Here is a 105,877-nt window from a genome sequence, read left to right as displayed (position 1 = left end):
TGCCACCAATGAGCGAGACGTCTCTTCAGTGCGCATGTGCCGAGAGTGAATATCTCCTAAAAGGTGCAAGTTTAGGAGATATTCACGGTACCTACAGGTAAGCCTTATTGTAGGCTTACCTGTAGGTAAAAGTGGTGTGTAATGCCGCGTACACACGACCGGACTTTTCGGCGGAGTTCCCGACGGACTTTCCGAGTGAACGGACTTGGCCACCCACAATCACACCATAGTCCGATGGATTCGTACGCGATGACGTGCGACTGGACTAGAATAAGGAAGTTCATAGCCAGTAGCCAATAGCTGCCCTAGCGTCCGTCGGTTTTTGCCTGTCGGACCAGCAGCATACACACGAACGGATTTCTCGGGCCGGCGGAGTTCCGGTGGAAAAATTTAAAACGTGTTCTATTTCTAAAGTCCGCCAGATTTTTGGCAAAGCAAAGGTCCGATGGAGCCCACACACGATCGAATTGTCCGGCGGACTCGTTCCGGCAGACCTTTGCTGTCAAAAAGTCCGGTCGCGTGTACGCGGCATTAGGGTTTACAACCACTTTAATGTCCATTTCATCTACTGAGTACATTTATGGATGGTATCAAGCTTTTAACCTTGTTGTTGGGGAGGGAAGGCTTCCAAGCAGTTTCTCACTGGCTCGTATGGTGTGGTATGGTTCAGGTGGTGGGCTTGCATACTTGACTTACCCCTTTGCTTTTCACCTCACTGTTGGGGAGGGAAGGGTTCCAAGCAGTTTCTCACTGGCTCATATGGTGTGGTATGGTTCAGGTGGTGGGCTTGCATACTTGTCTTACCCCTTTCCTGGTCTGCAAGACTGCATGCTCAGATAAGGGTCTGGTATGGATTTTGAGGGGGGCTCCATGCTTTATTTGCATGGGGTTCCTCCATAAAATCATGACTTTGGACACAGTGGACCAACACCAGTAGACGACATGGCTACAACGTCACACTGGACCTCACGTAACCTGGATTCTGTGCCTCTCCACTCTTCCTCCGGACTCTGGGACCTTGAGACCTTGATTTCCAAATGAAATGCAACATTTTCCACAGTCCATGATGATTTGGGGAGCCATGTCATCTACTGGTGTTGGTCCACTGTGTTTTAATCAAGTCTAAAGTCAGTGCAGCCCTCTAGCAGGAAATTCTAGAGCACTTCGTGCTTTTCTCTGCTGACCAGTTTTATGGAGATGCTGATTTAATTTTCCCAGTAGGACTTGGCACCTGCCAACACTACCAATACCTGGTTTTAATTATCATGGTATCACTGTGCTTGATTGGCCAGCACCTGACTCAAATCCCATAGAGAGTTTGTGGGGTATTGTCAAGAGGAAGATAAGAGACACCAGAGACCCATCAATGCCGATGAGTTGAAGGCCGCTATCAAAAGAACCTGGGCTTCCATAACACCTCAGCAATGCCACAGGCTGGTCACCTCCATGCCACGCCACATTGATGCCGTAATTCACGCAAGGTGTTGTCTACAAGTTAAATTTTAATTTTTTTGCTAGAAAATTACTTAGAACCCCCTAAACATTATAGATTTTTTTTCTAACACCCTAGAGAATAAAATGGCGGTCGTTGCAATACTTTCTGTCACGCCGTATTTGCGCATCGGTCTTAGAAACGCAATTTTTTGGGGAAAAAATACACTTTTTTTAATTAAAAAAAATAAGACAACAGTAAAATTAGCCCATTTTTTATTTCATATTGTGAAAGAAAATTCACTTTTTTGAAAGAAATCAGAAAAAAGTTAGACCAATTTTATTTTATTTTTTTTATATCAATGTTTTATTTAAGTAGAATAAAACGATACCATAATTTTTTTTAATATTGTGAAAAATAATGTTACGCCGAGTAAAATGATACCCAACATGTCACGCTTCAAAATTGTGCCTGCTCGTGGAACGGCGACAAACTTTTAGCCTTAAAAATCTCCATAGGCGATGTTTAAAAAAAATTTGACAGGTTGCATGTTTTAAGTTAAAGAGGAGGTCTAGGGCTAGAATTATTGCTCTCGCTCTACCGATCGCGGCGATGCCTCACATGTGTGGCTTGACCACCGTTTTCATATGCGGGCGCTACACAAGTATGCGTTCACTTCTGCGGGGCGCGCTTAAAAAATTTTTATTTTTTATTTCTTATTTATTTTACCTATTATTTTTTATTTTTACACACAGGTTTTTTTTTATTCCTATTACAAGGAATTTAAAATGGTTAAAAAAAAAATCGCAATAAGCGTTTAATAATTAATTTTGCGCAAACGTTCTAGCGTCTATAAGATAGGGGATAGTTTTAGGGCATTTTTATTAATAACTTTTTTTTTATTAGTAATGGCGGCGATCAGCGATTTTTATTGTGACTGTGACATTGCGGTGGACACATCGGACACTTTTGGCGCTATTTTGGGTCCATTGTCATTTATACAGCGATCAGTGCGATTAAAAATGCATTGATTACTATGTAAATGTGACTGGCAGTGATGGGGTAAGCCACTAGGTGGCGCTGTAATGGTTAAGTGTGTCCTAGGGAGTGATTCTAACTGTAGGAGGGGAGGGGCTACCCATGACACAACACTGATCACCGCTCCCCATCACAGGGAGCAGAGAGCGTGCCCTGTCACTAGGCAGAACAGGGAAATGCTTGTTTACATCGGCATCTCCCCATTCTTCGGCTCCGTGAGACGATCGCGGGTATCCGAAGATTCCGCGAGACCCGCCATCACACTCACGGAGGTCGCGGCGGGCGCGCGCAAGCCTGCAAACTGCTTCTTAAAGGGCAACATACAGGTACATTAATCTGCCTTTAGGTGCCCTTCTGCCGATGTATATCGGCGTGAGTCGGTCCGCAAGCGGTTAAAGGGTTATTAAAAAAAAAAAAAAAACACTTTTTTTATTTTTATTTTTTATTTTTTTATTGCTTTTATGTGTAAATATGAAATGTGAGGTCTTTTTGACCTCCCCAGATCTCACATTAAAGAGGTCCTGTCATGCTTTTTTTTTTTTTTTTCTATTACAAACAATGTTTACATTCCTTGTAATAGAAATAAAAGTGACCCATTTTTTATTTTTTTTTAAAGGGACAGTGTAAAAATAAAAAGTAAAATAAATAATAAAAAAATAAAAAAATAAAGTGCCCCGTCCCTCCGAGTTCGCACGCAGAAGCGAACGCGTACGTGAGCAGCGCCCGCATAGGAAACCAATGTTCAAACCACACATGCGAGGCATCGCCGCGATCGTTAGAGCGAGAGCAATAATTCTAGCAAAAGAACTCCCCTGTAACTCAAAACTTATAACCTTTGGACATTTTTAAACATCGCCTATGGAGATTTTTAATGGTCAACATCTGTCGCCATTCCACGAGCGGGGCGCAATTTAGAAGCGTGACATGCTGGGTATCAGTTTACTCAGTGTAACATTATCTTTCACAATATTATATATTAATATTATAATATTAATATATATTAATATAATATTAATATATATATATATATATATATATATATATATATATCTATATCTATATATATATATATATATATATATATATATATATATATATATTATATATATATATATATATATATATATATATATATATATATATATTTCACAAACAAAAGATTGTATCACTTTATTCTACATCAATAAAACATTGATATAAAAAAAAATTTGGTCTAACTTTTTTTTGATTTCTTTCAAAAAAGTGATTTTTTTTTCCAAAAAAAAAGTGCGCTTGTAAGACCGCTGCGCAAATACAGTATTGCAGCGACCGTCGTTTTATTCTCTAGGGTGTTAGAAAAAAAAAAAATATATATATATATATATATATATATATATATATATATATATATATATATATATATATATATAATGTTTGGGGTAAGTAATTTTCGAGGCAAAAAAAAAAAGATTTTAACTTGTAAACACAGAGTACCACGGTGCCCTCAAAGTCAAATTAAAAGAACTCTCTCCAAGCTCTTTGGTACTTAAATAAATAAATAAATAAAATCTTTGTTAAATGTCCCTATGGCAGTCCCTCCTTTTTTTCTTTTTTTTTTTTACCTATTAGCCTTGAAAATTAAGAATTTAATTTCATAGAATTCTATAGGGTTCAAGTTTTGCAGATTTCAAATACCCCCCCCCCCCCCTCCCCAATCTCCAAGCAGGCTCTGCCACCTACCTTGCTGTGAGAATGATGGAGGGATCACCAGCAGCAACACCAAAACCCTCAGGTCCATCCTGAATAACCTACAGATATAATAAAATAAACAAAGACATAATGATCATTAACCACTAGACCTCCGAAAGACTTTACCCCCCCCCCCCGCCCCTTCCTGATCAGGCCACTTTGTGCAGTACGGCACTGCGTTATTTTAACTGACAATTGTGCGGACGTGCGACGCTGTACTCAAATAACATTTATATATTTTGATCACCTCTGTGGTTTTTATTTTTTTGCGCTATAAACAAAAAAAAAAGAGCGCCAATTTTGAAAAAAAAAAATATTTTTTTTCCTTTTTGCTATAAAACATATCCAAAAAAATAAAATAAAAAATTATCTTTATAAATTAAGGATAATATATTTCTATCTCTATCTATCTATCTATCTATCTATCTATCTATCTATCTATCTATCTATCTATCTATATATATATATATATATATATATATATATATATATATATATTTCTATCTCTATCTGGATAGATATATATATATTTCTATCTCTATCTGGATAGATATATATATATTTCTATCTCTATCTAGATATATATATATATATATATATATATATATATATATATATTTCTACTATCGATAGATAGATAGATAATATATATACTTGCATTCCTATGCATAGCTCCCAGCTGTCCTTGATTTGGAGCAATGTCCCTCTTTCCCCCCTCATTTCCCCCTCATTTTGGTCTGATCTATATAGATGTATATAAAATGCAATTTTTTCTCTTTCAAAAAGTGTTCCCAGCGCTAAACCTTTCATCGAAATTCTAAATTGCTGCATTTTTAATTTTTAAAAGCCAATATAAAGGAAAAGTAGTGGTAAAAAAAAAAGCCCTTGTGGATTTAATTAACCTTTTTTTTTTGGGCTAATTCTCCTTTAAGTGGGTGTGGCAGGGGGCGTGTCCTATGCCTACATATGTTTTTGCTGGTAGGTGTCCCTCATTCCCACCTAAAAATGATGGGAGGTATGCCTATGTCCCAACTTGTTTCTAGGATACAGAAGACTTTGAGCACCCCCCTCCCCCACACCCGCCTTGGCATCGAAGGACTGAGTGGGATTCCATATTTAAAAGCCACCCTTGGCACTCTCTCTTCCCCTATCCCAGCAATGGCTTAGCTCAGTGGTCACCTTCCTTCTAAGGGTTCTCGGTTCCTCTACCTTTAATGTTGTTGGTCACCAACCAGCAGGGCTTTTTTTCCAGCGGGAACGCAGTTCCGGCACCTCCAGCACTAGGGGTCTATTGTTGCTGAGGAGGTCTACTGTTTCTGGTGGGGGGGTCTATTGTTGCTTGGGGGGGTCTTATATTGCTGGGGGTCAGTTGTTGCTAGGAGAGATCTACTGTTGACGGAGGGGTCTATTGTTGTTGGCTGCCATAAAGTCTTTGAGAGATCTCCCCAAGCCTATTGTTGCTTGGGGGGAATTTTTTATTGTGGGTGGTCCGTTTTTGATGGGAGAATCTATTGTTGCTAGGGGGGAGCTCTATTGTTACTGGCTGAAGGGGATCTATTTTAGTGCTTTTCTTGTTATCATTACCAAATTCCATAAAAATTCCATAAAAATTATGTAGTGCCGGCTCCTGACGAGCATGGGCTATATGTTTTGAAAATTAATATTCCTAAAACCACAGTTGGGTTTTAGGGCTAATTTTTCTAAATTTTGGTTTCAGTACCAGTCTGGCTGGATTGCACTGAATTCTCCTGGGCTGCAGGTGTCACTGTCACCGCCAGCAAGTGGTAGAAAGCAGTCTAGTTGGGTGTATTGAGTGCCATCCCTTTCTCAGAAGCAGCCCAGTGGGAGGGTTTTTCCTGCTGTGTATTCTGGGAGGTGGTATTTAAGGGGCTGAGATCACGTTCTTCGGGGGTTCCAGTCCAGAAGATATTTTCTGTCTGTTTGGTCCTGGTCCTCCTGACCAGCCCTCATGGCCCTCCTGGCATTGGGTGCGGATCCATGCAATTCTGAGCCTTCGGGGCTGGATAGCACGAGGCGAAGCAACTGCAGGGACAGGCCTGAATGGATATGAGGCCCTAATGATCCAAGGAAGGTTTGGTGCCATCTCATCTGAGGAGAGGCCCAGCAACTGGAGAAGCATCCAGGGGAGGACTCTTTGGGAGAAGGCCATGCGCAAGACTGGCTTCTCTGAAGGAGCCTGGAGGCTCAGTTGAAGGACACTTCAAGGATCTACACTCATATGGTATCGGCGGACCAGCTGAGAGATACTGATACCGTATGATAGCTCTCTAAATTTGTCTACGTCCCTCGGTTACATCCAAGTCTGTGGCAGAGACTTTAGTTCTCAAGTGTTCTATAACCAAGTCTGTGGCAGAGACTTTGCTCTACTTAACACCCTACGGGCTGCTAGGCCTAGTGAGAGGAGGTCTATCCAGGGGTTGTGAGACTCCAGTTGTGAAACATATATTCTCTGGATTTCTTCTATGGGAGACTTTCTATTTTTGCAGTTCCCAAAGTACCTGAACTTCCTTCCTAACCCTCCATCCTGCATTAAGAGACTGTGTTATCTTCTAAATAAATAACCCAAAAAGAAGATTCAGTGTCAGTTTCTGCATTTCTTTGGGCCATCTACCATGGGATACCCCTAGACGGAGGCGAGGTCAAGAAGGTAACGGTAAGCCCAACAAAACCAGCAGCTCCTTCGGGGGTCAGTGCTACAATTACAAAATGATACTTGGTTCTGTATTCTCTAAAAAAAGGCAGTACTGGGAGATGGGTAGGGGGTGAAACCAAGGAATGGTGCCCATAGGTGGGTAGGGGTGAAGAAAAGAGGTGACTCGAAAAGGGGGAGTTCCTGCACCTATTCTCTAAGAAAAAAAGCCCTGTCGTCCAGAATCAAGAATTATTAAGATTTGTATTCTTATCCTCCTTACTCCAGGACAATCAAACATATTCAGCTTCGTTCCCCTGCTTTGTGTGTTACCTGAGATCTCTGTGTACGCCGGTGTTGTTGGTCTTGTTGAAGCCTTCTCCCTTCGTCCAGTCTCAGCCCCTCAGAAGTTCCTCCTGGTTGATGGTGAGATGGGAGGACGGAGGGGGATTATAAAGTCCCAATCTCGATAATAACTCCTCCTCCGACCTCCATCAGCAAGATCAGCATTTCTCAAAACAATAAAATTACTCAACAAGAACCTCATAGTCCAAAAATGTAAAAAAAATAAAAATGAGTACAGTGTGTCCCGTAATCTCAGGTACATCCAATATACTTTTATTTCCACTTCCTCAATTAAACATCTCAGATATCTATTAATAAACACCCCAATAGAACTACCGACTGAGAAGTTCCTATGAAATCAAACATTGTATATATCCCTATTAAATCTCTTCCTTAATGAGGTCAATATTCCACAAGGAAGGCCGTAAAATAATAAAATATTACACATAAGTACTAACCTTATGCAAACCGGAATTATTATCGCTCGCTCCTTATCTTAGCACTGACGGGGCTTTCATCGTGTGTTGTGTTATACCGATCCAAATGTCTTAACTAAATTATAATCCCCTACTTGTCCTGATTCCAGGGACCCCGAATTTGAGCAGATGTTGACCCGTACATTGGTGGTGTATGGCACAGAAACATTCTGAACGTTTTGGAAAAGAGATTCGGCACTTTTCAGTACTGGGCTCCGGTGGCTGTAATTCACCAATACAAACCCTAATAATAATAATAGACCTCCAACCCCAAACCAGACACCATACAGAGTGGTATACCGTACAACCAGTTTCTCTGTATTTCCATAGCTGGTGAGGTTGAATAAAGACACCGGTCCGTCCAGTTCAACCTGTGTCTGTATTTAACCACCTGCCACAAAATCAGGTATCTGTACGTCTGCTTCAAATGATTGTCCCTTGGATGATATGCAGGGATCACCCCGGTACCATTTTTTTAGAGCCGACGCTTTCTTGTAATAACAACTGATGCAGCTAAGCAGCCATTCGCATGGCCATCCACAGAACTTTTTTCAGGGGGGCGGGGCATAATTTTAAGGTCATCCATGCTCCACCCCTTTTCACCCCCATAGATCCCCCATTCGAGCAGGCCAGGCCAGGGTCCCCCATAGATCCCCTTTAGAGCAGGGTCCCCATTTATCCTCCCCCTTAGAGCAGGCCAGGCTAGGTTCCCCCATAGATCCCCCTTTAGAGCAGGGTCCCCATTTATCCCCCCATTAGAGCAGGCCAGGTCAGGGTCCCCCATAGATCCCCTTTAGAGAAGGGTCCCCATAGATCCCCCCTTAGAGCAGGCCAGGCTACGTTCCCCCAAAGATCCATCTTTAGAGCAGGTCAGGGTCCCCATAGATCGCCCTTTAGTCTTACCTTTTCGCCTATATTCCCCGTGCTGCCAAGTTTTCCTGCATCACCAGGTACTCCAGACAGTCCCTGCAAAGAATATATATATATATATATATATATATATATATATATATATATAGCCAACATGACCCACTTGAAAGCAGGCCAGGGTCCCACATATAGATCTCCATTTAGAGCAGGCCAGGGCCGGGTCCCCCATAGATCCCCCTTTGGATCATGCCAGGCCAGGGCCCCCCATAGATCCCCCTTTAGAGCAGGCTGGGTCAGGGTCCCCCATATATATACCCTTTTAGAGCAGGCCAGGGCAGGTCCCCTGTAGATCCCCCTTTAGAGCAGGCCAGGGTCCCCATAGATCCCCTTTACAGCAGGGTCCCCATAAATCCCCCCCCCCCTTAGAGCAGGCTAGGGTTGCCCATAGATCCCCCTTTAGAGCAGGCCAGGGTCCCCATAGATCCCCCTTTAGTCTTAACTTTCCACCTATATTCTCCACGCTACCAAGTTTTCCTGCACCACCAGCTACTCCAGACAGTCCTTGCAAAGAATATATATATATATATATATATTTAGCCAACATGACCCCCTTTAGAGCAGGCCAGGGTTTCACAACTAGATCTCCATTTAGAGCAGGCCATGGCCGGGTCCCCCATAGATCCCCCTTTAGATCATGCCAGGCCAGGGCCCCCCCATAGATTCCCCTTTAGAGCAGGCCAGGGAAGGTCCTCCATATATCCCCTTTAGAGCAGGCCAGGGCAGGTCCCCCATAGATTCCCTTTAGAGCAGGCCAGGGCAGGTCCCCCATAGATCTCTCCTTTAAAGCAGGCCAGGCCAGAGTCCCCCATATAGATCCCCATTTAGACCAGGCCAGGGCAGGCCTCTCATATAGATCCCCTTTAGATTATGCCAGGCTAGGCCCCCCATATGGATCCCCCTTTAGAGCAGGCCAGGCCAGGGTCCCCCATACGGATCCCCCTTTAGAGCAGGCCAGGCCACGGTCCCCCATATAGATTCCCCTTTAGAGCAGGCCAGGTTAGGGAGCCCCGTAGATCCCCTTTAGCGCATATAATTCCTGTGCTACCGAGTTTTCCTGCACCACCAGGTACTCCAGACAGTCCCTGCAAAGAATATATATACTGTATATATAGCTAACATGACCCCCTTTAGAGCAGGCCAGGGTCCCACATATAGATCTCCATTCAGAGCAGGCCAGGGCCAGGTGCCCCATAGATCCCCCTTTAGATCATTCCAGGCCAGGGCCCCATATAGATTCCCCTTTAGAGCAGGCCAGGCCAGGGTCCCCCATATACATTCCCCTTTAGAGTAGGCCAGATTGGGGTCCCCCATATAGATTCCCCTTTAGAGCAGGCCAGGACAGGGTCCCCATATACATTCCCCTTTAGAGCAGGCCAGATTGGGGTCCCCCATATAGATTCCCCTTTAGAGCAGGCCAGGACAGGGTCCCCATATACATTCCCCTTTAGAGCAGGTCAGGTCAGGGTCCCCCATATAGATTCCCCTTTAGAGTAGGCCAGGCCAGGGTCCCCCGTATGGATCCCTCTTTAGAGCAGCTCAGGTTAGGCTAGGTCCCCTATAGAATAAATCCCCCTTTGCTTAGTCTTCTTACTCTTACCTTTTTTTCGCCTGTGTATAGATCCCCAGGTTTTCCTGCAGCATCGCACTCCAGACTCTCCGACCTTTCCCCCTGCAAAGAATATATTATATATATTTTACACTCAACGAGTCCTCCTTGCTTCTTCCTCCTCCTCCTCGGCTCAGGCTATCCTCCGGTTCTTCTCTCCCGTGGTGGGCGGCCGCTGCACAGCACAGTCCCTCCCCCAGACAGTCCCACAGATCACTCAGTACGCAGGCAGGACTCCACCACCACTCCACTTCAGAGGGTGGCGCCGGCCGGATCTTCATCTCTCTCTACAGAGTACACACGAGTGACTGGAGCCGAGGCCCGAGCCATCGCATCGCATCGCATCGGGGGGGGGGAGGGACAGTCTCAGTGAGTCCGAGAGCAGCAGATTCAAAAAAGTCTGCGGCGGCCACGGACACCTGTTTCTGCGTGCGGACACCTTGCCGATTCCTGATTCCGGGGGGGGGGGGCCCTTGCTCCCCCTTGCCGACGCCCATGGCCGCACGTCCGCCATCTGGCTGGAGACCCGAACAAAGCCAGAATTGGGTTTGATGGGATCTTGGATGTAGTAACATGTCATGACATCACTTCCACTTACTGGAGCCTTAAAGGGGTTGTAAAGCTTTGTTTTTTATTTTCTAAATAGGTTCCTTTAAGCTAGTGCATTGTTGGTTCACTTACCTTTTCCTTCGATTTCCCTTCTAAATGTTTTTTTTTTCTTTGTCTGAATTTCTCACTTCCTGTTTCTCCTCAGTAAACTTCTCACCATCATCCGAGCGGTGTTTAGTCAGCCAGAACAGCTTACTGAGGAGGAACAGGAAGTGAGAAATTCAGACAAAGACAATGCACTAGCTTAAAGGAACCTATTTAGAAAATAAAAAATGAACCGTTACAACCCCTTTAAAGATGCAAGTTTTAAAAAAAAAATCTAAAATACAAAAAAAACGCAGATTTTGAATACTTTCAAGTGCAGTGGAGCGGATTGGGGTTCTTTTAGACCCCAAATCCCTCCATAAAGAGTACCTGTCACTACTGTCACAAGGATGTTTACATTCCTTGTGACAGCAATAAAAGTGATAAAAAAAAATTAAAAGGACATTATAAAAACAAAAAAACATAAGGTAAAATAAATACGATTTTATTTTTTTAAAGCGCCCCCCCCCATCCCTCCGCGCTCACATGCAGAAGCGAACGCATACGTAAGTCGCGCCCGCAAATGTAAACAGTGTTCAAAGCACACATGTGAGGTATCGGCTAGAGTGAGAGCGATAATTCTAGAGCAAGACCTCCTCTGTAACCCTAAACTGGTAACCTGTAAGGAAAAAAGTTATATATATATAAAATGTTTGGGGATTCCAAGTCATTTTCTAGCAAAAAATACAGATTTTTAACTTGTAATCAACAGAAAGGTTTTTTTTTTTTTAATTATCAACATTCCCTGTGACACCACCATCCACATCCTTACTGCTATGACAGTAAAGAACCCCCTTACACAGTTTTAGGTTAGAGAGCTTCTCGTTCAACTTCATTGCGTGGCCACATGTCTTGGTAAGCGTCCTAAAGCCTTGTACACACAGTCGGAGAATACGTCAGAATGTGTCCTATCGGACCGTGTCGTCGGATAATCCGACTGTGTGTGGTATGCATCGGACTGATTCCATCCGAATCTCCGTCCGACCCAATTTTCCAACATGTTGGAAATATTTCCTGACCAACTGGTTCGATCGGACATACTCCGATCATGTGTAGAGAATTTTGATTGGACCAAGTGCCACGCATGCTCAGATCAAATTCCTACATCAAAGCTATTGGCTACTAGTGTAACGAAATTACGTCATCACGTTCTGAAAGATCGGATTTTTCGCCAACTTTGTCCGACCGTGTGTATGCAACAGTTTCGGACAAGATCCGACGGACAAAATCCGACGGGCAAAATCCGACGGATTTGGTTGTGGGAATCTCCGACCGTGTGTACAGGGGCTTAGACTGAATCGTTTTCTCTGAGTGCTACAGTCACCATTTACATATTGGTATATATTGTGATCCTATCGCCTCCTTAAAGTGGACCTTCACCCAACAATTCACGTTTTTTTCTTTTCCTCCTCCTCTCCTCTACCATAGTTGGAATGTTTTCTACATTTTATTTAACCATTTCAGCCCCAAAAGGATCCCCCCCCTTAATGACCAGGCCATCTTTTGCGATACGTCACTGCGTCGCTTTAACTGACAATACGATGTTGTACCCAAACAAAATTGATGTCCTTTTTTTTTTTTCCCCCACAAATAGAGCTTTCTTTTGGTGGTAACTGATCATCTCTGTTTATTTTATTTTGTTGCACTATAAACAAAAAAAAAAAAAGACTGACAATTTTGAAAAAAACAAAAAACAATATTTTTTTACTTTCTGCTATAAAACATCCAATATAAAAAAGTAAAAAAAATCAAATGTCTTTATCAATTTAGGCCAATATATATTCTGCTACATATTTTTGGTAAAAAAAAAAATCCTGATAAGCTTATATTGATTGGTCTGCACAAAAGTTATAGTGTCTGCAAGCGATTGGGATATATTTATGAATTTTTATTTATTTAATTTTTTTTTTTTTTACTAGTCATAGGGGGACTGCGATATTGCTGTGGACAAATCGGACACTGACTGACACTTTTTTTGGGGACCAGTGACACCAATACAGTGATCGGTACTAAAAAATGACACTGGCAGGGGATGGGTTAACATCAAGGGCGATCAAAGGGATAAATGTATGCCTAGGGAGTGCTTACTAACTGTGTGTGGGGGGGGGGGGGGTGCTTGTACTGTGGGAAGGCAGAGATCCACGTTCCTGTTTAGCAGAAACACAGGATCACTACCTTCCCTTCTCACAGAACGGCGATCTGCCTTGTTTACATAGGCAGACCGACCGTCGTTCTGCTTCTATCCCGAAAGATCGATGGGTGCTGGCAAACCTAGATCGGTGATAGGAAACACTAGTAATACTCCAAGAATATGGGGGTGAGTTTTGTAAGGAGCGTTTAAGAGCCAAGGAGTACCTAAATCCAAGATTATATATATAAATATATATCAATATATATATAAATATATAAGTATAAATATATAAATATATAAGATTATATAGTAAAATGTACTTTATAATAGGAGATTTCACTAAATTGTGAAAACAAAGTGTAGCCATGCTGAGGCTGCGCCTTTGCCATTGTGGTTACGTTGTCACAAGATGGCTGTGGCGTGTTCCATGACCCGGGAATCTCGGAGTGAGGCGTGGAATTCGCGCCGATGGCCTTACTTTTATGTTTTTCTTGGTGCAGTGGACGTAGCCACGCCCCCTATTCTTATGTGTAGGATTGCGTTCATGGGATCCCACAATGAGGCGTGGAACTCATGCCGGAGGTCCTTACTTCCGGTTTTAATGCTAAGGGTGGAGCCACATTTCCCGCTATTACATGTTTGATATGATATGCTCTAAATACGAGCAATGTGGGGGAGCAGTGTTATGCCCCAGTTGAAGTCCGTTGGGACGAAACGCTTCGGGCTTGCATCATTCGCTCCCCACATTGCTTTTAACCTTTTATCCTGTGATCTCAATTTTTGTACTCATCTGTCATCGATGTTTTTACCTTTTAAGAATGAATCCCCTTTTTTTTGACCTGTGCCATATGGAGCATTTCTATTTTTTCCATATTTGTATCCTCGCTTGATTGAGAGCACCCCTTCATCCATCGATGTTTGTACCTTTTAAGAATGAATCCCCCTTTTTTTATTTACCTGCACCATATGGAGCATTTCTATTTTTTCCATATTTTTATCCTGGCTTGACTGAGAGCACCCCTTCATCCAATACCAGTCTTCAGACTGACCCTTCATTGAGTTACAGTCTCATTCATTCTGGGGAATCGCCTGAGTCCCAGGCTTCCTGCCAGAATGCATTCCAATGATCTATCCTTGCTGACAAGTGGACCCACCATGTTTGGATCGATCCTCCTTCGGGTTCCAGACGTATCTGGGTTGGTACAGCTTCTGATTCCCGGGCTCCCAGCCAATACGAGCTCGATTGACCCACTGCTGCTGGCAAGTGGGTCCACCTTGTCTGGTAAGAGTAGATATCTACATCTCTTTGATAGAAGAATTTTACAGTTCCACAGCCAGTCTTATTTCATCCCATCACATCGGTATTATCCCTACAGAAGATTTTGAGTCAACCATTTGGTGGACACACGTTTTAGGAAGTTAACTACTTTGGTGTTTCCATTTGGTCTTTTACTTTTTGGACTTAATCTTTATTGACAATATTTTTTTGCATACGCTATTATTGTGTTTACATATCACATGTTCATATTTCAATATTTTCAATTTATCATTGTTATATTGTTCTATGAGAAAATTTAGCACTACACTTTGATTTCACATATACTTTGGACTTTATTTTAGTGTTAGCAGCTTCGCTTATATTGGTTTAGCGCAGTAATTTCCCCAATCTTTCTCACGTTCCGATTTCACTGAATTAAATGTCAGGGTAGGAACGGATAGATTCTGCCAAAGGTTCAATTACCGAATTAAATCTGGAAAGGGACTGTGGGCAGCCATGGTGTGTGCCGTTAGTGATTTTGAATAATTTTGATAAAAGATTGGACGTGTACACTTGGGGGAAGGGACGTGAGTATAATGCCGCGTACACACGACCGGACTTTGAGGGACTAGGTCCGACGGTCTTTCCGAAAGGACTTTTGGCGGAGTACTGACGGACTTTCCGAATGAACGGAGTTGGCCACACACAATCACATCAAAGTCCGATGGATTTGAACGTGATGACGTACGACCGGACTAGAATAAGGAAGTTCATAGCCAGTAGCCAATAGCTGCCCTAGCGTTCGGTTTTTGTCCGTCGGACTAGCACACACACGAACGGATTTCTTGGTCCGGCCGAGTTCCGGTGGAAAAATTTAAAACATGTTCTATTTCTAAAGTCCGCCGGATTTTTGGCAAGCAAAGGTCCGATGGAGCCCACTCAAGATCGAATTGTCCGACGGACTCGTTCCGTCGGACCTTTGCTGTAAAAAAGTCCGGTCGTGTGTATGACTGAGGGGATGGAACCTCGAATGCCAAGTTTCGAATGCCAAGTTTCACCAACACCCAAGAAATGTAGCCCCAGTGAACTCTGTTGAACGCCTTCTCTGCGTTCAAAGAAAGGAACGGAGAAGGTGTACAACGAGACCTAGCATAAAGGAGAATATTGATTATTCTCCTGGTGGCATCAGACACCTGTCTTCCTTTAGTGAAACCCGTTCAGCTTTGACAAGAGAGGATACGATATTAAAAAGCCTGCTTGCTAATAGTTTGGCATAGATTTTGACATCTGTGTTAAGTAACGAGATTGGCTTGAAATTAGCAGGGATCATTGGATCTTTTCCTGGTGTAGCGATGGTTACAATGTGAGCTTTCAGCATTTCTGGGGGAAAATTCTCAGTAGTAGTAGCTGCAGCAGTAAAGATACAGTATCTCAAAGATATGGTGACAAAGTATGTTTAAACAGCTTAGTCGGTCGTAAAGCTGTCCGGGCCTGGAGCTTTTCCCTTAGGGAGTGAATCGATAACTTTTATGATCTCAGATATGGGAAAAAGGGGCGTTTAAATGAGATAGCTGTTCATCAGATAGTGTAGATAACTGTAGGCGAGCTGACAAGTTATCAATGGCCTGTATGGATGGTTACGATGTCTGGGTATCTTGTTTAAGACTGTACAGAGAAATATAGTAGTCGCCAAAAGAGACTGATGGGGATTAATAATTTTATGATGGGATTGGAAGTGTACACGGTGATAAATTCTAGTTTTACTCTTTTGGGCCTTAAGCCTATTTGCTAAAAAGTTACCTGCTCGTGTTCCACTCGCATAATGTCAAATCTTAAGAGCACGATCAGATCGATTGAATTGGGCAAAGAGCAGACTTCTCAGTTCCAGCTGCAATTTACCCAAAGTGGATCGGATAGCATCAGGGTTGAGTGTGGATCCCTTTGAGAAGTGTATCAATTTTTTTAAGTATAGTTTTTCTTAGCTCGCACACAGGCCTGTATAATGATGCCTCTTATGTATGCTCTATGGCAGTGATTCTCAACCAGGGTTCCGTGGAACCCTAGGGTTCCTCGAGAGGTTGCTAGGGGTTCCTTCAGCATTGGGCAATTTCTGCCTCTTAGATAAGTTCCCACTCACACCATTGATCTTTTTAGCTATCTGTAAGTAGGTAATTCTTCCCAATGACCACAAGTGTAAGGACCATTCCTCTTACTGACCATCACACTAATGCGGCCATTCTCAACCAGGGTTCCGTGGAACCCTGGGGTTCCTCCAGAGGTTGCTAGTTTTAGCAAGGGTTCCTCGAGACCTGAAAATTATTTTGTGGAGTTCCTCCATTGTTAAAAGGTTGAGAAAGGCTGCACTAAAATATCATGAGTTGTAGATTTCTAATTTTTAGCAGAGGGTTCCTCAAGACCGGAGAACTATTTCAAGGGTTCCTCTGTGTTGAAAAGGTTGAGAAAGGCAGCACTAATGTATCATGAGTTGTAGATTTCTAATTTTTAGCAGGGGTTCCTCAAGACCGGAGAACTATTTCAAGGGTTCCTCTATGTTGAAAAGGTTGAGAAATGCTACTCTATGGGAATTCCAACGTAGGAAAGCATCAATTGGAGATTCAGTGTAAGTATCGAAGTAAACACGGAGGTGCTGAGTAAGCTTCTCAGAAGTTACACCTCCAAACATACAGGTCTGCAGGCCTCCTTCTCCTCCACGTAAAATGGAGACAGCAGCATGATCAGACCATGTTATGTCTGAAATCGAGAAGGAGATCTGCTGGAGAAACCATTTGTCTGCCAAGAACATGTCAATGTTGGTGTACGTATGATGTCTATGAGAAAAAAAAAAGTATGGTCCCTCTCAGCGGCGTGTTGACAACGCCACATGTGGAACAAGTCCTCTGAATGGAGGAGGGTGTGGAGGTTGGGTGTTGAACATTTGACTGGAGATGAAGAGTCAATGACAGGATCCACGGTGAGATTGAAGCCCCCACAAATGAGAAGGTGTCCCTTTTTGACGGCATTGATTTTGCGGAAAATCCTGCGGAGGAACCTTAGTTGGTGTAAGTTTCCGTATAGGGTTAAATAACAATGAAACAATGTGTTATTTTTATCGCCTTAAATAAACTGATACCAGACCCCACCTATGACCGCAAAATCGAAATATTCTCTTCCCAAAACTCAAAAACATGTATGCAATAATGTGTACTGTATTGGTTGTGCAGCCAATACACAATTAGGTATGGGGTTGAGAACTTATTTTTACAGATCAAAATAATAAAACTGCCTTCAGGGTCTAGCAAGGATACTTGTAACATAAAGGTCAGGGAGTTTTTGATGGCAACTAAAATGCTGCGTTTCTTGCAGGGTGAAGATGCTAGGACATGGGGGCGAGGTCACCAGGTTAGGTCACCGGTGTCGGAGTTTTTATGTTTTTGTTTAATAAAGGACTTGTCAAAACCCGGTGTTGTGTTTTTGTTAACTTTCCTTTTGGTGAATGAGTAGGGGTACATGGTGGCTGAGATCAGGGTGCCCACTTGTTAAATGGGGCTTCCAGATTCCGATAAGCCCCCCACCCGCACCCCCACAATCACTGGGTCAGGGTTGTGGGGAAGAGACCCCTGTCCCCATTAACATGGGGACAAGGTCCTTTGGGGGGGTAACCCCCCCGCTCCAAAGCACCCCCCCATGTTGAGGGCATGTGGACTGGTATGACTTAGGAGGGGAGGGAGCTGTATGCTGAGAGACCTGATATGGATTGGGTGAAAACCTACTCTGTTTTTTTTTTTCTGAATTTTTATTTGCTGGCAATTCTGCTTACATTCAGCTGTCTACGGGGGAAGCCCAATGACAGTTCATGAATCTCCGGTTGTTAAGGAAGCCGTCTCGCTCCTTAAAGGATTTGTAAACCCTTTCACCTTAATGCATCTGCCTCCCAGAGCCCCCCTTTTTCTTACCTTAACCCGATCGTTCCAGTGACGAGCCCAGCAGATCCAGCCACTGTCTTGTATACTCATTGGATAGATCGATAGCAGCAGGAGCCATTGGCTCCCGCTTCTGTCAATCAAATCCAGTGACAGGAGCCAGAGGCGAGGCCGAGTCCCACTGTCTGTGTCAATGGACCTAGCAGCAGGACTCGGCAGCGTGCCCGCACGGGTGCCCCCATGGGAAGCAGCTCTCCGTGGGGTCACATAATGAAGAGGAGGAGCCAGGAGCACCACCGGGACACCCCAGAGAAGGAGCATGCAAAACCCTTGCACAGGGCAGGCAAGTATAACATGTTTGAAACAAAAAAAAAAAAACCTTTGCAATCACTTTAACAACCAGCTATTCTTCACACAGAATTAGAATCAGTTGATCATTTTTCGACAGATCTGAATTTGAATCGTTCCGAAAATTTTGAATTAGATTTAAAAATGAATAAACAAAATGAATCTAAATGAAACAAAACGAAACTAATTCTGAAATGAATTAATGAAACAAAATTCGTAACATAATGAATCTATGTTTCTATTTTGCACAACTAGTCACAGCAATCCTGGATCGAACATACAGGTGTGAGTGGGAAGGACCTGAACTTTCTATTGCAGTTTTTGGCTTTCTCCTCCAAGACAGCATTATCTGGAGTTTCCCCGTACTATCCTCTCTACACCGCTTCCCTGGGCCAGTTGATAACCTCCCACAGCACAGCCAGTCCTATCTCTACACCAAAATCCATCCCTCTACTCTTCAGCACACCCCTTCAATCCCCTTTGTGTTTTATTAATTTACTGACTGATAAACAGTATGGATCTCACACCACTTTCTCAAACCTAATATGTCCAAAATTGAGCTTGTAATATTTTCTTTCTTCTGATCCCCCCCCCCCACAACATTATCATTGAGATCAATAGCACAACTTTGACTCGATGTGTGGAGGGTGCTAGGTGTTATCCTAAACTCTGAACTCTCCATCAGGCCTCATATCCAATCCCTAAAACAATTCCAAGCATTTTCAAAATTTGCCCCTTCTTAACCACTTCAATACAGGGCACTTTCGCCCCCTTCCTTCCCAGCCCAATTTTCAGCTTTCATCGCTCTAGCGCTTTCAGTGACAATTGCGCGGTCATGCTACACTGTACCCAAATGAAATTTTTATCATTTTGTTCGCACAAATAGAGCTTTATTTTGGTGGTATTTATTCACGACTCCGTTTTTTATTTTTTGCGATATAAGCGCAAAAAAGCGGAAATTTGGAAAAAAAAAACTATATTTTCTTTTTTCTACTTCAATAAAAATCCAATAAAATCAAATTTTGTCATAAATTTAAGCCAAAATGTATTCTGCTACATGTTTTTGGTAAAAAAAAATCCGTTAAGTGTATAATAATTGGTTTGTGTGATCACGGACATATGTACGCAAATGATCATGTACATATGTGTGCAGGTGATCACGTACATATGTGTGCAGATAATCATTGGGACATGTGATTTTAGTGGGACATATGTGGGGGACATGTTTTTATTATTAGGGACATGTGTTTTTATTATTTGGGGACATGTATGTTTTGGGGACATGTGTGGGGACATTGTGTTTATACTGTGTGATGTGTTTACTGTGTGGTGTGTTTACTGTGTACACTAGACTGGTGATCAGTGAGTAAAAAGCTGTAAAAAGCAGCCCATACTCACTGATCAGCAGCCGGCTGCAGCGATCTGCTCTCCTCTCCACAGCGATGACTTCTGTGTGAGGAGAGGAGGAGCCGATTGCCTAGCAACCGGCTGTTTGTTTACATCACATGACGGCCGTGATTGGACACGGCCGTCATGTGATCAGGAGGGCCAATCACAGAGCCCTCCTGCCGATCTGAGATGCGCCGTGTCCGGGTGACACGGGCGCATCGGGATCGCGCCGCTGCGCGGGCGCGCGCACGCGCGATCCCGCTACTCCTGAATGACGTTCCTGAACGTCATATCAGGAGTAGGCGGCTCCCACCCGGCCGTATATGTGCATTGGCCGGGTGGGAAGTGGTTAACTAACAATGCCCCTAACAAATTCTCTTTCTGGTTATCTCTCGCCTCAACTGTTGCAACTCCCTTTTCAATGGTCTTCCTTTACACAGGTTATCCTCCTCCAACCCACCATGATTGCTTCTATCAGACTCATCTATCTTACCAACCATTAGGTATCAACCACCAACACTGGCAATCCCACCACTGGCTTCTACATTGCCTCCACTGTCAATCCCATCACTGGCTTCTATATTGCCTCCACTGTCAATCCCATCACTGGCTTCTATATTGCCTCCACTGACAATCCCATCACCGGCTTCTACATTGCCTCAACTGGCAATCCCATCACTGGCTTCTATATTGCCTCCAACGGTAAACCCATTACCGGCTTCTACATTGCCTGCAATGGCAATCCCATCACTGGCTTCTACATTGCCTCCAATGGCAATCCAATCACCGGTTTCTACATTGCCTCCACTGGCAATCCCATCACTGGCTTCTATATTGCCTCCAACGGTAATCCCATTACCGGCTTCTACATTGCCTGCAATGGCAATCCCATCACTGGCTTCTACATTGCCTCCAATGGCAATCCAATCACTGGCTTCTACATTGCCTCCACTGGCAATCCCATCACTGGCTTCTATATTGCCTCCAACGGTAATCCCATTACCGGCTTCTACATTGCCTGCAATGGCAATCCCATCACCGGCTTCTACATTGCCTCCAATGGCAATCCCATCACCAGCTTCTACATTGCCTCCAATGGCAGTCCCATCACCGGCTTCTACATTGCCTCCACTGGCAATCCCATCACCGGCTTCTATATTGCCTGCAATGGCAATCCCATCACTGGCTTCTACATTGCCTCCAATGGCAATCCCATCATCGGCTTCTATATCGCCTCCAATGGCAATCCCATCACCGGCTTCTACATTGCCTCCAATGGCAATCCCATCATTGGCTTCTACATTGCCTCAACTGGCAATCCCATCGCTGGTTTCTACATTGCCTCCAATGGCAATCCCATCACTGGCTTCTACATTGTCTCCACTGTCAATCCCATCACTGGCTTCTATATTGCCTCCACTGGCAATCCCATCACCAGCTTCTACATTGCCTCAACTGGCAATCCCATCGCTGGCTTCTAAATTGCCTCCAATGGCAATTCCATTACTGGCTTCTACATTGCCTCCAATGGCAATCCCATCACTGGATTCTACATTGCCTCCAAAGGCAATCCCATCACTGGCTTCTACATTGCCTCCAATGGCAATCCCATCACAGCTTCTACATTGCCTCCAATGGCAATCCCATCACCGGCTTTTACATTGCCTCCAATGGCAATCCCATAACCGGCTTCTACATTGCCTCCAATGGCAGTCCTATCACCGGCATCTACATTGCCTCCACTGGCAATCCCATCACCCTCTTCTAAGCTTACCTCACCTCCACCTCCAAAACGAAACTTCTACCCTTTCCATCAACCCAACCCTCAGTTATTACCTTTTTTAACACTTGCCCCCCCCCCCCCCCTTTGGACTGTAAGCTCTCTTGAGCAAGGCCTTGTTTAATTGCATAGGAACTATACCATCTACAATTTGTATTTATTTTTATATATTTTTATATTGTGTGTGTGTCTCCCATTTTGTAAACTGCAAGGCCAACTATTTCTGCTGTATACAGTATATTCTGCATAATAATAATACTACCCAGTTGTCAGAAAACGAAAGGTGCCAAAAAAAAAAAACAGTTGAACATGTCAGGAATTCAGAGCTGTCCTTTATATTCTGTGTTCCTGTGTTATCTCAGCAAGTACATTTAACCCTCCCAGTTCTTATCTTGACTCCAGAATGATTAGTGTCTATGTTACAGAGATAAGGAGAAGGTGAAGGTTTAAGTAGCTATAAAACAACTGCCCACAATACTGCTGCACATTATCATCCCACAACAGGTGGCAGATCAACAGGTAATTTTCTGAACTTGTTTTTTTCTGAACAGTGCTGGACTGCACAGTTGCCATTTTAAGAAGGGTTATGTTGGAGCTTTAAGAGAAGGGGAGTGGTCACAGGGGCTGGGCGGCACTCAGGCAAAAAAGAACTAGGAGAAAGGGGGAAGTGACGTCAGTTCCATGTGGTGGAGGAATTGTTTCCTACCCATCCGCCCGGTATTTATTAGGGTTGGTTACAATGGTTTCCCAGGATGAGGCACTCTTTTGGGTCGCTGGAAGAGGAGAAGTAAAAGTATATGTATGGAACATGTAGTACCCATCCATTGGATGGGAGTGGTTAGTGTACTTCCAGGTTAAGAGGGGTTTAACCTGGAAGGGTAAAAAGGGTAGGTCACTGTTGATGGGTTGGGTATCCGCCTCCGAGTCTGGGGTATTCCGACTGGAGGCAAGAGTTCAAAGTTCAAGTTAGTTGTCACAGTGACCAGTAGTTTGTGGTTTCTCCTAGTAATGACCCAGTTAAAAAGGAGTTTGAAATGGTGGTTAAAAAGTTAAAAGAGTTATTTATTAAATTTTATATTTTATTAATAAAAGGCCGGATGGCCATTTACTCCACACCTTGTTGAGTCTTTTGTTTATAGGGGCTGGGCCCAGGCTGGGATCTGGGCTTAAGTCCTACATATTTCAAGATATTATATTACTAGAGGGATCACCAACATGAGAAAGGTGGTCTTGATTCCTCTGTATAGGTCTTTATATCACTAGAGGGATCACCAGCAGGAAGAAGGAGGTTCTGATTCCTCTATATAGATCTTTATATCACTACAGGGGTCACCAGCAGGAAGAAGGAGGTCCTGATTCCCCTATATAGATCTTTATATCTCTAGAGGGATCATCAGCAGGAGGAAGGAGGTCCTGATTCCCCTATATATATCTGTATATCACTAGAGGGATCACCAGCAGGAGGAAGTTGGTCCTGATTCCCCTATATATATCTTTATATCTCTAAAGGGATCACCATCAGGAGGAAGGAGGTCCTGATTCCTCTATATAGATCTTTATATCTCTAGAGGGATCACCAGCAGGAGGAAGGAGGTTCTGATTCCTCTATATAGATCTTTATATCTCTAGAGGGATCACCAGCAGGAGGAAGGAGGTCCTGATTCCTCTATATAGATCTTTATATCATTGGAGGGATCACCAGCAGGAGGAAGGAGGTCCTGATTCCTCTATATAGATCTTTATATTTCTAGATGGATCACCAGCAGGAGGAAGGAGGTCCCGATTCCTCTATATAGATCTTTATATCACTAGAGGGATCACCAACATGAGAAAGGAGGTCCTGATTCCTCTATATAGATCTTTATATCACTAGAGGGGTCACCAGCAGGAGGAAGGAGGTCCTGATTCCTCTATATAGATCTTTATATCACTAGAGGGGTCACCACCAGGAGGAAGGAGGTCCTGATTCCTCTATATAGATCTTTAGTTATCACTAGAGGGGTCACCAGCAGGAGGAAGTTGGTCCTGATTCCCCTATATATATCTTTATATCACTAGAGGGATCACCAGCAGGAGGAAGGAGGTCCTGATTCCCCTATATAGATCTTTATATCACTAGAGGGATCACCAGCAGGAGGAAGGAGGGCTTGATTCCTCTTTATAGATCTTTATATCACTAGAGGGATCACCAGCAGGGGGAAAGCAGGTCCTGATTCCTCTTTATAGATCTTTATATCACTAGAGGGATCACCGGCAGGAGGAAGGAGGTTCTGATTCCCCTATATAGATCTTTATATCACTAGAGGGATCACCAGCAGGAGGAAGGAGGGTCTGATTCCTCTATATAGATCTTTATATCACTAGAGGGATCACCAGCAGGGGGAAAGCAGGTCCTGATTCCTCTTTATAGATCTTTATATCACTAGAGGGATCACCGGCAGGAGGAAGGAGGGCTTGATTCCCCTATATAGATCTTTATATCACTAGAGGGATCACCAGCAGGAGGAAGGAGGGTCTGATTCCTCTATATAGATCTTTATATCACTAGAGGGGTCACCAGCAGGAGGAAGGAGGTCCTGATTCCTCTATATAGATCTTTATATCACTAGAGGGGTCACCAGCAGGGGGAAAGCAGGTCCTGATTCCTCTTTATAGATCTTTATATCACTAGAGGGATCACCGGCAGGAGGAAGGAGGGCTTGATTCCTCTTTATAGATCTTTAGTGAGACCTAATTTAGAATACTGTGTCCAGTTCTGGAGGCCTCACTTACAAAAATATATTAAGACAGAGCAAGTCCAGAGACAGATAACAAAAATGGTGAAAGGTCTGGGGCATAAAACATAACGAGAGCAACTTCTGGCTGGAGGAAAAAATATGAGCTCAGTTTTACCCATTCAGCCATTCTTGCTGGATCCTTCAGCCAGGCACATCCTGGAAAATCGAACTAAATGTGATTTTGACCTGTTGGGTTTCCAACCTCTTTTAAGCAAAATATTTGTATATGTAGAATACTCGGTTCCCGACCGGCTCCTGCAGATATACTGCTGCAGAATGGCTCTCCTGTGCTCTACATATACAGCTTTGCCCAGGATAGCCACCAGAGGGCGCATGAGCACCGCTGGAGGCACATGCATGCTCCCACTGCATAGCAGGGAACTCGATGCGCGTGCGGGTGTGATCACCGCTGGCCACGCGTGTTTGCGTGCACGAGTGGAAGCATGGGGGTTTGTGTGTATAAACACACAAATCCCTGTGCTGTCAGAGGAGATAAGACAGATTGTGTGTTTCTACAAAGTAGAAACAGTGATCTGTCATCTTTCCTAATTAGTCCCATCCCCCACAATTAGAATACACAATAGGGAACACATTTAACACCTTGATCGCCCCCTAGTGTTAACCCCTTCCCTGCCAGTGACATTTACATTGTAATCAGAGCATATTGATAGCACTGATTGACGTTCTTTAAATGTCAATGGTCCCAAAAATGTGTCAAAAGTGTCGAAACCCGTCTGCCACAATGTCTCAGTACTGCTAAAAATCTCAGATCACCGCCATTACTACTACAAAAAAAAAAACACCATATAAATGCCATACATCTTTCCCATAGTTTGTATACTCTATAACTTTTGCGCAAACCAATCAATGTACGCTTATTGTGATTTTTTTTACCAAAAATATGTAGAAGAATACATATTGGCCTAAACTGAGGAAAACTTGTTTTTTTTTTTTTTTTAATTGGGAGCGGATAAAAAAAGTCTTTAAAATAGGAGCTGTATGTGAGGCACTGGAGGCTGCCGTCCTCAGAGTTAAGCCAACTCTGTGAAGAAGACAAGAAGGAAGGAGAAGGGGAAGCGCCACCTAAGTGCAGTATCACAAATAAGGATTTATTTTCAACGGCTAAAAACACTTACAGGATTGAAAAGATAAAATAGCTTTTCGCATAAGTGGGCCGTCCACCATGTGTTATCTGTCCCGCAGGCGCCGCTGGGATGTGGTCCACTGTGGATGGATGTGAAGGAATGGACGCTCTGTTGTAACAGGAAGCCCACGCTGACCCACGCTGGACACTCCGGTGGACGTGACGTCGCCAGGAAGATAGACAATGCAGGCTACATGCTCGAAGTTCTCTTCTCCTTCAGAAGGCCTCTCTGTGCGCGTAGCCTGCACAGTGGACCACATCCCGGTGGCGCCGGCCAGACAGATGACATATGGTGGACATACCACTTATGTTGATAAGCTACAAAACCTATAAACCGCTGGAAACAAATCCTTGTTTGTGATACTACACTTAGGTGGCGCTTCCCCTTTTCCTTCCTTCTGGGCAAGGAACATTCAAGGCAACACTCAGAGGGGGATCCTCCTGGGGGAATTCATGCAGAGTCAAGTTGAAGCTGAGAGGAGGTCTTCAGACTGCCAGGGTCAGAGTGCATAGGCCTTAGAGAATTCCCACAAGAGACTGTTGCCTGTACACCCCTTTTTGGCTAGAGGGATTGTCCCAGACTGGCTGCCAGAGTGTGCCTTGGAGAAGAGAAGGCCTCTGTGCTAAAACCATGGGCTACCTTTTTATGCTCTATTCTGTATAGCTGCTGCAAACTATTCTGTATAGCTGCTGCAAGATATCCCAAAGCTCTTCCCTATCCCTATCCCAAGTCTACAAAACAATACAAACACTATCTGCCCGATTGCTGTCTGAGGACCCAGTGAGATTTGATGTGTCTGGCTGAAAATACCTTGTGCCTGGTGGCTTGCTTCATTAAGGGATTGGAATCTGGGATTAGATCTGTGGACCAAGCAAGTGGGCCATTACATTTTCTGGGGGCTCGTCAGTGGGATCCCATGAGGCAAGTGGTGTTACTACTAGAAACCATGTGAAGAAACGCAGCACATGTGCTTTCTAGGCTTATGCAATTCGTTTCGTAACAAATCGAAATTCGGCCGAATTTTGCATCTTTCGGATATTCAGATGCATCCGAATGTCCGAATAAAAAAATAACGAATAACAACGAATACGAAAGAAATATAACGAATGAATTCAAATGAATTAGAATGAATTTGGTAATTCTTTAAAGATCTAATGAAACAAAAGGTCAGCTCAAATTAAATCTTATAGTCCAATCAGCTAATTAATTTTGTGCCGGAGGTTGGATTACTGGCAAAGTGCATTCCTGAGAACTGAGTGAGAAGGGTGTTGTATTGTATTTGAGCCGAGGAGAAGAGACGTTGTCATTGTGTGTGTTAAAAGATTCAATAAATAAACGACTTTCCAAACTACGAATCATTATCACAAATGTCTATACATACATAAATAGCGAATTTCAACGAATACGAATGAATTAATTTGACACTCTACGAATAATAATGAATTATCCGAAAACTTATTAACGTAACATAATGAATATAACAGAACGAAATGATGTATTTTACGAATGAAAGGAACCGAAACGAAACAAAATTTCCCGTTGTGCACAAGTCTATTGCTTTCCAGTGCAGTGCAGTTCCAATGTCTACCAGCGGGTGTCTCCCAGCAGCCAGCAGATTCTAGTAATCAGTCCTCACCTGGTGCCGGTTACTGGGAGGGTACTTAAAGCGGAAGTAAACCCATCTATAAAATTATTTTATTTTCGGCACGTGCCGGAAATGTAACATCTGGAGGGAATCTATTCCATATTTTCATAGCTCTTACTGTGAAGAAATCTCTTTTACTCTAGACGTACAGAGTGCCCCCGTGTCCTCTGTGAATGAGTGAATAACTCAACACCAAGTTCACTATATGGACCCCTTATATTTTTTTACATGTTGATCATATACCCCCTTAATCTCCTCTTATCAAGAGTGAATAAATTCAGTTCCTCTAATCTTTCCTCATAGCTGAGCTCCTCCATGCCTCTTATCAGTTTGGTTGCCCTTCTCTGCACTTTCTCCAGTTCCCCGATATCCTTTTTGAGAACTGGTGCCCAAAACTGAACTGCATATTCCAGATGAGGTCTTACTAATGATTTGTACAGGGGGGAAAAATGATATTTCTCTCTCTGGAGTCCATACCTCTCTTAATGCAAGAAAGGACTTTGCTCGCTTTGGAAACTGCAGCTTGGCATTGCATGTTATTATTGAGCTTATGATCTACCAAAACCCCCAGATCCTTCTCCACTATGGATTCCTCCAGTTGTACTCCCCCTAGTATGTATGATGCATGGAATTTCTAATGCCCTGTACACACGATAGGATTTTCCTACGGAAAATGTTTGATGGGAACTTGTTGTCGGAAATTCCGACCGTGTGTAGGCTCCATCACACATTTTCCATAGGAATTTCCGTCACGCAAAATTTGAGAGCTGGTTCTCAAATTTTCCGACAACAAAAATCTGTTGTCGGAAATTCCGATCGTGTGTACACAAGTCCGACGCACAAAGTTCCACGCATGCTCGGAATCAAGCAGAAGAGCCGCACTGGCTATTGAACTTCATTTTTCTTGGCTCCTCGTACGTGTTGTACGTCACCGCGTTCTTGCCGTTCGGAATTTCCAACCAGCTTTGTGCGACCGTGTGCATGCAAGACAAGTTTGAGCCAACATCTGTCGGAAAAAAAACATGGATTTTGTTGTCGGAAAATCCTATCGTGTGTACAGGGCATTAGACCCCAAGTGCAGAACTTTACATTTATCAACATTAAACCTAATTTGCCACTTAGTTGGTTGTGCTCTCAACCAAACTGTCGTGATATGAAAAACAAAAACGCCACCGCCCCCATCTACAGCTGGCTATTGCAGGAAGCGGCATTGGAAGGCTGAAACAGATACCAACAAAGCCTGGGCAATGCCCAGAAAAAACCCAAGCTTACTTACCAATCAGCTTGCAGAAACCAAATTAACCTGTCTAACAGTATGCGTTAAAAACGGACTAAACCCCTTTTTTTAACGCATACTGTTAAACAGGTTAATTTGGTTGTCTGCGAGCTGGTCGGTAAGTAGGCTTGGATTTTTCCTGGGCATTCTCCAGGCTTTGTTGTTATCTGTTTCAGCCTTTCAATGCCGCTTACTGCGATAGCCAGCTGTAGACGAGGGCGGTGGCGTTTTTGTTTTTCATATCACATTGGTGTTTGTATTGGTCCAGCAATGCACTAACACCTTTTCAGCCATTGTGCTACATGCTGGATGTTTGATGTTCTCCTGTATCTTTAAGAAGGGGTGGACTCTAGAGATGGCCTTGCGGTTCACCCGGCGGTTGGTTCGCGGTGAACTTTTCTCGTTCGCGATTCGCCAAACCGGCGGACTTCTGGCACTGTTCGCGGTGGACATATTCATTTACATTGTGAAGAACTTTGACCCATGACACATCCATCATGGGGTACAGGACAGACAATTGAGACATTTCAGCATATGGACATACCCCCTACCTTTTAAATAGACCTGATCTGGCGGCCATTTTACATTCTGTCTTTTGTCAGTGTAGGGAAAGGACGCTGTGTGGAGCAGGGACAGTCAGTCTGTTACTATTAGGTCCACAAAAGTCCTTTTAAGGAGTGGTATAGGTGTACAGTATATAGGGTTGTAATACACTTATAATATACTTTCTTTCAAATATAGAAAACATATTATAGTGCACTGCAGTGCTGCTGACCGATTCTGCAGCTGTCGTTTCTCAGTGTAGGGACAGTTTGGTGTTTGGAGCAGGGTCAGTCTGCAATTCACTAGCTACTAGCTAGCTACTATTAGGTCCACAAAGGTCCTTTTAAGGACTGGCATAGGTGTACTATTTTGTGTGCAGTATATATGGGTTTAATACACGTATAAAATACTTTCAAATATAGAAAGCATAGTATAGTGCATTTCTACTGTGCAGCATTGTGACTGCTGAGCGGTTCTGCAGCGATACTACAAAGAGTGACAAACGCAATTAGAAAAAAGTATTATAACTGGTGTGATAGACCAGTGGCCCCCCAAAACGACCGATTGAAGCGGGGTGTTATATACCTTCTTCCACATACATACTGCACTTCTCTAGAGACTTTTGTCACAGGGTCATTTAAAAAATGACAGGCAGAGGAAGAGGCAGGCCCTTCCGCAGGGGTGGTAGGGGTAGGGCAGGAGCAACAGGCTTGAGCTAAAGTGGAAAATTGCAGAAGGTGCGTGCGATTACGTCAAAGGACGCACCAGACTTGGTTGAGTGGCTCACTCAGCCTTACTCTTCTGCACCCTCCTCATCCTCTCGATCAGCACCCTCTTCACTCTCTGCTGTGTGCACCCCCAAAGACACTACCATCAACACCACCACCATATACCTTCCGCTTGAGTCACAGGAATTATTTTCCAAACCATCACAAGACATTTCCGATGAGCAGCCATTCTTGGCATTGGATTAGGAAGAGGAGGTAGCAACAACCGCCACTCAGCAGTCTGATGACAGTACCCAGATCAGCCCAAGGAGGTTGGTCCCCGCTGTTGCTGCCTACTCCGCAATCTCTAATGCGGTGGGGAAGGTGACGTCGATGATGACATGTCTAGTGATGTCACGTGGGTGCCCACAAGAGAGGAAGAGGAGGGGAGTTCAGAGGGAGATATGGACCAGCAGATAGGGAGGAGAAGCAGGTGGAACTTAGATTGCACAGGAGGGACAAAGCAGACTGCTAATGTATCAGGAGCGAGGCATCAACCATGTACGGTCACATCTGGCGCTCCCAGGATGCCGACACATGGCTGCGCAGTGTGGGCTTTTTTTAACGTGTCCGCTGATGACAATAATGTTGCCATCTGCAATCTTTGCAGTCAACGCATAAGTCGCAGTAAGCCCAACACTCACCTAGGGACGACCGCCTTAAGAAGGCACATGAGCAGCCATCACCGAGCCCAGTGGGAGCAATGGAACCCACAAAGCCACACTCCAGGCTCTCACCGTCCAGCCTCTTCTACTTCTCCTTCTCCTCTCTCCTTCAGAATTGTCCTCCACTCCACCTTCCATCATGCCATCCTCACGTTTTTCTGGGAAAAGGCAGGCTTCCGTGGGCCTAATGTTCGCGTGTAAAAAAATGATGACGCCAGATAACCCTCTTGCCCAACAGTTGACGGCTGGCTTGTCAGAACTCATAGCCCGCCAACTACTGCCATATAACTGGTGGACTCGGAGGCCTTTCGCAAATTTGTGGCCATTGGAACACCACAATGGAAGGTCCCAGGAAGGAAGTATTTCTCACAGAAGGGCATCCCAGAGCTATATGGCCATGTTCAGCGGCAAGTGAATGTATCTCTGGCACACAGTGTCGGTGCCAAGATACATCTGACCACAGACACATGGTCTAGCAAACACGGGCAGGGAAGGTATATAACTTTTACTGCCCACTGGGTGAAACTTCTGACGGCCGTCAAGCATGTAACCCGTGGCACCCGTGTAGATTTGGTTTTACCGCTATGGATTGCATGCAGGTCTGGCTCTTCTTCTCCTCCTCCTACTCCATCCTCCCTCGCCTCCTCGGCTGACTCCTCCTTTTCCGCTGCTAGCGTCTCTTCCGTTGCGCCATCCAAGATCTCCAGAACCTATTCGACATGCCAGGAGAGACGTTGCCATGCTGTGCTGCGTCTGTTGTGCCTGGAAGCCAAGAGCCACACTGGCCCGGCACTCCTTTCAGCTTTGCGTTCATAGGCAGATCAGTGGCTAACACCGCTCAATTTGACAGTTGGTAAAGTGGTGTGTGACAATGGTGCCAATCTGCTTAGGACATTGAAACAGGGCAAAATTACACACGTGCCATGCATGGCACACATCTTAAGCTTGGTCGTGCAGCAATTCGTTGTCAAATACCCTAGGGTCCATGACATCTTGCGGCAGGCAAGGAAAATCTCGGCCCATTTCAGAAGATCTTACATGGCTCGCCTTGCTGACATTCAGCGGTGACACAATCTGCCGGTCAGATGTCTTATTTGCGATTGCCCGACGCGATGGAACTCAACCTTCTATATGCTTGATAGGCTGCTCCAGCAGAAACGTGCAGTTAACGACTACCTGTACGAACTCTGCGGCAGAACAGGTTCTGGGGAGCTTGGTTTTTTTTCACCGCACCAGTGGCTGCTCATTCGCGATGCATGCAGACTTCTGCGGACATTTGATGAGATCACCAAACTGGTCAGTCGCAGCCAAGGGCGCCATCAGTGACATGGTACCTTATGCCTTCTTTATGGAGCGTGCATTGCGTAATGTCATTGATCAAGTCGTGGAGGAGCAGGAAGATGAGGAAGTGGCAATGCTGGACGAATTCCCAGGGGGACTACTCTATCTGAGACAAGTCAACAACAGGAGTCTGAAGAGAAGTCAGAGGAGGATGGTACCGGGCGGATGAGGAGGAGCAAGAAGAGCATGCATTAAATCTTTCTGGGATCCCTGTTGTTGTCCGTGGATGGAGGAGGAGAATGAGGAGGGTGACATTATCCTGGATGATGAGCAGGAGCCAGGCCACCACACCGCTTCCAGTTTAGTGCAAATGAGGGCCTTCATGCTCCAGTGTTTTAACAGGGACCCCCGTGTAAAAGGCATAAAGGTCAAGGAGCAGTACTGGGTGGCAACGTACTTAGACCCCCGGTAAAAACACAAAATGGCAGAAATGTTACCACCATCACAGAGGGCTGTCAGAATGGAGCACTTACAGGCCTTGCTTAGAGAAATGCTGCATTCTGCTTTTGCATGCGCTGGCAGAGGAGCAATTCCCACTCCCAGAGAAGGAGTTGCGGGTACCAATCCAACAGCGCCTGCAAGAAGAGGGCGGTTTGAAGATGTGTTGGTCTCTTCTGATATGAGATCATTCTTTCAGCTGACCCATCGGCAGGTGTCATCTGGATCCAGCATCAGGAAACGCCTAGACCGACAGGTGTCTGACTACATCGGGTTAACGGCCGATGTGGACGCTCTGAGGAGTGATGAACCCCTGGACTACTGGGTGGGCAGGCTTGACCTCTGGCCAGAGCTTGCCCAATTTGCAATGGAACTGTTGGCTTGCCCCTCGTCCAGTGTCCTGTCCGAAAGGACGTTCAGCAAAGCAGGGGGGATCGCGACCGATAAGCGGACTCGCCTAGCCCACGACAGTGTTGACTACCTCACATTTATAAAAATGAATGAGGCATGGATCTCGGAGGAATTCAACACCTGTGATCAGTAGACCATGTATATGCATAACTCTATAAACAATTTATTTAATCAACCTTTTTTCTACCTTTGGCTCACTTCCTTGTACAAAAAAAGCACACCGTACTATATGCCCGTACCCTCCTGTTTGAAGAGGTTGAGTGGTGTCATATTTTTGGGTCCCGCAGAGAGTTGCTGGTATCAGTGCTGGTGTCAGCGCTCTCTATCACGGTGCTGGTGTCAGTGCTCTCTCTCTATCTCGGTGCTGGTGTCAGTGCTCTCTCTCTATCTTGGTGCTGGTGTGGTCTCAGTGCTCTCTATCATGGTGCTGGTGTGGTCTCAGTGCTCTCTATCACGGTGCTGGTGTCAGTGCTCTCACTGTGCTAGTGTCAGTGCTCTCTATCACGGTGCTGGTGTCAGTGCTCTCTATCACGGTGCTGGTGTCAGTGCTCTCTATCTTGGTGCTGGTGTCAGTGCTCTCTATCATGGTGCTGGTGTGTTCTCAGTGCTCTCTATCACGGTGCTGGTGTCAGTGCTCTCTCTCTATCTCGGTGCAGGTGTCAGTGTTCTCTCTCTATCTCGGTGCTGGTGTGGTGTCAGTGCTCTCTATCTCGGTGCTGGTGTGGTGTCAGTGCTCTCTATCACGGTGCTGGTGTCAGTGCTCTCTATCTCGGTGCTGGTGTCAGTGCTCTCTCTCTATCTTGGTGCTGGTGTCAGTGCTCTCTCTCTATCGCAGTGCTGGTGTGGTGTCAGTGCTCTCTCTCTATCTCAGTGCTGGTGGGGTGTCAGTGCTCTCTATCTCGGTGTTGGTGTGGTCTCAGTACTCTCTATCACGGTGCTGGTGTCAGTGTTCTCTATCACAGTGCTGGTGTCAGTGCTCTCTATCACTGTGCTGGTGTCAGTGCTCTCTATCACTGTGCTGGTGTCAGTGCTCTCTATCACTGTGCTGGTGTCAGTGCTCTCTATCACGGTGCTGGTGTCAGTGCTGAGTCTCTTTCGCGGTGCTGGTTTCAGACAGTGGGGGAGATAGCAGCAGAGAAGCCAATCAGCAGGCAGTGCCAGCACCATGGCTGAGGATCAGCACTGGACTGGCACATCCGGACCACCGCAGTGGAGCCTTGCATAGGTGGGGGTAAGGGCCGGGCAGAGGGAGGGGCTCAAGTACAGGTTGGCACACTGGGAAACTGGCACAGGACTGCACTGCTCTGACTGTGGCACTGATCATCTCCTGCACCCCCTTCATAGCCTGGCCTGACCTTGCCTCTCCTCCATGGCCTTCATACGCTCCTGATTTGTCAAAATTTCACAGATATAAAAAGAATGCTTGTCGTTGTCGATCCCAGATTCACTTAATACTTTTGTTATATCAGTGTCCATGTTGTGGGGCTATGTGTGCACAGCTAGTAAGTATTTTGTGGCTTAAAATATGACCTGGGGCCAGTCCATGGGGCCCGCTGAACTTTTGGCCACGTTTGCGGTTCGCATTTGCAAAACGTCCCGTTGGAAGTTCGTTTATCACTATTCCCAAAGTGAGTCACCAGGCTCTGCAAGAAACCATCTTTCTTCCTGGCTTTCTCCAGAAAGGGGCATCCACTGGATTTTCTCCTTAACACAGATTCCTCCACACCAGGCAGGACAGCTTCAGGACCACTTCAGCACACATTATGTCCCAAACAAGCTGCTGGGCCTAATAGCGTAGAGTTCCATCCAGCAGAACTTCCCCAGGCCTCAGCCCTGGGGAAAAGAGAGCAAGCACATGGCCTGTCTCAAATATTTATACCCTCCCCCAGCATGCACCAGTGGCCTTAACCCCTTACTGGACTGGCTGAAGGAAATATAAATATTCATAACTCGGTTCCTTTTTGTGAAATCTCATTCTATTGCCAGTGGTGCCAGTGACTCCAACTGGCAGCAGTAAGGAATCACACCCCAGCTAAAGCTTAGGTTAAGACCAAATGAAAATCTATACAATCAACCTGAGCTGACTACAGCCCAGCCGAAAACTACATTTAGATAGTAGCCCCAGTGTTGCTAACAGATTGAAATTTACTGACACTACACCCAAAATTTACTGGCACAGCCCAGTTTTTACTGGCATTTCCAAAAGTTACAAGATTACAGTTTTAAGTACAAATTTCACTATTTAGGCTACAAAGAAGTACAATATGTAATTAGCAATGTGATTTAAGGTAGATAATAAAGCAAAAAATATATTTATTTTTTTATTTTTGATATAGTAAAGTAAGTAGCTAAGGGACAGGACTCAAGGGGTGCAAGAACTTAGAATAGGTGGCACACACATGAAATTGACTCTCACGGTGATACTGACATCAGTGTGGAGGAGTACAGATTACCGACATGACGCGCCCCCTCCAGAGTCACAGTGACAGTCTCTCTCCAATCCAGGTGGTCCCTCCAGTCCAAACAGTACTGATGGTCCCACTCCTGGGCCTGCCTTGCCCCCATCCCACAGACCCACACACAAGGCTCTGGCCGCTCTGCTTGGCTCCCTTCCACCATGACATCACAGGGCATTCTCAGGCACCTCCTCCACCAGAGCCTCCCGAACATAAAGTAGCAGGCACTTGTATGGTCTTGGCTGGCACCGGGCCGAGCGTCACAGCCATATTTTTTTCACTGGCAACCTTTTCTTTTTACTGGCATTTACTGGCAGGAGAAAATTGCATGTTTTTTTACTGGCTGCTAGTAAAAATACTGACGGTTGGCAACACTGAGTAGCCCCTGTTTAAGACATGGATTTCAATGGAGTTCAGATTTGACATCCAAATTTTGGTGAAGTACCCCAAACCGAAACTGGGTACATTTTGGCTCATTGCTAATTATAACTATGGTGAATATTATCAGTGGATGTCAGATATTTGCAGCGCGGTGATTGTTCTTGGACTTACCCGATCACAGCTACCACACTTATCGCCCCCCCTGTGCTAGGCTGGGAGTGTTTGATGGATCCCATCCTTGGTTGTAACCCCTTTTACCTCCTACAAATACTTGAAGTAGAAGGGACGTTTGAAAGGTGAATAAACTAACCAATCAGATTTCAGGTTTTTAAAACAAAGAAAAAACACAGAAAGATCGCAGATTGTATATTGCTTCTATAGATATTTTATTTCAGATGGTTTATGTTACTATCTATTGTTATATAAGATTATAAAATGACCTGGACTGATATGTTACCATTTAGAAAAAAAATCCAATGATTTGGAATCCTGTTTACAATATTCATGTGTTCTTGAAGACGTTGACTCTTTGAGTATTTTATCTTCACTAATCATTGTCAACCTTCATTATTTATGGGGATGACAATTAAATCATTATTATCACTATAATTCAGAACCAGCAGTTGGGGCATCCTAACAACATAGTGTATATGAGTATATACAAGTGTATACGATGAGCTCATTCGCTTTTACTGAAATTTGGGCTGGACAAGAACTTCCCCTTTGATCTCATAGTATAGAGATAACCAGTTAATGACATTTCCATTGTGTCCACCAGAGATGACTTTCTTGATGTCTTCTGGAGTCAGGACATAATCCCACATGTGGACATCACTTAATTCACCAACCAATGATTGTTTCTCATCAAATTTTCCTCCAAAAGAGTCTTGTTCCTGTCCCAGAACAATGCTGGTCTCAGCTACGATAGAAGACCCTTTCATGGAGACTCTTCTGGGGTAGAGTTTCCCGTTGACCCAAAGTTGGACCACTCCAGTGTCGGAGTCCCAGGTCACACAGATGTGTCTCCATTCCAAAGACTCAGAGTCTGTCTTAAAGCTAGTGAGTTCCTGGTTGATATATACGGAGCAGGTTTCTGGAGGCTGTAAGTAGATCACAAAGGCGTTGTCCTTCCCGGGAGTAGCGAGAGAGAAGGGAGTATAGGGGCGGGAAAGTTCAGTATAAGAACGTAGACAGACGCTGACTTTCTGCAATGGCTCTGTAATTGTAGGTCTTAGAATGACATGATCTGTGTCGGTTTCTTTGGGGAAGAGGAAGACTTTATCCTCCAAGTCTAGAGAATAAAACACACAAAGATCATTACTGATACGGATCAAAGCTTTAGATTTAGATTTATAGATGCCTGCAGGCAGGTTGCCCACAATGGGTTAGTTAGTTGGCTGGTCCAGGCAGGGAAAGGGGTTAATGATCTGTGTCTCTCTTTCCTCGCTTTTTGGACCCAGTCTACCTGCCCTGTGATATACTGTAAACATATATTTATATATATATATATATATACTGTATACATATATATATATATATATATATATATATATATATATATATATATATATGGGATGGCCGAGTTTCAGAGCTTTGGACCGCTCAAGAAGATGCCATGACGGCTGTGGAGTTCCCTGGGGGGACTTTTGGGTCCTACAGTCTGTCGGAAGTCACTGGGAGCCCTGAAAACCACCAAGCCTTGGGTCTATGGACTATCACCTTGTTGAGGTATACCCGAGCAGCCTATCTGAGATAGACATGGGGATGTGACATTGAACTGTACATGTGAACTATGTCGCAAAATCGTTAGTAAAGTTGCATCAACTGTTCTAAGCCTGGTCTGAAGTTACTTTAATGGGGTGCATGGTGGTTCCTGGCATATGAAAGATGAAAACTTTGTGTAAAAAAAATATATATTTTCAGTCCACATTTTTCAAAAACATGTTGAAAAAAAATGAAGTCTTCAAAAGATGTCCAAGCTAGGGATGGGGTTAATGAAGGGACATTTTCTTTCCAAAATGTGGTAATTTTATGGGTGTTTCCACTAGACATGTGCACACTGAAATGTTTAGTTTCGGAATTTTGTTTTAGTCGGAAAAATAAATTTATTTAGTTACTCCCGAAATTAGTTTTTATTTATTTCGATTCACTAAAAAACGCATTCGTCCAAAAATCCGAATTAATTAAGGTTGAATCTGTCATTGAAGGCTTATGGTGTCTGTCGAATGTTCTAAGAAGATTAGACGGAGCAGCTAAACTGTACGACGCCGAAATCTTACATTTCCGATCAAATGTTTTACATACAAGCTATAGTAGAATTCTAATGTTGTATGACACTAGTAATAATTATATTTATTAAATATTATTACTACTCAACCAACATTATAGCCTATGGGCGGAGCATTTGACCATAAATGTCCACTCGCAGCGATCGTATGTTTTTAGCTGCTTCGTGGAACCTTCATGTCTCTATAATGTCGAATCTTTTCTCTCTATGTAGAATAATCTTGGACTAATAGAATTAAGGTTAGGCACATTCAACCGCAGGTTCGATAGACACTAGACATGTGCGATTCGTTTCGTACGAATCTCAAATTCGTACGAATTTCCCTAAATTCGTACGTTTCGGGAGGATCTGAAATACGAATTGCCATGCATCCGAATTTTGTACGAAATACGAACTTTTGTTTACGAATTCCCAGGAGGAAGTCAGCACAGCACAGGGATGGTGGGAGCCCCCTCATCTAACGAAAATCCGTATTTCAGATAGGAAATTCTTCAACGGAATTTCGTATTTCGGATAAAAAACAAACTTTCATCAGCATCGACTGTCATATTGAGGTATATTTTTGCCTTTAAATTCATCGTACGAATTGAAATTGAATTTCGGACACGAAATACGAAGTACGAATTAATTTTAATACGAACCGTAACGGAACAGAACGAAACAAATTTATTGACGGCGCCCATGTCTAAAAGACACAGATCGCTATTGTCACCGTCATGTCGAACCTTCTATCTACATCGAACTGTTGTCACAACGAAACTAAAATAAAGCATTTTTTTATGTGGGATCTTTCGGATTTCAGGTTTCTGCTGTTTCGTTTTAACAAAGGATAAAATCTCTGAAATTCGGACGAAAATGCGTTCGGATGAAAACGAATGTGCATGTCTAGTTTCTACTGGCTTTCAAAATGTGATAGGTAGTCAGGAAATTAGATGTGTACTTTATGCCTATAGGATGGCTAAAGGTGCCCCTTGGATTTTGGGCCCCTATTTGTGGCTAGGCTGTGAAAAAGTCTCACACATGTGGTAATGCCATACTAAGGAGGAGTAGAAAAAATGTGTCTAATGCCGTGTACACACGAGCGGAATTTCCGACAGGAAAAAAAGTGCGACGGGAGCTTTTCAACGTATATATTCCGATCGAGTGTATGCCCCCATCGGACTTTTTATGTCGAAAATTCTGACGGACATAGAAAGAAAACATGTTCTAAATTTTTCAGATGGAAGCAATTTCTATCGGGAAAACCGCTCGTCTGTATGCTGTTCCGACGTACCAAAAACGACGCATGCTCTGAAGCAAGTACGAGACGGAAGCTATTGTCCACTGGCTATTGAACTTCCTTTTTCTAGTCCCGTCGTGCACGTTGAACGTCACCGCGCTCAAGACCGTCGGACTTTGGTGTGACCGTGTGTAGGCAAGACTACTTGAGCGGAATTCAATCGGAGAAACCTTCAGAGTTTATTCCGACGGCAAAACCGCTTGTGTGTAAGCGGCATTAGGGTGTAATTTTAAGTATGCCTATGCTGTGCATTAGAAATATCTTATTGGTTGACAACTTTGTGAAAAAAAATAATAATTAAAATTTTTCCAAAACCTTGTGGCTCAAAATGGAATTTTCCAAAGACTCATTTTGCCTCTTAGAAAATACCTTGGAGTGTTTGCTTTACAAAATGGGGTCATTTTGTGGGTGCTTCCTGGTGCTCCAGGGCCTCCAAAAATGTAATAGGTAGTCAGAAAATTAGATGTGTAATTTATGCCCAATTTATGCTTCTTAAAAGCCAAAATGTGCTCCTTGAATTTTGGGCACTTTTATGAGTCTAGGCTGTGAAAACAACGAGTTTATTTGTGTGATATATAAGATACAATGTCCAGTATATAATCAGTCCAAACATTGAAAAAGTTTCACACATGTAATTTATGCCCAATTTATGCTTCTTAAAAGCCAAAAGGTGCTCCTTGAATTTTGGGCACTTTTATGAGTCTAGGCTGTGAAAACAAGTTTTTTGTGTGATATATAAGATACAATGTCCAGTATATAATCAGTCCAAACATTGAAAAAGTTTCACACGTAGTTTTTTCGCCATATTTAGGAGGAGTAGCAGAATGTGACGAGCTGTATTTCTAAGCATGCCCAGGCTGTGTGTGAGATATAACTTGTTAATATGACAACTCTGTGAAAAAAATATTTAATTTCTTAATTTTCCAAAAAAGTGTGTAAAAAAAAAAGACAACTTCCAAAAAGCTTACCGTGCGTTACGTAGGAACCAATGTCCGCCGGGGAACCACGATCGCCCCCTGAGAGAGACAGAACGGAGATCTGCGAATGTAAACAGACAGATCCCCATTCTGCCAGGGGAGGAGAGACAGATCTGCTGTTCCTAGTAATTAGGAACAGCGATTGGTCTCCTCCTCTGGGCACTCCCCTCCCGCCACAGTTAGAAACACCTCCCAGGGAACACATTTAACCCCCCTTGATCGCCCCCTAATGTTAACCCCTTCCCTGCCAGTGATATTTATACACTAATCAGTGCATTTTTATAGCTGGGATTGCTGTATAAATGTCAATGGTCCCAACAAAAAGTGTCAAAAGTATCCGATCTGTCTGCCGCAATGTGGCAGTCCCGCTAAAAAGTGCAGATCGCAGCCATTACTAGTAAAAAAAAAAAAAAAAAATGCCATAAATCTATCCTCTATTTTGTAGACGCTATGACTTGTGCGCAAACCAATCAATACACACCTATTGAGATTTTTTTACCAAAAATATGTAGAAGAATACATATTGGCCTAAACTGAGGAAATTCATTTTTTTTTCTTTTTTTTATATATTTTTTTATACCAAAAAGTACAAAATATTGTGTTTTTTTTCAAAATTGTCACATTTTTTTGTTTATAGCACAAAAAATTAAACCCGCAGAGGGGATCAAATACCACCAAAAGAAAGTTCTATTTGTGGGAAAAAAAGGATGTCAATTTTGTTTGGGAGCCACGTCGCATAACGGCGCAATTGTCAGTTAAAGTGACGCAGTGCCGAATTGCAAAAAATGGTCTGGTCATTAACCACTTCAGCAAAAAAAAAAAAAAAAATTATATATATATATATATATATATATATCTATATTCATATGTTATCGTTCAGCGGGAAGAGGGCTGGTGAATTCAATAAAGCTGCTGAGCCTCTTTTCTTTTGTTAACCACTTCAGCACCGGACCATTTGGCTACCAAATGACCGGGCCACCTTTTGCGATTCGGCACTGCGTCGCTTTAACTGACAATTGCGCGGTCGTGCGACGTGGCTCCCATACAAAATCAACGTCCTTTTTTCCCCACAAATAGAGCTTTCTTTTGGTGGTATTTGATCGCCTCTGCGGTTTTAATTTTTTTGCGCTATAAACAAAAAAAGGCCGACACTTTTGAAAAAAAAAATGCAATATTTTTTACTTTTTGCTACAGTTTAGGCCGATACGTATTCTTCTACATGTTTTTTGGTAAAAAAAATTGCAATTAGCGATTATTGATTGGTTTGCGCAAAAGTTATAGCGTTTACAAAATAGGGGATAGTTTTAAAGCATTTTTATTAATATTTTTTTTTACTAGTAATGGCGGCGATCAGTGATTTTTATTGTGACTGCGACATTATGGTGAACATATCAGACATTTTTTACACTTTTGGGACCATTGTCATTTATACAGCAATCAGTACTATTTAAATGCACTGATTACTATGTAAGTGACACTGGCAGTGAAGGAGTTAACCACTAGGGGGCAGTGTCGGTGTTATGTATGACGTTATGTGTTTTTTTTATTGTAGGAGGCGTGGCTTGGCATGTGATGTCACTGATCGTCTTTCCCTATAAAAGGGAAGAGACGATCGGTGACAGCCACAGTAGGAAGCACGGGGAGAGGTTCGTTTGCACAGACCTCTCCTTGTTCTTCAGCTCTGTAACCCGATCGCAGGACACCAGCGGCGATCGGGTCCACTGGTCCCGCGGCCACGGTCACGGAGCTCAGGACCGGGTCGGTAGCGTGCCACCGGCGGCGCACTCCTGACCCACGGCTAGGCACCTAAAGAGCAACGTACAGGTACGTGCTGGTGCCCATCCGTGCAATTCTGCCGACGTACATCGTCGTGAGGCGGTCCTTAAGTGGTTAATACAGCGATCAGCGTGTTTAAAAATGCACTGATTGCTGTAAACATGTCACTAGCAGTGAAGCGGTTCACACTAAAGGGGCAGTGAAAGGGTTAAGTGTGTCCTAGGCAGGGCCGTTTTTAAGGCAGGGCAAAAGGGCAGCTGCCCTGGGCCCTGTCATTGTTGTGGGGCCCAAAGCAGCTGCCTCATACTTGCCAACTATCCCAGTTTAAATTCCCCTGTCCTTTGAAGTTTTAACCCTGTGCCGTTTCCTGATATCTCAGTGTGAAGTGCTACTACTAATGCTGCCCAGCTCTGCCCTATTGTTGTGTACAGATGACTCACCTGCAGACCCTGTGTTTACATGTAAATAATTCATATGTAAATAGCAGCAGCTTTCATATGCAAATAGCTGCATAGATATGTAAATAAAGGCCATGTGTATAGCATGACCCCTGGAGTAAGGAGATGATGTGCTGTAACCTCTAGCTACGAATCAGTGAGCAGTATTACTGTACAGTAATCTCAACAAGGAGAAATAATGTGCTGTAATCTCTAGCAACTAATTAGTGAGCTGTAATGTGTGCTGAAACCTCTAGCAACCAGTCAGTGAGCGGTAATGATACACTGTAACCTCTGGCAACCAATGGCAATAGCTGCCTGATCTGATTCGGTAAACTGATTTTAAGTCTAGCTGCTATTTATTGTATGTCTCAGAGCAGGTGGAGAACAAAACTGCATTGGGGGGGGGGGGTTTTGCCCAGGGTCCAATCAATATTAAAGACGGCCCTGGTCCTAGGGCGAGATTCTAACTGAAGGGTGGGGGGGACTCTGTATGAACAGACGATCTGTCAGTTCTCCCCTCAGAGAACCGGGTTCTCCGTGTGTCCCGAATGATCGCGGAAGCCTGGCAGTGATCGAGACCGCCGGGCACTCGCATCGGCTCCGGGGGGCAAGCGGGGGGGGGGGGCGTGCGCCCCCTAGTGGCCAAAGGGCGAAGCGACGTTACATAACGTCGATTCACCCAGCCGTGCCATTCTGCTGAAGTATAACTGCGGCGGCTCGTTGGCATGTGGTTAAGAGGCCACCAAATGAAAGCTCTATCTGTCTCAAAAAATTATATAAATGTCATATGAGTACAGTGTTACATGGCTGACTAATTGTCATGTAAAGTGTGACAGCGCTGAAAGCTGAATATTGACCTGGGCAGGAAGAAGGTGAAAGTGTCCGGTACTGAAGGGGTTAAAGAGGCCAGAAAGGGACTCTTGTATGTTCTTACGGGATGTTTGATCACCGCTCATTAAAAAATGACCTAGTCGATCCACGGATCTCTGCCCAGTCTGATGGTCCTGTGCTGGATGTCCAACTGATCTTTGAGGGTCCGGGGGCCCCTCCTCAGAGGTGAGTTATTGTCATGATCACTTACTGCCCCTGTTCCTCATTCCAGCACCAGGTGTTGGCTGTTGCTTTTCCTCCCTGTCTGTGTTCATCTGTTATGCCTTGTACACACGGTAGGACATTCCGACAACAAAATCCATCGTTTTTTTTTTTTTTTGTGACGGATTTTGTGCCAAACTTGTCTTGCATACACACGGTCGGGCAAAGTTGTCGGAAAATTTGATCGTTCGGAACGAGGGGATGCTCGTTGCATATGACGGGACAACCACGACACTACCTGCCTGGAGTTTGCATGTTTTCCCTGTGCCTGCGTGGGTTTCCTCCGGGTACTCCGGTTTCCTCTCCCGCTCCAAAGACATGCAAGTAGGTTAATTGGCTCCTGTCCAAAAAAATTGGCCCCTAGTATATGAATGGGGACCTTGGATGGTGGGCTCCTTGAGGGTAGGGACCGATGTGAGTGTGCAATGTACAGGGATAGGAACAATTGTAGACACTCACTCAGGTTGAACTGGATGGACTGGTGTCTTTATTCAACCTTACTAACTATGTAACTATGTAGAGGTTAGTAGCCAATAGCTTTGGTCTCATAATTTAATCTGAGCATGCGTGGCACATTGTCCATTGGAATTCTCTACAAACGATCAGATTTTGTTCTCGGAAAGTTTTAGATCCTGCTCTCAAACTTTTTTCGGTCGGGATTTCCGACGGAAAAAGTCCGATAGAGCCCACACACTATCGGATTTTCCGACAACATAATCCGATCTGACTTTTTACGTCGGAAAATCCGACCGTGTGTATGGGGCATTAGATGATTGATCTGCTCAGTCACCTGATATAAGCAAGCCGAACCCTCTATCCCTCGCTTGTGATAGAGACAGACTTACCTGCATTGTTCTAGATCAAGCCTCCCGCTAGTCTGCCTTGCTTGTTGTTGGATCCCCTGTGTATGACCCGGATTGGACTGGATTATCCTCTGAACTCAGCCTGCATTTAGCTGAACTGTTTTTGAACCATGCTATCTGCTAAACTGCAAGTACCCGTTTGCTTTGCTCAGTTCGCATCTGCCCTGGCGTGGTGGCCAGACTCTATAGCATTGTGTATAAGTCCTGGGGGCAACCAGGTACCGGTAGGCCTGCTTTTCTTAAGGGAAAGGGGGCTGCTATAGGTGAAGCACACAGTAGCCAGCTATAGTGTCTGACCACCTGTGTTGGGGTAGACGTGACATTTGTGACACAATTAAAGGTTCATTTCTCTCATTTGTGGCTTTTTAAATCACAAGCTCTCACATGGATGCAATAAGCAGGCTAGACACTGAGCCACGAGGACTTAGAAAAGAACAGTCAAAAGACCCGCGTAACAAGTTAAAGAAACTTTATAACGAGGAGAAAGGATATAAAAAGGTAAAGGCCCAAAGCCTTGAATATGCCAGTCAGTACTGTTTAATCCCTTATTAAGAAGTGGAAAATTTGGGGTTCTTTTGAGACCAAGCCAAGGTCAGGTAGACCACAACTGGCGGAAGAATTGCCCAGGATACAAAAGAAAACCCCCACAGGTAACCTCAGGAGAAATACAGGCTGCTCTCCAAAAAGACGGTGTGGCTGTTTTTAAGGAACGCAATTCAACAATACTTGAACAAAAAAGAGCTGCATGGTTGAGCTGCCAGAAGGAAGTCTTTACTGCGCCAATGCCTCAAAAAAACCCAATGAGGCCTGTCAAGGTGGTGTTGGGCATATTGTAACCGGGCTTTTTCTTTTGTGGAACTTGTGCAGTAAAGGCTTCTTTCTGGCAACTTGACCATGGAGCACTTTTTTGCTCAAGTATCATCGTATTGTGCTCCTTAACCACTTCAATACCGGGCACTTAAACACCTTCCTGCCCAAACCAATTTTGAGCTTTCTGCGCTGTCACACTTTGAATGACAATTGTGCGGTCATGCTACACTGTACCCAAATGAAATTTTTATAATTTTTTTCCCCACAAATAGAGCTTTCTTTTGGTGGTATTTGATCACCTCTACGGTTTTTATTTTTTGCTAAACAAATAAAAAAAGACTGAAAATTTTGAAAACAAATATGTTTTTTTTGTTTCAGTTTCAAAACATTGTAAATAAGTAAGTTTTCTTCTTCACTGATGGGCACTGGTGGGGCGGCACTGATAAGGCGGTACTGATGAGGTGGCACCAATGAAGTGGCACTGATGAGGTGGCATTGATGGGCACTGATATGTGGCACTGATAGGTGGCACTGATGGGCACTGATAGGTGGCACTGATGAGCGACATGGATGGACACTGATAGGTGGAACAAATTGGCACTGATAGCTGGCACGGATTGGCATGGATAGGCGACACGAATGGGCATGGATAGGCAGCACAGATGGGCATGGCTAGGCGGCACCGATGGGCATGGATGGGCACTGATAGGCGGCATGGATGGGCACTAATAGTTGGCACAGATGGGCACTGATAGTTGGCACAGATGGGCACTGATAGGCGGCATTGTACTGTACTGATGGATGCCAATCAGTGCCAAACAATAATGCATGCCAATCAGTGATGCCCACTGTGGGCACTGATTGGCATCCATTGTGGGCACTGACTGGCATCCCTGGTGGTCTAGGGTGGCATATCTGGTGCTTGGCATCCCTGGTGGTCTGGTAGCATCCCTGGTGGTCCAGTGTGGGCATCCTCGGGGGGCTGCATCTACTCGCGTCTGACAGACACGAGTGAGGAAAAGCCGATCACCGGCTCTTCCTATTTACACTGTGATAAGCTGTGATTGGGCACGGCTGATCATGTGTTAAAGAGTCTCCGTCAGAGACTCTTTACCGAGATCGTAGTTGCAGGGTGTCAGACTGACACCCCGCAACAACGATCACTGCGATGCGCGCCCCCGGGGGCGCGCAGCGGCTCAAAATCCTGAGGACGTCCTATGACCTCCAGTCAGGATTTTGAAACCACTTTGCCGCCGTAATTTGCCTATGGGTGGGCGGCAAGTGGTTAAAAACAACGACCACACCGCCTTTTTCCAGGGAAGCCTGTATTTCTCCTGAGGTTACCTGTCAGATTTTCTTTGTATCTCGAACAGTTCCTGTAGCAGTCGTGGCTGAAATCTTTCTGGATCTACCTGACATTGACTTGGTATCAAGAGATCCCCAAATTTTCCACTTCTTAGTAAGTTATTGAACAGTACTGACTGGCATATTCAAGGCTTTGGATATCTTTTTTAGATCCTTTTCCATCTTTGTAAAGGTTCATTACCTTGTTACGCAGATCTTTTGACTGTTCTTTTCTGCTCCCTATGGCTCAGTATCTAGCCTGCTTAGTGCATCCATGTGAGCGCTAACCACCTCATTGACTATTTATACACAGACACTAATTGTGATTTAAAAAGCCACAAATGTGGGAAATTAACCTTTAATTGCCATTTTAACCTCTGTGTGCGCCACCTTCTGTGTCTGTACCAAGGCCAAACATTCCAGGGTATGTAAACTTTTTATCAGGGCCATTTGGGTGATTTCTGTTATCATTTTAAAAGGAGCCAAAAAACAATGTGATAATAAATGGCTTCACGTGATCGCTGCCTTTAAATAAAAGACAGTTTTTTGTGCACGATCGGTCATATTTTCAATATAAATGACAAAATGTCGCAATTTCTGCCAGGGTATGCAAACTTTTGAGCAAAACTGTACATATAGGATCTCTTTTCCAACAAGTGATCCCCTGCCAGCAGGGCCATTCTTAAGGCAGTAAAACCGGCCCTCCTATACTGGGTCCAGGCCCCATCAGTTCAAAAAGGGGCCCCAGCACCGGCTGAGCGGCCAGCTGTACTGCCTTGTTGCTGACACTTGTGGATCCCCCTGCAGCGCTGCCGTCTTCTACTCTTTTTCCCTCCATCTGCGGTTCATGGGGATCATTTCTTGTATATGCACCCCCTTCCACTTGCTTTCAAGCCACCGCCCCCCATGTGCCCCTTTTTTTCCTCACAGTACTTCCGGCTTCTCTCCTCTCCTCCCCCGCCGCCTGCAAGCTACTGCAGGCACACAGGGGGAACATTTTCAGCATGGAGAGCAGGGGCATCAGTAAATATGCTATATTTACTGGCCCCTTCCTTTCCTAAATGAAAACAGCGAGCAACCGGTACAGATTGCCCCTGTGTTTAGTCATCACTAAAGCATAGTGAACACTGTTTGCTATGCTTCAGTTTTTTTCATGAACAGGAAGCCTGTGGGTGCTTCCCATTCATTCACTGTCCAATGCAACTGAGGCTTGCGGAGAAAGGGACTGATGAACCGATGTTTCTTTCTCTGTCTCAATTGTGAGACATCAGGGGTCGGTTTAGACCCCTGATGCTTCACTTAAAGCCCCAACATGACAGTTAGAAAAAGTGTAAAAAAATTAAAAATAAAATAAAAAAAGAGATAGAGGGATGTAGGTCATACTCTTCTGATCCTGAGTAAAGGTCCAGAGGAAACACTTGCGTGAAACGTGTTGACCTCTCTGGATTATTGTATTTTGGGAACATACAATATGATGTGAAATCTCATGTTCGAGAGTTGTGACCATGTACACTATTGGGGATAAACCCCTGAATATTTTATTTATATGGACAGTTTTAATGTCATTTAAAGGGGTGAACGCCTGTCTGGCAGTGAAGATGGCTGCCAAACCGAGAGCTCCTTCAGCCTCACGCTCTCAGCAACTTCTCAGCGCCAACAGGGAGAGCCTTCCCCCGACTCTGAGCCCACTCGGTACCTCTCTGATCCTCCTAGGAGACGCGTCCAAGCACAGGAAGCTATCCAAGCTGTCCCAGCGCCTCACCGACTTCTACTCGGCAGCGGGATCGCGAGGTAAGCAAGTTGGTGCCGGTGATGTATCAGATAGTGTCCCCCCATCAGAGATTGTCCGCCCTGTACTGAGCTTGCGCAGCACGGGGGACAAGGAGAAGCCGAACATCTCCGAAGATAAACGGCGCCTGCGCAGTGAGTCCAGGTTCAAGCCCCACCATCCAAGTGGACACAGTTAGAATAAAAAAGAGCCGAGCCCGAAGTGAGGCCGTGCCCGAAGCGTGGCGAGCGAAGCGATTCAACGAGGGGCCCTGTTACTATGAGCAACCGTATGTCCACTTGGATGGTGGGGCTTCAACCTGGACTCAGTGCGCAGGCGCCGTTCTTCTTTCGGAGACTTTCGGAGTCTCCTTGTCCTCCGTACTGCGCAAGCGCCGCGCCTGCGCCGGCCCCAGTACGGGCCGGAACACTATTCGATAGGCCGACGCTTTTTGTCAGAACACCGGCTCTCATTTCAGCAGAACGGCCAACTCCCAGCCCATGAAAAATACAGGGAAAAAAATTGGGGACAATTAGGACTTTATATGGTCCCTTGGTGGCTGGCTGGTATCTGGCATCTCCACGGATTCTGTATCTTACGCACTCTGACAGGTGTACTCTCTACCTTATATGCCTTTTTCTTTATTTAGGTCACTTATTGCTGGTCTTTATATGGCTTCTGGTGTTTTTGGTGGGTTCGTCCCTTGTCCACATTTTCTAACTTTCTTGCACTGTGGCTACTTGAACATTTGGCGTGTTTTCGATATGCCCCTCCATTTATTCTCTCACTACTTTTTTCACGCTTACCCTCCATCTTGTGGTTTTGTTCGTTTACTACCTAATCCGCTCACTATTATATAAAATTATCTATTACAGTTACCCTTTTGGGTTCATATGCTACACTACACTATTGGAAGGGGAACTTTTCTGCCGTTCACTTTCAGACGTGTTTCCTGGCTTGCCGTGCCTTGCTGCCATTTGGCTATCTCCTCAGCTCCCGGGGGGGGGGGGGTGCTTTACTCATCCCCTGAGGCCCTCCATCATCATGAATACTATCACATATGCTTTACTATTTTTATACAATATGCCCATAGGTAAGAGTGTTAGGACCAGTTATTTTGTTCCCTCTCTTCCTATCGTTGTTTGATATGACTAACAATCATCTATATTATATTATATTATATTATAGGGATCCCCATTTAGCTGCTCCTGATGAGTGGACAAACTTCCACGAAACGCGTCGAGCATTCACAATTGATGTTATGTCACAGCAATCATGTATCTATCAAGGGGTCTCAATGTTTAAGCCATCAAGTTTATACCAATATAATTTTGTTTGTGTATATACATGTTGGGTGGAATGCTGAATGTTGCTATCATGTATCATGTGTTACAGTGTTTAACATATTATTATTATTTTACTATAATGTGATTTAGTTATCATGTTTTATCTACTCTGTACCATATTTAATATACTACTTTAATGACATTTGATGACTTATTCTGCCCAGTGATGTGTTCCATATAAAGTCCCAATTGCCCCCAATTTTTTCCCCTTTATTTTTCATATAAATAGGGATGGAGACCTGTGTTCTGGATGGTCACGGTCTCATATAAAGTCCCAACTCCCAGCCCAGCCTTCATTCAATGACTTCTCTGATATGTTTGCTAACCTAAATGACACAGTTCACAAAATTCAACACCTGGAGTCTAAAATTGGCGGATCTGTATACTGCACACAATGAGTTTGTTGATGCCTATACCGACCAGGAGAGTCGAAGATTCAATGCCTTCAGAACAAGATCTGATCTAGAAGACCGCTCGCGGCAGAACAATATTACATTTAGGAGTATACCAGAATCTATAGCTCCGGCTGATCTTACCAACTTCATTTAGCACCTTTTATGAAGGCCCTCATACCTTCCTTGAGTGATATTGAGCCGTGCATAGACAAGGCCCACCACAAACCCAAGCCTAAATTCCTCCTTTTTTTATGGCACCCAGGGATACCCTAGCGCAGCGATAGAGAACCTCGGCTCTCCAGCTGTTTAGAAACTACAAATCCCACCATGCCTGTGATTGTTAGGGTCTTGCAATGTCTCATGAGACTTGTAGTTTCAGAACAGCTGGAGAGCCAAGGTTCCTTACCCCTGCCCCTAGCGCGTATCTACTATTTCCATGTGAAAAAAAAAGGGTAATGGAGAAAGCCAAGCAAAATCCTGCAGTTCCAGACAAATTTACTGGTATCTCCTTGTATACGTATATTTCGCAACAGACAGCACTTAATAGGAAGAAGCTCAGCCCCCTGACGAAAGTTCTGGGGAATAATAGCATCATCTACAGGTTGGGTTTTCTCAGAAAGTTGCTTGTAACTTGGAACGGTCGAATGGTAGAATGATCCCTATCTACAGTGTGGAAAAAGTCATCCAAATTTTCAAGCAACGGCAATTGCTTCCTGGAGATGCGCAGCCTCCTGCTCTCGTCCTCTCCATAGTGACTGGAAATAGAATGGACCTGATGGGTCCATTACTCACAACAAAGCCTCTCTCTCTTACACCACAAATTAACTTTTTTAGCATGAGGCTCAGAGCTCACAAATGTCTTTCTTTTGTTCAGTTTACTGTACAACACATTTGTTCCACCCCCCCTCCCCCCCTAAGGCACTACCGAAGTCTAGACTGCCCATTGCGCCAGCGTTTTTTAAACAGAAGTGTATTAACTACAGTTTGTTGTTTCTTTTTCTCTTTCACTTGACTCTTTCTCTTTTTTCCTAGTCCAGTCACTGCACATAAAAATTTGCCTACCACCATAGTTGCCAACATTGTAAAAAAAAAATTCCAGGACACTTTTTTGGCTGTAGGCGGAGTTGTGTTGTAATTAGGGGGCGGGACATTGTCTCCGCCGGCCGCGGACCTCTAGCGGGCCGGCGGGGCGAAAAATCGCGAATAACCAAATTTCCCGGGACACAATTAAATCAGGAAAATGTCCCGGGAAATTCAGGACAGTTGGCAACTATGCCTACCATGTCACTGTTCTGTGGATATCTTCGGTATGCAGGCCTATAACCTAAAGCTCTTCTCATCATTCCCTCGGTGGAAAACTCATCTGACTGAATATGCCACGAGCACTGTTAATGTCTGTACAATGCAGCCTTGGCTTCCCAGGTACTACTATTAGCATCCTTACCTTTCCGTTATGTTTTGTTACACCGACATTCCAGCAATCCAACGGCCCTTACTATTAGACATGTGCGATTCGTTTTGTACGAATCTCAAATTCGTACGAATTTCCCAAAATTCGTACATTCGGGAGGATCCGAAATACGAATTGCCCTGCGTCCGAATTCTGTACACAATACGAATTTTTGTTTATGAATTTCGGATTTCGGATCAGTTGTCCTCACATCGACGACGACTCATTATGCTTATTATGAGGGGCTCCCACCATCCCTGTGCTATGCTGACTTCCTCCTGGGGCTTTACCTCTGCTGTGCTCATTATGAGGAGCTCCATCCATCCCTGTGCTGTGCTGACTTCCTCCTGGGGCTGCTTACTATGAGGGGCTCCCACCATCCCTGTGCTGTGCTGACTTCCTCCTGAGGCTGCTTATTATGAGGGGCTCCCACCATCCCTGTGCTATGCTGACTTCCTCCTGGGGCTGCTTATTATGAGGGGCTCCCACCATCCCTGTGCTGTGCTGACTTCCTCCTGGGGCTATACCTCTGCTGTGCATATTATGAGGGGCTCCCACCATTCCTGTGCTATGCTGACTTCCTCCTGGGGGCTGCTTATTATGAGGGGCTCCCACCATCCCTGTGCTATGCTGAATTCCTCCTGGGGCTGTACCTCTGCTGTGCATATTATGAGGGGCTCCCACCCTCCCTGTGCTGTGCTGACTTCCTCCTGGGGCTGCTTATTATGAGGGGCTCCCACCATCCCTGTGCTGTGCTGACTTCCTCCTGGGGCTGCTTATTATGAGGGGCTCCCACCATCCATGTGCTATGCTGACTTCCTCCTGGGGTTGCTTATTATGAGGGGCTCCCACCATCCCTGTGCTGTGCTGATTTCTTCCGGGTGCTGTACCTCTGCTGTGCTCATTATGAGGGGTTTCCACCATTCCTGTGCTGTACTGACATACTGAGCACAGCAGAGGTACAGCCCCAGGAGGAAGTCAGCACAGCAAAACTGCCTTCCTTACCCATCCCTTTTCCCAATGTAAGCTATGTAATCCGAATTACATAGCCAATGCCTTTGGAGATTATTAGCAATCTCTCTATGATCTACTTAGGTGTGATGCTGCTCCAGCCCTCATTAAAGGCTTCCTCCAGAAGGCGCAGCTACCCACTCTAACTGCTGACCAACTTATCTCGCAACCCTTCACACCTCAAGAAATCTGTCTAACAATGAATAAATTGCCCAACCGTAAATCCCCGGGAGAAGAAGAGTTCTCAAATTAATATTATAAGTATCTCTCTGCAGAAGTTGATCCCTATCTGCAATCTGTCTTCAATCTTGCTTCCTCCTCTCGGTATTTCCCTCCTGAAATGCTAAGAACAATGATTGTGACAATTCCTAAGTCTGAGGCCGCGTACACACGGGCAGACTGTTCGCCCAACCTTGTCCGCTGAACAGTGTTTGGGCGGACAGTCCGCCCGTGTGTGGGCTTTCAGCGGACAGTTTCAGCGGACAGTTGGACGGACAAAGTCTTTCGGAAATTCCGAAAAACTGTCCGCTGAAACTGTGTTTGAGCGAACAGTCCGCCCGTGTGTAGGCCACTTTCGAAATGAGCAAACTGTTCCCGCTCGGAAAGTCCGCCCATTTCGAGCGCGTGTACAGGTAGGCGGGGCCCGCGAAGGAGACGTCGCGGGCTCCGCCGCCTGGAATGGGCTTAAAGGGGAACCCCAACGCCGAAAAAAATCGGCGTGGGGGTTCCCCCAAAGTCCACACCAGACCCTTGTCCGAGCACGCTACCCGGCCGGCCAGGAAAGGGGGGCGAGCGAGCGCGCCCCACCTCCTGAGCCGTACCAGGCCGCGTGCCCTCAACATGGGGGGTGCCTTGGGGAAGGGGGGGCCGCGCGGCCCCCCCCACCCCAAAGCACCTTGTCCCCATGTTGATGAGGACAAGGGCCTCTTCCCGACAACCCTGGCCGTTGGTTGTCGGGGTCTGCGGGCGGGGGGCTTATCGGAATCCGGGAGCCCCCTTTAATAAGGGGGCCCCCGGATACCGGCCCCCCACCCTATGTGAATGAGTATGGGGTACAATGTACCCCTACCCATTCACCTGTGAAATAAAGTACAAAAAAAAAACACAACACAGGGAAAAATATTTTATTGCACAGCTCCGGGGGTCTTCCGTCTTCGGGGGTCTTGTCCCCCTCTTCGGTTCTTCTGCCGGGCCACCGCGCCTTCTTATAGCTCTTTTACAGGCGGTGGCCCGGTCTTCTGTCGCCGCTGCCTTCCGTTCTTCTGTCGCCGCCTTCGGTTCTTCTGCCGGGCCACCGCGCCTTCTTGTAGCTCTTTTACAGGCGGTGGCCCGGTCTTCTGTCGCCGCTGTCGCCGCCGCCGCCTTCCGTTCTTGTTCTTCTTGTTCTTCTTCTTCTTCTTCTCCTGGAGATGTTGACTCGACGAGCTCTCCGGCCGGAATGCCAGGGACACGCTCCGCTGCCACTTATATAGTGACAATGGGGCGGTGTCACATGGTATATGTCACATGGGTTGGTCACATGGGTTGATGTCACATGGGGACTATGACATCGTAAGGGGGCGGGGTCACCATGTGACCAACCCATGTGACATATACCATGTGACACCGCCCCATTGTCACTATATAAGTGGCAGCGGAGCGTGTCCCTGGCATTCCGGCCGGAGAGCTCGTCGAGTCAACATCTCCAGGAGAAGAAGAAGAACAAGAAGAACAAGAACGGAAGGCGGCGGCGGCGGCGGCTGCGACAGCGGCGACAGAAGACCGGGCTACCGCCTCAAAAAGAGCTATAAGAAGGCGCGGTGGCCCGGCAGAAGAACCGAAGGCGGCGGCAGAAGAACGGAAGACGGTGACAGAAGACCGGGCCACCGCCTGTAAAAGAGCTATAAGAAGGCGCGGTGGCCCGGCAGAAGAACCGAAGAGGGGGACAAGACCCCCGAAGACGGAAGACCCCCGGAGCTGTGCAATAAAATATTTTTTCCCTGTGTTGTGTTTTTTTTTTGTACTTTATTTCACAGGTGAATGGGTAGGGGTACATTGTACCCCATACTCATTCACATAGGGTGGGGGGCCGTTATCCGGGGGCCCCCTTATTAAAGGGGGCTCCCGGATTCCGATAAGCCCCCCGCCCGCAGACCCCGACAACCAACGGCCAGGGTTGTCGGGAAGAGGCCCTTGTCCTCATCAACATGGGGACAAGGTGCTTTGGGGTGGGGGTGCCTTGGGGAAGGGGGGGCCGCGCGGCCCCCCCTTCCCCAAGGCACCCCCCATGTTGAGGGCACGCGGCCTGGTACGGCTCAGGAGGGGGGGCGCGCTCGCTCGCCCCCCTTTCCTGGCCGGCCGGGTAGCGTGCTCGGACAAGGGTCTGGTGTGGACTTTGGGGGAACCCCCACGCCGATTTTTTTCGGCGTTGGGGTTCCCCTTTAAGCCCATTCCAGGCGGCGGAGCCCGCGACGTCTCCTTCGCGGGCCCCGCCTACCTGTACACGCGCTCGAAATGGGCGGACTTGGCTCCGCCTTACGTGGGCGAGTCCGTTCATTTCAAAAGTTGAGCGAACTGTTTGGCAAACAGTTCGCTGAAACAGTCCGCTCGTGTGTGGGCAAGTCCGCTCATGCAAATTTTGAGCGGACTGTTTGCCGAAACTGTTTGACGAACAAGGTTGGGCGAACAGTCCGCGCGTGTGTACGCGGCCTAAGGCCGCGTACACACGCGGGGACTGTTCGCTCAACTTTGTCCGTCAAACAGTTTCAGCGGACAGTCCGCTCAAAATTAGCATGGACGGACATGGCCACACGCGACGAACGAACAGTTTGCTGAAACCGTGCGCGATGACGTGAACGGCACGTACGACGGGACTAGAAAACGACGTCCTATACACTGCAATGCAACCTTCGGCGTATAAATTCTTTCTGAGCATGCGCGATACTTTGTTTGACGAACAAGCCTACACACGAGGGGACTGTTCGCGGTTTCAGCGGACAGTTTTTCGGAAATTCCGAAAAACCTTGTTCAGCAGACTGTTCGCTGAAACTGTCCGCTGAAAGCCCACACACGGGCGGACTGTCCGCTGAAACACTGTTCAGCGGACAAAGTTGAGCGAACAGTCCCCGAGTGTGTACGCGGCCTTACAAAGACTTAACTATTGCTGCAAACTATAGGCCATCTCCTGCCTCTATAACACGTGCATAGAGACGCCTGGCTGGCCCTGTAACACATGTGTGTAAACGCCCGGCAGCCCTTGTAACAAGGCTGTATATTTATTCAATGTCAACTTAACATTAGACTTACGACCTTAATGGCTGCAAAGTTCAGGAATAACTGGGCTGTTTGGTTGTCCAATTCCAATTGTACTGTAATTCCCCGTACACACAATCGCACATTCCGACAACAAAATCCATGGGATTTTTTTTTCCGACGGACGTTGGCTCAAACTTGTCTTGCATACACGCGGTCACACAAATCTTGTCGGAAATTCCGAACGTCAAGAACGCGGTGACGTACAACACGTACGACGAGCCGAGAAAAATTAAGTTCAATAGCCCAGTGCGGCTCTTCTGCTTGATTACGAGCACGTCTGGAACTTTGTGTGTTGGAATTGTGTACACACACGCTCGGAATTTCCGACAACGGATTTTGTTGTAGGGAAATTTTAGATCGAGATCTACAATTTTGTGTGTTGGAAATTCCGATGAAAAAAGTCAGAGGGAGCCTACATACGGCCGGAATTTCCAACAACAAGCTCCGGGGCATTAACGTTTGATAAGTTAATGTTTTCCTGAAGTTCCTACATGTACTTGCTACTGCTCCTTAACCATGGCAACATTATGGTGGCTAGCTTGGTTTCTTACCCCTACTTTTTCCTTTTCTCCTACCCCCCCATCCCCTTTTCTCTGCTTTTCCTACTTTTCTATGCTCTTACCCTTCGATTTCTGGCAGAGCACACCCCCATAATGACTTGTAACTATTCCGTAACATATTTTTGTGTGCATCAATATAGTATTATAGCCTTATAGTATTAAGGCCTTATAGCCCCTTTTCTCAAACAATAGGTACTGTTACTCAACCACAACCTCCCCCCCCCCCCCCAAAACCACTCCCCTACACACACCCTCCAAGTCACATCAAATAGTGGGTGTGGTCAGTCAATATTCACAAACTTGCACAAGCATCTTTCTAATCATCTTTCTAAGCATTCTTTAATAGTTGAACTGGCAATGCATATCAAAGCATACATATCAAAATGGAATCACAATGGTTTGGGCATATTATTACAAGTAGGAGGGTCCTAAAGGGGCAATAAATACCAGGATTGCATTACATACAGAGTGCAGAGTTCGGGGGGGGGGGGGGGGTTACACACAGAGTGCAGAGTTATCACTTGTAAACACAGAAACCTGACTTCTGTGTTTACAAGTGATTGTGGTGAGCAGGGGGCACCAAAGGGTCTGAGCCAGAGGTGGTGGAACTGAGTTCCACTTGAAAAAAAAATCCATGATTATAGCTACCTTGGCTTATGGGCCTTCCACCTTGTTCTGATGTATCTCTGACATTTATTGTACTTTCTGTATTCTGTGATATTATTATCTGTTACCTTTCAATAAATAAATATTGACACTAAGGCTCGGTTCACACAGGGGTGGCACGACTTGCAGCGCGACTCACAGACGTGACCTGCACATGACTTCAGTGGCGACTTGCAAAACGACTTCTGTATAGAAGTCAATGCAAGTCACCTGCAGTCGCCCCAAAAATAGTACAGGAACCTTTTTTCTAAGTCGGAGCGACTATTAGAACGGTTCCATAGTACAGAACGGAGCGTGACTTGTCAGGCGGCTAAGTTGCCCGGACAAGTCGCCCCTGTGTGAACCGAGCCTTAATGTAATTTTAACCATGTAATAAAAATGTTGGTTTTATAAAACCTTGTCGTAATCCCTGGTACCAGTAAAATTGGTTACATTTTTGTCAAGGTATTAAATGAGAATACCAACTGTAGCATTTGTGCAAGAGGGAGGCAAGACTTGTGTTATGTGAAATCAGCAATGTCATGGTTCTATGGGAGTATTGCTCTATGCCAGTGATGGCGAACCTTGGCACCCCAGATGTTATGAAACTACATTTCCCATGATGCTCGTGCACTCTGTGGTGTAGTTGAGCATCATGGGAAATGTAGTTCCAAAACATCTGGAGTGCCAAGGTTCGCCATTACTGCTCTATGCCATGTCTTGTTATGTTGAGTTGCATCTTGATATAGCGCGTTAATTTACCCCGTAGGATCTCGACGTGCTTTCAAACACATACACGGGTCAATTTTATAGACAGGATCTGAATAACATACCAGCATGTCTTTGGAGTGTGGGAGGAAACCGGAGTACCCGGAGGAAGCCCACGCAGGCACAGGGAGAAAATGCAAGCTTCAGGCAGATGGAGTCGTGGTCAGGATTTGAACCAGCGACCCCACTGCTGCTAGGTGAAAGCGCTAACCACTACACCACTGTGCTGCCCTGTAATGTGTGGTGTACCTCATTACAACTTGCCACAACTACAACTAATGCCCCGTACACACAATCGGAAATTCTGCCAGCAAAAGTCCGATGTGAGCTTTTGGTCGGAAATTCTGCTCATGTGTAACGCTCCATCAGACTTTTGCTGGCAGAATTTCTGCCAGCAAAAGATTGAGAGCAGTTTCTCTATTTTTCCAAAATGGAAAACGTTCCTATCAGAATGTAGCAATTCGGACACGCAAAATTCCTATGCATGCTCGGAAACAATTCAATGCATGCTCGTGTAGCGCTGACAACTTTTGCCTACTAATGTAATGTTGATGTTTTACAATGTAAGCCTATGGACTATTCTATAGCTTAGTATTTGGCACCATCTAGCGGTCAAACACAGGTAGTGAACTGAAACGAATATTGCTTTCACAAAGCACAAAGACTGAATACAGGAAGTAACTGATTATTTACATTTGAAGGTTGACCTTTTTTACCCAGGATGCTTGGAGACCTACCCATGGACACCCTCTCTTGCACTGAATGCTGGTAGGACATAAAAGGAGCCCAAGCGGCCATTTTAGGTCTCTTGGGATTGCATGGTCTGCCTGTGGGGATCTGTGAGGACGCCTTCCATGAGAAGGGGCCTACAACCATCGCAGAGCGCAACTCCAACAGTTTGTGTGAGTGACCTGACAGTGCCAGAGACACAGTGACCGGATTGGAGAGATCCAGAGACACTCGTTTGAGCATCAGAGGACCGGGTTCACCCAGCAGAGTGGAAGGGAGCTACAAACCCACCTGATGGAGAAGCAAGCTGCAGTCACTGGACCAAAAATACTACACGGAGCTCTGATCCAGTTGGTGAGCGGGTTACGGCCCACAGTTTGTTAACTTTCACATGCAGTTAGATTCATACACAGGCCTCACTGGGATTTATAGTTCCACGGAGGAGGAGCAGAGCAACTGACACTGAGCAGACTTGAGGCCTATCTACTCTGACGTCTTAAGCCTCGTAATATAGTACTGAAGTTACACCAGGAGCACCTTTACCTCAACTTAACTTACTTTAACCTGTGGATTACAAGTTACAAGGAGTTACTTTAGCTAGCGAAGGCAAGACGATCAAAGACTAAGTACTTTAAGTGAGATCTCATGCATAGCTTTAAAAGTAGGGGGAGCTCCCAGGTATATATATATATATATATATATATATATATATATTGTAAGGGATCTTCCCGGGGTAGGGTGTGTTTGGACACAGTTCACAGCAGACTTGGAATTTATAAAGCAGATCTTGGCGTTTATTCGTGGTACAAACAGTCCAGCAAACAAAATATACAGCAACACCGTGCTTTCTAAGTACAACAAAAATAAAAGTCCTAGCCCGGCTGGGCGCTTACTAACAGGTTCTGCTCACCTATCTGACACTTACAAACACAGCGTCTTTCACCTGGATATCGCAGGGTGAGTTTTAGCTCCAGCAGTGGCTGTGCTTGCAGCTTCCTCAAACACACAGACTGTTCGTTTCCCTGGCTGAGAGCAATCACCTGCAGACCCTGCAGAGCCTTTAGCTTCCCAGGCTAATTAGGATCAAAGCTCACCTGATCCCAAACCCAGAACTGGATCGGGGGATGTGGAATGACAGGTCCCTCTACCAAACCTACCTGCCATTCCATATAAACCCAGGCCCGGCAAAATTAAATAACTCAGCAGCATATCGCTGCTGAGAAACTGATCCATCCTGGATTTACCATCTCACACTGTGTAGCAACCTAGGTGAGATGTACACCCCCTCGATCACTTCTCCAGTGACATGTCTACATATCCCCCCCCTCTTTTTCAGACCGGAGGGCTGAGCCTTTTGTCCCCACAGACAACTTACCCTTGACAATGCGTCAGCATTTGCCTGTAATTTCCCTGGCCTGTGTTCCACAGTGAAATTAAAGTTTTGTAGGGACAGAAACCATCTAGTCACTCTTGCATTTCTCTCCTTGTTTAACTTCATCCATGTTAGGGGGGCATGGTCTGTCACCAACTTGAATTTCCTGCCTAGCAAGTAATACTTTAACGATTCTAGGGCCCACTTCACTGCCAAACATTCTCGCTCCACAATGGCATAATTTTTCTCGGCCGGGGTTAGTTTTCTACTCAAGTACGTCACTGGATGCTCCTCACCATTCACTACTTGTGAGAGTACTGCACCTAAGCCTGTGTTAGAGGCATCTGTCTGGACCAGAAATTCTCGCCTGAAATCGGGGGTGACTAAGACAGGTGGTTGGCACAAGGCAGACTTAAGGCTTTGGAAAGCCTTCTCGGCCTCTGGGGTCCACGTGACCATTGCTGTCTTTCCGCCCTTTGTCAAGTCAGTTAGTGGAGCAGCAACTGAGGCAAAGTTCGGCACAAATCTACGGTAATACCCCGTAATACCCAGGAAAGCTCTAACCTGTTTCTTTGTCAGGGGTCTAGGCCAATTCTGTATTGCCTCAATTTTATTTAGCTGTGGCTTAATCAACCCTCTCCCAATAATGTAGCCTAGATATTTGGCCTCTTCTAGGGCTAGAGCACACTTCTCGGCATTTATGGTCAACCCCGCATCACTTATGGCATCCAACACGGCCTGTACCTTACAGAGGTGACTTTCCCAATCAGGGCTAAAAATGACCACATCATCGAGGTAGGCAGCTGAGTAATCACGATGTGGTCGCAGAATCAAGTCCATCAACCTCTGGAAAGTTGCAGGCGCTCCATGTAACCCGAATGGCATCACTACATACTGGAATAGCCCATCAGGGGTGGAGAATGCAGTTTTCTTTTTAGCCTCGTCAGAAAGTGGAATCTGCCAGTAGCCCTTTGTGAGATCGAGGGTGGTTATGTACCTGGCGTTACCCAACTTCTCAATCAACTCATCTACCCTGGGCATAGGATACGCATCGAACTTGGAGATCTCATTCAACTTTCTGAAATCGTTACAGAACCTCCAAGTTCCATTGGGCTTTGGGATTAGCACAATTGGGCTGGACCATTCACTCTGTGACACCTCAATTACCCCCAGAGCAAGCATGCGTTTTACCTCGGCAGATACGGCTTCCCTACGTGCCTCGGGTATCCTATAGGGCTTAAGGTTTACTCTGCTTCTAGGCTCAGTTTCAATGTGATGATGGATGAGGTGTGTACGCCCTGGGAGGTCAGAGAACTTGTTTTTGTTTTTCTGTAAAAATTCCTGAGCCTCCTGTTTCTGTGACACTGATAGAGTATCACCTACCTTGACTGGAGGGATTGGTGGTGACAAATTATTAACAGTATTTGTCGCCACCAAGGATTCCCTGTCTTTCCAGGGCTTGATCAAGTTTATGTGATAAACTTGGAAAGGCTTCCTTCTACCTGGTTGGTGCACCTTGTAGTTCACCTCACTGACCTTTTCAACAATTTCATAGGGACCTTGCCACTTCGCCAAGAATTTACTCTCAACAGTGGGGACTAGTATAAGGACCCTATCGCCTGGGTTGAATGTCCTGATTCTTGCGGACCGGTTGTAAATTCTACTTTGGGCCTCTTGAGCCCTCTGGAGGTGTTCCCTTACCAGGGGCATTACAGTGGCTATACGGTCCTGCATTTGTGCTACATGCTCAATAACACTCTTGTATGGGGTGGACTCATTCTCCCATGTCTCTTTTGCAATGTCTAGTAGACCCCTAGGGTGATGACCATAGACCAACTCGAATGGTGAGAACCCTGTGGACGCTTGGGGCACCTCCCTAATAGCAAACATGAGGTAGGGTAATAAATGATCCCAGTCACGACCATCTTTTGCCACCACTTTCTTCAACATATGTTTCAAAGTTTTATTAAATCTCTCCACCAATCCGTCCGTCTGGGGGTGGTATACAGAGGTACGGATGTGTGAGATTTTAAATAGTCTGCATAATTCCTTCATTACTTTCGACATAAATGGCGTACCTTGGTCAGTTAGGATTTCTTTGGGGATCCCAGTCCTAGAGAACATATAAAACAACTCACGTGCAATTGTTTTAGATGCAGTGTTTCTTAAGGGTACAGCCTCAGGATAGCGGGTCGCATAATCCAGGACTACCAAAATATACTGGTGTCCTCTAGCTGACTTTACAATGGGACCCACTAAATCCATGGCAATACGCTCAAAAGGCACCTCTATAATAGGGAGCGAAACCAAAGGACTGCGAAAATGTGACACTGGGGCACTAACCTGACATGTGGGGCACGACTCACAGTATTTTTTAATGTCATCATATATGGCCGGCCAAAAAAACCTCTGGAGAACCCTCTCTCGCGTTTTGTCAGTCCCCAAGTGTCCCCCAAGAACATGGTTATGTGCCATGTCAAGCACCTGACGCCGGTACGGCTTAGGTACCAGAAGCTGTTCCACAATCTCATCCTTAACCTTATTGACTCTATAGAAAAGATCATTAGTCACCGAAAAATGTGGAAATCTTTTTTCAGCATCTGGTTCCTGAGGTACCCCATTCATAACAGCAACCTGCTCTCTCGCATTTTTGAGAGTGGGGTCCTGTAATTGTGCAGCCCCAAAATTATCGCTAGACACCTCTAAGTCTAGTATATTTTGCTCAGTGGGAGGAGCCTCCTCCTCCCCAGCCAGGACCTGCAAAGGAAAACAATCATTTTCATCCTGTACACTTTTATCATTCACAGTGGACAAGGCAACCACCTTAGAGGTATCCTCACTCCTTTTGGGGATTTTTCTTTTTTCCCAGAGAGCCCAGAATAAAGGAAAATCGCGCCCCAATATTACATTATGCATGAGGTTTTTAACCACACCCACTTCATATTGTACTGTGCCTTGTTCAGTCCCGACTTTAGCCAGCACTATAGGGTACACTTGTGTATCACCATGTATACACACAACGCTCATATGCTTTTTAGACTCTAAGTCCCCAGTCACCAGGCTAGCATGCACCAAGGTTACAAGGCTTCCTGAGTCCATTAACGCTTTAACAGGAAAGTCATTGATTGTGATGTTGCAGATTTGCGGTTCAGTCTCTAGTCCAGGAACTGCAGCACAAGATGGTTCCGCAAATAGCGACTGACGCCGGCTAGCGTCACATTCCATGGGTTCAGAGGTAAGAGGGCAATGGGCAGACACGTGTCCCGCCTCATGGCATCTCCAACACTGGATAGGGCCTGGTCCCCTTGGCAAGGAGTCCTTTTCAGAGCCCCTTAGCCACCCGGGACCATCACCAGTCTTTTGTCCCTGAGACACCACTTGAGCCCTTTTCCCTCCATCAGCACCCCTCCACACTCCCCCAATAGATGGAAGTCTCTTACCAGCTGACGGCACAGATCTGGCACTCCGGGGAGGTGAAGATGCTGCAGGAACATCACGGAGGTAGTCCTCAGTCGCCTGGAACCTCTCCACAAGGTTGACAAGTTCGTTTGCATTCTTAGGATCACCTTGTCCCACCCAGCGTTGCAGGTCAGTAGGAAGCGCTCGGAGGTAGCGATCCATCACGACCTTCTCTAGGATTTGTGCAGGAGTAGAAGTGTCTGGCTCCAACCACTTTCTTGCCAAATGGATTAGGTCATACATCTGGGACCTCGCTGATTTGTCCAGACTGTAGCTCCAGTTGCGTACCCTCCGGGCACGGACTGCAGTAGTAACTCCTAGTCGGGCAAGTATCTCCTCTTTTAGCCGAGTATAGTCCTTAACCTCTTGCTCACTGAGGTCATAGTAGGCCTTTTGGGGTTCACCTGTTAAATAGGGCGCAATTACCTCTGCCCACTCAGCGGCTGGTAACTTCTCTCGCTCAGCCACGCGCTCAAATACTGTTAGAAAGGCCTCAACATCGTCCTCAGCAGTCATCTTTTGCAGCGCTTTCTGCACAGTCCTTCTCCCAAAAAAAATCTCTGGAGCGGCTCCCATCACTGTGGGTGGATTAGCAACCACAGGCGCCTCTCGAATTGCTATCAGGTGCTCGATAAGTTGTTGTTGTGCAGCCATGGACTGTTCATGTCGTCTATTGGCCTCTGTCTGAGCCTGCTGTTGTTGCAAACTCACTTGCATAAACTGCTTCAGCATCTCCTCCATGTTGCTGGACTGTTCTTGGAGTGTAGTTGCAGCTTTCACCCAGGACATCAGCAGCTGTAGCCAAGTCTGTCCACACCGTTGCCCCTAGCAACCGTGTTGCCCGCTACCTCCACCAATTGTAAGGGATCTTCCCGGGGTAGGGTGTGTTTGGACACAGTTCACAGCAGACTTGGAATTTATAAAGCAGATCTTGGCGTTTATTCGTGGTACAAACAGTCCAGCAAACAAAATATACAGCAACACCGTGCTTTCTAAGTACAACAAAAATAAAAGTCCTAGCCCGGCTGGGCGCTTACTAACAGGTTCTGCTCACCTATCTGACACTTACAAACACAGCGTCTTTCACCTGGATATCGCAGGGTGAGTTTTAGCTCCAGCAGTGGCTGTGCTTGCAGCTTCCTCAAACACACAGACTGTTCGTTTCCCTGGCTGAGAGCAATCACCTGCAGACCCTGCAGAGCCTTTAGCTTCCCAGGCTAATTAGGATCAAAGCTCACCTGATCCCAAACCCAGAACTGGATCGGGGGATGTGGAATGACAGGTCCCTCTACCAAACCTACCTGCCATTCCATATAAACCCAGGCCCGGCAAAATTAAATAACTCAGCAGCATATCGCTGCTGAGAAACTGATCCATCCTGGATTTACCATCTCACACTGTGTAGCAACCTAGGTGAGATGTACACCCCCTCGATCACTTCTCCAGTGACATGTCTACAATATATTGTTTTTAATTGTTTATGTTGAAATCCATTGTAGTGTCGTCCTATTTTGGGACGACAGCACAATTACTGTGATCAACTTTTGAAACATATTCACAGTAAAATATATTTGGTTAAGTATCCAGTTGTGTGGAGTGTTGTTTTCTCCCAGCAGGTGGAGCCAGTGGATCCTGAGGTAACAATACCGGTATATTGTATTATATTATCTTGTACTTTATTGCATTGCACCACAGCTGTGTCAAGGGGACTGAGCCAATTCGGGGAGGGGGGGGGGGGGTTCATTAGCAGAGTGCAGGCCAGAATCAAATTTCAGCAGCTCCTTCGGGGGTTAGTGCTATACTCGGAAGCTTTAAACTTCATTTTCTCGGCTTGGCGTAGTGTTGCACGTCACTGCATTCTTGACGGTCGAAAGTTCCGAGAACTTTTGTGTGACCCGTGTGTATGCAAGCCAAGCTTGAGCGGGATTCCGTCGGGAAAAACCATCCGAGATTTTTTCCGTCGGAAAATCCTATCGTGTGTACGGGGCATAAGAATGTTATTTTGGTGAAACAAGACAGAAATTACAAAAGAAAAAGAATAAAGTTACACAGACACATCATAGAAGAACGTTTAGATGACTTCTGCACACCAGTGGGACATCATTTATCACAACCAGGCCATTCTATGGCAGACATGAAGGTTTTAGTTCTTAAAGTGACCTTTAAAAATAGTCAGGAAAGGAAAAATCACGAACTGCAAACGATAATCCTGTTTGACACAAGAGATAATAGACTCAAGGTGGACCTTGGTTTCTGAAACCACAACCCTTCAGTTTTGTGTCATTGTCACCTTTCACTGCTGATGTGTATGACAAATAAAATAATATTCAATGTAATTCTGTACTGAAAGTTGAAGGACCTTTATAATTAATAATGTGTATATAGTAAGAGGATAGACTTACGTTGAGTTTCAGGCTTGACGAGAACTTCCCCTTTAATTTCACAACGTAAGGACTTCCAATTAATGACATTTCCATGGAGATCACCAGAGAGGACCTTCTGGATGTCTTCCTGAGTCAGGACGTAATCCCACATGTGGACGTCACTTATTTCACCAACCAATGACTGAGAAGCATCGAACCCTCCACCAAAAGAATCCTGGTCCTGTCCCAGAACAATACTGCTTTCAGCATCAATATAATAATTGGGATGATATTTTCTCATGTAACCCCTTTGGGAGGAGAGCTTTCCATTGAGCCAAAGATAGGCTCCTTCATATCTGCTGTCCCAGGACACACAGATGTGCCTCCAGTAAAAAGACTTCCAGTTTAGTGTAAAAGCAGTCATTGCATTATTTATGAATAGTTTATAGGTGTATGGAGGCTCAAAGTAGATGCGCAAAGCATCAGCGCATCTTGGAGTAGCCATAGAGAACAACGTATAGGGGCGTGGAAGATCACTGAAGGTACGTAGACAGACGCTGGCATTCCGCAATGGCTTTATAGTTGTAGGTCTTAGAATGACATGAGCGGTGTTGGTTTCTTTGGGGAAGACGAAGACTTTACCCTCCAAGTCTAGGGAAGAAAAGAGACAAAATTTATGAGGTCAAAGCTTTAGGTCCAGAGCAAAAAAAAAATATTTATTTATGAATGCTAGAGTCTAAAATAAAAATAAAAAGATACAATGATAAATCTCTGGAAGGTAATTATATTCATTTTTGTTTGTGCATAAATATGTAGTTTGCAGATCCTGAACCGTGTGTTTATTTGTTGCCACCCCTCTGGTCATGTAGTGGGTGGAGTCAGTGCCCATTTAATACCAGCTATGGTGGAGACTGGTAGTTCAGGTATGGGAACACGTCACCCCTGACCAACACCATATAGGCCTTTGGCCTGTGTACCTGAGTGGAGGAGAGAGCCCTCTGCAAGGCTGGAGTGCCTGGAGGTGTAGTTATGGACTCACAATGGAGAAGGTGGAAAAACCTTGCTACCCCTTACCTTTGCCTAGCAGGTCAGTAGCGTGGTTTTTGCTGGCCTCGTGGCCTGGGACTGAGGGTGTCAGGGTCCAGATATAAATCTGGGAGCTCTGACATTTCTGGCTGTAGCTCTTCTTGCTGTCTCACCCAAGATGCTAGACTGCTCCCTGTCTAATCCCTTGGACAACATTGCCTTGTATCTTGTTCCTGGTGAACCTTGAACTCTTTGCTCCTCCCATGAACTTCCTATTTAAGCCATGTCTCTTCACTTCCTGTTTGCCAGAATATTGTGCTCTCTCCAGCTGATATCTTGCTTCTTTTATACACCTGGAGCTGTCCTTATTTTTGCTACCATTTTTTACTGACATTTGGCTTTATCCTCAACTATGCTTTCACTTGATCTTAACCTACAACAACTTGTTACCAACCTTTGGCTTGTTCCTTGAATATACTTTTGTTTCATCTCAACCTGCAACCACTTGCTACTGACTTTTGGCTTGTTCCTTGAGTATGCTTTCACTTGATCCCAACCTGCAACCACTTGTTACTGACATTTGGCTTGTTCCTCAAGTATGCTTTCACTTGATCCCAACCTGCAACCACTTGTTACTGACATTTGGCTTGTTCCTCAAGTATGCTTTCACTTGATCCCAACCTGCAACCACTTGTTACTGACATTTGGCTTGTTCCTCAAGTATGCTTTCACTTGATCCCAACCTGCAACCACTTGTTACTGACATTTGGCTTGTTCCTCAAGTATGCTTTCACTTGATCCCAAACTGCAACCACTTGTTACTGACATTTGGCCTGCTCCTCGAGTATGCTTTCACTTGATTCCAACCTGCAACCACTTGTTACTGACATTTGGCTTGTTTACCGACTAAGATTCTGCTTGATCCCAACCTGCAACCACTTGTTACTGACCGTTGGCCTGTTTACTGACTACAAGTTTGCTTGATCCCAACCTGCAACCACTTGTTACTAACCTTTGGCTTATTCCTTGACTATGCTTTCACTTGATCTCAACTTGCAAACACTTGTTACCGACCTTTGGCTTGTTTATTGACTACACTTCTGCTTGATCCCTTCCTCTTAGATCTGTGTCCAGACCCTGGCTTGCTCACCTCCTGGTGGGGTGATCCTGAGGACTGCAACCTGATACTATCATGCAGAAAAACCCATCTCCACCATCAGGTGCTCTGATGTAGATCGGTCTTTGGACCAGTTAGTGCTGGGTGGTGTGAACCTCTCTACTGCTATAGCTACTGGTCTCTGAGCCTGACCCCTGACTGACAGAGGGACACCTTGTGTAAGAAACCCCCTTTGGGGGCTCACTAAAGAGAACTGGGAAGATGGGTGGAAACTATGGTCCCGTATAAGGTATTGAGTGTTCTGCACTGATACTGTGTGTCATGAGAAAGATATATTGTTCTGATTTTGATGAGATGTTACTGCCCTCTTGAGCCCCCTGTATATGCATACCAGAGCCACCCTATCATGGATCTTTTGGTTCCACTTATAACCCCCCAGGACCTGCCTTGCCCCTTTTCTGTTTCCCTCTTCCCTGTATACTTTCTGCTGCATTATCTTTTTCTGCCCGTCTGCTGGCATTCTCTCATTCCTTCGCCCCTACTCCCTCTTTCTCCTCTTCATTCCTAACTTCCCTTCTTCATCTTCCTTTTCGCAAGAGTTTAGCCATGTTTATTCATGAGCCCTCCAGTACAAGGGAGCCTGACCAAATGCTATTTTTGGTTTAGATTAGCCTGCAACCCAGAAAAACCTGCATGATTTCCTGCACCTTCTAAAATAATGCAGTACAATAGGTATTCATACCAGGCCACATGCCCCCAACATGGGTGGTGCTTTGGGGGAGGGGGGCTGTGCGTACCCTGTTACCAATTCACATTGGGGGGAGCCTGGATCTGGAGGTCCCCCTGTTAAAGGGGGCTTCCAGATTCCGATAAGCCCCTCGCCCACAGACTCCCACAACCACCGGACAAGGGATGTGAGGATGAGGCCCTTGTCCCCATCAACATGGGGACAAGGTGCTTTGGGGGTCAGACCCCAAAGCATCCTCCCCATGTTGAGGGCATGTGGCCTGGTACAGTTCAGGAGGGGGGGGGGCGCTCTCTTGTTCCCCCTCTTTTCCTGCGGCCTTCCAGGTTGCATGCTCAGATAAGGGTCTGGTATGGATTTTGAGGGGGACCCCTACGCCATTTTAAAAAAAAATTGGTTCCCCTTAATATCCATACCAGACCTGAAGGGCCTGGTATGGAATTTGGGGGGAACCCCATGCAATTTTTTTTTACATTTCGGTTCGGGATTGGTCTGGTAATGGACTGGGGGGGAACCCATACTGTTTTTTCAATAAGTTTTATCTGTATTGCTGGGACCCGCCACCCCCCGGGCACAATATTTAAAGGAATATTACATTTTTATTGTTTCACTTTAAACATTCTTAAAGCGGAGGTCCGTCAAAAAGTCAGCAGCTACAAATACTGCAGCTGCTGACTTTTAAAATATGGACACTTACCTGTCCAGGGAGCCTGCAATGTCGGCACCCAAAGCCGATTTGTTGCTCGGCTTTTGGGTGCTGCCGTCTTCGGTAGGGGAATCAGGAAGTGAAGCCTTGCGGCTTTACTTCCCGGTTCCCTACTATGCATGCACGAGTCGCGCTGCACAATCTGGATGGTCCCTGCTGTCTCCGGGACTCGTGTGTTTCCCAGCAGACTCGGGGGGGGGGGGGGGGCATGGTTATTCTGCGAACAGACGAACACCCGATGTTTGAGTAGAACTTACGTTCGACTCGAACATCGGGCTCATACCTAATGGTCAGAGGGAATACGGTGGCCCTCCTGCAAACTGGGTGGGAGAGGCTCCTTCAATTGGGACAGAAATATTTATCAATCTACCTCAAGAAATCGATGAAGATAAATTAATTCCACCTTTGCAGACTAACGGTTGCCTGCAAGGCAAATTCATAATGAGCTAGTATGACTATGCACCGCATACTGGCTCATTATGAAATACTTACCTTAGAACGAAGTCCCCGTATCGCAGGCCGGTCCATGCCGAGGGAGCTGACATTTTACCCTCAGTGTGTCTTCTGGGTTTGTGGCTCTGCCGCTATGAGTTGCCAGACCTTCAGCTGGGGCATTAACAGCACATGCTCTATGCAGGAAGCATCGGCTCTGCTTCCTCTAGTGCGGGCTCTGTTCTTCACACTGATGCTCGGGGATGGTGGGTCAGGAACCCGCTATCTGGGCTTGCTGATCCACCATCCCTGAGCAGGAAGTGGTGGGACACATCAATTTGTGTGTGATATGTGGTGCTTTTACAAAGCGATCTTGTTGTTTTCTCTTTGCTTTGCAGGGAATAATAAAAAGCAAGTTTGCTTAGTGTACCGAGCTCTGTGTTGTTTACCAAGGTGGTTCTTGGTGGGGTATTGGGGGGTGAGTGGAGCCAGTGGTGGCAAAGTGGTGGATCGGAGGAAACAGTCTAAGGTTTTCCATGATCACAAAGGTGGGGGGGGGGGGGGGTTAATGCGGGGAACTTGTACAACCATGGACTCCAGGAACTAAAGTACAAACAGTACAGACAGGTCCCTGTATGAATTCCTCAGAGCTGAGGACCTGAGCCCCCTCCGCCCCCACAACTAGTGAAGGAATGCAAGTCCCAGCATGAACCCCTGAGATCTAAAGATGTGACCCCCGTAGGTCTCATGGGTTCATGCTATGACCTGTAGCTCTTCGCTAGTGGGGTGGTGGGTGAGGCTGTGTGGCACATCCTGAGCTCTAGGGGTTCATGCTGGGACCTGTAGTCCTTCACTTTTGGAGGGTTGCATCCCCAAAAGTGAAGGACTACAAGTCCCTGCATGAACCCCTGAGATTTAAAGATGTGATCCCCCTTAGGTCTCACGGGTCCATGCTAGGACCTGTAGTTCTTCGCAAGTGGGGTGGGGAGGGGTGAGGCTGTGTGGCACATCCTGAGCTCTGAGGGTTCATGCTGGGACCTGTAGTCCTTAACTTTTGGAGGGTTGCATCCCCAAAAAGTGAAGGACTACAAGTCCCTGCATGAACCCCTGAGATCTAAGGATATGACCCCTTAGATTTTCTAGGTTCATGCTGTGACCTGTAGTTCCTTCACTAGCTGAAGGCCCGAGGGGGACACATTCTCAGCTCTGGGGGGGGGGGGGTCATGATGGGACCTGTAGTCCTTCACTTTGGGGGGGGATCACATTCCCTAAAAGTGAAGGACTACAAGTCACAGCATGAGTCTCACAGAGCTGAGTATGTGTCCTCCTCCTCCTCACTTTAAGAGTGTCATCTGCTCCCTGCTCTGCACCCAGCTCATCTGCCGACTGCCGTCCTCCTCTCTGTATGGATCTCTTCCTCATGACACACATGGTTCAATCCTCAGCACCTGGTCTCACCTCACATTCTTGAGAGATTCTGAAATCCAGTTTACTTCTTCCTCTGAGCATGCCGCTGCACAAGCTGGATTAGGTGGGTGGAGCTAAGCAGTAAGTGCAGAGGAGGAAGTTAAATCCTCCTCTGCTCTGAATTCTGGGGCCTTTGCCTTTGCATTAGTTATCGTGATGTCACTGGTTGCTAGATGCGAGGCGGCTTAGCAACCAGTGCCCAGCGGTGGAACAAGTGAAAACGGTTTTTGGCCGGCCACGATACTGTCTGACTGTGAGTGAAGTGGCGGCGGCGCTGTGGCAGTCTTTTTTTGGTATCAGAGCGGCCCAGGGGGAAATTGTCACCCTGTCCCCCAGCCCAGTCCGCCCCTGTTTTTTTTGTTGGGGGATTTTTCACTTATAATTGTCATTGTCGCCTCTCATTATTCATGGTCATGAGGAATATATCATAATTTTCAATGTAATTATATACTGAAAATTGGAGAATCTTACTAATTAAAAAGCTGTATAAAGACAGACGACAGACTTACTCTGGCGTTTAAGCTGGACAAGAACGTCCCCTTTGATTTCATAGTGCAGAGATAGCCAGTTAATGACATTTCCATGGAGGTCACCAGAGATGACCTTCTTGATGTCTTCTGTAGTCAGGACATAATTCCACATGTGGATGTCACTTATTTCACAAACCAATGACTGAGAAGCGTTAAAAGAGTCTTGTTCTTGCCCCAGAACAATGCTGGCTTCAGCTGCAATAGAAGACCCTTTCATGGAGACTACTTCCGGGTAGAGTTTCTCATTGACCCAAAGTTGGACCACTCCAGTGTCGGAGTCCCAGGTCACACAGGTGTGTCTCAAAGACTCTGAGTCTGTCCTAAAACTAGTTACTTCCTGGTTGATATATACAGAACAAGTGTCTGGAGGCTGTATGTTGATTAGAAAGGCCTTTTCCTCTTCGGGAGTAGCAAGAGAGAAGACCGTATAGGGGCGTGAAAGATCCGAATAGGAGCGTAGACAGACGCTGACTTTCTGCAATGGCTTTGTAATTGTAGGTCTTAGAATGACATGAGATGTGTTGGCTTCATGGGGGAAGACGAAGACTTTACCTTCCAGGTCTAGGGAAGAAAACAAAGACCATTACTGCTACATATCAAAGCTTTAGATACTGAACAATAGTAGAATTTAGAATTAACAAAATGGATAAAATTCAAGCAATTGGAGAAGGGGGCAAAGTGGTAACAAACCTCAGGGATTTTTACGGTGTTAGGTATAGAGATCATTACATAGCTTAAAATTTTAAGTTTTATTGAAATAGTAAAAACACAAGAAAAAAGGTGAGTTACCTCACTACCGCTCTCGACATGTTTCACTCGATAGAATTTCTTCAGGAGATTGCTGGTATATCACTTTCTATACTATAGATAACAAAACATAACGTATCTCATAAAAGTATTAAATAAACCAGGTTTCAACAGAAGGGATATGAGAAATCCACTCTGGATAGTGAAGTAGAGCGGGTGAGAGGTATGCAAAGAGAGGCATTGGGTGCTGATAAAATCAAGGAAATGTATTGCAAAAAAAAATTTATTGCAAAAAAAAAAAGATAAAATCAAGGAAGATAACGTTGATGTTGCAAGTTTTAAACTGCTATTGAATTACAACATTCAACATAAAAAAATCAAAAACTGCGATGGCACTGAGGGCAAAGCCTTTGCATGGGGCCGCTCCTTCACTTCTGACGCATGTGCATTGGCATCCTTTTTCACGCCCCGTGACTCGGCGGTGACGTCAGACGCCGCCGAGTCGGAAACTAGCTATTTAAATGGCAGTAACATGCCATCATACTCTGCCTGAGACATCCCTGTATACAGTAATATGCACATTTAATTATTAGATTGCCTGAGCAGCAACCAAATTTTAGCAGTAATAGTATTATTATTCTATACTTTGCATTACCTATAGGTTTCTCTTGGAAACGGTGTATGGTTTTTTACCAAACCTTTCCGTTTTGATGTTTGCCATCACGTCGAACATATTTTCTTTCCTGCTGATCAGCTAATTCCCAGCAGTGCCAGTAAAACGCCTCGATTGATTCGACCTTATTTAAATTCAAGGTGAATATTTTCTCCTGACATTCCGTTGTCAGGTGCCATATACTAACCTTTACAATCGCCGTTATCCTTATTCATGCTTCGAATGCCGCGTACACACGACCGGACTTTTTGACAGCAAAGGTCAGACGGAGCGAGTCCGTCAGACAATTCGATCTTGTGGGGGCTCCATCGGACCTTTGCTTGCCAAAAATCCGGCGGACTTTAGAAATAGAACATGTTTTAAATTTTTCCACCTGAACTTCCGCCGGACCGAGAAATTCGTTCGTGTGTATGCTAGTCCGACGGACAAAAAACGACGCTAGGGCAGCTATTGACTACTGGCTATGAACTTCCTTATTCTAGTCCGGTCGTATGTCATCAATCGAATCCGTCGGACTTTGGTGTGATTGTGTGTGGCCAAGTCCGTTCATTCGGAAAGTCCGTCGGAACTTCGCCGAAAGTCCGTCAAAAAGTCCGGTCGTGTGTACAAGGGATAAGGCTTATCTATACATATTATTTTGTTTTAGAAACATTATAGCAATAGTTATCTGCAAGTAACTAAGAGGCTGAGCTGGAATGATGGACTGATGGGATATCTAGTGCATTCACTGAAATTATTTTTCTGTGTATATCTTTCAAGGATTCAAAGCAATTTTGGTGAGGTTTGGTTTGTTTTATGTGTCCACATGTTTCCATGTCCTTATGTTTTGATACCATTGTTTCTTTATAAACTTAGCACATTCCCCCCCTAGTCTATATGCCAATGTACATGTTTTTCCATGTCAATGTATTATTATTTAATACTTTCCTTATGTTTTGCTATCTATAGTATAGAAAGTGCCATACCAGCAATCTCCTGATGAAACTCGATCGAGTGAAACATGTCGAGAGTGGTAGTGCTTTGCCTGTATATGCTTTATTAGATAACTCACCTTTTGATAGGAATGTATCTTTTTTCTTGTGTTTTTACTACAATAAAACGTAAAATTTTACGCTATGTAAGCCCTTGTACACACGGTCGGAGATTCCGACAACCAAATCCGTCGGAGTAATTCCGACGGATTAATTCCGCAAGAGGTCCGGAAGTGATTTTGCATACACACGGTCTGACTAAGTTGTTGGAAAATCCGATTGTACATAACGTGATGACGTTATTTAGTTACGACGGGACTACGTTCAGGCTAGTAGCCAATAGCTTCGGTCTAGGAATTTGATCTGAGCATGCGTGGCACTTTGTCCGTCGGAGTAGGCTACACATGATCGGAGTATGTCCGATAGGAGCATTTTGTCGGAAAATTTGGTCCGTCGGATATTCCTACGGAAACAGTCCGATGCAGACCACACACAGTTGGAATATCCGACAAAACGGTCCGTTAGGAAACATTCCGTCGGAATTTCCGACCGTGTGTACAAGGGCTTATGAGTCTTGATCTCTATACCTAACACCGTAAAAATCCCTGAGGTTTGTTACCTCTTTGCCCCCTTCTCCAATTGCTTGAATTTTCTTCATATTTGGGATGTGGTGTTTTTTTTTTTTTTTCATTTGATCTCTCCATCTTACCTTGTATTTTTTTTAAAAATGGATACCCTCATATATCTCAGAGATCATTAGATTCCATTTTATTTTGTTTCAAAATATTGATTGGGTTTTGGATCCAGGAACCAATGTGCATTGCCAGCTTGCATTTCCCATCTTCCCAAATGAAGGGTATTTCTTTTCATCAAAGGTTCTGCTCGCATTTTAATAAAAAGCAGAGGCCTCAGTTATTGAAGTAGAGGAGTCCCAACACTCTCAAAAACTGGTTGCTACATTTATGAATGTGTAGCCGGGTGCTGTCTGTCTGGTGCGTCCCCCCCCCCCCGCACCCCCCCAAAAAAAGTGCAGCAGCAGGCGGCATGTGTCTGTGTGATTATCATGTAAAAGGGAAAACACTGCGCTAAAGTTAAACCTGTAACAAGACGGCCGGTGATGGCCAAAAATAGCAGCTAACACTAAAAACAAACAAAGTTCAGCATACAAAAGAAAAAATATGTGTAGCGCTTCAATATTACTGAATATAATCAACGTAAAATAATTAATGTGTAATCAACATAAATTGTAGAGTGATACAAAAATTCATATAGTTAATAATTTGAGAAAAAGAGTCCATAGGATGGGCACCAGTTTCACAATGGAGCTGATATAGAGATGACTGGACCGTCATAAAACAAAAACAGGTCACTGGGCAAGTATATTCATGTAGGCCAGCTTGTCTGTAAACATCAAAAGAAGGTAGATAAATACTTCTTACCAGCTCTGTTGGACTCACAAAGTCATATGACAATTGAGTCTGAAAAGGCTTGAGGTCTCACTCTAGGACCAGAGAGTATATGGAAGGAGGTCCGTTGGACTGGTGGAGGAACTTCAAACAGCAGTGTACTCAATGGCGTGTTTCGCAAACTGGAACATCGAGGTAGTTTGGAATCCAGCTCAGACACGGTCCAATACTCCAATCGCCCCAAATGGGGAGAGAAATGTTTGAGGGTTTAAACCACACAGAAGGGAGAAAAGAAAAAAGAGCTCCACATGGTGCGGGTCAAATGATATAAAATACGGATTTATTGAAGTCAAAAAGTTATAAATGACTTGGTGATCACAGAAATAAAATGAAGTAAAGTTAAAAGCAATGTAGGGTGCCAACATGTGTGATTATCATGGCTGCCGCCACTCAACTAATCAAGAGCAAGAGGAGGACACAGTAGCTGCAATGCATGCTGGGATTTGCTACACTGCACAGGGATGGCTGCAGGAACTACAGATCCCAATAGACTCTATGACACAAGGAGGTGTCAGAGAAGATCTTTACTGCGCTGCCTGGGAACGTTCAGGGTTTTTGGCGCCCAGGGTCTGGAGGAGAGAGGACTACTTCTGCTCCTGCTCACTGGAGGTCTTGGGCTGGAGAAAACCAGATCCTGCGACGGTTAGTTGAGGACCCCTGTTGCAGTGCAGAAGTGGCTCCAACTGCAGTACCCACGCCACTGCTACAAGATCGGAGCATTTATTTACCACCACCCGCTCACGCCGCTGTTTGCTAGAGGCTTCAGGAGAGAGAGGGGGCCGCTTCCACCTTGGTACCTACTGCTGTACCCTTAGGATTAGTGAGAGGGCCATCAGCCCATTACTGACATTGCTAACAGAGACTGATAAGAGCATACCAAGTACGCTCAGCGCATACCGCAGTTATGCCAGACCTATAGTGCACACCTACCAACCCAAGACGACCGCTACACTAAACTGTCAGTGCATCTGACCGCCTTTACCTAGTGCCTGTCCCACATCTACACTGCAAATGTGCAAAGACTATGCCACACCATATAGTATACCTCTGCTGCATGCAGATCCGGACTGTCTAATGTGCTAATGCTTCTTAAAGGGCCCTGACCGTAGCTGTAGAGGAAACATCTTAAGGACTTTCCCAGTCACATAACCAGGGCCATCTTTAAGGCAGGGCAAAAAAGGGCAGCTGCCCTGGGCCCTGTCATTGTTATGGGGCCCAAAGCAGCTGCCTCATACTTGCCAACTATCCCAGTGTAAATTCCCTTAGCCCTTGAAGTTTTAGTCCTGACTGTGTCCCGATATCTCAGTGTGAAGGGTTGGTACCAGCTCTGCCCTATTGTTGTGTACAGAGGACTCACCTGCAGACCCCGTGTTTACATGTAAATTACCGGCATTCATATGTAAATAGTGGCACCATTACTAAGGAAATAGATGCAGCCGACAGCATTGATATGTAAATAAAGGTGGCATTCATATGTGTATCATGCTCCCCTGCAGTGAGGAGATGATGTGCTGTAACCCCTAGCAACCAGTCAGTGAGCATTATTACTTTACAGTAATCTCCAGCAACTAATTAACAAGCAGAAATCATTTGCTGTAACCTCTAGCAACTAATCAGTGAGCCATAATGTGTGCTGTAACCTCTAGCAACCAGTCATTAAGCAGTAATGATATGCTGTAACTGCTGGCAACCAATCGCATTTGCTGCCTGATCTGATTCAGTAAACTGATTTTAAGTCTAGCTGCTATCTATTGTATGTCTCAGAGCAGGTGGAGTGCAAAATTGCATGGAGGGGGGGGGGGGGATTGGGGGCAAGAAAAATTTTGCCCCGCCTTCAATCAATATTAAAGACGGCCTTGCACATAACCAGCCCACAAATTCTCCCGCCCCGTCTCCTTTCACCCATCTTTGACCTCTCAAGCTCTGACGGTGCTTATCAGATGGTCTTATGCCCCCTACACACGAGCGGAATTTCCGTCAGAAAAATCTTGGATGTTTTTTCCGACGGAATTCCGCTCAAACTAGGCTTGCATACACACGGGTCACACAAAGGTTCTCTGAACTTTCGACCGCCAAGAACGCGGTGGCGTACAACACTACGACAAGTTCAATGCTTCCGAGCATGCATCAAATTGTTTGAGCATGCGTAGGAATTTTGCACGTCGGAATTGGTACAGACGTTTGGAATTTCCGATCGGAACTTTTTTCCGACCGAAAAATTGAGAACCCGCTTTCAACCGTTTTGCTGGCGGAAATGCCGAATGGAGCATAAACATGGTCGCATTTTCCGACCAAAAAGCTCACATCGGTCTTTTGCTGGCGGCATTTGACAGGGGACCCAAGAAGTGGAGGATTGGGGCTGCTCTGTGCAAAACCATTACAAAGAACAAGTAAGCATTACATATTTGTTATTTTAATAAAATAAAAAAATAAAAAAAACCCTTACAATCACTTTGATAATGATAGCGGTACATTTTATTTGTATGTTAACCACTTACAGACCGGACCATTTTGCTGGCTTAAGACCAGACCACTTTTTGCGTATCAGCACTACGTCGCTTTAACTGACAATTGCGCGGTCGTGCGACGTGGCTCACAAACAAAATTGACGTCCTTTTTTCCCCACAAATAGAGCTTTCTTTTGGTGGTATTTGATCACCCCTGCGGTTTTTATTTTTTGCGCTATAAAAAAAAATAGAGCGACAATTTTGAAAAAAACGCATTATTTTTTACTTTTTGCTATAATAAATATCCCCCAAAAATATATAAAAAAACATTTTTTGTTCCTCAGTTTAGGCCGATACGTATTCTTCTACATATTTTTGGTAAAAAAAAATCGCAATAAGCGATTATTGATTGGTTCGGCACAAAAGTTATAGCGTTTACAAAATAGGGGATAGTTTTATGGCATTTTTATTAATAATTTTTTTTTTACTAGTAATGGCGGCGTTCGGCGATTTTTTTTGTGACTGTGACATTATGGCGGACACATCAGACATTTTTGACACATTTTTGGGACCATTGTCATTTATACAGCAATCACTGCTATACAAATGCAGTGATTCCTGTGTAAATGACACTGGCAGTGAAGGGGTTAACCAGTGGATGGCAGTGTAGGGGTTAAGTGTTCCTAGGGGTGTGTTACTAACTGTGGGGGGGTTGGGCTTTCATTTAGTGAACACTGATCTCTGCTCCAATCACATGGAGCAGAGATCAGCGTCACTAGTTGCTTGGCAGAATGGAGAAATGCTGTTTACAATGGCATCTCCCAGTTCAGCGGCCCTGTGAGACGATCGTGGGTATGTCCACGGGGATCGAGTCCGCGGGACCTGCGATCGGACTCATGGGGGTCCCGACTGGCATGCAATTGCGCCGCCAGCGGCACGCTCGCGATGGCAGGGAGGCATTTAAGATTGGACGTACCTGTACGCCAATATGCCTGCCATTCTGCCGACGTACACCGGCATGCACCGGTCGGGAAGTGGTTAATGGTTGCAGGTCGCCATATAACATTAAAGGACAATTGTACCTTTGATAGTAACTCCTTTCATCTTTTACATTTCAGCTATCATTTTTCTATCACTGATGCAGTTTTAGAACAAAGAATAGACACAGAAAGAATGGAGTTGATATATAGATTATATGTACAGTGGAACCTCGGATTGCGAGTGACGTGGTTAACGAGCGTTTCGCAATACGAGCAATTTTTTTTTTTTTAATCCTTTGAGAGTTGTCTCGCAAAACGAGCAGGATTCAAGCCTCTGCTGTGTGCAGTACCGCATTTGGCCAGAGGTGCGGGGGCCATTTGGAGAGGCTCGGAAACCCTCGCAAATATTCGGAAATACTCAGAAACACTCGGAAATACTGGGTTCCCGAGTGTTTCCGAGCAGTTTCCGAGTATTTCCAAATCTCACTGGCGCCCCCCCCCCAACCTCTGGTCACATGTGGTATTACATGCAATAGAAGTCAATGTGGAACAAATTATCTTTGTTTCCAATTAATTTTATGGGGAAACTCGCTTTGATATGCGAGTGCTTTGGATTACAAGCATTCTCCTGGAACGGATTATGCTCGTAATCCAAGGTTCCACTGTATCTTGTTTTGTATCAATTATTAACAGTATACAGTATTATTTTAAGCTTGTGCAGCACTCTCCTAGGTAGGTGCTAGAAGAGAGTATCATGTTTTTACTCCTTACTGGCAAACAGAGAAGACAAACCATCTTATGCACGAGCCTGGGAGTTGGATGTGGCGATCACGTGGCACCAGAACCGTTGGTTTCAATCTTTTGAATGATCATACAAAGATGAATGTCTCCCTGATTGAAGCAAAATTGAAAATCTAAACAAGATGGTATTATGTTCCATCCAGAATGGCCCCTATCACCCCTTATGTTCCAGAGGGTATGGTCTGGTGGGCTCCATGTTTCTCACATGGTGTTCTTGTCCCACTCATCAGATCGTACTGGAATAAAATCTTCCACCTAATACGGGGGTATCAGTGCCTCCGGACCCCATAATATTCCTGCTGGGATGTAGGGTGGGAAAAGTTTCCAAATGTATGCAGGCCCTAATGTTCTTCATTCTCTTGGGAGCCAAGATTACGCTCGCAAGGGGCATGGAAGAAACCATTGACCTCTTTTGCGGCAACTAAGAGGAAGATCTTCTGGATCATGATGCAGGAACAAATAGTGGCTAAACTACTGGACAGTGGACACTACACGATAATTTGAGGCAATCTGGGAACCTCGGGCAAACTATATCAAAGTATCTCTCTGCTCTGGACTTACAGTTCAGCAGTAGGAAATTTCCCCGTAGACTCTTTGCTTCGACATCCTCCTCTTTCTCTTTTTTTCAAGGCCACCTTGGTGTCCTCTTTCCTTTTCTATCCCCTCTTTTTCTTCACTTATACTTGGTTAATCCCTCTGTGGATTAAGTAGGCTGTATAAATTCAGTCTTGTTGAGTAGGCTTGGACTCTAGCCTCCGAGCTTATATGTGGAAAGCGCCTAGTCTACAGTTTGCTCCCATAAGGGTGGCATGTCGTTATCCTCTCCAGTGGAATGTTCACCCAGCAGGATCTTCTGCAACATAGGATCCATGGTAGTTCAGGGCCAGGGGACTGACTTCCTCTCCACGCCCAGATGGAGTTTAACTTGCCGGCCGCCTCCTGTACATATATACGTTGGCAGAATGGCACGGCTGGGCAAAGTAACGTACCTGTATGTTACTTTGAATTTTCCTCCGTGCACGCGCACTTGCGCCGCCTGCGGCGAGCGTGCACCTGCCACAAGCTCTTTGACCGCACCCACGGGACCGGCGGACTTGATGTCCTCCGGGTGCCCGCGATGGTGTCACGGAGCTGGAGAACGGGGAGATGCTAATGTAAACACAGCATCTCCCCGTTCTGCCTAGTGGCAGAACACTGATCGTCTGCTCCCTCTCATCTGGAGCAGGGATCAGTGTCGTGTCACTGCTAGCCCATCCCGCCAGACAGTTAGAATCACTCCCTAGGACAAATTTAACCCCTTCACTGGCCCCTAGTGGTTAACCCCTTCACTGCCAGTCACATTTACACAGTAATCAATGCAATTTTATAGCATTGATCGCTGTATTAATGCCAATGGTCCCAAAAATGTGTCAAAAGTGTCCGATGTGTCCACCATAATGTCGCAGTCATGATAAAAATCGCTGATCACCGCCATTACTAGTAAAAATAATATATATACAGTATATATATATATATATATATATATATATATATATATATATAAAAATGCCATAAAACTATCCCCTATTTTGTAGACGCTATAACTTTTGTGCAAACCAATTAAAAAACGCTTATTGCAATTTTTTTTTTTTACCAAAAATATGTCGAAGAATACGTATCGGCCTAAACTGAGGGAAAAAATATTTTTGGGGGATATTTATTATAGCAAAAAGTAAAAAATAATGCGTTTTTTTTTCAAAATTGTCGCTCTTTTTTTGTTTATAACGCAAAAAATAAAAACCGCAGAGGTGATCAAATACTACCAAAAGAAAGATCTATTTGTGGGAAAAAAAGGACGTGAATTTTGTTTAGGAGCCACATCCGCACGACCGCGCAATTGTCAGTTAGAGCGATGCAGTGCCGAATCGCAAAAAAAGTGCTCTGGTCTTCGGCCAGCCAATTGGCCCGGGGCTTAAGTGGTCAATATTCCTCTATGACCTCAGTCCCATCTTCAATGTTGAAATCTTGTTTTTTAGACATTTTTATCTTCCTTCAAGCTAGGGTTGTATCTAATATTTTCTGTATTGAAGGTCCTGCAGGCCGATTAATCATACTGTTTTCATTCTTGCCTTCTCTTTAAACTTAATAAAAATGATTGAAAAGAGAGTATCGTTTTTGGTCTTTCTGCTTACCAGGAAGATGGTCAGGTAGAACTTAGAGTGCTCTCTGCCTACCAGGGAGCAGGATCTATTGGTTAGGTCTGCTCATTGTGCTCAGGCGCAGCTCGGCTTGTTCTGACTGTCCCCCACTAGTTCAATAAGGAGGCATATTGGACAGTGGGAGGGGACCGGACACGGCTGCACGCATTGTACCATCTGGATGACCTATAGGGGTGCTTGTGCACCTTCCTGTCATCCACATATGACATTGAGGGCGGAGCCTCCTGAGCCCTTCCTGGATATAACTTGGAGGTTTAGCACTGCATGGGTTCATTTGCAGCTCTTCTTTCACTGAACACACATGCTTGTGGATGCCCCTTATTGGAATCTACCACCGATGTAATTATACACTTATCTCACTCAGGCATACTCATTTGTTTTTTTCCACATGGTTCCCCCCCAAGTGCTCACCTGCAGCTTGTCTCTGATCATACTGGTTTTCTCCTATGTTTGCACTTCATTTCTTTCTCATCTTTTTGCTCACCTTTTTTATTTCCACTCATGCTAGTCTCTGGTGTCTTTTTACCACATTTGCCTATAGTGCTTTGTCCATGCCATTCAAGTGAGGCCCGGAACGGAAAAGACAGAAAAGAAAAAAGTAGCGCAGGACCAGGCATGACAGTGTGTTAAGCGGAGACAATGCATGGGTTAATATAAAGAGCTAAGAGGGGAGGGGACAGTGAGTAAAGTCCAAGGGGGAGTGGTAATATATAAGGAGGAGGCGGGACTGGGCTGGGGAACAGAAAGTTGCGGAGAAAGGAAGGAGGAGGCAGTTTTTCCCACCCGCCCTCCCTATATGATGTCTGTGTTTGTTGGCTTATGAGTTTTCTTTCTTTTAGGAGCTTTGGTGCTTTGTTGGTCTTTGACGGTGGCAGTAAACATATGTGATGGAAAGAGGGTAGGGGGCTCATCGGTAGTATGGGCACCTCCGCTAAGATCAAGTGTAGTATCTGTTCTTATCAGTTGCCAGGAGGTGGCGCTTGCTTCCGTCCCTGCTCTACGGCGAGGTGGAGCAGGGGTGGCGGTTGTTATGCCAAACCTGCTGGTGTGAAGGTAACCTGGAGCGATTCGTAGCCGAAAGGGAAGCCTTCTGATGGGGACGGAGAACCACTGGTCGGCCCCGAAGGGAGGGGACCCTGGACTTCTGGCCTGGATTGGGGCAGCTCTAGCTCCGGTCAGTTTTTCGGGAGGGAACGCTGGTTCCCCTTTCTCCCACCGGGGGAACGACCAGTACTTCCCGAATGTAATTAGGTAGGAGTGATGGAAGCGAGGGTGAGGCCTGATGGCAAAGGGCTCTCACTAAGCTCCTGGATCTCCATGCCTTTCTGCCTGGGGTGGGGGCTGCTTTGGTCTAGGCTGGGGGTCAGGGATGCTTTTGAAAAGCCTGTGGTGATGTGCCCCTGAAGTGGCAGTTCAGGGTGCCTTACTTTCACTGTGATTTATCACTTTGATGTTTGGCACCAAGGTCACTTCACCATAACACATGTCTTTTCATACCTGCCTCTAGGGCCTCTATGGCCGGGCCTTTTGTCTGGGACCAGAGGAATTTTTGATTCCTGGCCGGAGGGCCTGGTCATTGTTTTACACAATGGCCACCTTTTTCACTCTTCTCTTCATTATCCCTTCCTCACTTTATTTATTTATTTTTTGTGTGTTGTGCCACGTCTTTGTCACTGTGCATGTGTGATGAGTAGGGTGTCGGTCCTCGGGCCAACCCTGAAAGTCTTGTGAGGGGGTGGACATAGGCCTTCTGGCTTGGTTTGCCCTCTCTCTCTGGGGGTTTCCCTTTGGGGGAGCCCCAACCGAGTACTTGGGTGGGTCTGTTTCGGCAGACCTTCCAGAGAAAGGTGGTCGTCTGGTTTCGGCCAGATGGGCCATTCATGGTACCTCAGTCCCTAGTCTGGAGCCTAACGCCCCGGGGGATCAAGGTAAGGTCCTTCCTCATGGAGGACAGTGGTACACCCTTTGCACGTTTTTGTGTTACACTCTTGATGTGTGTGCACTTTTTTTTGGCACCGAGTGGAGGTTTTTGGGTGTGTTTTGTATGCCACAGGCTTTTCAATAAAAAAATAAATAAAAATGTGCCCCTCCGGTGTATTCTAAGGTTAGCTGGAATACTGTAATGGTTGCACTGCGGGAAGGGGGTTGTCTCCAAGCTGATTATCCGCTGGAGGCCTATCGTGTGGAAAAAGGTCCCGCAGTGTATTGGTGGAATATGTGTTGGAGTTCGGGGGTGCCGTCAAAGACCAACAGACTGGAGTTGAACAAGTTGTTACGGAGGTGATATTTTGATATTGGACTTAACCTCTGCCTTAAAATACCAGTATCATGCCATATACCAAACTGTATCCTTTCACCTTAGGTACAATTCATACACATCTACCCCTGAAGAGTGAGCTGGGACTCGCAAAACATGTTGGGTACACCTGATGTTTGTGTAGCAGCGGCTCCTGAAGAGCATGCACTATGCATTTTTCCAAAGTTAAAGTTTTGCCTGAACTGCAGTTTGGTTTGGGTACCATCGTCTAAATTAGACTTTGGCATCAGTCTGACTGGACCGTGAGATGTTCAGCCTGGCCACAGGGGGCACTGTCTCTTCTGGCAGGAATGGAACTATTGTCTGGTTAGGTGCTTAAGTCACTCTCTCTCGGAGCCCGCCCAGTGGGAGTGGCGCTCTCACTGTGCTTTCTGGGAGAGGGTACTTAAGATGCGGATGACACGTGGTTCGGGGTTCCGGTCCAGAATGATGTACTGACTTCATGGTCCTGGTCCTCCTGACCAGCCCCCAGGAAGGCTATGGCCTGGGGTGTGGATCCACCCAACTTTAATGTCACGGGGCTGGCTAGCCTGAGGCAAGGAAACTAAAAGAAGGATCCTGAGGTGGTTGGGTGCCGTTTCTGGTTCAGACTCTTCAGAAGAAGACCACGTACGGGTTGGTTTCTTAGTAAGAGCCTGGAAGGGCTGAAGTAACCGAGAGAATCCGGTCTTGTGGATATCGCCGAGCTGGCTGAAAGATCCAGGTATCCTACAAGTCTTTTCAAGCTTAGTTTTCTACGTGTTCTACAACAACGTCTGTGGCAGAGACTTGTTCCTGAGTAAACACCTTGTTGGCTGCTAGGCCTTGTGAGAGAGGGACTGTCCAACCTGAGTGAACATCCAGTTGCGAATGGCTATTCTCTGGATGCAGTCAAAGTAAGCAAGTTCTTCAACAAATTTGACTTTGACACTAAGCCCTTCTACACGTGGTCAGACATTTCGATGGAAAATGTCCGATCTGACCGTGTTGTCGGATAATCCGACCGTGTGTGGGCTCCATCGGACTGTTTCCGTCGGAATATCCGACCAACAAAGTTTTAGAGCAGGACTATAAATTTTTCCGACGACGTGATCCGATTGGACTTTGTCCGATCGTGTGTAGAGAATTCCGATCGGACAAAGTGCCACGCATGCTCAGATCAAATTCCTAGACCAAAGCTATTGGCTACTAGCCTGAACGTAGTCCCATCGTAACGAAATAATGTCATCACGTTCTGAACGATCGGATTTTCCGACAACTTTGTCCGACCGTATGTACGGATTTGGTTGTCAGAATGTCCGACCGTGTGTTCAAGGGCTAAGAGTACCTGAACTTCCCTTTCCAACCCTTTGATCCCAATTCGAGAGATTGTTTCATTGTCTAAGTTTTTGCAAATAAAATCCATTCAAGTGGATCTGTTGTCAGTCTCTAAGTTACTGGGCCACCTACCACGGGAACCCCTATATGTACAACAAGGAAAACAGGAGGTAACGGTAAGCCCAAATCTAACCAGCAGCTCCTTCAGGGGGTTAGTGCTACATTTGTATGTTATGTTATGTGATTGTTCATACACAAATGTACCATTACTACTATTACTACTAATTTTATTCTACCCAGTCATATGTAGCTTGTATTAAGTGGCTTTCTCTAATAACAATAATGCATGTAATACTGTTACTGAATAAAAATATATATATATACTGGACTTACTCTTGTTACTTTTATTAGCTTAGTGGTGCTCACCTCATTTAAAGTCCTAGGGCGACATTTTCTCTTTTTTGTGACAAGTGAGTGCAGAGGCTTTGTTACAGTCCTTGGCGAAGGGCAGAGGAAAGTGCTGCATTGCATGCTTGGATACTGCGTAAAAGCATACCTCCCAACTTTTTGAGATGGGAATGAGGGACACCTGTTAGCAAAAGTATGTAGACATAGGACATAGCCCTCTTAAAAGAGAATTTCCCCCCAAAAATTATTACCGCATTTATCGGCGTATAACACACACTTTTTTCCCCTTAAAATCGGGGGGAAAGTTGTGGGTGCGTGTTATACGCTGATCCCCACTGTCTGTGAGCTGCAAATACCGAGCGCGGCTGAAAAATACCGAGCGCGGCTGAAAAATACCGAGCGCCGCCAAAAAATGTCGAGCAACGCCGATATTTTGGGCAGGACTGCGAGCCGAGCCGAGCCGAGTACACAGTACAGTCGGCTTGGCCTTTTTCGGCAGCGCTTGCTCCAGAAACAGCAGGGAGGCGGGACTTCGAGCGAAGCCGAGTACACAGTACAGTCAGCTCAGTCTTTTTCGGCGCCGCTCGCTCGGTCTGTCTCGGTGGAGGGAAATTTAAACGTGGGCAAGGCCGCAAATGGCGCTGTGCAAGCTGCAAATGGTGCTGTGCAAGCTGAAAATGACACTGGCAAGGCTGCAAACCGCGCTGGGCAAGGTGCAAATGATGCTGGGCAAGCTGCAAATGACACTGATCATTCTGCAATGATGGACAAGGCTGCAGATGCACACTGATAAGGCTGCATTGATGGGCATTTAAATGTAAGCTTTTTTTTTTTCCTTTAAACTTCCCTCTTAAAACTTTTTCCTTAAAATGCCCTCCTAAACTTGGGATGCGTGTTATACGCCAGTGCGTGTTATACGCCGATACATACGGTAGTTAAACCCACAAGTGTTTTTTTTTTTTTACCACTTCTATTCCCTTATATTGACTTTTGGAATTTACAAATGCAGCAATTTAGAAATTGAATGAAATGTTTAGCGCTGGGAAACACTTTTTGAAAGATAAATAGTGCATTCTATATACATCTATATGGATCAGACCAACACGAGGGGCAAATGAGAAGGAAAGAGGGACTTTGTTCAAAAATCAGGGACCGTCTCTCAAAATCAGAGACAGCTGGGAGCTACAGTATAATAAAAGTCAAGGGCACGTGTGCTCAGGGGAGTTGAGCCAGGGGAACAGAGACCAGGGGGTAGGGGGCGGCTGTCCTCTCCTCTGTAGAGGGGGCCGTGCGGGCTCCCTGATGAGCGACCCAGGGGCCTAGAGAGAGAAAGAAACTGAACCCAGAGGTCCCGCAGAGCTTACTGGAAGGGAAACACCAGAGGGGACCTGATTCTGCCTACTGTGAGTACAGATCTGTGTCTTTGGAGCCTGTCGAGTGAGGGGGCCGCCGCCTTCAGCTTGAAGAGTCAGTGGATGGGTGTTAGTAAAGGGGATACTAGAGAGTGTCCTGAATATAATGTAGTTCATCAAGTCTGCTGCTAGTGAGAGCAAGAAGACTTAATTCCTCCATACATGCGGTTGTATGGTTAACGCAGTGTGACTGCTTTCACAAGGAAGAGTTGTCCTTTTCCATTGTGAGTAGTTCCGGTTGGAGTATCCTACTCATCCCTTCTCCCACCTGGAAACCCCTCAGCAACCTTGTGGAAACTATCAGCAACCAGCTGCAGGTAACCAGAGAGGGGCCTATGAAGTCAACACTCAGCAAGCCCTACGGGGACAGTGCCCCACTTATAAATGATAAAATCACAAGAAGGAACTTTTATTTTAGACCTGAGAAAAACTCTCATCATTAGGAATCTAGGTTACCACTTTCAGTTGCTCAAGTTACTCCATGAGAAGAAAAGAGAGCAAGGCTTCCTCTCTGTCTAAGTTACTCCATGAGAACATCGATTCCTTGTTGTTCGATTTTTCATTTACAATTATCATTTTTACCTCTCATCAGGTCTGCTGATAAGGCAGTAAAGCCAACCCTCCTGTACTGGGCCCAGGCCCCATCAGTTCAAAAGGGGGACTGTCTGCACTGTCTTATTGCAGACACCAATCCTCTTCTGCCTTCCCCTGCATTCCTCCTATTTCTCCTTCCCGCTGCACTACCGGGGGGATTGGTTCTAGCACATGCTCCCCTTCCATCTGCTGTCCGGACCCCCCCCCCCCCCCTGTGTGCTCCTTTCCCCTGCAGCATGGCCTGCTTTTCTCCTCTCCTCTGCTGCAGGGCAGGCAGCTGCTGCAGGCACACAGGGGAATGTTTCAAAATGGAGAGCAGGGGAAGGGGCCAATAAATATATAATTTATTGGCCCCTTCCCCTGCTCATAATTTCTAACAGCAGCCCTGCTTCTCATTGTTGATGTGCATGACAAATAAATCACAGTTTTTGAAGTTATTCTGCAAGGAACATCAGAGGATCTAAATAATTATAGTATATATAGATAAAATTACAGACTTACGCAAATTGATAGGCTGCAGAAGAACGTCCCCTTTCATTTCATAGACTAGAGCCTTCCAATTAATGACATTTCCTTGGAGGTCACCAGATATGACCTTCTGAATGTCTTTTGGAGTCAGGACATAATCCCACATGTGGACGTCACTTATTTCTCCAACCAATGACTGAGAAGCATCAAACCCTCCACCATAAGAACCTTGTTCCTGTCCCAGATTAACACTGGTTGTAACTGCAATAGAAGACTGTCCCCAAATATATTGCGTGGCAGAGATTTTCCCATTTGCCCAAAGTTGGACCACCCCAGTTCTCGAGTCCCAGGTCACACAGATATGGCTCCAGTCTGGAGGCTCCGAATCCCTCTTGAAAACAATGCTTTCATGGTTTATGTATACCGTATAGGTGGTTGGAGCCTGGAACCTGATTAGAAAAGCATCTTTGTATGTTGGAGTAGATAAAGAGAAGAGAGAATACTGGCGTGAAAGTTCACTGTAGGTACGTAGACAGACGCTCACTTGCTGCAATAGTCTTGTAATTGTAGGTCTTAGAATGACATGAGCCGTGTTGGTTTCTTTGGGGAAGACGAAGACTTTATTCTCCAAGTCTAGGGAAGAAAACAGACAAAGATCATTATAACACAAAGTGTATAAAAAACGGCCTTGAAGCTCAGCACCAAGGAAGATTTCTCTACGGAAATTGATGTCAATAATATACACCTACACTCTAAACACACATATATTTAGCAGCTACTATAAAATAAATCGTACATATAACAAATAGCAATTAAAAAGTCCAACACATCCCGTGTCTTTAAACTGCCATAGCGGCACTCATGTCCGTCCATCTGCATATGGCACGCTTTTCTATAATTCCTCATATAAGAAAAGTTAAATGAAGTGACTTTCACTGGGTGAAATGTCTTTACGGTGATTTAAGTTCTTGTTACTTGTGCACTGCACACCCAGGCGTATCACCACGTGAAAAAGATCTCGCCCCTTTGGGGGTAAACTCACCAGATATCAGAAAAATTAACGCCTTAAGCACATCCTTTGTTGTCACTTCTAATGCCGTGTACACACGTTCGGAAAATGCGCCAGAAAGAGTCCGATGTGAGCTTTTGGTCAGAAAATGCGACCGCATGTACGCTCCATCTGACTTTTGCTGGCGGCATTTCGGCCAGCAAAAGATTGAGAGCAGGCTCTCTATTTTTCCAACGGAAAAAGTTTCTATCGGAAATGCCATTCGTCTGTATGCAATTCCGACGCGAAAAATTCCTACGCACGCTCAGAAACAATTTGACACATGCTCGGAAGAATTCAGCGTAATTTTCTCGGCTCGTCGTAGTGTTGTACGTCACCGCGTTGCTAACGGTCGAAAGTTCAGAGAACTTTCGTGTGACCGTGTGTATGCAAACCAAGCTTGAGTGGAATTCCGTCGGAAAAACCATCCAAGATTTTTCCGACGGAAACTCCGCTCGTGTCTACGCGGCATAAGAGATATCCACTGGCTCTGCTAAGATTCTTATTGGGTATGGAAGGCTCCAGTAAATGAGGATCATGTGAAAGAGTAAAAGAACAACATAGCATAATCCTGTTTAGCCTAATTTTTATTGAAGCCAAAAGCCCCTCCTTACAAGATATATAAGTACTAGCAAGAATATACAATAGAGCATTGAGAAGCAAACCATAGCAAAGTCACCGGTCGTGTTGTAAAGAGAGGCGACTGCATCTATCGAACAGTCGCACTAGCTTCTTCCTGGTGTTACCAGCTGACAGTGACCCGCAAACGTCACTTCCGGTTGTCGTGGAGATCACGTCACCGACGTGTTTCGTCACTTCTGAATTCACCTGACGCCCTCATTTGAAGTCGGCAGTGAAGAAATGCATCAGTTGCGTGTTTTCCACCTAGCGACTTGGGACCTGTTAAATACAGTGTGGATCTGCAGTCAGGTCTGTGTACAGAGCAGCCAGTGGAGAAGTCCTGGTTGGCCAGAAAGAGACAGGAAGTGGATTCAGAGAGTATAGTTGAGTCCCAGGACAGAGATTCCCCCATGAAGATAACGAGCACCAGCAGGGTTGAGTCCCCAGACCGAGATTCCCCTGTGAAGTACACCCGCAGCAGAGGCTGGAGGCCTGCAACCACCCACAGCCCAGGGAAAACTACTACCAAGCAGTTGGTGCCCATCAGTACTGTCTCTCAAGAGCAGGTGGATGGATCAGAGAAGCCAGCTGTTCCAGTCACCCCAGCCTGGAAAGAGGTGTATTTAGGTGAGCCGACGAGGAGTGATAGCGGTGGGGAGATTGATTAGTGGTCACCCAGACTGCAAGCTGAGTTTGGGTCCTTGGAGTCAGAGCTAGACAAGTGGTCCACTGTCAGTGAGTCTGAAGTCTAGTGGGGATAGGGGAATTACACACAGGAAGGGGAACTGGTAGCAGAACTCTCTGGTGAAGTGTCAACCCCTACACAGGCCGAGCGATTTACTGAACCAGCTGTGATCTTGTGGAGAAGGGTTAAAGTTGATCTCAGCTTACATGTAGCATCGGGTCCAGTCTGGGGCCTAGAATGCTGCATATCAGAACTGCATTGTTAGGTCCCCACAGTCCTATGTTCCCCCTGGACAGGGCAGGATTAAGGAACTTCCCCATTTTTTTGCGGTTCCAGCAATAAGTGAAAAAGAGGACCTCACTGAAATGGGGATCGGACTACACGTATGTCCCCAAAGATATGATGGACAACATCAAGACCTTTCGTACTCAGTGGGAGGATGACATTTTGTGGGACTTTCTATATGTTCCAAAGCCACTCGGGGACCTCACAATTCAAAATTTTGGGCCTGGTTCCAGGATATCAAGCATGAGCTTGGAACAGGCCATCTACAAAGACAGAGTAGTCCTGGTTAAGGCCAGATGGCCTAAAAGAAGCTACTTAATTACCATTCTGGACGCTGGTGGAGCTACAGTATCACCCAGGTGCCCCCTTCCTCAGATGTATTTTTGAGCCCAGGGACACCCTTGTTGTAGTGAGTGGCGTTCTCATTTAAGTAAAGTGGCTGACGCAGGATTCCAGCCAGAAGAGTCTGGAAAGGACTTGCTGATGCCTTCCATTCCTTGTTCAGCCCTGCTATTTGTTGTGCGTTTCTATTTAGGAGGAGAAGGAGGAGTTTGGCCTGGACTGCTTCATGTTGAAAAAAATACATTTACATGGACTCTGTTTATATATTTTCTTTTTGAAGGTTTCTGTTCTACTAGTTGGATCATAACCCCCTTCCGGGCAGAACCATTTGCTGTAGATAGTTAAGTAGATTAGTTAGGTTTGGCTTGCTATTTTTCAGGGCTGCCTAGCTTTTTTCGTCTGGCCACTAGGTGGTCTATAGGCTCCAAGTAGACTCAACGTCAGACTTTCAACGTCTTGATGTTCTGTCAGAGAAGGGACCCCTCTGCGGAAGTGGTGCTTCTGCTGACCTATTGTAATGTATACCTAGTTGCATTGTACATTTGTTTAGCTAGTGACAGGGACCTGTCAGCTAGGATTGTAAATGCAATGTATATGCTAATGTACAGAACTACTATATTTTTCTACACTCATTTATTACACCAATGCGCTGTATATTTTGTGCATAGCCCTTTCCAATGTCGTTCCCCTTTCCCCTCCAATTTTTCTTATGGGATGCCCTTGCTTCAGGGATCAGGAGCCATTATTTTTATATTTTTTTCAGAAAATGAGGAGATGGCTGTTTTTAGGAGGGGGTGAGTGTAGCACCTTCTAGTATGCTATTAGATTAGTGCAGGCAAATTTATTGGCTCATGGTAAAATGAGACTTGAATCTGGGTCAAGAATTTATTACAGGTCAGGCTGGGTGACTCATACAGGCAGGTCTCTGGTGCCTCCACCTGGTTCTGGAAGTTTGGAGACATTTCTATAAGCTGGAGGGCGGAGGCCAGGAGGGTTAATCTGCATACTTAGGGGAGCTTTGCCAATCCCCAGGCAGTGGGCCTTGCATGGTGGCTGAGCCAGGCCTTAAATATGGATGAGTCATGGTGGCAGGGTGAGTCAGGTGGAAGATGGAGTGTTAAGAAAACTCGTTTGGTTCATGGGGGGTCTGCCTCGGGCTTGAGCTTGGGCTGGCTTGGGAGGACCCTAACAGCAGTGTGGTTTGAAAGGAATCTTACCTAAGGCGCAGTGGGAGCCAGGGCTGGTGAAAGGATTTTCGACACCCTAGGTAATTTTGCTGCCCCATTGGCTCCACCCCTGACCCCACCCCCTTTGCCCTGCCCATGTGACAGGAGGCGGCGCTATACAGGAAGCATCGGCTCTGCTTCCTCTAGCGATGGCTCCAGTGCTGCACCTTTAATTACGCTACCTGTCGGACGGAGCAGCTGCCAGAGAATGAGTTGGTTACATGCTGAAGCCTGCAGAGCATGCAGACGTGGAGGGAAACCAGTGGCCGGGCGCCCTTAGACAGCAATGCACCCTAGACGGCTGCCTAGTTTGCCTAGTGGTAGCACCGGCCCTGGTGGGAGCAAGAAGGACAGTGTGATTACATCCGCACACTCAGGGTCTTACAAGAGGAGAGACTGCCACATGTAGAAAGCCTTTCTGGAAGACAGCATTGTGCTCAACCCTTCCTTTCCCTTGCCCTGGGAGATCTTCAGAGCAGCCAGGTGGGCTGGTAGTCTTGCAGGCAGTAGAACTGGAATCCCTTTCTACAGAGGAGTGGGAGATACTCTTGGTTGTTGCTTACTACATAAAGTAATCCCTTCTAAGGGACTGAGAGTTCCTAGCCCTTAAGGAGCTTTTGCATTTTTTCATCTTAAGAGACTGTCAGTGTCCAGAAAGGAGGACGGTTCAATACCTTGTACATAGGGAGGAAGTTGTCCCTGGTTTTTGTTATTTGATTCAAGTTGTGCATCCCAAAAAATCCCTTCACCCATCCAAGTTGTTACCCCTAATAAAACATAAAAGCAAAGCCAAGGGACTGACTATGTATGTCTGTATACAATTGGAGAATGTGTGTTGCCTGGCTGTGCAGGAGGAGGAGAGCCAATTACCAGCAGTTCCTGCAGGGGTAGTGCTACACTCTATATCATGACTCAGCCTTACTGCCCCTTCATCTGTGGGAGATTTTTGGCTGACTACGGATGAGCCCGATGTTCGAGTGGAACGTAAGTTTGACTTGAACATAGGGTGTTTGCCTGTTTGCCGAATAGCGAACAGTTTGTCTATGGGAGAAATCAAAAGTGCTAATTGTAAAGGGTAATATGCAAGTTATTGTCATAAAAAGTGTTTGGGGACCCGGGTCCTGCCCCAGGGGACATGTATCAATGCAAGAAAAAAAACCGGCAGTTTTTTCGGGAGCAGTGATTTTAATAATGCTTAAAGTGAAACAATAAAAGTGAAATATTCCTTTAAATGTCATACCTGGGGGGTGTCTATAGTATGCCTGTAAAGTGGCACATTTTTCCTGTGTTTAGAACAGTCCCTGCACAAAATTACATTTCTAAAGGAAAAAAAGTCATTTAAAACTGCTTGCGTCTATAATGAATTGTTGGGTCCCGGCAATACAGATAAAAGTCATTGAAAAAAAACGGCATGGGTTCCCCCTCCCCAGTCAATTACCAGGCCCTTTGGGTCTGTTATGAATATTAAGGGGAATCCCGAACCAAAATTTAAAAAAAAATTGCGTGGGGGTGCCCCCATAAATCCATACCAGACCCTTATCCGAGCACGCAACCTGGCAGGCTGCAGGAAATGAGGGGGGACGAGAGAGCGCCTCCCCCTCCTGAACCGTACCAGGCCACATGTCTTCAACATGGGGAGGATGTCCCATGTTGATGGGGACAAGGGCCTGATCCCCACAACCCTTGCCCAGTGGGGGTATGTGGGTGGGGGGTGTATCGGAATCTGGAAGCCCCCTTTAACAAAGGGGGCCCCCAGATTCCGCCCCCCCATGTGAATTGGTAAAGGGGTACATTGTACCCCTACCATTTCACATTTTTTTTTTTTAATAAAGGACTTGTCCCAAGCTGTGTCTTGTGTTTTTTACCATTTTTGACACTTTTCTGGAAGGGGTTGCTGGGAATTGGGGATCCCCTTTGTTAAATGGGGCTTCCAGATTACAATAAACTACCCGCCCGCATACCCCTACAACCACCGGGCAAGGGTTGTGGGGATGAGGCCCTTGTCCCCATCAACATGGGGACATCCTCCCCATGTTGAGGGCATGTGGCCTGGTACGGTACAGGAGGGGGGTGCGCCTGTTCCCCTTGTTCCCCCCTCTTTTTCTGCGGCCTGCCAGTTTGCGTGCTTAGATAAGGGTCTGATATGGATTTTTGGGGGACCCCAGGCCATTTTTTTTTATTTTGGCCCGAGGTTCCCGAGACCTGAAGGGTCTGGTATGGATTTTGAGGGGGACCCCTACGCCAATTTAAAAAAAATAGTTGGCGCAGGGTTCCCCTTAATATCCATAACAGACCTGAGGGGCCTGGTATGGAATTTGGGGAGATCCCCATCCAATTTTTTTTTTTACATTTTGGTTTGAGGTTCCCCTTAATATTCATTCCAGACCCAAAGGGCCTGGTAATGGACTGGGGGGAACCCATGCCATTTTTTTTCAATTACTTTTATCTGTATTGCCAGGACCAACAATTCATTATAGCCGCAAGCAGTTTTAAATGACTTTTTTCCTTTAGAAATGTCATTTTGCAATCAGAAAAAATGCGCCACTTTACAGGCATGCTATAGACACCCCCCAGGTATGAAATTTAAAGGAATATTTCACTTTTATTGTTTCACTTTAAGCATTATTAAAATAATTTCTCACGCAAAAATGGCAGTTTTTAAAACTTTTATTTTTGCATTGATACATGTCCCCTGGGGTAGGACCCGGGTCCCCAAACACTTTTTATGAAAATACTTGCATATTAGCTTTTAAAATGACCACTTTTGATTTTTCAAGTTTGTGTCCCATATACTTAAATGGTGTGCGCGTGTTCAAACAAATTTTTTGCCTGTTCGCAAGTTCTGGTGCGAACCGACCCGGGGGGAGGTGTTCAGCTCATCCCTATGGCTGATGGCTGAATGTAAACAAATTGTGGAAGTAGATGGCTGACATCATCAGCCAAATATAGAAATGTCCATATTTGGTCAATGACATCATCAACCATCTCAGCCCCTTTACAAAAATTCCAATTGTCAATGGGGAAGCTGTCATTTGGTGACTGTAGCACCGTGAAGTGATAGATGTCATTCATTGAGATTGAATGGCTTGATGACATGATTGATGGTGGATTTGAATTGTGAGACTTTTTTTTTTTTCTTATTTTTAATAAAGAATGTATAGAAACGTGTCATTATCTACAGTTTTTTTTTGTGAGTATATACTCCTTACTCATTCATATGGGGAGAGGGTGGATATCTGGAGGTTCATTTATACTGCATTCATGGGGGTTTCTAGATCCCAATAAGCCTCTTACCCACAGACTCCCACAATCACCATGCCAGGATTGTGGAGAAAGTAAGGTACCCTTCTCATGTTGAGGGCATGTGGACTGGTATAGTTCAGGATGGGGGTTACATGCCTAAAGTGGTTCTGCATGTGGATATAGTGGGGGAAATCAGGTTCTACAGGGTGAAGTGGTGATCAGGTCCCACCATCTAGAGGCAGGACAGATCTGCCTTTTCTATCTTGGAGTGTTTGTAGTTTACAGCCACAGCATACAGAGAAGGTAGTTGAGGGGATGACAATGCTTTTCTCTTCTTTCTCCTCTAAAGTAAAAGCCAACCAGTTGTCTCCATCTGCTGCAAATGGACCCTTTTCTTCCTGCTCCTCTTCTTCTGCAAATTCCACCATAGCCCACATGATCACTTGGCTGCTGCAGGAGGGTGATCTTGGTCTTATGCAATAATCTCTCATTTCAGTTACTGAGAATGAGGAGGCCAGGTGGCGGGTGGATCCACGTCACCGGAAGTAGCCGAAGCCAGGAAGTCTGTGGTGGTGGACACTTAGACTGGGACACACCAGAGAATCATGCTGGTTGTCATGATAACTTGTTACAGGGTATTTCCCTTACCCCAAAACATGTTATCCTGGCAACTGGCGTGATTCTCTGGTGTGTCCCAGTGTGAGTATCCACCACCACAGACTTCCTGGTTCCGGCTACTTCTGGTTATCCACCCGTCTCCTTGCTGTGGCCGGCGAGAAGGTTCCAACATGGATCCCACGGTCTTCATTGGCAACCATGTTCCCCCGTGTTCCTGCATGCCTGTGGTATGGGTTTGGTCATCAACTGGTAACCACAGTTCATGTCATTTGTTTTTAACCGTACGTAGGATAAACCTACACTGTTTCAATGGATACACTGTTCTCTGTGTTTCTGGGCTTTTGATATCACCGCTGGTCAGCCCTTTGAGGTCCTATCATATTGTGCATATATGACACCCACGTGTCACTTCAGGAGACCTTGTCAGTGTTATGATCTGATGATTGACAACCTCAGCATTCCATATTTCCCTGTAAGATTGTGTAAAGGGGGATGTGTCCATTCCCTCCACTCAGGGCTCAGATTACACTCAGCTTCCTGCTCTATGCTGTGCAGTGTGTGTATCAGATCCCCACCCCTCCTGCATTCAGGAGCAAGAAAAAAACATTTCTTTGGTTTGTGTACTTTGAATGGCTAGAGAGAAAAGTATGCGGCAGATAAACAGGTACAGCTTATGTAGGAGGGTTTGTTTTATCTCTGTGCATCACCTGAGGAGAGTTACTTCAGTTAATACATGTAAGGGTTTACAACCATTTTAAGCTCACAGTTCTAGATACATTACTCACTCATTCTGCCCAAAGTGGAAACAGACAGCAATGACAACATATCAGAGGGTATTAACTTTTCACACTTTATGACCTTCAGTTGTTTCTGGTTCCAAAAGGTCCTTGCAGAGAACTGTACTGAATGGCTGACCCCAAAACTTGCCCAATACCAGCCCAGCCCTCCGCTCTCCACACACAGACTACATACTGCAGATGGGTGTCTATGACAGCTCCACCCTTAACAGGCTGTCTCCCTCTGTGTATATGATTTCAGGTCATGGCTCAGACCTCACCCAGCCCTGGGCTCTCCTATGCAATTTAGAGCTCTAAAAGTAGTAATGTAGTGTGCAGAGAATCCTACATGAGGGGAGAAGCCAAGCTCTTCTCTGGAGAACCTCTTTAAATAAAGGAGAAATGTAAAAGCAGAGGAGCATTTGAATAGCAGAGAAGATGGAATATTACAAGTCACTTATTTCCACTAGTAGTAAGTATAGGAAGGATTTATCACCTACCTTCCTGTGCAAGAGACGTGGGGACCAGCAACAGCAACACCAGCACACCCAGCTCCATCACCCTGAGAACATACAAACACAAATGAGAAATAATTAATCTCTGTTTGGCATTTGTGAGTAGAACAAACATTTTACAGCCAAAGATATCTGGACGCCGTCTTCAATAAGTGGCCACATAAGTCACAATTAGAGATGAGCTGATTCTTCAGTCCCGAAAACAGCTTGTTGCATCACTTCCTTCACACCGAATCTGAATGACAGGTCTGGCTGGTGACAACTGATATATTAAGGGACTGGGCCTCCTGGGTGACCATAATGGACATGATAATATTTGCTGATGTTTCATATACTATCCTTTGCCATCAGAAGGGACTTGATGCTGTGGATGGCTTTCTTAAGTGGGATATAATCACACATTTTTGGTATATTTGCATCACTAGTTTATTATTATTATTATTATTATTATTATTATTGTCATTTTTGAACTACATTCACATTATTTAGCATAATACCGATTGTCACAATATGGAATATCACACCTGATATTATTTGTTTAAACATTACTTGGGAAACAAAGTGGCATTCCCTCTCATTTCACTATTCCCACTTATCTATGCTTTTGTAGATTAACACAATATACGCAATACTCCAGTCAAACAACTAGTTATAATATACATTTTTTGTGATGTATTTGCTCCATATCATATAATATTGTATTTCATTATTTTTAGGTGTGGCCACCTTGGGTGTGCCAAGAACCTCCTCCTCTGTTCCTCTGATCACCCTGGGGAAACTCCAGACACTGTCAATTCTTGTAAGCTAGTGTTTGATGCCCCCGTGAAGTCGTGTTCCTTTTTTCTCCCCTTCTTTTGTCCCCCCTCCCCCCCCCCCCCGTGTCCATCTTGGTGGGTGGTTGAGGTGGGTCAAAATAGTGGGGCAGCGGATCCAGGATGACCCTTTGAGGGAAGGCACTGTTCCGTTTTTCAGATTTTATTATAAGTCTCTGGTTGAAAAGCATTGGTTCGGTGGTACTGGTAAATATTAGCTAAATAAGTTTTGATATTACATACATTTTTCGGTTAAAACCTATTATATTGAAAGTCTTTTTTCTTTGATTACCTGCAGAATATACAATATAACTACTCCTTTCGCCAGGGCTTTGTTGCTTTTTACCCCCTGAAGAAGACCCTGACTCCCTGAAGGTCGAAATGCATTGGGGCAGCCCGGGTGCTATTTTGCAACTTTTGAAAAAGTGCTGTACTTGTAAATTGTTCCTGTAACCTATTTTGTATTAAATGTTGCATATACTGTTTATCCACTGATATGCTATAATATTATATGCCAGAGCCTGTATTTTTAAATCTATGATGGCAAATAAGCCGTTGAATCAATAAAATAAATATAACTTTTCACGGATTTATCTCTGCTTCTTGTTTCTGCCTGAAAACCCCAAGGGGAATTCTTCTTTTTTTTATTCTCTTAAGTGGGATATAAGTTTCTATACAGATGAACTTTCTACTACAGCTACTAGAATTTGCAATGGGACATACATTTTTTTTTGTTTGGAAGGTCTTACTTTTTACAAAATAGAGGAGCGGCAATGGGAGCAAAGTTTGCTCCTGACATGGCCAACCTCTTTATGGCCAAATGGGAGGAGGATGCTGTTTATAAGGATCAGAGACCCAAGCTTTTTTTTGTAGGAGGTAGATAGATGTGCTTCTCCTGTGGGATGGAGACATTGAATCCTTGAATTAGAATTATATGAACGGAGGATGCAAAGCTTAGAGGATTGTGAGAATATTTACAATTCGAATGGAACTGTGACTGATGCAATAAAATTTTCTTGGACCGAGTCTCTGGCCACCTCATGTGACTGAAGTAGAGATGGGTTGAACCAAACCCCCCACCCCCCCCCAGTTAGGTTTGCACCAGAACTCTCAAATATCACGAAAGTTTGGACTCCACCCCATTGAAGTGTATGGGACCCGAAATGTAAAAAATAAAATCGAAACCCCATTTTGAAGGCTTATATGCAAGTTATTTTTTGAGTAATGGTCATTTACAGTGTGAGAGCACTAAACGCTGAAAATTTGCCTGGTTAGGAAGGGGGTATAAGTGCCCAGAGGGCAAGTGGTTAAGATTTGTCAAACAGCAACCCAGACATTCAGCGATCAGCGTTTTTTATTACATTTTTGGGGTTCGGCGGTGCTGGCGGGCAGACCTACATCTGTTTTTTTTACTATATGAATTATGAAAAACTGTGTTTTTTTCTTTTTATTGACACTCTTTTTGGTGAATGAGTAGAGGGTACAATGTACCCCCTACTCATTGACATAGGGAGGGGGGATCTGGGGGTCCCCTTGTTAAATGGGGCTTCTAGGTTCTAATAAGACCCCTGTCCACAGACCTCCACAACCACAGCCCAGCATTGTCTGGAAGAGGCCCTTGTCCCTATCAACATGGGGACAAGGTGCTTTTGGGTGGGGGGCAGAGCCCCCTCTGCCCCCAAAACACCCCCACCATGTCCCAAAGAACCCCCACCACGTTGAAGGTATGTGGCCTGGAGGGGGGGGCTTGACCTTCAGCTTTTCTGGATGTTTGGATAAGGGTCTGATATGGATTTGGAGGGAACTCCATGCTTTTCTTAACAACAAATTGGCTTGGGGTTCCCCTTAAAATCTATGCCAGACCTCAAGGGTGGCCTAGTATGGAATTGGGGGGGGGGTCCCCACACCATTTTTTTTTTCATTGCCAGCAATGTTTTTCTTTTTTCATTCAGCTGTCAGCTGGGAAGCCCATTGACAGTTGATGACTCTATTGCTAAGGATGCAGTGGTCGACCCTACTCCTTAGCAACTGCTATTCACTTCGCACTGATTGGGCAAAGCTATGCCCAGACAGGGCATAGAAGTCATTGTGCATTGCACGGCACTCGGCGGGTGGACATGCCAATGATCACCCCGCAAATTCAGGTTTCCTCCAATGGGAGAAGAGGCAATGTTTGGGACTAACCTTTGCTTGGCCCGAACCATTCACCCAACACTAGTCAGAAGTGGGTTCCAGTAACCTTGCTTCTGAGTGGTGGGAATGCAGTCTTTGAGGCTAAGCTAGACAGAGTACCCCTTACAAACTTCCACTTGGTAAAGAAGAATCCTGGTTTACCCAATGGTGTCACAAACCTGGTCTAGCTAGGGGCCAGTGGTGGATAAGCAGAGAGAGATGCTATCCTAGAAACACAAGAACCCTTCAGGCCTGAAGTACCTGATATCCCTGGCACTAAGACATGCGGTTGTCAAGAGAGAGACCAGTAGCATAGTGAGTGGGCTTTACAGTTCGGCCCCATGTTACTGGCACACCATGCGTGCGGCTGGCGGGCAGATGGGTTGCTACTCATGGGAGGTGAGTGAACCCAGGGTGGGTGAGCCCATTGTGCTTGTATGGGCCCCATGGAGCCAGCAGTGGGCGATTCTGGTGCACATGGGTGGCCCCCATCCACATGTGGTATCTCTGCAATCGCCAGAAGCAGGAGAATTTATTCTGGGTTGTTGTTTGGTGGCAGGCCATGGTAAAAGCAAGAAATTGAATGCTACATTTTGAAAAAAAAAATGTTTTTTCTTACTATTTTGGGTTTTTAGTTTTTCTTTGATAATAATAAAAAAAAAATTGGAAGTCTCCATTACCATTTACCACCAAAAAGAGAGAACAATTCACCCTGAAAGAAACGCGGTATAATCTACCTGGATACACTCAGTAGTTGTGATGATGTGTACAGATTTACTAACACAGGTCAAAGATGCAAAATTATGTTCAGGTATCAGGATTGGTTTTCCCTTTCTTTATGGAGGGGTTAGGAAGAGCGTTTTAGATGGTTAAATGGAACAAAAAATACTCAACGGTTTCCTAATCTGATTTTTGAGCCTCGTTGTCGGTATACAAAATCTTCAAGCTCTGCATGGAACAGTTTTGCCAGAGAAACATCTGCAGCTGGAATTTGTATGTCAGTGATATGTGACTTAGAGATTTATCCTTGTACTTTGATGTCTCGTATTGCTGGAACATTTCTATGACTAAAAAAACAATTGAAATGCATGATTTAAAATAAACAAATAGCTAAATAAAATAAAATAAGAATAAATGCACATTTTCCTGCAAAAATGTGTAAATGTATTAATTCGTTTTTTGTTTTTTTTTGTTTACAATATTTTTAATAAAGCTTTTTTTCACACTGCTCACTTGCAAAAAGAGTTTTTTTTTTTCATTTTGCACTCATGAATAAAGGACGTGAAACTCAAAAAACGCACCAAAAAGGCAACCGCGGGTGCATTTTTGATGTGGTTTCCATTTATTTCAAGGGGGACGTAGGTGCTTGTTGGTGAAACAAACATGCACCAAAAATGCAGCAGGCAGGATTTTACAAATGCAACAAACCTTCAACTGATCGGTGTGAAAAGTTCCATAGGATTTCATGGTCTTGTGCTTTTCTTTTGCTTTTTTTAATGCAAAAGCGGATCAGTGTGAAAGCAACCTAAAGTAGACCCCAAGGAGTAAAGATTGGTCAAGTAGTCTATGGTCGAGACCCTAGGATTTAACAAAGGTCAGCTGCTGCAGAATGGAAAGATGGAGAATGAAGGTCGTCCAGATAGACAAATATGTTTGTATGCGGTGACCCCTCCTCCTAGGAGTACAGATATCAGGATAATAGATTTCTGTATATGGTGACTCCTCCTCCTAGGAGTACAGATATCAGAATAATAGATTTCTGTATATGGTGACCCCTCCCCCTAAGAGTACAGATATCAGGGAAATAGATTTCTGTATATGGTGACCTCTCCACCTAGGAGTACAGATATTGGGGTAATAGATTTCTGTATATGGTGACCCCTCCTCCTAGGAGTACAGATATCGGGATAATAGATTTCTGTATATGGTGACCCCCTCCCCTTAGGAGTACAGATATCGGGATAATAGATTTCTGTATATGGTGACCCCTCCTCCTATGATTACAGATTACGGGATAATAGATTTCTGTATATGGTGACCCCTCCTCCTAGGAGTACAGATATCGGGATAATAGATTTCTGTATATGGTGACCCCTCCTCCTAGGAGTACAGATATTGGGATACTAGATTTCTGTATATGGTGACCCCTCCTCCTAGGAGTACAGATATCAGGATAATAGATTTCTGTATATGGTGACTCCTCCTCCTAGGAGTACAGATATCAGAATAATAGATTTCTGTATATGGTGACCCCTCCCCCTAAGAGTACAGATATCAGGGAAATAGATTTCTGTATATGGTGACCTCTCCACCTAGGAGTACAGATATTGGGGTAATAGATTTCTGATATGGTGACCCCTCCTCCTAGGAGTACAGATATCGGGATAATAGATTTCTGTATATGGTGACCCCTCCCCTTAGGAGTACAGATATCGGGATAATAGATTTCTGTATATGGTGACCCCTCCTCCTATGATTACAGATTACGGGATAATAGATTTCTGTATATGGTGACCCCTCCTCCTAGGAGTACAGATATCGGGATAATAGATTTCTGTATATGGTGACCCCTCCTCCTAGGAGTACAGATATTGGGATACTAGATTTCTGTATATGGTGACCTCTCCACCTAGGAGTACAGATATCGGGATAATAGATTTCTTTATATGGTGAACCCTCCTCCTAGGAGTACAAATATCAGGATAATAGATTTCTGTATACGGTGACCCCTCCTCCTAGGAGTACAGATATCAGAATAATAGATTTCTGTATATGGTAACCCCTCCTCCTTGGAGTACAGATATTGGGATAATAGATTTCTGTATACGGTGACCCCTCCTCCTAGGAGTACAGATATCGGGATAATAGATTTCTCTATATGGTGACCTCTCCTCCTAGGATCCTAGTTGTCATGCTGATTTCTGACTTCTCTTATCTGCATACTCACTCCTGGTCAATAACCACATGCACATTCAATGTAACCCCCCCATCATTTGTGTGTTACCTTCGATCCCTGTGTTGTCGGTCTGGTTCAATCTTTCTCAGTTTTTCCAGCCTCAGCCCGACTCAGCGCTCAGAAGATGGTGGGATGAGAAGACAGAGGAGTCTTATACCATCTGCTCAGACCTCCTCCTTCCCCTGCCACCCCCAGTGAGATCAGCATTGCACAATACCAGAGAGATGAAAGAACAGGAGCATCTGAGTCCAGGAGAGACACGTGTCATATAATAAGAAGTGGTTGTACCATAAGCATTGACCCTTTCATTTCCATTGGCAGACAAGGCCAGATGTTAAGGATTCGATTTTTTTTTCCAACAATGACTTTTTTACTTTTTTTTTTTCAAACAAAAAATGTTCTCTATTTATTTTATATTTTCAAGGGTATGGGGCTCGTGTGCTTCTATGCAATGCAGGCAGATCATGGCTGGTGGAAAGGTCCATCATGGGTCTGTACATGGCTTCCTGAAAACATCACAGCACCCGGCCTCGGTACTCCCCTCAAGAGCCCTCAGTCTTGATGGAAGCAGTGGGAGGAGTTAGGCAAAAATCACAATGCCTTGATGGGTGTGGGTCAGTCTGGAGGAGTGGGCTTTCCTAGGCAGGTTGTATTTGCATACAGACACCCACATGTGCTGCTAAGCCTCCATAACTTGGAAAATGAAATTCAATATACCATCATTGAACAATCACCACCCATTGGGACATTATCATTGAACAATCACCACCCATTGGGACGTTATCATTGAACAATCACCACCCATTGGGACGTTATCATTGAACAATCACCACCCATTGGGACGTTATCACTGAACAATCACCACCCATTGGGACGTTATCATTGAACAATCACCACCCATTGGGACGTTATCATTCAACAATCACCACCCATTGGGACATTATCATTCAACAATCACCACCCATTGGGACATTATCATTCAACAATCACCACCAACTAGTACGTAATCATTGAACAATCTGGTCTCTGTTGCTCTCAGCACCCGCTGGAGGAGCGGTCACCTTGACCTTTGGCCGGGTTGAGGTGTTGCCATCCAAAACCACTGGGATGATTGGGGCCGCATTTGGCGTCAGCGGATCTGTCTGAGAAAATCTCAAAGGGCTCACTTTCTGGCAGGGACGGAGGTTGCATTGGTCTGGCTGAGCCCAAAAGAAGCCTGTGGTCAGGGCAGGACTTAGGGTGCTGGGGGCCCCTGGGCTTGAGTCACTTTCGAACCCTACCTTCTATACATTACCGTATTTATTGGTGCATAACACGCACCCCAAGTTTAGGAGGGAAGTTTAAAGAAAAAACTTTAATTTAAATGCCCATCAATACAGTCTTATCAGTGTCCATCTGCAGCCTTGCCCATCCATCTGCAGCCTTGCCCAGTGTCATTTGCAGCCTTGTCAGTGTAGCCTTGCCATTTGCAGCCTTGTCATTGCAGTCTTGAAATTTAAAAATGGTGCAGCGGAGATACAGAGTCCTGTGTATCTCGGCGGCTCTCGGGTCCTCTCGCAGTCCCGAGCGGAGCCAAGAGTAGCCGGGTGTACTCGGCCTCGGCTTACAGTCACGCCCGGTCCCTGTATTATGTCCATCGTGGGGCAGGACTGGGCGTGACTGTGAGTGGAGCCGAGCCGTGTACATTCGGCTATGTATCTCGGCCGGGCCCCCTGTTGAGGTGGGGCCCATGGGCTTGAGCCCAGTCAAGCCCAATGGTAAGTCCAGCCTTGCCTGTGGTGTATGTGCCCCTGGCGTAGTAGTCCAGGGGTGCCGTAATATCACCGTGAGTGAGTAAGTGAGTGTCACTTTGAATTATGGCACCAAGGTCACTGCACTTCACACACTTATGTCACACCTGCCTCTAGGGCCAAGCCTTTTGGATAGGACCAGAGGAATTTTTTTATTCCTGGCCGAAGGGCTGGCCTTTGTATTACAAAAATGGCCACTTTCACTTTCTCTCTCCACTTCTTTTATTTATTGCCCTTTGTTTGTCACTTTTTTTATCTTTTTTTGTTAGTACACGGTTTTGCACGTGTGACTGGTAGGGTGTAGGTCCTCGGACCTGCCCTGAAAGTCTTGGTGAGGGGCTGGACATGGCCTTTTGGCTTAGTTTACCCTCCCTCATGGGGTCTCCCTTC

The 105,877-nt window shown here is 45.3% G+C and overlaps 1 protein-coding gene across 1 annotated transcript; it reads right to left on the bottom strand.

Annotated features, from left to right (window-relative positions):
* Positions 1 to 35,961: 35,961 nt before the first annotated feature.
* Positions 35,962 to 103,866, bottom strand: LOC143962145 (uncharacterized). Its single transcript, XM_077471476.1, has 6 exons — positions 103,746 to 103,866; positions 97,743 to 97,804; positions 88,432 to 89,031; positions 71,600 to 72,181; positions 65,637 to 66,248; positions 35,962 to 36,860 (listed from the first exon to the last, which is right to left on the bottom strand). Exons 2-6 carry the CDS (start codon positions 97,798 to 97,800, stop codon positions 36,259 to 36,261), a joined length of 2,454 nt encoding a protein of 817 aa, XP_077327602.1. The 5' UTR covers positions 97,801 to 97,804; positions 103,746 to 103,866; the 3' UTR covers positions 35,962 to 36,258.
* Between the last annotated feature and the right edge of the window lie 2,011 nt (positions 103,867 to 105,877).

This window comes from Lithobates pipiens, unplaced genomic scaffold (genome assembly GCF_037356315.1).
Source record: "Lithobates pipiens isolate NorthernLeopardFrog02 unplaced genomic scaffold, aLitPip1_a1.2 Scaffold_8, whole genome shotgun sequence".
NCBI classification, from domain to species: Eukaryota; Metazoa; Chordata; class Amphibia; order Anura; family Ranidae; genus Lithobates; species Lithobates pipiens.
Note: the sequence above shows the minus strand (reverse complement) of the source record. Positions and strands in the feature narration are given on the sequence as shown.

Excerpts from the sequence above, each read along its gene's own strand:
- LOC143962145 (XM_077471476.1), bottom strand. The coding sequence starts at position 97,800 with ATGGAGCTGGGTGTGCTGGTGTTGCTGTTGCTGGTCCCCACGTCTCTT. Across the intron at positions 66,249-71,599 it reads TGTCCAGCTTAAACGCCAGA|ACTTGGAGGGTAAAGTCTTC; the intron begins GTAAGTCTGTCG and ends TTTCTTCCCTAG. Across the intron at positions 36,861-65,636 it reads CGTCAAGCCTGAAACTCAAC|ACTTGGAGGATAAAGTCTTC; the intron begins GTAAGTCTATCC and ends TTTATTCTCTAG.